General features: G+C 44.2%; 1 protein-coding gene and 1 pseudogene across 1 annotated transcript; one reads left to right on the top strand and one right to left on the bottom strand.

Moving 5' to 3' along the window:
• Positions 1 to 71683: 71683 nt before the first annotated feature.
• Positions 71684 to 73273, bottom strand: LOC148502706 (protein kinase C delta type-like; annotated as a pseudogene).
• A 3000-nt stretch (positions 73274 to 76273) lies between these two features.
• On the top strand, positions 76274 to 140999 carry METTL16 (methyltransferase 16, RNA N6-adenosine). Its single transcript, XM_088449454.1, has 10 exons — positions 76274 to 76410; positions 79329 to 79463; positions 90161 to 90360; positions 106452 to 106592; positions 109964 to 110079; positions 112679 to 112821; positions 118740 to 118809; positions 126198 to 126287; positions 137096 to 137263; positions 140102 to 140999. Exons 2-10 carry the CDS (start codon positions 79336 to 79338, stop codon positions 140714 to 140716), a joined length of 1671 nt encoding a protein of 556 aa, XP_088305580.1. The 5' UTR covers positions 76274 to 76410; positions 79329 to 79335; the 3' UTR covers positions 140717 to 140999.
• Positions 141000 to 144179: the final 3180 nt, after the last annotated feature.

Below are 144179 nucleotides of genomic sequence, written 5' to 3'. Positions count from 1 at the left end.
AGAGAAAATCTTGCCTAGGGCACCAAATTGGTTAGGGCCAGCTCTAGTGTGAAGCCCGTGTTCCTGGAAAATATCACCTACCTTCCCTTCATTGTTTGGGTTGGCCTTGATTTGTAGCTGTTTGTTGCACCTGGATTTTATGGTTCTTTGTGGGTGGAAAGAACGGCAGACAGTGGTGCAGTAGCATACTTGCCAACTCTCCCTCATTGTCAGGAAGACGCCGTGAAATAGCAGCAATCTCCCTGTCTCCCTGAAGAGTCTAGCAATCTCCATGATTGCACGTTACCCCCATTATGAAGCTGTTAAATAAAAAAAACAGAGATATACATATACAAATGGGATCATTAGAATCATTATATCAATGATCCCTATGGCTACATGCATTTTCTGAAAAGTATCAGTGTGCTTTCATCAACAAATAGATCTTACTAACTGCTATGGGGCTCATTTACATTTGAATGTAAGTAAATTATATGACGTGCCTCTCAGATGTAGCAGTACACGTCCACTTTACCGCCATGCTCATTGGTGCTGCTTTCACAATCTCCCTGAAATACTTTTTTAAGAGTAGGCAAATATGTGCAGTATGGATTTGCCTGATACCAAAATACTAGGGGTCAGTGACATGACCTTTTTGGGTTGGGTCAGTGACGCCCGGCCCGTGCCGTGGGTATCATCACTGGGGTGGTCGGGGGTGTCGGAGGTGCGGAATGCCAGCTCCCTCACTGTGGCAGGAGTCGAGTGCTACACTTAATGCTACAGTGCAGCACCCGGCTCCTGTCACTGAGGGGGAGCCAGCACCTAGGTGTCACCCTTTGGCGGATGACACCCGGGCGCGGCCCACACCCTCCTTGTGATGCCACTGGGTTGGGTACATCAGTTGGCGTGAATTAAAAGGGAGTTGAATATCATGTTTCATCAATGCTACTGCCCCCAATGCATGTTTGGTGTTATATGATGTTGCATCTGCACACTATCCAGAGTATAAGGGGTACATTTACTAAAGTGCAGGGTTTCAGAAGTGAAGTTGTTGCCCATAGCAACCAATCAGATTCTAGCTACTGTATTATCTTCTAGAAGGTGCTAGATAAATGATCAATACAATCTGATTGGTTGCTATGGGCAAAAACTCTAAAAACCTGCACTTTAGTAAATATTCCCCTACTTCTTGCATCAATACAGTTGAGTTTTGGCACCTTTTTTCTGAATACTGGTACATTTATTTCATGGAAAGAAACACCGTGGATAAAAAATAATGCTTAAATAATAGTATGACAAGAGGTCATTATAGGTCGTCAACCATTAGGGGGGTTTAGAAGTTCAATAATACTATTTGGGCGGGATGTACTAAAGCCGCGAGTGTGGCCAGAGGCAGGCTACACGGGGTTAATGGCTACCACAGCACTGAAGGGGTTAACCTGTGCTGTGCCGCCATTTTTAAAAGGACAAAAAGGCGCCAGGCGCTCATTGTAAATGTATACTTTGCACTACGCACTGAGTGTTAATAAGTGTGTTTTAATGTTTTATATGCAGCGGCCTGGACTTGCTGCACTGGGGGAGTGTACGTAGAGTGTGGCTGCATGCTGGGTGCCACTGCGACCAGCGCTGAAACAGTTACAGTCCCAGTGAGAACACAGTGTAAAAGCACACTGCACATGGTTTATAATAAACTGTATTAAAATCTATATATTTATATTGCTGTAATGTACTGCAGCTGATCTGCAATGCATTAGTGCATGATGCAGAGTATATTTAATAGGCTTTGCACTTATAGGAATATGGTTTAAGAGTATATTATTGTAATGGGGATTACCCTCCTGACATAGGAAGTGATATGTTAATTATCCTGACCTATGGTAGTGGTCAAACCCTTGGTGTAACAAAGCTTTCTTTGAAGTGCATTCCAGTGAGACCAGGATGGAAGCTGTGAAGGTGCGAAGAGAGTCAATGGCCAAATCTTTCTTTGATATGTCCCTGAGATTGTCTCTTGTGTGTGCACTTCTGGGGAAAAAAATGTTTGTTTTTCATGATTTCCTGAATTTTGCAGGAAGACGAAAGCGAATATTATTGCTGGTTATTCTACATAGATATGTTGTCACTGTGTGATAAATGTATCAAAGGACAAAAGTAAATTACCAGTTCCTGTGGAATGTGAGTTGTAATTACATTTGGGATAGATGGTCTGATTGGTTTACAAGACCAACTGTGGGTGGATTTCACCATGCTGTATTATGTGTTCTGACTATATATACAGGGCCTGTGAGCCTGTGCTTTTTTTACAACCCTGTAACTTCTTTGAGGAGAAGAACTGCTGACTTGATAAGAATCCTGTATGCTGATTATTCCCCTTCATTCGGAAGGTTGAGTCTTCTTTAAGACTGAGCAATAAAACACTGTTTGCCTGACTTCAATTGTATCTCAATCCTGCGACCATCAAAATTGCGCCAAACGCTATTCCGTTCTCCGGCTGTTCTGGGTAAGAGTTCCGTGTCTCCAAGTTCAAGCCCTCTGCCAAGCTACCGTGCAGACCTGGTCAATTGCGAGGGATCAGGAGGAATCAGCCGACACCAATCAGGGGGTCTGGCCGCAGCTAGTCACACGCATACGCAGCAGAAGCGGTTCCAGGTGCCAAGGTAGGAGCCTGAGGGTAACGTAAAAAGCGGTTCCACACGCCGATGGTAGAGTTTGGTGGTGGCAGCATCATTACACGATAGGCAATGCGATCTATAGATGGTGTTGCCTAATAGAAGTGTAAGGGCTTCCTTCTACAATATTCCCCATGAGGGATCCCCAGAGTCCTCAATGACTCGCACATGCGCTAACCTATGGCTGCGCATGCACAGAAGGACTCCCGGGTCATAAACCCGACGTCCTCTCATTGCTCTTTTCGGAAGAGCTGTCCTTTGCGATTTTAATCACAATTATACTTGCATACTGGCGTTAATAATGTCCATATGCATGCAATTAGTGGCAGGATGTATTGCAACCAAAATGTAATGCTTGGTACATCCCGTCCGCTTAAACAAAAATAGGCACTTAACCAGACAAGCACGTCAGGTAGGATTTGCCTAAGCACTGTCCTGGTTAAAGTTACTTTTCCCTGCTTTTTACACAAAGTGCCTGTTAAGAAAGAAATGGTGAATGAAAAAGTGAACTGTAGAACATGATTAATAAAATATAACAAATAGTGGAAAGAGATGAGCCAGTAAAGGGAAAGAACAACAAACAAAAGCTTGTATAGTGCATGCACAACGCTGAATGTTGTTACTATTGTTTAGTGAACAGGAAGAAATATAAGATAACAGTACTGGATGACTTCTTTAAACGTAAAAGCCGGGCATCTATTGCTTTTGAGGGAGTGTGCCTGGAATGGGTATGATATACGCTGAATGTTGTTACTATTGTTCGATTCCCGTCAGCGGCAGCCTGACAGGAGCAGAGTGCAAAACAGCGGAAGGCCGACAGCGCTGGAAATCCCGATCGTGGCTAGGTAAGTCTCTGCTAACCTAACCTAACCCCCCTAACCCTAACCCTCCTTACGGGTGCCTAACCCAACTTCCCCCCCAAGTGCCTAACCCTAATCCCCCCTCTAAGTGCCTAACCCTAACCCCCCCTCCCCCTAGCCTAACCCTAACCCTCCCGGGGGGATGCCTAACCCTAAGTCCCCCCCGGGAGCCCTAAACCTAACCCTCCCCCCAGCGGTCTCCCGGCATCGGGGAAATGCGGGCATCTACATCTAGACGCCCGGCATTTCACCCATGCCGGGATAAGACAGTCGGGAAGCTGGCTGCCGGTATTTAGGCAGTCGGCTTCCCGATTGCTTCCCAGTGTGCCTTATACTGTGACTTTAGAGTGATACATACAAAAAAGAGTTATTAAATACAAGAAAGTGTTATTGTGGAAACGGATTAGGAAGGAAGTAACATAAGTAAAAGAGTTCAGCCACCTAGATTAGATAGTCAGTTAATAAAGCTTGGAGAGAGATAAAATTGGAGATAAATAACACCAACCAATCAGCTCCTATCATTTTTCAAACACAGCCTCTAAAGTGACAGTTAGGAGCTGATTGGTTGGTGCTATTTATCTCCCATTTTAACTCTCTCCAAGCTTTATTAAATCTCCCCCACAATTTTAAAAGGTAATCAGGGCATCCTATATAACCATACATACATATACAGTGCATACTTGCCAACTCTCCCTCATTGTCAGGGAGACTCCCTGAAATAGTAGCAATCTCCATGACTCCCTGAAGAGTCTAGCAATCTCCCTGATTGCACCTTACGAGGCTGTCACATATATAAAAAAACATATATATATATATATATATATATATATATACATTAAAATGGGATTATTAGTATAATTTCCTTGCATTGGTTATTTTAAGGCACAATGATGATCCCTATGGCTACATGCATTTTCTGAAGAGTATCGGTGTGTTTTCATCACCAAATAGACCTCACTAACTGCTTTGGGGCTCATTTACACTTGGATGTAAGTCAGGTTTATGGCACACCTCTCAGATGTAGCAGTACAGGCCACTTTACCACCGCGCTCATAGGTGGTGCTTTCACAATCTCCCTGAAAAGCTTTTTCAAAAGTATGCAAGAATGATATAGTGCCTGAGAGACATTCATCTATGTTTTTGAAAATGAGATTTAGGAGCAAATGTATGAAGAAATGAAAACCCCTTTTTCCAGCATCCTTCCTCCACTCACCCAAAAAAGCGTTATTACTAGGGGTGAGCGGGTTCGGATTTCTGAAATCCGAACCCCCCCGTGCCCCCCCGATCCGAGTCCGATCCGAGTCAGGCTCGACTTTTCCCGCCTGACTTGGATCTGAAATCGAGGCAAAACGTCATCATCCCGCCTTCCGAGTCTCGCGGGTTTTGGATCCTATATAAGGTACCCGCGTCGGCGCCATTTTCTCACTCGGCTGTGGACAGTGAAGAGGGAGGGTGGGAGTTAGGGCTGGCTGGGCTGTGTAGTGTAGTGTAGTGTAGTGCTGCTGTTGTCCACTACTTCAAAGTCCATAGGGGCTGGCTGTGTTGTGCTGTGCTGCTGTTGTTAATAGGGGCTGTGTCCACTACTTCAAAGTCCATAGGGGCTGGCTGGACTGTGTTGTGCAGTCAGTTCTCCATAGAGGCTGTGTCCACGCCAAAGTCCTGTGCAGTGTCCCAGTCCTAAAGGGGTGCTGTAGTGTTGTCCAGGGGGTGCTCTGTCCATCAGGGGTGCTCCCCCCAAGTGCTAAAAAAATAATATATTTTCTGTGTTTGTGAATTGTGTGCGCAGTAGCCGCACGTGCATCAACAAAGTAGTGCCAAGCGTGCGCCTGTGTCATAAGTAAAGGGCCGGCTGGCTTGACCGTTAAAGGGTGCTGTAACCCCCAAAGTACACTCCAGTCCAAACCAAAAAAGAAATTACTTTCTGTGTTTGTGAATTGTGTGCGCAGTAGCCGCACGTGCATCAACAAAGTAGTGCCAAGCATGCGCCTGTGTCATAAGTAAAGGGCCAGCTGGCTTGACCGTTAAAGGGTGCTGTAACCCCCAAAGTACACTCCAGTCCAAACCAAAAAAAAATTAATTTTCTGTGTTTGTGAATTGTGTGCACAGTAGCCGCACGTGCATCAACAAAGTAGTGCCAAGCATGCGCCTGTGTCATAAGTAAAGGGCCAGCTGGCTTGACCGTTAAAGGGTGCTGTAACCCCCAAAGTACACTCCAGTCCAAACCAAAAAAAAATTAATTTTCTGTGTTTGTGAATTGTGTGCACAGTAGCCGCACGTGCATCAACAAAGTAGTGCCAAGCGTGCGCCTGTGTCATAAGTTAATGGCCGGCTGGCTTGACCGTTAAAGGGTGCTGTAACCCCCAAAGTACACTCCAGTCCAAACCAAAAAAAAAATAATTTTCTGTGTTTGTGAATTGTGTGCGCAGTAGCCGCACGTGCATCAACAAAGTAGTGCCAAGCGTGCGCCTGTGTCATAAGTAAAGGGCCGGCTGGCTTGACCGTTAAAGGGTGCTGTAACCCCCAAAGTACACTCCAGTCCAAACCAAAAACAAAATTATTTTCTGTGTTTGTGAATTGTGTGCGCAGTAGCCGCACGTGCATCAACAAAGTAGTGCCAAGCGTGCGCCTGTGTCATAAGTAAAGGGCCGGCTGGCTTGACCGTTAAAGGGTGCTGTAACCCCCAAAGTACACTCCAGTCCAAACCAAAAAAAAAATTATTTTCTGTGTTTGTGACTTGTGTGCACTGTGGCTGCACGTGCATCAACAAAGGAGCAGCGCCAAGCGTGCGCCTGTGTCCCATAAGTAAAGAGCCGGCTGGCTCATTTCTTAAAGGGTGGTGTAACCCACAAAGTGCACTACTCTCCAGCAAAAATAAAAAAATATTTTCTGTGTTTGTGTGCGCTTTAGCCGCACGTATATATCAATATAACATAAATGGAGGACCAAACTTTCTCCGATAAAAATAAAATAGGGAAAGATCAAGAACCACTTCCTCCTAGTGCTATTGCTGCTGCTGGGAGTTGTTCATCATCCCAGAGAGGAAGTAGGAACATCACTACTTTTACTAAACAATTGACCCTCCAACAGTCCCTAGCGATGAGGATGAAGTACGACAGCAGTCATCCTGAAGCAAACCGTATAACTGAGGCCTTGACTGCTATGTTGGTGTTAGACGTGCGTCCGGTATCCGCCATTAGTGCAGTGGGATTTAGACAATTGATGGAGGTAGTGTGTCCCCGGTTCCAAATCCCTTCTAGATTCCACCTGCATCCTCAAAGCAGCAGCGACAAGCGTGCATCTGTCTGTTAAAGGGTGGTGACACCCTCAAAGTGTGCTACACAAACAATAAAAATATTGTTCTTTTTTTTCGGTCTTTGTGAAATGTGTGGGCTGTAGCCGCACCTGCATCCTTAAAGCAGCAGCGACAAGCGTGTGTCTGTCTGTTAAAGGGTGGTGACACCCTCAAAGTGTGCTACACAAACAATAAAAATATTGTTCTTTTTTTTCTGTCTTTGTGAATTGTGTGGGCTGTAGCCGCACTTGCATCCTCAAAGCAGCAGCGACAAGCGTGCGTCTGTCTGTTAAAGGGTGGTGACACCCTCAAAGTGTGCTACACAAACAATAAAAATATTGTTCTTTTTTTTTCTGTCTTTGTGAATTGTGTGGGCTGTAGCCGCACTTGCATCCTCAAAGCAGCAGCGACAAGCGTGCGTCTGTCTGTTAAAGGGTGGTGCAACCCTCAAAGTGCTCCAAAAAATAAAAAACTATTTTTTTAATGTGTTTGTGATTTGTGTGCGATGTAGCCGCATGTGCATCAACATAGTAGCAGCGCCAAGCGTGCGCCTGTGTCATAAGTCAAGGGCTGGTTTGGACATCTGGTCCGGACTGAAGGACGTGCCAACAATTTCTGACAAGTCTACTGTCACTGCATATGATACTGTCCTCAAAGCAGCAGCGACAAGCGTGCGTCTGTCTGTTAAAGGGTGGTGACACCCTCAAAGTGTGCTACACAAACAATAAAAATATTGTTCTTTTTTTTTCTGTCTTTGTGAATTGTGTGGGCTGTAGCCGCACTTGCATCCTCAAAGCAGCAGCGACAAGCGTGCGTCTGTCTGTTAAAGGGTGGTGTAACCCTCAAAGTGCTCCAAAAAATAAAAAACAATTTTTTTAATGTGTTTGTGACTTGTGTGCGATGTAGACACACGTGCATCAACATAGTAGCAGCGCCAAGCGTGCGCCTGTATCATAAGTCAAGGGCTGGTTTGGACATCTGGTCCGGACTGAAGGACGTGCCAACAATTTCTGACAAGTCTACTGTCACTGCATATGATACTGTCCTCAAAGCAGCAGCGACAAGCGTGCGTCTGTCTGTTAAAGGGTGGTGACACCCTCAAAGTGTGCTACACAAACAATAAAAATATTCTTCTTTTTTCTGTCTTTGTGAATTGTGTGGGCTGTAGCCGCACTTGCAAGCGTGCGTCTGTCTGTTAAAGGATTACATCGGTGACAGCATCCAAGTAGGCATGTCAGACAGTCCGTACCTGTACTGGCAGGAAAAAGAAGCAATTTGGAGGTCCCTGTACAAACTGGCTCTATTTTACCTGAGTTGCCCCCCCTCCAGTGTGTACTCCGAAAGAGTGTTTAGTGCAGCCGGGAACCTTGTCAGCGAAAGGCGTAGGAGGTTGCTTCCACAAAATGTGGAGAAGATGATGTTCATAAAATGAATTATCAACTCTTCCAGGGAGACCAGCCTCCAGAACGTACAGAGGGAACTTTGGTTGTGGATTCCAGCGGGGACGAATTAATACTCTGTGAGGATGAGGATGTACACACTGAAGAGGGTGAGGAATCGGTGGATGAGGAGGATGAGGATGACATCTTGCCTCCGTAGAGCCAGTTTGTGCAGGGACAGATTAATTGCCATCTTGTTTTGTGGGGGCCCAAACGAACCAATCATTTCAGCCACAGTTGTGTGGCAGACCCTGGCGCTGAAATGATTGGTTTGTTAAAGTGTGCATGTCCTGTTTATACAACATAAGGGTGGGTGGGAGGACCCAAGGACAATTCCATCTTGCACCTCTTTTTTTTCTTTGCATTATGTACAGTTTGTGGCCTAGTTTTTCAAACTGCCATCCTGTCTGCCACTGCAGTTTCACGCCTAGATGGGTCATGAGTTTGTGCCGCCCACTCGTGTCGCTTAGCATAGTCATCCAGCTACCTCGGTGCAACCTTTTGGACATAAAAACACTATTGTGATGTGTTCAGAATAGACTGGAAATGAGTGGAAATTAAGGTTATTGAGGTTAATAATAGCATAGGAGCAGAAAAACCTACAAATTCTGTGATTTTAGCTGTTTTTATGCTTTTCTTCAAAAAAATACAGATCCAACACACAAAACCCAGAACCCAAAACACGGAAGGGTGGTTTTGGCAAAACCAATCCAGATCCAAAACACGAAGAAAGATCCAGATCCAAAACCAAAACACAAAACACGAAAAGTGGCCGGTGCACACCCCTAGTTATTACCAATATATGTAGGTATGGAGGTATCAGAGACTTCTCCAGCAGTGCCTTTGGCCTCTGTGAATTACACTGCAAAGCGCTATGGGAACCGACCTGTCGATTTTCCTAACGATTGAGAACACACACTATCGTACATACTCAGTTTAAACAATCATCATCCCTAACTGAACAATATACCTGTTCAAGGGATGGTGAGGTACCAATCGTGTCTCTGTACACTGTCAGAAGAGTGTCAAATGTTCCAGAAATGTAAATAATGGGCAGACTGTAAGAGCACACATGTAAAGGAAATAGCAAAATAGCATCATAGCCCTTGTATTGTTCTGTGCACTGTGAGCCTCTGTACCTATAATAGCTTAAATGTCACGATACACTATCTTCTCGGATAATAATGATCCCGATTATCTCCAAACTATTGCTAAATTACTATTACTCTTGTTGAAACTGTGCAATATCTTCTGAGGGGAAAGAAGAGGACTCACATTAGGAGATGCCTCACCAAGGACTGGTTATTAAAAAGAGAATACAGGTTGCTCACATTCCCCTATTAAAATAAATTAGGCATAAGAGTCCGGATGATTTCCAGAACATCCTACGCATGGATGACCCCACTATTCAGGAGTTGCTTCAACTTATCACTCCATATAGTGAGAGGGAAGACATGTTTACAAGGAGAGCCAATCCTACTGAGCAGAGACTTGTGGCCACTTCACGCTTCCTGGCTACTGGGCAGTCATTGGCTGAAATGACAATCACCACACTGATATCACCCCAGCTTTGGGCCAAATCATGCTGGACGAGCGGCGTGCCCGGGTAAAAGGGGGCATGTCCTAATCGTGGGAGGCGGGGCCATGTCCCAAAAGTTAAGTTTGCAGCCCCCTCAGCCTGGTGCATAACCAGTGGGGGCGCGATCAGCTTGATCGCACCCCCCACAGGCATAGGAGACTGCTGTGGCTGCTTCTTAGCAGCCGCGAGCAGTCTCCAAGTACAGCCCATCACAGAGCAGCATGTGCTGTGCTGCTGTGATGTAAGAGGGGGGGGGAAGCAGTGCTGGACCCGGGCCCCCGTCGGGCCCCTCCAGCAAGCAAGTAATTAGTACCCGCTCCCCCCCTCCTCGGCGCCCCTGGATACGTGTAAGGCCATTGTACATGTGTTTAAAGATCAATAATTTAAAGTAAGCCAATAAAGAACATGGAAGGGAAAACTACAATATCACTATTATATTATAAAGGGGACGGTGATGCTGCATGCTATGCCTCATGCGTATAATGTTCTACTTAGTTATATTTCCCATAAATATTAGCAATAACTTAAGTGGCTGCTACCCAATACAAAAATAAACTTGAAAAAGCAGTGTTCCTACAATGTGGGCACCCATTGTAGATCCTTTCATCCCTCCTTTGATTAGGAGTGTGGTACCCTGGCAGGTGGTATAGAATGGTGTTGTGATGCTCAGGTATCATACCAGAAGGAATAGAGGGTCAGATGCACCCTGTGTTGTCTACTCTGAAGATGTCTTCACCGAAGAGTAGTAGTTTTACCAGTGGTGTCCCTACCTCACATTGCACCCGGTGCAGGCAGGGACGTGGAGCCTGTATTCTGTGCGGTGCAGCCGCACACGCACCGGGAAATAAGGGGGTGTGGCTTCATGGGTGGGCGTGTCCTTGCATTTGGGGCGTGGCCCAAACCCCCCGTTTTTTGAAAAATCGAGGGTACCGGAGGTGCAGGCTGCCCCTGGGGACCAGCCTGTGTGAAGTGCCGGCTCCCTCACTGTGCTAGGAGCCGTGTGCTCCTAGCTGAGGGAGAGCTAGAACTTTGGTGTCACCCCCCTTGTGACCCCAGTGGTTTTACTCTTCCCACAATAAATTATGCCAATTCATGCCAAGAAAGCTTCTATTTATTAACAGTAATAATTCTTTAAACCATTTGGGATAAAGTCACATATATAACATTGATACACTTCAACAGTAAGATACATGAATAAACATTTTCAGGTAAGTAATTCACACAGAACAATATAATCATGTATTGTACTGGAACTCAGCATAGTATCCGGATTCCTGCAATTGCCCCTTGGTTGACTTTACTTGCTTCAAAGAACATTAAACTTGTTTGGTAATGCAAAGGTAAGTGTTTCACAACATAATATTACTTTTTCAGATACTTCACTTATATTATTTAAATTAAAGTAAGCAAGCTAAAAAGACTAGATACTTCCGGTACAATTTTAGAGAAAACAGTTATACAAAATATCACACCCAACTTAACTATATATTTCAATCTTCTTTGTGTGTCTACTCACGATCCCGATGCCGATGCGCGTACCCGCAGGTCGTACATCGCATCTTCAGATCTGCCGTGCTGTAGGGCAGATTTTCCGTTCTCAGTCACAATCCACTGGAATAGTTAGGAGGCACGATAGATCGTTTGTCATATTGGACAGTTTTTAACACCAAATCGTGCCCACGACTGCTGGGGAGCTGCTGGGGAGAGTTCAAGGGGAAATCGGAGACGATGTCGCATAGTGAGCACATCGCCAAGTGCAGGTACCTTAACATAGTCCCTTCCCAGTCAGGTTGCTGCGCTGAGTCTGTAGAAGTGGTGCATGTAAGATATACTTAGGACCTTATGCTTTTCTACTTTTGCTGGCTAAGCATATACAGTTTTACCCTTTCAATGTTATTCTGTACCCTGGCGCGGGCTCCTTTTCCCTTTTTAAGCCTGTATTAACTAAAGATGAACTGTTCCTGAGTACAGAGGTACACTTTGTTTGCAAATGTATATCTCTCTGTGCTGTGAATGAAGGTGAACAGTCCTTGCAGTGTAGATATTCCAAGGGTAGTTATTAAGTTTCTATTCTTTTGCAACAGTTGCAGTGAAAAGGTTGTAGCTGGCTGGAGTTATGCACTAATGAATTACTGTCGCTCCCTTATGAAGGTGTGTAGCCAGGCTGTATACAAGGTGACTCTATGCTGGGAGGGTATGCAGTACACAATGCTGGAGAAGCTACTTGTCACGATTTATAGCCTGACAGCTGGGATATAAGATGCACATGCAGGGCTATGCTCTGTGTAATTACAGACCTCTCCAGAAGTTCAGTCTGATATCCTGAAGTGGGAGCCTGCCGATGGGGAGATCACCACCTTCCTTCAAATATGCTCAGACACCGGGCTCCCAGCTCACTTCAATGCCTGCCTTGTAGGAGGGAGAGTCTGCCTCATAGCCGGCCTCCAGATAGAAGGGATCCGCCTTCCGTTCTCCACCTCCAGCCGCAAGTGCTATCAGTCACAGCTGGATAACAGGCACAACGTCAGGAGCTGCAGCCACCAATTCCCAGCAGTTACTCTGGCTGGTCTCCGCAGAAACTCCGGTGAGTGTTTCTGCGCAGATCCTTCCTGGAATGGGTATGAAATACCGCCGGCCGCATGGTTCAATTCCCATCAGCGGCAGCCCGACAAGAGCAGAGTTAGAAGCAGCAGAAGCCCGACAGCCCTGGAAATCCCGATCGTGGATAGGTAAGTATCTACTAACCTAACCTAACCCCCCTAACACTAACCCTCCTTAGGGGTGCCTAACCCTAACTTCCCCCCAAGTGCCTAACCCTAATCACCCCTCTAAGTGCCTAACCCTAACCACCCCCTTCCCCGCTGCCTAAACCTAAGTCCCCCGGGGGGGTGCCTAACCCTAAGTCCCCCCGGGGGTGCCTAACCCTCCCTCCCCCTAGCCTAACCCTAACCCTCCCGGCGGGGTGCCTAACCCTAAGTCCCCCCCGGGAGCCCTAAACCTAACCCTCCCCCCCGCAGCTGTCCGCTTGCGGAGCCCGGCATCTCTACAATCGGGATGCCAGGCGCCGGTCTCCCGGCGTCGGAGAAATGCGGGCGTCTTCATCTAGACGCCCGGCATTTCACCCTTGCCGGGATATGACAGTCGGGAAGCCAGCTGCCGGTATTTAGGCAGTCGGCTTCCCGATTGCTTCCCTACTTCCTTCCTCACCGTCACCTCGGGGCTAGCTCTAATTGTGCCCACACACATACCGACTTGCTCCCAATCAGCCTATGTACACGATTTCCCAAGAACTCTCCCTGAACTCTCCCAAGGCAGTCATGGTCACGATTTGGAGTTAAAAATGTCCAATCAAGATTTATCTTGCAGCCAGTGCATTGTATCCCAGATTGGCTAATCTGCCCTACAGCATGGCAGATCTGAAGATGCAAGGTACGACGAGCAGGGACGCACATCGGCATCGTCATCAAGAGTAGAAACTCACGATTTGGCCATTTTTTACATGATCTGTCATCACGATTCGTTGAAATCGGCCAAATTGGATAAAAAGTTGATATGTGTGTGGGTACCTTGACTGACTTACCTGTCTGACTCAGCCACCTGCAGCTGGTTCCAGCAGGTTCTGAGTCATGTGACCAGCTTAACGATACTGGATTTAAACCTCTATACGCTCCTGCCTATACCTTCTAAATCCTGCCTATACCTTCTAGAATTGTCGCTATTTGCGTACGCAGTCATACAGTAAATAAATGCCTTCAGACTTTGAAATGTGTTTCCAATGCACAAAGGTTATTATTCAACATAAAAACAGTAGGTTACACGCTGTGATCTAAAGACAATTTAGCACAAAAAAATCATACAGACCCAAGGTACAGTTACATACGCATGCGCTCTGGGACCAGTTACCGGCATCAACAAGAAACCTCTGTCAACAGCATCAGCAAGAAGACTCCAGATTGGGGTCTGAACGCACATATATACCCTTACAGGGATAAGCAAAACAATAGGCAAGTTTGGCATGATTCCATTGGTTCTCCGTCACGGTGCTTCTGTTACAGGACATTTAACTGGTCACTTCAAATGGACACAGGTCAGCCTCCAACAGCCTTTTGTCTACTATTTCCCCCTGCATGCAAATCTAAGCTGCTAACATTACAGAGTACATTTTTAATGTTTTAACTCTCTATAGTCCATAATTTGCAGGCACAGGTTCCGATCTTCTCACCGATGGTACCGGGAATCTGTGGAGACACAGTGGATCAGTACAACACTAGACACGGTCTGCTTACCATGTACTAAACCTTAGATATCAAATAACCTTATTACACAACATTAATAATCCCTGAATAAACCTTGAATATTACACTTTAGTACCAGGGAACCTTTCATGTAATTTGTGTATGTGTAAGTGTAAGAGAATATTGCATAAAGTTGCTAATATGCGTGGTGCGTTTATTTGTAGAGTGAAACAGTGCAACTGTGCGTAATGTGCGGTGTTTATGCATGTGATTTTCACTCTCAAACAGGGTGGAGACCCCCAGCTGACTGCTGGTGCCATCCTCTCCGACAGTGAATTCAAAGGTTTTCTTCTGCCTATTTAGGATACCTGTGTCAGTTCTTTTCAAGCAGATTTCTTACCATTGTTCATTCAGCAGTGTCTGGGCCATATTTCAATTGCCACAGCTACACCTGTCCACATGTGGGGTCTCTCCATTTACATGCAAAAACACCCACAGTATCCTGGTGTATTGTTTTTCTAATTACTTTTCTCAGGAAGCTGTTTTAAACTCTGCGTGAATACTGTGTTTGTTATGGTATTTTTTTTATGCAAGGTTGTCCTTAGAATGGGTTTGTATACATCAGGGTATGGTTTCTGAAAGGATTATTAAAACATTACCATATGTACTTAGCTTGTGAGTCGTAACTTAAAATGGCACTGGTCGGCCATTCGCATGCGGGTCGATGCTGGGCCATTGCGCACGCGTGGCGTGCGCGAGCCCCAGACCGAGTGAGAAATCACTCGCTTCGGGGCTCGCTACAAGACGGGGAGGCTGTCGATTGTTGATCAACAGCTCGCCCCGTTATGTAGGCGGGGAGGGGGGGGGTGGCTGGACAAACGGAGGCGTTCCCAAAGGAACGCCTGCCATTTGTGGGTGGCCTACTGACATCACACGTGATGTCAGTAGTGAACTTCCTGCTCTATTAGAGCAGGAAGTTCACTGGGGCTTGCGGTGGTCGAGACCCTACCACAAGGGTCTCGTCGCAAGCCCAATGGTCGCGATAATCGCGACCATAGCCAGGCCGCCCACACAAGCTATGGGTGGTCACGCACAGCTATGTGTGTGGCCTGGAGGCGGATTTTTTTTTTTCTTAAATCCGCCTGATTCAGAGCGAGTGCTCGCAAATAGCGAGCGCCTCTGAATCAGGACCTATGTCTGATCACAACAATATCCACCAGATTTGGAGGATAATTTGGAATGTGCTGAAGAAGTCATTACAAGCACACCGCTATAGCCTAGGCCACTCAGAACACCTCATGAACAGGCTAAACAGAGCAGGGAAGATTTCCGGGCCGATTTTTATGGTGTTGGTGCTGTTGCATGGCGAAATGATAGGGCGAAATAAAAATTATAATGTCTGTGAAAATAAAGTTTTTGGCATTAGAAGTATTTAGGGCACAGCTTCTGGCTCAGCGGCAAAATGGCTTCCTGATCGTGGGGGGTGACTTTAACTCAGTAGATAACCCTTCCTTGGACAAACAACCTCCTTCTAGAAACCCCACTTTGCCTTTATACAGACAGATGCAATTTCTAAAAACTACTCATCAGCTCACTGATATCTGGCGCCTTCTTAATTCCTCTGATCGCTCCTTTACTTTTTTTTCTGCAGTACACAGCTCCTGGTCACGCATTGATGCATTTCTGACACATTATTGACTATGTTTCTCGACAGAAAAATAAATCTTCCTCTCAATATCAAAGTCTACAAAGTTCTCTGACTAATGCAATGCGTGCTTATTTGGAGACTCCCTCTCATGACACACAATTGGCATACACCCAGGTGAGGCAATCATTGGATGACTTTTTGCTGGCGCAGGCAAGGCGTTATTTTACTTTCTCAAAGTTTAAATATTTTCGCTGGGGCAATAAAACAGGCCGATTATTGGCCAATATGTCTAAAACAGGGACTCTGAGGACGCTGATCACAGCAATTAAAGATCCCAATTCCACTCTTGCTGATACCTCTACTTCCCACATCCTTCAACAATGTGAGGCCTACTATTCCAATTTATATGATGCCCATCCATTTGATAAAACTCTTCATGACCGTTTAATGTCTGAGGCGGCTATCCCCGCATTGTCCATTTCTGATAGTGAAACACTGCAACAAGAAATCACGTTGGACGAATTAACACACGTAATTTCCACTTTAAAATTACACAAATCCCCGGGTCTGGATGGACTCTCAAATGAATACTATAACATACTAAAAGGACATATAGCTCCTGCTATACTTGAATTATTTAACAACATTCTTAGCAGTAGCACAGCTTTCCCATATTTTAATGATGCGTATACAGTGTTGATCCCTAAGCCACATCAAGATCCCAAATCAATAGACTCTTACAGACCCATAAGATTGTTAAATACGGATATTAAGATACTTGCTAAAATCATGGCTTCAGCTATTGTTGCCTCAGCTACTCACAGAACACCAGCTTGGATTTGTCAAAAAGAAACAACTGGTAAAAGGGATTAGAACGGCTGTGGTGGCGGTAGTGGCGTCTCATGGTGAAAGTCGCACACAAAACGTACTTCTTAGTCTAGATACAACGAAAGCTTTTGATACGGTCCTGTGGCCGCATCTGTTTGCCGTCCTTCACTTGAGACAATTTCATCCATCATTTATAAATTTTATCAGGTATCTTTACTCCAGTCCTTCCCCTTCCTTATTTATCAATGGCTGCTGCAGCAAACCCATTACTATGTATAGAGGTACTCGGCAAGGGTGTCCCCTCTCGCCCCTTTTATTCAACCTTGTCCTTGATCCCCTGCTTAGACTTTTACAGTCTGGTACTTTTTTCCAAGGTATCAAAATAGGCAACAAGGAAATTAAGCTCACAGCTTTCGCAGATGACATTCTGCTATATGTGTCGGATCCCTTGATCGTATTTTTGCTGTTTTGGCTGACTTTGGCTCCATATCAGGATTTTTGGTTAATATTAATAAGTCGGTGGCACTGTGTCTGGGTCAGCCCTCTTCTCGCATTCCTTTTTCTTCCAATATCCCCATTATGTGGGCTACGCAAAGTTTCACATATTTAGGTGTTCAGATTTCAAGTAATCCTCATCTTCTCTATGATTTAAATTTTTCCTCCACAATCAGATCTATTTCAATGGAGCTGGATGGTTGGAAATATTTACTTACTAAGGCAGGGCCAACTTAATTAAAATTATGTCGATTCCTAAGCTAATGTACCCTATTCAAGTTCTTCCCTTCCTTCTTTCTAATAAAGACGCACAATTGGTCAATTATATTTTCAGGAAGTTCATTTGGAAGGGAAAGCGCCCACGACTTGGTTTAAATAAGTTGCAACAACTCAGTTCAAACGGGGGAATTAATTTTCCTAGTGTACAATTGTATTCTTACGCTGCTCATTTTAGATACGTTAAGGACTGGCTGTGCAACATGCTAATACTGCTCTTGAAAATGAATTTTTGGAGGGTGGTGGTCTTATTAGTTTTCTTCACGCTCACGATCAGGAGGTCAGCCAGGCGTTACGGGATAACCCATTGCTTTGGCAGACCAGGAAAACGTGGCACATTCTTCGACACAAATTTGGACTGAATGCGTATAAGTCTTTGTACCTCCCCTTTCTTTCCAACCCAGACTTTCAAAATGGTAGGGCATCATATCCATTTAACATATGGCAAGCTCAGGGGGTGGGTGATATAGGAACACTTGTTAATAAATCCCCTCACGTTCCAGGAGTCTAGGGAGAGTTATCCCACATTGGCAGCATACCCTCTTGCATTTTTGCAAGCGCAACACTATATTAGCTCAGTTGTACGAGTTTTTTCAGACTTAGACTGGAATAACCCACTGGATACCCTCATACAAACCCAATCTCTGACAACAAAAGCCATTTCCATTATTTATACCCTCCTTCGTCCCGTATTTATACCTGATAATTCTCATACAAACAGGGGCGGATTGGGCATTACTTTTTGCGGGGAAAATCCCGGTGGGCCGATTGGTTGTGGGGCCGCTTGTTATTTGAGGCCCCGCCCCCCGATTCGCGTCACCCAGCCGGCTCCTGTGTGTTTTACACAAGCAGCCTGGCTGCCTATCAGTACTGCCTGGCCGCGCCTTAGCCTCTCTCACGAGAAGAGAGGCCAGCGGCCAGCATCCTATCAAGGCTCCACCCAGCGTACAGTCGGAGTGAGGTGAAGTGGCGCTGGACCGCGGGTGACAGCGTGGCCGTGGTGAGGGTAAGTTGCGGCGGGGATGGGGGGCCGCCGGCCGGTCAGAGCAGTCTTTCAGCCTGATCACATCCTCTCCACTCTCCCCTCCCCAGGCTGTGAAGTGTCATGTTTAAGTTTCATTTCACAGCCTGGGGAGGGGGCAGAGTGGAGAGGAGACAATCGGGTCTGGCTGCAGTCTAGGGAGTGGTGATCTGTCTGTGGGGGAGGGGGGGTCTGATATACTAGGGGTGGTGCTGGAGAGATGATGATCTGTCTGTGGGGGAGGGGGGGTCTGATATATTAGGGACGGGGGAGATGATCTGTCTGGGGGAGGGGGGTCTGCTATATTAGGGGCGGGGGAGATGATCTGTCTGTGGGGAGGGGGTGCTCTGCTATACTATGGGTGGGGGAGATGATGATCTGTCTGGGGGAGCGGGGGTCTGCTATACTAAGGGCGGGGGAGATGATCTGTCTGGGAAGGGGGGTCTGCTATACTAGGGGTGGGGGAGATGATCTGTCTGGGAAGGGGGGTCTGCTATACTAGGGGTGGGGGAGATGATCTGTCTGGGAAGGGGGGTCTGCTATACTAGGGGTGGGGGAGATGATGATCTATCTGGGGAAGGGGGGGTCTGCTATACTAAGGGTGGGGGAGATGATCTGTCTGTGAGGAGGGGGTCTGCTATACTAGGGGTGGGGGAGATGATGATCTGTCTGGGGGAGGGGGGGTCTACTATACTAAGGGCTGGGGAGATGATGATCTGTCTGGGGATGGGGGTCTGCTACCTTAGGGGTGGGGAAGATGATCTGTCTGGGGGACGGGGGGTCTGCTATACTAAGGGCGGGGGAGATGATGATCTGTCTGGGGATGGGGGTCTGCTATACTAGATCTGTCTGGGGGAGGTGGGGTCTGCTATACTAAGGGCGGGGGGAATGATGATCTGTCTGTGGGTACGGGGGGGTTGATCTGTCTGTGGGGAGGGGGGTATTCTGTGCTAAGGGGAGATGATCTGTGTGTGAGAAAGAAGGGCTATTCTGTGCTAGGGCAGGAGGACGCCACTGAGGAGACGCAGGAGGATGACGCTCGGGAGACGCAGGAGGATGGCACGGTGGGTGGATGGTGCTGGAGAGAATTGGGGGTGGCACTGGAGAGGCGCAGGGAGATAGCGCTGAAGAAACACACGAGGGGATAGGTTGGAGACACACCAAGACGGTGGTGCTGGAGACACACATATAGGACGGTAGGAACGCTGATACTATTAGAAGAAACACTGGGGCACAGTCATCTTCAGTAAGATAACAATTCTAATGAAACCATATTACTGATGCAAATGGTACCAAAAGAGCAAATATATTTTATTAATATAAAATTGTTTGATATGGGAAACCCACATTTATTATCTGGTTGAAACTCTGTTGCATGATAATGACATTGGTTTTATTGGGACACATACAGGCGGCTTCCAGACCATGGGATCTCGTGCGTGAATAGCAAATACCAACTCAAGACACTGCCTGTCCAGGGAGGATCAATTTCTTCAGAGATTCCCCGTTGCAGAGTAATCATATAGGTAAGAAAATGCTCATTCACATGCTCGCTGTGCTTATTCACTGGAGAGAGGGACTGTGGGCATGGCTATCAGCTCCTGGAGCGGTAGGCATGCCCCCAGTATGACTATGACTGAAACAGGGGGAGTGGCTTGCAGGTATGGTGTTTCGCATTAGGCCACACCCCTTCCCACAAGACCACACCCACTTTTTCAGCGCGCGCCTTCGGCGCGCACACCGAGGGCCGCTTTCACGGCTTTTTCCAGGGCCACTTTCATTTCCCAATCCGCCCCTGCATACAAACCTTGCACCTTGGCTAGCCCAATTTCCTCATCTGACAGCAGATGATTTAATTCGATCTCATGATAAAGCCTGCACATTGATGCCTTACTCCCCTTATACTGCAATGTTTTTAAATATCCTACATAGAGCCTATTTATCTCCCATAGGAATTTCTTGATAGGATCCTCGCCAAATTCAAATTGTTATAAATGTGGAGCTCAATCAGCAGATTTGTACCATTGCCTTTGGGCATGCCCCATTATTCGTGGTTTTTGGCTTCAAGTGCATACCTACTCTATTGCTAATGTGGTTAATTATGTCCCTTTTACGCCGGAATGGGCCTTGTTTGGTATAATTCCCCCCCATATTCGTATTACTCAAAGTAGCAGACGCCTTTTATTGGCATTAAGTGCAGCGGCTTGTAAGGCTGTTCTACAAACCTGGATAAACCCCCTCTCACCCTCACTTTCTCTTTTTAAAGCCAAATTACATTACTTGTTTAGAATGAATTAGATAAAGACCTTAAAACTGAGAAATTCTTCCTTATGTTGGAGAGTTATATAGACACACTTTTTACAGTACCTCTCTGCGTTCCCAAATCCATAATAGTCTACAGAACTCGCCCTGGTATCTGTTACAACTTGCAGCTAATGAAACTCCGATAAGATTGCAGTATTGATTTTTTCTTTTCAATAACTATTTATATGTACATTCAGTGGAGTATGGGGAGCCAAGGGGGATGGCGGGCTATCTAGTTTATTTATATTTCTATTATGTCCTTACAATGATTTGTTATACTATTGTAATTTTCTTATGTATGTCTATTATTCCATATGTAAATAGAACCTATTGGTTCTTCTCTATGCTGTTCGGATAGTACTATACACCATTTGCACTATTGTACAACTATTGTGTTCATTGCATTTGTATCATTGTTCATTGTGATGTCTGTAAATGTGACACTTGACGCTTCAATAAAAAAAATGTTTACAAAAAAAGAAAGTATTCACGTGCTCATTTAACAGTGATACATAACCTCTTTAGCACAAACTATAGGGGTTATGTAATTCATTCTTTATTTAGCAAATAGCTGTATATCATCAACTCATTATGTAATAAGAATTACTTTAGAGTGTCTACAGCTTTCAAATGTAAATGAGCTACAAGATGTTCACCCAGTTATAGGTTACGTGCACTTGGCTATTCCCGCCACGTTCCCCTTTCACTTAATCTGCGTTCCATTCAGTGGCGTCGAACAGAAAAGAATGCAGCTCAAATAGAACTTTAAAAAGGGATCATTGATCCATGTGAGGATTACAAGGACTGTTCAGAAGTCACTCAGGCAATGCAGGATGAGTAATCAACAGACCAAAGATGGATGGACAATGCATGGTGAATGCCCCTGTGTTTGCACACTTAGGTCTTGTACATGCTGGTGATAATTTTATGTGTTTGACCAATGTTTCTAACACTAGTGCAGTGCATTAAAATACAACCCATTGTTTCAAATGACACCATAAAAATATGAGTTATGCTAGCACTTGGGTGTATAGCATTTATGTTCCGTTTTTCCAAATCATCCTGGTCCATTCACTGCATTTACCACAAGGTAAACACATTGGGAGCCACAATGACTTCTAGGTGCTATGAACAAAAGCATTGTACAAAAGTATTCTACCTGGCGCCAATAGGAAAATAATGGGGAAAAGAATAGTCTTTGGGATGACCCTTAGTTACAGCCAAGGAAAAGTGAAGCATCCAAAGAGCTCCAGAAAACATATATAGAGCAGGTGTTTCTCCTGTGCAATAAGGATCCCCAGATCAATGAACCAAGGGCCTGATTACTATATTTATGTAGATCAAACGATTGTTTGCCATTCCGCATGCGTGAATGTCGCACTGCGCACATGCAGTGATTATATTGTGATCATGTTTGCACACAGGATTCACTCGTAAAGTAAGTAACAGGTAGTCAGCTTTTGGGGGAGGTAACGGGTGACTAGGGAAAGGCTGGCGTGTCTGAACCATTTAAACTCTGTTTCATGGGCGTGCATAAATCAGCCATTGCGTTCTCCTGCACAGCATGAGAGCTCTCTGCATGTCAGGAGAGCCGCAGTGTATGAGGCAGGTCAGACTTGCAGTATTGGAATGACAAATCAGGCATATCGTGTAGTGTGTGCTCCCACGGGTCGCATGCAATATTGCCAATTACACAATATCGCATACGGTACAGTGCAAATTAATGAAGGACCAAATGACACAAAGTTCCGTCAGTCATTAAATCTTCTAATGTGTACCAACAATCTTGCATGGTTTGGGGCGAAAGTAAATTGCCCCTACCATCGGCAAGATTGTCGGTCGTTCAAGTGTGTACCCGGCCTTACAGGCTGCCCGATCTGCATCGATGTTACCAATGTTTACACTTTTGTACGTCGTCGAACGGATATGAGAAGGCAGTACCAGATGTCCCTATGTGCGGCTGAGCTTTGGAAGGCATTAGCATATTTTAGCAACTACAATTCGCAAGAGATTGCAGTTGCGATTGTATAGCGTAAATCTCGGAATCAGGCCGAAGTCTTATATTTACAAACTTTTCAGGAAATTGGGGATTCAGCTTTTTTCAAACAACCAATGTCTGGATCAAAAAATGGTGGTGACTTAGGGCCTGATTCAGCAAGGAACGCTATTCTGCTTATACTCATGCAACTGCATTGCTGATATCAGTCCTGCTATTTAAATGTTTGCATTCACATCTCGTACGCAGCTCACTTCCCCTTGCTCACATCCATATACTAGGGCATTATAGCAAAACAATCGGTAACATCGAGTAACATCGGACCCATGCGCACAGTTAAGGAAGACCAGACCTCACTCTGGAATTGCTAACTTCTGCGCACCCTATGAGACCTCAGGGGGCGTCAGGTAATGCAGTGGCTATATTATGCATGCCCATGCAATGGCGTTGAAATGCACTGGCACACCTGCGTTCACCCGACCACCACACGTCACCACCCACAAACAGCCTATTCCTATCAATTACTCTGCGTAGCCTCTGCAGATGCAGTTCCCATCGCAATCACTATTTTGCGCATGCGCACTGCGATGTATACGTATGCGCAGTGCAAATTAATCGACCACATGCGTGTGTATATGCAACTGTTCCTTGCTGAATCAAGCCCTTAGGTGTTAGAATGGAATCAGTATGTTTTACCCCCGGCCGTATGGCCTCCCCCCTGTGGCTGTCCGCGCCCGGCTTACCTTCGATTGGTATGCCGGATGACGGGCTCCCAGCATAGGTTTAATAACAGGCGTCGGGATTTCGGCATTGCGACCGTCGGCTTCCTGACTGCATCCCGTTAGAACATGAGCAGGGAACATATCTTTACTCCACTTCAGTTAGCTATAAACATATAACAGATGTTCATCTGATTTTAATGTACAAGCAAGTGTATACTGTCATTTATTTCACAGTTCGATGTTGATGTCCTGGAGTATCAATTAAATCATCAAATACAGAAAAATAGATACTTTCCAAGGTTATATTTGCTGTCCAACAGTATGAAAATTAAAAAATATGAATATAAAAATAAACAACATGGGCAGAAAAAAAAACATTTAAAACAAAAATAAAGCATTAAATAAAAAAATCTCACGCCAACTGCCACGCATTTCACTGAACCAAGTCCGCTGACTCGGGCAGTTCTAACAAACTCATGCCATACACATCTGAGTTTGAAATTAGTGTTCACTTGCTTCCTTGCTAGAATTGATTATCACAAAGAAACACCAGTGGGTACAAGGGCCCTCATTCAGAGCCGCACGTTAACAACAGTACGCTCGTTGCGTTCCGATGTTGACTAACCGCGCATGCGTCGGTGTTACACTGCGCATGTGCGTACGGCAGATTGCGAGCTTTTTTTCTCTCGTTCCTAAAATAGCGTACAGGAAGTGACATGTCAAATGTGATTGACAGAACAGGGTGTTTTTGGGTGTTGACGGGGGTGGAGATGAAAAAACGCAGGCGTGGCGAGGCGTTTTTGGGGCGTACATACATTAGCAGATGCGAACGTCAAATGTGTTCGGACCGTCTCATACGTCACTGAAACATCCGCTTTCCCTTCAAAATGCTCGCACAGCTTAGGGTCAGGATTACTCGACCACATTGGCGATGGCCTTCTCCTCCGTCCCGGGACTCCACGATGGTGCAGCGATTAATCGCGGCTGGTCAGTAAAGTAATTAGTGTTGGATTGAAATCCGGCTTGGTATGTGTTTGGAAAGCAGTTTATTGGGATAGCACAAAAGCGTACGCAGGTGGAAATCAGAGCTGCTAATGTCATGATTACACAATCAATTAGCGTACATTTTTGGGGTTTTATTTTGGCCACAATTTGTTGGTTATGGCCTATTGTAACAATAATGTCATCATCTTTTAATTAGCTCCCCTTTTTTTTGGTTTACTGTGGAATTTGCATCGCTATGTGTTTTTTGAAACGTTCCTTAAAGAGGCCTTTTTTTTTTTTTAAGAGGGTCAGTTTTTGCCTTTAGGGCCAGGATTAAATGTAACCCATTTGTACAATAATGTCACAATACAATGTCAGTGTTTTGTTTTTAATTTATTGTTTAAACACAAACAAATTGGCCTAATATTTTGTTGCCTTTTTTTGTGGCCAAGATATTTGATCCAAAAAAAAAAAAAACATAACTGCTAACATAAGCGTAAATACAAAATTTAAAAACATTTCACAAGAAAGGAGAGGGAAGTTTTGACCAGAAAGGAATATGAGCCAAGCACAGAAGGAGTGTGGGAAAAGTCGCCATTGCTGTCACCGTTTTCTCGCCCGTTTGGCTGGGTGAGGGTGGGCGCCAGACCGGGTCCGGGATGCCATCGGGCTGGCCTGTCCAGAGGCAGATGTTGTGGCCTCTGGACTAGGCACAGGGCTAGGCACATTTGGAGGATTGGCTGATGTTGTGCCAGAGGTGGAGGATCCGGATGTTCCGGCAGGAAGGGAGGTCGGCTCCACCATGTGCTGGCGAACGAGCTGCTCCAGGGCATCGGCGATGCGGATGTTGGCCCTGGTATTTTCCGCCAGGGCCTGAGCAATGGTCACGTTGGCCGCAGCATTTTGCTCCAGGGCCTCAGCCACCCGTATCAGACTGGCGTCCATCCTCTGCAGAATCTCCGTATGGCAATCCGATTTAAAATTGAGTTCTGTGAGGAGGCCCACTGCCTGCGAGGGGGCACGCCCTGGACTGGCTTCTGCAGGGTCCTCAGCCGGATGTACTGGTTCCTCCCCTGCAGAGCCAGCAGAAATTCTGCGGCCAAGGCTCCCCTCTGGAGCAGACTCATCCGCCTCTGTCTCTGTTAGGAAATTGGAGAAAAGACTCACATTAGAATCTACATATTGGCACAATAGCATTTCAGAGTTGGTGACATCACAAGACTTACCTTGGCCAACATGAGGAGCCGCAAAGTCTGGCATGTCCGTATCCATGTTGGACACGCCAAACACCTCCACAGCCTGCACACACCCCTGTGCCATCTCTTCTAAGTCTGTCAACTCCAATGACACAGGGGTGGGACCCCCACCTGTCCCCCTTGCATGCCTAGCCCTGTCGGCAAGTTTTTGTTTGAGACGATATTTGAAGTCTGCCCATCTGTGGAATGAATTTGGAACCATTATCCTTTTTTTTACAATGGGGTTTGTTTATAGGATGGGAAAGTGTTTACTTACCGCCGTTTGACATCCCGGGCTAGACGGACATAATCACCCACCCTATTGACAGCAACGGCGACCTCCTCCCACATTCTCCACTTCTGGCTTTGGCTCATATTCCTGGCTGCCTGGGGCAGGATGTCAACGCACTTCTGGATCAAAACCTCCATCTCCTTGCTTGTGAAATGTGGCTGCCTTTTTTTTTTGGCAGCTTTGGCGGGTTGACTGGGGCCAGCAGTCTCTTCCATGTCATCCTCCTCACCTATTTGGGTAAATATGCAGATTTAGCCACTTCACAACTTGCACAATATTATGTTTTAAAAGAATCATTGAGACAAAATGCATGAAGGCCTTACCACCGGAATTTTGCCCATTGTTTCCCTGGTTTGAAGCCATGTCTCTGCTTCCAGCATGAAATCATCCAGAAATTCTATGTGATTTCGTGACGTATTTATACATGCGTCCTTAGTTTGCGGCCGCATCATTGATTGTGCGTCCCTATGATTCATCCTTAATTTGTGCGGGAAAATAAACACTATTTATGGCTTGGTGTGTGTGGAGTCGAGGTGGGGTTGTTGGAGTGTTGTCGGTTAAGTTGTTTGGATTTGGTTGTTTGCGGTTGGAGGATTTGGCAGAGTTGGTTTTTTGTTTGTTTTTGCTACATTTCTTTTGTTTTTCCGTTCGCATTTTTTTCATTTTTTCCACATCCTTTCCTGATTTGGTAAGTTTTGTGCAGTCAAATTTGTGGCCAATTGGTGTATTCTTCTGTTTTGTGGTTAGTTAATTATTTTAACACTCATTTCATCTTTTTTAGTTTTTTTTGGTTTTCGGACCCAAAGAAGTTTTTTTGGGAAATCTTATATATTCGAGTTGGGTAAGTCCATTTTTTGTCTTGCATTTGCGAATTAATTACCGCATTTTTGACTGTTGGTGTAGTGACTTGCATTTGCGAATTAATTACCGCATTTTTGACTGTTGGTGTAGTGACTTGCATTTGCGAATTAATTACCGCATTTTTGACTGTTGGTGTAGTGACTTGCATTTGCGAATTAATTACCGCATTTTTGACTGTTGGTGTAGTGACTTGCATTTGCGAATTAATTACCGCATTTTTGACTGTTGGTGTAGTGACTTGCATTTGCGAATTAATTACCGCATTTTTGACTGTTGGTGTAGTGACTTGCATTTGCGAATTAATTACCGCATTTTTGACTGTTGGTGTAGTGACTTGCATTTGCAAAATAATTAACGCATTTTTGACTGTTGGTGTAGTGACTTGCATTTGCAAAATAATTAACGCATTTTTGGCGGCTTATTCATCATGTAATCCAGTTTTGCTTTTCCCTTTTCCATTTTTTGGGTCCATTTGAACCCTATTTGACGTACGGTGTGCAATGTCGTTTTCATCGATGGCCAAATGTGTGTTTCCGCTATTTTCTGTGTTGGCTTGCAACAATTTGAATAAAAAAAAAACACCCTCTAAATTTTTGAAGTCTCATTGTTGGCTTTTTTACAGTTTATACGTATCATGACAATACCCCGGCATGTAAGCAGCTATGGATGGTATCAGAAAGCTAAGTTGTTTTTTGTTACTTTTGGGGTGGGTCAAAAGCCTTACATTGTAAACTTTGAATTTCAGGTAGATCTGGGGCGAATTGTTCTGGCCCTGCTCCCGGAAGACGACCAACCTCAAACTCGTCCCAGGCGTAGGCATCGTAGGCATGCAAGGCCCCAGATATTTCGAACACGTGTCACCCTTTTTGGAATGCCCGATGATGAGGTTTTAAGACGCTACCGTCTACCTCCCAAAATCATCATAGACACTCTCTCATTAATAGAAAGTGATCTTGAGCGGCAAATTGACAGTCCAACAGCAATACCACCACTGACGCAATTTATGGCGGTGTTACATTTCTGTGCCTCAGGATCGTTTCAAACAACGGTGGGAATAGTGGCGGGCATCTCCCAATCCTCCTTTTCCAGGATCCTGAGGGCAGTGATGGAGGCACTTTTCAAGCACCTCCATCATTTTATTAAAATGCCTTTGGATATGGGTGCCCTTAGTGTGGCCAAGGCCAATTTTTACCAAATAGCTGGCTTCCCACACATCATAGGGGTTGTGGATGGTACTCACATACCACTTCAGCCTCCAGCACGGCTGGAGGCAATATTTAGAAACAGGAAACACTATCACTCCCTGAATGTAATGGTGGTATGTGATGCCTCCCTCCAGATCCTGTCCCTGAATGCTAAATTACCCGGAAGTGCTCATGACTCCTTCGTCATCCGGCAATCAGGGATATGGCAGAAATTAACCAACCTACAAGCTGGTGATGCGTGGCTTCTGGGTAAGTGGAGACCTTTAGTACATAACAATGTTAAGCTTGATACACAGTGTTCCTGATGTGGTCTATTTTTGTTCACAGGAGACAGTGGATACCCTTGCATGTCCTGGCTGCTCACTCCTTATTTGGCTCCCACACCAGGGCCACAAAGTGCGTATAATTCCGCACTTACAGCCACCAGGCAAGTGGTGGAGCGCTGTATCGGCCTTTTAAAAGGCCGATTCAGATGCCTCCACCGCTCTGGTGGCGAGCTCATGTATGTGCCGGATATGGTGTCGAAAATTGTGGTCCTGTGTGGGATATTTCACAACATTGCCATAAGGAGTGGTGTCCCAATGCAGCCAGAGGATGCCTTACCTGAGGATGGCCCCCCCGAGGTTGGTCGAAGGTCAGTATGTGGGGGGGCCATACGCGATGATGTGGTGGCCAGATTTTTTAGGTAAGTTTGAACAAAACTCCAGTGTTTATACCTAATGTGTTTGTGTTTTTTGGCGAACATCTAATTTATTTTTATTTTTCTCACCATCTTCTGTTTGTTCACATAATCTTTGGCACTCCAACGCTCACTACTTCCTGCTACCCTTACCAAACCTGGATCTGGTCCTTTTGGGCATATATTCTGGAACCCATATCGCAACGCCATGTTTGTGGAATCATGTTGGCATGGTCCTTCGTCAACCAGTTCTTGATTTTGTGTTTTTATTTAATTATTTCTTGGTATGTGTTGTATTTGAATTTATCACTGTGTATTTTTTTTGGGAGTGACCACTTTGTTTTCTCTGTTATGTTGTGAATAAATGTTTGAAGAGTGAAATGGTCTTCCTTTTTTGGAACGTTAACAGCAAGTGTAACCAGGTTAACACAAGTTACATTTGACTAAGGGGTAAACCAGTACTGACGCCAGTTGAGCTAAACTGAAATATGTTTTCAGCTTCCCAATCCACACCAAAAGGAAGCCTGGCCCAACCTTGGGATTTGTAAGATTGGCCTAAGCAGCTTGCGCACCAAGTAGGAACCTGGAAAATGTAGAAATATGTAATTGACACTACACCCAAAAAGGGAAATGACATTGTTACTGTTATGTGTTTCTTGTGTCTGTTTGACATACAAAGACAAAACACAATCTAACTTTTAAAAAAGGGAAATCCTTGCAGGAACAGTCTACTTATGTCAGGCTAAACTATCTTGGTTTTGGTTTTTAAAAATGAGCCACAACGTATATTTGTCTTAATAAATTTAATTGGAAAATAGAACCAAAATAAAAAAACTAATGCCGAAGGAGGCCAGACAGCCGGTCGAGGGCCACCAGAATGCCGATGACATGTTGGCGCATCTGCCCCACAACATCCGCCACCTCTTGCCGACGCCTCTGTTCCTCTGTGGGTGAGAAAAGTGTGTGGGTTAATACAACAATAGGGAATCCACAGAAAAATTAAAAAAAAGAACCAAATCACTCCTAAACCCAAAAACAAAAATAAAAAGGGTGGGCTGGCAAAAATACAAGGCCTAGGTACAAATTCCCACAGGTATGATATGTGTATGTTTAAATCACCAGGAAGAGGTAAAGGCAAACCTTCACAATCAACAAAAGTCAAGCCACAAAAACACGAAGAAAGGCACGACACATGATTACATACAAACAGTTTGTGCTTTAAAAAAAAAAAAAAAAAAACATACCGGGAGACAAAACGGGAGCTCCGGCCAAACCTCCATGATCCTCCTCGGAGGATCCGTCATTCCCCAAAGAATGGGGCGGAGTTATGCTGGACTCCGGGGAGGGGGTAATTGGAAGAGGGGTGGGTGGAGGAGAGGGGGAAGTGGGACGGAGGGGAAGGAGGCCCGACATTTCCGGGAGAGGGTCTGGGAAGGATGGGGAGGAGTGGGGAATAGGGGAAAGATTTGGGGTGGAGTGTTGGCTGGGGGTTGGGGAGAGTGGGCGGGAACGCCGTCTGGACGGATGGTGACGGCGGAGTCTTGGCTGTCCCCCTAAAATATGTCAAAGAAATTGCGTTTAGTTTATGGACAAATCCGGGCAACCAAACTAAAAAAAAAAAAAAAAAAAACAAACAAAAAAAAAAAATAGCAGTAGAATTAAAAAATCAGAAATAGAGGGGAAACATGCAGACGCAGATATGAGTACAAATAATAAATAGAACAGACAGGAAAACATGCAGACGCAGATATGAGTACAAATAATAAATAGAACAGACAGGAAAACATGCAGACGCAGATATGAGTACAAATAATAAATAGAACAGACAGGAAAACATGCAGATGCAGATATGAGTACAAATAATAAATAGAACAGACAGGAAAACATGCAGACGCAGATATGAGTACAAATAATAAATAGAACAGACAGGAAAACATGCAGACGCAGATATGAGTACAAATAATAAATAGAACAGACAGGAAAACATGCACACGCAGATATGAGTACAAATAATAAATAGAACAGACAGGAAAACATGCAGACGCAGATATGAGTACAAATAATAAATAGAACAGACAGGAAAACATGCAGACGCAGATATGAGTACAAATAATAAATAGAACAGACAGGAAAACATGCAGACGCAGATATGAGTACAAATAATAAATAGAACAGACAGGAAAACATGCACACGCAGATATGAGTACAAATAATAAATAGAACAGACAGGAAAACATGCAGACGCAGATATGAGTACAAATAATAAATAGAACAGACAGGAAAACATGCACACGCAGATATGAGTACAAATAATAAATAGAACAGACAGGAAAACATGCACACGCAGATATGAGTACAAATAATAAATAGAACAGACAGGAAAACATGCACACGCAGTTTGCCCCACAAACACAAACATTAAAACCACAATACATAACACTTACTTGCCAGGATCTGCATGCGAAAGCATGCCAGCAAGCGGGGCGTTCGCCGTTGCAGGTCGGACCACCTGCGCTCCAGCTGCCCGATGTTGCGGCGTGAGCCGAAGGACCGCAGGCGGGACCGTACCTCCGCATACGCGGAGCGCTTCTGCCGGTTGGTCATGGGTTGAGGCTGGCTGGTGATCCGGCGATCCATGACCTCCGTAAGCACCAGCAGCTCGCGCCTGGTGAATGCGGAGGCTCTCATGATGGCAATGGTGTTTTTCTTAAAAATCATTTTTGATAAAGTGTGTAAAAATTTTCTGATTGGCTAATGTATTTTGGAAATTAACAGGAGCAATTTTATTGGTTAGTGTATGAGTCATGTGTTCGACAGGGCCAGAAATCTCTGGAGAGTTAGGATAGGCTTGATGCAGTGACATGCGTAAGCAAATTTAAATAAAGAAATGAACCCAGGGAAATATGCGGGGATCCACAGCAATAGTACAATTGTTTAATTGTGGTTCACATGTTTTTTGAACAATAAAAGCGAATGTTTCATCCGTACGTATTCTGCGGGTAAACACAAACACGGACAAGAGTAAAGTTTCTTGCATTGTGTTGAAAAAAAAAAACAATTAAGCTAATTGATACATTGATTGGCATGATACGATTGATGGAGGTAGGCAGAATAAAGGAGCAGGTAATCGACATCTGACAAGGCCACTTCCTGTTTATACTTGTGCGTGCGTTCCTTTCAAGCCATTTCGGGGATGTACGCTCGCTATTTTGTACGCTCGTTAGTTAGAGGAGGGGTCGTCAGAGTTTTGGGAGGAATTTTAGATGCGAACGAAAATACGAGCGAGCCATTGAATTTAAATATTTTTGTATGTACGCCTAACGTACGTGCGCCTGCTTGCGAGTGGGTCTGAATGAGGGCCAAGGTCTTGTACATACAGGCTTTTGTCATGCGAGCAGGTTGTGCCATCTCATTCAGGGGCCTATTAATCATATTGGTAATTATCGTGGTCCGAACGGACCCCAATAATTAACATCCTAACTCGCCGCGACTGCCGGCGCGGTGACAGCTGATGCGATATCAGCTATCCCCACGAGCCGCTTCACTGCTCCTTTTCGGAGCAGTGATGGGACTGTGCATGCGCGATCTACAGGTCACACATGCACACAAAAGCCCAGACATCCGGCGGAAGGAGCCGAACAGGGGCAGAGGGATCCGAAAGGATCCCTCTTCACAACCCAAACCTTCTTCCCATAGGGAAGGAGCGGTTTGCGATGCCGGAGAAGGAGTATTCACCATCTGAAGATGGCGAATGCTCCCGCAGTCAAGCTCCGAAAATATTATATTTTCGGAGCTTGATGACTACTGTCCCCATACAGCAAAAGGAAGGTAAGCAGGAGATATCTGTGATATCTCCTGCTTTACCTTCTTGATAAATAGCCCGATAACTTAATTTTTGCAATTGCAGGTGAAAATGTGTATTTTCACCTGTTTTTGTGAAATGAAGTGATGATGAATAGGTCCCATTGTATGTGTTCCATCTCTTTCATTCCAAGCAGCGTTCACTGCTTGAAATGGATGCTGGCAGGTTTTAAATGCAGCATTTTCTTTAGCTTTGCATTTATGATCCATTCTGTGCTCACTCTGAATATTAATGAAAGTCCAGTTTCACAGCATTTACCAAGCCATGAATGCAACTGATACGGGACATACTGCAAGAAAAATCATTTGCTCCATAAAGACATTATAGATTGTTAATGTGAAATATGACTATATTACATACAGTGGCAATATTTAAATCATAATAAAAGAATGATGCATTGTTAGTGTTCAAAAACCTGAAAGAGTACAACATGGGAAATAATTCCATGTACAGTGTTATGAGAAATTACTTAATGGCATTATCTGTAGCTTTCATAGCATTTAACTTGTATGGTTGTTATGTTTAATGAAGACATATTAGAAATAACTAAATAACTCACTGAAAGCTTTCAAGGTATTAGGATTTCCATCATCCAGTAACTAATCCCAACAACAGGTTATAAATGTAATAATTTATCACCGCAAATTAAGATTATTTTATCACTACAATAGTTAGAATATAATATAAAATAATAGTAATAATATATTATATATAACAGCTAATGTTTATTTTCAGGGGTGGAGAATAACACTATTCATTTAAAAAACACCTTAGTTTTTTCAAATCACACAATATTCTGCACAGAATAGATACTGTAGGAGTAAAGATGCTTAAAATAACTCAGATTGTTTTGAAGGATGTATAGTAAAGATGACTTTTTGTGCTGTGTTCTAGCAAGTACTGGAGGACTTCCAACCCATCAGCCTGGAGGGCTGTTAAGCAGCCACTAGTGTTTGCGTGTCAGAAATATCTAATCCATTGGGAGCTACAGTAACTCTATGTGTGTCTGACGTGCTGTGATGTTCCGCTGCCACCAGTGAATTACATGCAGCACAGAACCTAATTAACAGAATGGATAAGCTGTCTGAATGGCGCCGTCCCATATTGTAGACCTATCATTACATTTTAGGTATCTGCGGCCTTTGAGACCTAAACAATTTACTAAGAATTTAAGCTTCGTTATTTTAGCTGTGCACCTGACAAACATCTCCATCATTCCATAATGCACACGTACGACCATCACAACGGCTCCTATCTGCTGATTTTCCGCAATGTCCCTCCAAACCTGGGAAAAACAATTTCCACTTGTCTAAATAGACCTACAGCCTAGGAGAGATAATTCGGAAGCCAGGCACAGACAGCTCTACAAAAGTGAAACATTGTGGATAATAAATGAAAGAGGGGATGAATCAATGCCAGGTGTAGAGAAAGAAAGAGGGTATAAATGTAATTCATTTATACAGATATGTCTTAAAACACTGTGGCTTTAGTCGTGCCAAACAGCCCCTTTCTGTGCGCAGGTCCCAGGCAGCAGCACAGAGCGTTTTTGTGTCTTATTTGCATATATAAAACAACTAGAAGCGACAAAACTACTTTGCTAGATTGCACTGATCAATTTGATGTGCGACATTTCTATATCTTGTGCCAATGAGTCTTAATCTGTATACAAAGTGCTATGACACAGCGGCCGTGGCTCTTTCTCACTCCAAGTTCCGTTGTGCTTCATCTGCAACTTTGTACGTGTTTAAAATGAATTCCTGTGCGGTTAAAGTCACAGCCCAGTGTCCCTAGTACACTTTCAGTGGTGTTTCGCTGCATCTCCAATGCAAATAACATGCAAATTGTAAAGAAAAAGACAGTTGGCTACACCTCTCAGAGCGTCTCAGTTGCGCCAGGCGTCTCGCGCCATATAGTGTATAAATGCCGGGTGTATGAGGACACGTCTGTATTCAGTTCTTCTTAATGCAAATGTCACATAATGGCACAATCCAACCAGTAGTCATCTCAACAGTGTTTCGAGAACCTGGAATGAATACGGACATACAGTCAGGTGCATAAATATTGGGACACTGACAGAATTTTCATTTTTTGGCCTCTTTTCACCACCACAATGGCTTTGAAATGAAACAAACAAAATGTGCTTTAACTGCAGACTTTCGGATTTAATTTGAGGGTAATTACATCCAAATCAGGTGAACGGTGTAGGAATTACAACGGTTTCTATATGTGCATCCCACTTTTTAAGGGGCCAAAAGTAATGGGACTATCAACTCAAAAGCTATTTCATGGACAGGTGTGGGCTATTCCCTCGTTATTTCATTATCAATTAAGCAGGTAAAAGGTCTGGAGTTGATTCTAGGTGTGACATTTGCATTTGGAATCAGTTGCTGTCGACTCTCAATATGAGATCCAAAGAGCTGTCACTATCAGTGAAGCAAGCCATCATTAGGCTGAAAAATCAAATCAAACCCATCAGAGAGATAGCAAAAACATTAGGTGTGGCCAAATCAACTGTTTGGAACATTCTTAAAAAGAAAGAACGCATCGGAGAGCTCAGCAACACCAAAAGACCCGGAAGACCACGGAAAACAACTGTGGTGGATGACAGAAGAATTATTTCCCTGGTGAAGAAAAATCCCTTCACAACAGTTGGCCAAATCAAGAACACTCTCCAGGAGGTAGGTGTATATGTGTCAAAGTCAACAATCAAGAGAAGACTTCACAAGAGTGAATATAGAGGGTTCATCACAAGATGTAAACCATTGGTAAGCCTCAAAAACAGGAAGACCAGATTAGAGTTTGCCAAACAACATCTAAAAAAGCCATTACAGTTCTGGAACAACATCCTATGGACTGATGCGACAAAGATCAACTTGTACCAGAGTGATGGGAAGAGAAGAATATGGAGAAGGAAAGGAACTGCTCATGATCCAAAGCATACTACCTCATCAGTGAAGCATGGTGGTGGTAGTGTCATGGCGTGGGCATGTATGGCTGCCAATGGAACTGGTTCCCTTGTATTTATTGATGATGTGACTGCTGACAAAAGCAGTAGAATGAATTCTGAAGTGTTTCGGGCAATATTATATACTCATATTCAGTCAAATGCTTCTGAACTCATTGGACGGCGCTCCACAGTGCAGATGGACAATGACCTGAAGCATACTGCAAAAGCAACCAAAGAGTTTTTTAAGGCTAAAAAGTGGAATGTTATGCAATGGCCAAGTCAATCCCCTGACCTGAATCCGATTGAGCATGCATTTCACTTGATGAAGACAAAACTGAAGGGAAAATGCCCCAAGAACAAGCAGGAACTGAAGACATTTGCAGTAGAGGCCTGGCAGAGCATCACCAGGGATGAAACCCAGCGTCTGGTGATGTCTATGCGTTCCAGACTTCAGGCTGTAATTGCCTGCAAAGGATTTGCAACAAAGTATTAAAAAGTGAAAGTTAGATTTAGGATTGTTTAGTTTGTCCCATTACTTTTGGCCCCTTAAAAAGTGGGAGGCACATATAGAAACCGTTGTAATTCCTACACCGTTCACCTGATTTGGATGTAATTACCCTCAAATTAAATCTGAAAGTCTGCAGTTAAAGCACATCTTGTTTGTTTCATTTCAAAGCCATTGTGGTGGTGAATAGAGGCCAAAATATGAAAATTCTGTCAATGTCCCAATATTTATGCACCTGACTGTATATAAAACACGGCTGCCTCTGAGGAAAGCAAATCAAATGTTTGCTGCAAATACATTAAATGGTTAAAAACATGGCGGAATATAGTTGCCACTTTGCATATGGTCGCAATTGCAGGTATTTTAGTTAATACAAATGGTATCTGCGATTTGGTGACGAGACCTACCCATCTCCGCATCAACCCGATTGTGGAAAATTATGCTCTTAATTTTTAATTTCATTATAAAGGAGGTGTTAATTATTGTAAAAGTAATGTGGAACTTTGGTCCTGATTCAGACCCGCTCGCAAGCGCACAGCGTTCGCAAGCGGGGTGATGGTCACCCACTGCGCACACGCCGGTGTGCGCGTGTGCGAGCCCCGTCCAGCGACTGCAGCTCAGTTGCTACAAGGCTCGCTACAAGATGGGGTGGCTGTCGATGGTGAGTGACAGCTTGCTCCTTTTTGTAGGCGGGGAGGGGGGGTGGCAACACAAATGCAAGCGTTCCCTTAGGAACGCCTGGCATTTGTGGGAAGCCCTACTGACATCATTACTGATGTCAGTAGTGGACTTCCTGCTCTATTAGAGCAGGAAGTCCACTCGGCCATGTGGTAGCTGAGCCCCTACCACAGGGTCTCGTCGCAAGGCCGATGTTCGCGATAATCGCGACGGCCTCCTGGCCGCTTGCACAAGCTGTGGGAGGTCTCCCACAGCTTAGCGAGCGGCCAGAGAAAAAAAAAACATGCCCATCAGACCTGCGAGCGGGTCTGAATCAGGCCCTTTGTCTTTGGAATTGACTGGCCAATCCATATTAACCAATGTGGAGTGGTTGCAAGTGGATGCATATCAGGAAAGTGGTGGGGAGTGTAGTTAAGCGGGATTGAGAGCTGAGCACGTGTCCCCTCATTTCTACTTTTATATTGCTGTAAAGAAGTGACATATTCTTGCGATGTTGTGCATGCCGAGGAGGATGGACTGAGTAAGGGGGTCGAAGGAGAGGCCAGTGCCTAAAATGTGACTGAAATTACTTATTTTCCCTTTTTTCTGTCACTGGATGCAACCAATGGCACATTTGTAATGGGGATAAAAATACACAAAAGGACCAAGCGCCACAAAGGGGTGTATATCAGTAATTGGAATAATGGATTACAAATGTGTAGGAAGCTGCCCTCCACCTGGGAGTAAGCCACCACTCCCAATAGGCACAAAATGTGCCAGAAAACTGCAAAAAATGTGTAGGTGGAATGGCGCTAGAAACACATTACAACATAAAAACAATGTAATCATAAATCATTTTATAAGATGCAAAAATTCAATGACAATAGTACTGATGTAACAAATAAGAATACAATATTGAAACATGTAAAAATAATGTCTCTACGACCATGAATAGGTGAGATAAATAAAACAGAAATAACCTGTAGCAACTGCAACAATCATGTATAAGGCTGTATAAAGTTCCATACAGGGAGAAAATGAACCTCCAAATATAGGTGGGTGTTAATGCCAGTAGGCAGCCATGTGAAAAATAATGGTAGGGTACCCTAAAAATGTAACTGTAGATATGTCTGGGTGGTCACTGAACCGCTCTCAGCAATAGTGGCTCATGCTCACCCCTTGAACGTGATGTGGGATAAGTCCAGAAACGAGTGCGGTGGCAGTCTGGAGTGGAGATGGGCTGATGCACGGCTGGATGTGCTGGGGACTGGATGAAAGTGCGGATGCACAAATAAAAGCACTGGAGCTGTGAACTGTGCGGCACAGCGGCGTGTGATCACCGCCGGGATGTAGGTGGACTCAGCAATGAGGCAGCTCTCTCCAATGATGGATGGCCGAACTCCCGATGGTCTCTGACTCTCTCCAGAGAGATGTTAGCAGCGTGTGGACGGCTCGCAAGGCTCGGCTGCGGCTGGTGTTCCAGTCCTGTGAGAACTCAACCAGGACTCGGGGAGGAGCCATCCACACGCTGCTAACATATCTCTGGAGAAAGTCAGAGACCATCGGGAGTTCGGCCATCCATCATTGGAGAGAGCTGCCTCATTGCTGAGTCCACCTACATCCCGGCGGTGATCACACGCCGCTGTGCCGCACAGTTCACAGCTCCAGTGCTTTTATTTGTGCATCCGCACTTTCATCCAGTCCCCAGCACATCCAGCCGTGCATCAGCCCATCTCCACTCCAGACTGCCACCGCACTCGTTTCTGGACTTATCCCACATCACGTTCAAGGGGTGAGCATGAGCCACTATTGCTGAGAGCGGTCCAGTGACCACCCAGACATATCTACAGTTACATTTTTAGGGTACCCTACCATTATTTTTCACATGGCTGCCTACTGGCATTAACACCCACCTATATTTGGAGGTTCATTTTCTCCCTGTATGGAACTTTATACAGCCTTATACATGATTGTTGCAGTTGCTACAGGTTATTTCTGTTTTATTTATCTCACCTATTCATGGTCGTAGAGACATTATTTTTACATGTTTCAATATTGTATTCTTATTTGTTGCATCAGTACTATTGTCATTGAATTTTTGCATCTTATAAAATTATTTATGATTACATTGTTTTTATGTTGTAATGTGTATCTAGCGCCATTCCACCTACACATTTTTTGCATTTGTAATGGGGATGTTTTCCTAAAGCTCCTGAGCAGACAAAATGATTCATCAACAATTGGATGGGTTTGATAAACATAAAACCCTGCACGAGGGCCGTGCAGTCCATCTGGCATTTCTGGCAAATGCCAGGGGGGGTCAATAGCAAGATGGGCCGGGCCGGCGTAAAACCCTGGGCCAGCAGCTCTGCCTTGGCCGAGATACTGACAGAGGGGGGCGTGCTGCGAGGCCAGGCCCCTGTAACTCGCGGCATGCTCCCATGAGATGTAACCACACCCCTTCCGTTCCTGCCCTGCACAGCTGAAAAATGGTTATTCAGAAATGCATTTTATATATATATATATATATATATATATATATACATATATATTTTTATACACACACACATATATTTATATATATAAATGTGTTACACAGGTCTTTTTTTTTAAACTGAAGAACAATCAGGAGCAAAGGGTAGCCATTCCTAGGGGTCTAGGGGTTGCTATTTATGATGCTGCTGTGCTGCCCGGGAGAGGGAAATGTGAGGAGTGCCCAGAGCAGACTGTGGACGATCTTGTTAGGATCACCAATCACCATATGGGTGGGAGTGGATAGCCATCCATGGATGCCGTGAACTCTTTGAGTTAGGGCTGCAGGAAGACTATCTGTCTTTCGTCAGTTGGGAGTGGGCGACTCTTTTAGATTCGACCCCATTCTCTGTAGCCCAGGGCCGTAACTAGGGTGGTGCGACCTGTACCATGGCACAGTGCACCGCAGGGCAGGGGGCGCTGTTCAGGCCTGTCAGTTTTCTGTTTATTATCATTTTCACTTGTAGCTTCCTCTTATTTTATGCCCAGCTTCTCCTGACCTCCCTTATCCCTTCCCTGGCCCTTCCTCATGAGGCAATGCCCCTTTTTTGGGACTGTTATCTCCTCATTTAAAAAATAAGGGGCCGCCAATGCTCTTTCTGGCACAGGACACCAAAAAGTCTAGTTACGGCTGTAGCCCGGCCAGCAGGAGGGGGCTAAGGGGAGGTTGACATGAGTGGCAAACCGGATGTACTGAGTTCGGCGGCTGTCAGAAGATTAACTTCCAGGCTTCTCTGACACAGTTGCATCAGATGCAACAGTGTCAGGGAAAGACCAGGAAAGTGGTTAATAAATTAATGTGCTTAATTTTTAAACTGATATGTTTATTTCTAAGCAAATTAATGCAGTGTATGCTTAAACAAGAAACGTTATCAAGACATCACTTTCAGAAATTGTACACACCTTCCATGATATGTTCAATCTTTGCTCAACCGACAATGCAAATAGGGTTAATAGAATAAGGAACCCACCCAAAGCACTCATGTCTGTCTAAATTGAAAGCAAAACAGATTTATTGCCTTAAATTCGTGTCCATCCAGTACTCACACTGCTGGTGTGTACCTGCACGTTATTGTGATTTAGATATACATATTCAGCAATAGCAATACTGCCACCTGCAGGCTTTAAAAATATATTTTAGTGCACACAACGTTTAGTACCAACATATTCCGTAGCGCTTTCCAAGTGGGAACAATTCATAAGAAAATATTAATATATTCGAACACTAATAGTTTTTTCTGAAAAAAAAAATGTTTTTAAAAAAGCAATGTGCAATTGTATGTGTTGCTTGTTTTACAAACAGTATGTTACAGTTACATTATAGCTTAGAAATATGTGGCTCATTTTTAAGTTAGTTTTTAACGGTTGCAGTATGTTAATCTGTGAGAGAGTTGCTATGCCTTTCTTTACACAAATGTACTGATGAGTAGAATGCTTTGTTTCTTGTGCAGCTTTCTGCTGTGGTTATTACCACTGCTTTCCAGATCATTTTATGGGATGAATTAGACAGTGTTTTTTTCTGTAGAATTTACAATTTAATTTGCAAAAAATAAAATATTGTTTAACAAATGACTGTATTTTTTTGTTCTTCACAGAAATTTAACCTTTTGAACCCCTAAAATAAGTAATTCACCAAAATGAAATTGCTTTTACCCAGGCACTTTCATTTCAGCCTTGGTGCATTTCTGCTTCACTCATCCAGATAATAAGACATTAATTATTAATGATGAATAAGCAATGTCAAAAAATAGTAAAAGTGCTGGAAATGACAGATCTGATGTGCACCAGTGTCCTAACCCTGCCATTTAGAATGAGACACATGCTGTTTATAATTATTATCTGCGCAGAGAAATCTGCCTGTCAGGCACCATCTTGAATATTTTTAAATTCTGAGATAAGATCCAGTGATTGTGGGGACAGAGCCATGTTAGGATTAATGTGGTAAATTCTCAATAGGCAACAAAAACAAGATACAAACATGGACACTTGATTTAATAAGAATAATGTAATTGGTTTTAAAATAAAGTTACACAGATATAATTTATCTGAAAACAATATGATGTATTTTCATATTTATATTCCAACATATGGTAAAACTTCAAATATTTTTTTTTAATAATGTCATTTTTATACAAAAACAATCTTACATATAAAATAAATTGAGGTTAATAAATATCTGGAATTTTCCTGTGACTATTATTATGGGATCTATTTATCATAGGGTGAACAAGCCCCGCCACTTGCAAAAATAGGCTTTGTTGCAAGATAATGATGAATAGACCCCTTTATGTTAAATATAACAAACAATGGGGCATATTTATCAATAGGCCCCTTTCTCCAAAATCATTTATCACAGCAATTTGCCAAAACATATAGTTGGGCAGCACATATAGTGTATCAGGGCAGTCTCTGCAGTTAAGCACAGTTTTGCAGTGATTTAATAAAAATAATAATTATGATGAAAAATTTAAAACCTCTAATTCATAAAATAATAATTTATTTAAATAATAAAGCTTTTTTTTTGTAATGATTGTCAGGATTCCTCATACAATTGGCAACTGTAACTCCTTCATGTAGGGGCCCAGAGAAAAAAAGGTGTCATCCTTATAAATCAGCCACTTTCCCGATCCTCCTTCTTGGCTAGAGTCCACAATTATTGTAACTTGTAGATAAATTTACACCATAACTCTCAGTAAAGCATTCAGTAAATTTATCTAAATAAATAGGGGAATATCTTTGAAATGTATGAACGAGCAGTTCAGTGTGTGGCTAGTACATCAATGTGTGGCCAATATTGTATGTGTTCCTGATATGTTAGGAGGTATATCTATACCTGATATAAGTAGTCTAGTTACAATATAACCCAAGTGTAACATATTGGGGGAGATTTATCAAATCTTAGAGTGAGATATAGTGGAGAAGTTGTCCATACCAACCAATCAGCTTCTGTCATTTTACAGGCTGTGCTAGAAAAAAATTTAGTTAGAAGCAGATTGGTTGCTATGAGCAACTTCTCCACTTTATCTCACTCCAAGATTTGATACATCTCTCCCACAGTAAAATGTACCTGGCATATGCCAGCAGGGGCAAACACAGGATTTCTAAAGGTTTATTTGATTAAAGGACACAATTAGCTCCTAAAAAGATAGTCTACCTCATGCAAAGCACAGTGTATGTAATATATCAGACATATACAGGGCAGCGATCATGGTAAGCTGTTGTATGCGGCAGTAGGACCTGCCCACCTGAATGTTGTTTTTTTCCAGATATGGGCACTATTCAAAATATTGGAGCAGGTCTGAGAGTCTGGTGAAACAGCAGAAGAACCTAGCACTGGCAATGGACAGACAGTGAGGAGGGGGAAGGGGCATAGGCATGCCCTCATTCACAACATGCCATTCTGCGTTATTATACAGATCATACAGATTCATACAGACTGAAATTGTCAATCATGAGATTTATGTGACATGAAAATTGGACAGCAATATTATTAATTAAAACAGTATGGTGGTGGGAGAAAGAACGGACAGTTAATCAGTGGATCCTTTTGACTTAACAAAATCTCACTTTGAACAACATCTTCATGGGCCAATTGGTCTTACAACAATAGCAGAGAAATGAGAGGTCACTGACTCCCATACCAATAGCACATACATAGCCCCCCCCCCCCCACACACACACACACACACCTGCCCTGCCCAATCAGGTGCAGCTGCTGACCCCAGGAAGTTGAAATCAGCCTACACAGTGTTCTGAAGGGAAGTGCACCTCTGCTGTGTAGAAAGATGGATACTGGGCTGCCAAGGTTCTCAGTAAAGAACCTAGTCCATCACCATGCTTAAAATAAAGAAAACTACCCTGCCCTAAAACAGAAACTCCAAGCATAGGTGGGTGCTGAAAACCAGTATAGGGAAATGCAACCCCACATCCACAAACTGAGATCTTCCCAACTACTACATTTCAGAGGGAGAAGAATGAACTGTTGAAATGTGGAGAGCGCTACAGCACAGTTTCCATTTGCTCCCTCAGGGAGGCTTTTACTCCATTACCAAGATGGGTGCTATTTGGTCCTCTGCGTATGCACAGCACCATCTTGTAACTGTGAAAGAGCGCCACAGTAAGAAGGGCACAGTAGTTTTCCATATAGCTCTGTGAGATCCTGGGATGTTTGCTGTCTTTGAGGAATCTGCTGGTGTATACTATTACTCTGCTATATTTCGCCAATAGTACACACATATGCAACAAAAACAACCAGCTATTCAATGACTACTCATCTTGTGCAAAGTTAACAACAACTTCCCTTTCTCAATGGCAAGTTGGAGGTATCCAACACGCATATCAATACACTAACCAGGACCACTCAGAAGAGCATTGTCACTGATGTCAGTAGTATAAAATCAGCCTACCATTGTATTGAAGGGAAGCCACACCACCAGCCTGCAGCAAGATGGCCACTGGACTGCAGTCCTTTGCAATATATTCCAATCACAGATGGGCAACTAAAATCAAATTAAAATAATTATGTAACACCACACCCAGACTAAATATATAGGTATCCAAATCCCGTACCAATAGCATATGTAGATCCACTCTGATCAGACTAACAATGGGGCAGATGGTACTACAGCCCCAAGGCCTCCACACATAAATCATGATGGCATGATGATGATGATGACCAGTTGCCCAACTGGCCACAAGGATATCCATAAATTTAGGTAGAAATATTGACACGTCTCACTCATCAGTTCAGGCACTCAGTGGCAAAATGTATACATCAAGACACAAAAAGCCAAGATGTTTAATGGTTTATACATAAAATATACTCAGGAAACTTGCTTCAAACATTCCACAAGGACTCATCACATATTGCAATCAGTACATTAGAGGTATTTAAGGAGAGAAGTTACCAACTTATTCTGAGAGAGCACAGTCTATACTGTACCAAACTTTCATTACTATTGACACAGACAATGCTGTCTCAGTGAGTGGGTTGACAGTTTACCTTGGTGTTATCCATTCTAGTTCACCCCATCTCCCTCAGGGGAAAGACAGTCATCACTGTCATCTTTGCATTAAGATCCGCTACTTTACAAGCCTACTTCATAACTATTATTACATTTTACTAAGGAGACAAAAGCATTTTCAGGTTGCAGATAGACTTCAACTTTAAGGATCTAGTTTACTTCAGTAAAATTTAGAGGATGTACAAGGCTATTTCTATTACATGTGCACTAACATGTCCATGGGCAACAATTAATAAGTTCCTCTTTAGTTAAGGTCAGTGTAAATGCGAGTGCATGAAGTGTATGGTAGAGGGCAATTTCTAAAGGGGGGTTATATCATTTAAATTAAGTATCCCTACCCTCTGTAAAGGGAAGTATTAGGTAATTATTTAAATAGGGTGATTAAAGTTTATTAGGAGTGAGCCGTAGCTTATTGAGTACATATAATCTATAGATTGTAAGCTTGTGAGCAGGGCCTTCCTACCTATACAGTATATCTGTCTGTTATTACCCAGTATTGTTCTATTAATGTTTCCAATTGTAAAGTGCAACGGAATATGCTGCGCTATATAAGAAACTATTAATAAATACATTTATTAATTAATTAATAATAAATAAATATAACAATGAGTTTAGGGAATACGGAATAAGGGGTCATATTCTGTAAGAAGTTTTGCTGTAGCTGGAAATATATGGCATTGTTATGTAACCTGTGTGTCTTTCAGAGTTAAGATACTTTGTAGTGGCTTTTACTTCCCACCCTGGTGAAGAATCTATATTGGTTACCTTAACCCACGCCCAGCGACAGGGGGGGACTAGGGGCACAGACCTTGGAGGCCCTGAGATTCTAGGGGCCCGGAGGGGCCCAGTGACAAACCCAGCTGTAACTGCAGCCAGCACTGCTGCAGGCATGTACGGGCTCAGTGGTGTATTTTCCAGCAGTGCATTGCACCGGGGCCCGCAGTAATGAGGGTGCCCAAACCGGCATTGACAGTAGTACTGTAATGAGTCAGACTGACTCATTAAAGTAGATTGCTGCGGACCGTAGCAAAGAAGGAGGAGGTGATCCAACCCCCCTCTCCTCCCCTCGCGTCTCCCCCCCTCCTCTCCTCTTACCTTCTCCTCTGTGACATTGCTGGTGCCAGGGGCCTGACGTCACACTCTAGTGACCGGCCCCGGCACAAAAAGCAGATGACAGGAGTCTGGCCTCTCTATGTTCCTAGGGTATGCAGTCCTGGTCTCCTCCGTCACTCATAGGGCTCTGGCTTTGCCCTGCTGTGTCAGCCAGAGGAAGATGCCTGCTGTAGATAGTGTCTCTGCAAAAGGACTGGGTGAAAGGTGAGTTCCTTACTATTTTTTTTATAATTTGTTTATACTCTCACCCTCTCCCGTCACCCACTGCCTCCCACCCTCTATCATCACCCACGCCCATTCACCCTTACCCTGTCACCCATTGCTTCTCCCTATCAACCTCTGTTTCTCCCTATTACCCTCTGTTTGTCACCCTTTGCCTCTACCTGTTACCCTCTCCCTGTCACCCGTTCCCTGTCACCTTCTGCTTCACCCTGTCACCCTCTTCCCATTACCCTCTGCCTCTCCCTATTACCCTCTCCCTTTCACCCTTACCCTGTTACCCACTGCTTTTCCATATCACCCGTTGGCCGGCGGTTCGATTCCCGGCAGCGCCTGGCCGACATCAGCGGAAGCCCGACAGCGCTGGAAATCCCGATCGTGGATAGGTAAGTACTAACTAACCTAACCTAACCCCTAACCCTCCCTTAGGGGTGCCTAACCCTAACCTCCCCCCCAAGTGCCTAACCCTAATACCCCCTCTAAGTGCCTAACCCTAACTCCCCCCCTTCCCCGCTGCCTAAACCTAAGTCTCCTGGGGGGGTGCCTAACCCTAATCCCCCCCGGGGGTGCCTAACCCTTTCCCTCCCTCCCCCTAGCCTAACCCTAACCCTCCCTGGGGGGTGCCTAACCCTAAGTCCCTCCCGGGTACCCTAAACCTAACCCTCCCCGCCCCTGCGGCTGTCATGTCAGGCGTCTACATCTAGACGCCCGGCATTTCATCCCTCGCCGGGATATGACAGTCGGGAAGCCGGCTGCCGGTATTAAGGCAGCTGGCTTCCTGATTGTATACCCACCCATTTCGGGTCAAACCTTTGCTATATGACAGCCACATTGGTTATATTCCTTCGCAAACAAGCATCTTTCGAACTATGTGACCTCCCTCGTGACAACTGAATACCGACTGCAGTGGGGGGGGGGCGCAAAAAAATGCATGTACCATGCCCCGTGATTTCTGTTGCTGGCCCTGCCTTAACCCACTGGCTATCCAGTTTAAATTAAATATTCAATAAGTTAATTCAGCAGTATAGTGTCTATTGCTGTGTCCTATCTTAAGTCATGTAAAATTATCAACCACCTAAATCTTAATGTATGGGGGTTTTCCCAATCCAACTCCTGGGAGGATCTTTGGAGTATTACTAAGCTTGGGTAGAGGCACTGCCAACTTTCTGGAAAAAGTGCAAAAGATACTGTATTCAGGATTCCAGTTACTTAACCCTACTATACTATATTCATACTTACCTACTCTCCCGAAAGGTGTGGGAGACTAATGATTTTTCATGGAGTCCCCCGGCCCCTTGGAAGAGTGGGCGGATCTTCCACATCCCGCCCACTTCTTAGTGAAGTGGGCAGGATGGAGAGATAATACCTGGAATTGTGTGTCTATATGGAGGGGACGGGACTAAAATCTCACGAATCATGTTGTTTCAGCCCTGCCCCTTCTCTACAGACCTGCAATTCGTAGTATTTTGCCACAAAGGGGCCTAATGATGTTAGAGCCTGGACCCGTCCCTAAAGTGGTCAGCTACATCTCGTCCCGGAAAGTATGGAGTAACTAGTTATTTGTGGGCCCCAAACCAACATATGTAAGGGCCCCATGCACTGCCCAATGTCAAAAAGCTCACATGGAAGCAAAGGACAGACAAGGAAGACATCCCCACCCCCCACCTGCACCTTTGGTATTTACGCCCTTGCTACTATAGGTGAGCAGGTATTACATATGAATATTACAATTTTTTTTTAAATATTGAATCAACTAGAAGTCAACAGATTTGTCTGTAATACAATCGACACTTACACAGGTTGTTCCAGAGAGTATTTTTATTGCAACCACTAGGCCCTAGTATATTTTCAAACTCATAATTCATAATTTGTCTACAGGCTTTTTCTTTTAAAAAAATTAAAACTGAGAAATGTTGCTGCATAAGCACTGAATTTCAGCCCTGCAGACTAGTACTTGGTAGAACCATCTTTTGCAGCAGTAACAGATTTAAGTATGCTGAGGTAAGTTTCTACCAGGTTTGCACACCGTTTGGGAGTGATATTTGCCCATTCTTTCATGCGCATATGGTCCAGGTTATCAGCTCGGTTGATAAATAAATGCAGGAAGTTACTTCAGCGCTTAGAGATCTAATGGCTAGAAAATAAATATATGTGTGTATTAGTAATGTATAGTAATTTGTGTGTCAAGCTCTGTATCGAAATGTCAGTGACGTTATATATAAGTACCGGTGTGAACCACCTGCTTGCACTGTATGATGGGCGTTCTTAAAGGGAATGTATCAATAGGGCTTGCTCAACCTGATTGCAAAAACTTTTGGCAGTGCGTTCTTCTAAATGGCACAGTACAGTAGTCTAATGTTAATGGAGTTGTTAATGATGTATAAAGTCCAATGTGAAACAGTCTTAAACCCTCTTCGCTGGTGTGTTGATGATCTTACAGTTCCTCTCCACCCGATCTCTGTCATCTGCCTGCTGGTCCACCAGGTGACCTTGCTCCACAGGGTAGGTTGTGTGCGGGTGAGAGGATGTGGACTGAGATCCAACTAAAACACCAGCATAACCATATGAAATTAGGGCTAAAACTGTGGGTTTTATTCCTGTTCACTGGCATGGTGATACAGGTATATAAGGGTGACAAGACTTGGGAAGGGGGTGACGATACATACAAGGGAACAACGATAAAATTAATGGTATATCCAGGTAAAGTTAAATTAATGTCCCAATGCGTTTCATCTCTTGTAGAGACTTTTTCAAGGGTAGGTGGTGCAGTGGGCTTAAAGTGCGTCTTATATACCTTACCGGAGCTTCCATGTCACTGTAATTTCATTACTTCCGGTTGTGCGGTGTCTGCTGCCGCGCCGATTCTGCCAGTAGAGTCTGTGTAGTTTTCCTGTTGATCTGTTGAGGTGCGCATGCTCTGCGAGCTCCACGGGGACCTTTCTTATCATATGAGGGCACATGTCTCTCCCCGGGCTTGCGCTTTGTCCTTATAACATTTTCCAATAACTTGTGATGAAAAATGTCTCCATGTTGGGGGCAGCCATTTTGGATGTGACTTTGTCAGTCATAAAGCTTCAGGCTTTTCAATGAATGGGACTGTGTGTTTGTGTCGGTATCAAATCCAATCATCATTGTTCTAATAGATGTTAACCCCTTATGCAGTAACCCAGTGGACTGTTGTTACTATTGTTACTTAGATATTTGTACCAGTGATTATTTGAATAAGGTGTTTGATCTGTATGATTGTATATACAGAGATTTTCTTACTTTTTATTTTTTTATATTTTTTAAGAGGTCATATTACTTAAAGGATAAATTGGCTTGTCTTATATAACATGTTATGGATACTCAATCTCTCTCTCATATACATATGCTGCTATTCATATCCTTGCATGTTGGGTATTAAACATAGTATTGATGTTCTCCTAATCAGTATACTGGATTTCTCAGTATAGTTAATAACCCACTCGCATCAATATGTTGGAAATGTACATGACAAAACCCTCTTCTGGAATGGAGCGGAGTATTTAGAGGTCAGTGGGTATACTTTGACTCATTCTGTTGATGCAGATAATTGCTTATGGGTCTATATTCAGTCCCTCTGGTTGACGGGACTTCATATCAAAGATCCAGCAGCTCTCTACTTGATCGATTCTAGTCAAATGGACCCCACCTCTCCAATTAACCTGGACCTTCTCTATTCCAGTGTACCTGAGTCCTTCCGGATTACTGTCATGGACCATTCTAAAATGGTCTGAAACACTGTGCCCCACAAATCCTTTTTCAATGTTGGATATGTGTTCACTGATCCTAATTTTCAGGTGGCGAGTAGTTCTCCCAATGTATTGAAGTTGACACGGGCACGTTAACATATATATAACGTTGCAACTGTCACAGGTGATGAAGTCCTTGATCCTATATTTTTTATTGGTTCTGGCTGATGTTATTTCTTTAGTTGGAGCAGTGCTTTTATAGTGTAATTGTTTATAGGCCCGGCGCCTGCCACAATGATAAAAGAATGTATTGACTTTCTGGCCGTCCAGAGTTTGCTATGCAGAATGGATTTTATGTGGTTTACTGTGATTAATCACTAATTTCCTACCTTGATCCAGTGCCATGCGGAAGACTATATCTGGTTGGATAGGTAGTAGGGAATGTAGTTTGTCATCCATATGCAGTAATGACCAATGTTTTTTGAGGATCTTCTTCACTTTGTGTGCTGCCCCTGAATAGTTATAAAGTAGATCTTATTATTCTCCTCTAGTGTTCTTTTAGAAATGTTGCTGCATAAGCACTGAATTTCAGCCCTCCAGACTAGCACTTGGTAGAACCATCTTTTGCAGCAGTAACAGATTTAAGTATGCTGAGGCAAGTTTCTACCATCTTTGCACACCGTTTGGGAGTGATATTTGCCCATTCTTTCATGTGCATATGGTCCAGGTTATCAGCTCGGTTGGATGACGCTTGTGGGATGCAATTTTCAAATACTACAACAATTTCTCAACTGGAATGAGATCTGGACTTGCGCATTGTAGAACATATACATTTTTGTTGATCAACCACTCCAGTGTTGCTTTGGCCATGTGCTGGCGAATATTGTCCTGCTAAAAGGAGAACTTTCTACTAAGCTTTAGTTTTCTAGAAGACTGAAGGAGGTTGTCTTGCAGTATCACCCTGTATTTTACACAGGCTTGCCTACCCTCCCAATTTGGCCGGGAGCCTCCCGATTTTCGGGTCCCTGGAAAGGCAGGCAAGTCTCCCGGCAGCCAGCAACCCTCCTGACCTCCCCCCAGAATAAACTAAAAAACACCGCAGCGGGGGGGCTGATGACGTGATTCGCGCTGAATCGTGTCATCGTGGCCCCGCCCCCTGCTTCACAATGCCGAAAATAACGTCATTGTGAAGAGAGGGTGGGGCCATAATGATGCGATCATGCGGCCCCACCCTGGCTCCGCCCCCAATGTGACATCAATGGCCGGGCACACCCCCCGCTGTTAGCCGACAATCAGCTCCCTCCCAGAAGGAGGGAACTGATTGTCGGCAAATATGATTTTACACCGTTCATCATTCCTTCAATTTTAACAAGATGCCCAGTCCCCGATGAGGAAAAGCATTCCCACAACATGATACTGCCACCCCCATGCTTTTTGCCTCATGTGACCATAAAACCTTACCCCATATATTAGCTGAGTCACATTGTTGTTTCCTTAGAAACTCCAGTTGTGCTTTATTTTTTCTTCAGTAATGGCAGTTCTTGATATGACTGATTGGTGCACCTTCACTCCAGTCTCTGAACTCTGTAGCTTCTTCAAAGTGGTAGTTGCCCTCTCTGTGACTTCCCTTTCCTAGGCAGTGCATAGGTTGTATTGTGCAGCTTCCATTTCCTCACAAGTGATCCAACAATGGGATAGCTGAGCACTTATACTTTGTAGCCTTTTCCTACCTAGTGCATGTATATAACTTCTATATATTAATAGGAGAAGGACGACTTTTACGAGTGACATATTTCTAATTTCTATGATGCCGTTGTCTGAGCAAGGCACATCATATACCAAATTAAAGGTCTTGGTCCATAGATTTGCAAAACAATATTGGCGTTGTAATATGTTGCTTCATTTCGGATTTATGTGGCAAAACGTCTGCCCGCCTTTTACAATGCATCACCATTGTGCTCTGGAAAATGTGATATTTGCTGAACTCTCACTGTGCACCTGCTAGATGACCTGGAACATGTGACCTGCTGGGTGGTCATGAAACTGTGACAGTTATTTGCAGTTACATATTTCAGTACGTCTTTTGTGGGGACCTCAGTCACTGACTGCTGTATTATGTCATTATTCGCTTCACCTCTCATTGTTTACACCAAACATGCCTAGATGCCGGCCTCAAGGACATCGACATGGTGGAACACTTACGTTGCAGGTCGCCCAAAACTACATATAACAAGATCAACTAATACGTTGCTTACATTAAAAGATGACATATATTCGCCACAATACTACCCTTTGGGTCCTATGGATGTGCAATGTGTGAACTGTGGTGCCCTAAATTTCTTGGTAGAGGAGATTAACGCCCATTTTTCAGACTGCTGTCACAATGGAAAGGTTTCGTTGCCCAATGTGGTTGTTCCACCATATTTAGCAGAACTCTTTATGACAAATACCCTGAAATTACAGACTCATTATCTCCATAATATCCTCAGTAACAAATATCCATAATATTATTCATAACTAAGGCGATTACCACCGGGCTTCCCTGGTTATTATTATTTTTCTTAGAATGTTCTTTGGCCTTCATTTCCATAGCTTTCTTTCAGCAATGCTATTTGAACTAAGGGGTCTTTTATCCATAAACGTATACTTTTTTAAATGATTCACAGTTAAAGGCTAATTAAAAGGTAATTGTTAGGGCAATATCTTTCATCTGTGTAAAGTTGGATCTTCCACCACACAGGGGTTAATTACTTATGCAAGCAGCATTTTAATTTCTTTATTTTTTAAAGAAAATCTACAAATAATGAATTATGGGCCTGATCCAGAGCCGGACGCTATTTGCGCTCGCTCGTTCAGAAAAAGGGGCCGGATATTTAAATAGTGCGCTCGCTCTTTGCGGTCTGTTGACGCCTCTATGTCTGAATGAGCAAACGAAACATGCGCTCGCTATTTTTTAAAAAACGCCCCCTGGCCACTCGCATCATACGTCATCTACGCTATTTATTAGATTAATCGAGTATATCGAAAGGCATCTGAACTGCTCGCAGTGCTTGTGGTAGCATTTTCCTACCACAATCATGCGAGCAGTTCTGACTATAAAACAACCAAGTGACGTGGTCGATGACGCTGCTTTGTTAATTATGCACACCCTTAAAACGCCCGTTTTGACCGTTTGGCACGCCTGCGTTCGGATCTCCACTCCCCGTTTTCAAGCACCTTCCCCTGTTACCACCTACAAACGCCTCATTCTGTCACTCACATTAGCAGGCACTCGCTATTTTGCGAGCACACAATTTCCGACCGCAATGACTGGTTCGCGCATGCGTATTACAACCCATATGCATGCGCAGTTGTGCGAACATCGCTCGGAGCGAACGAGCGGCCGCTTACGAGCGGCTCTGAATCAGGCCCTATGAGTTTGAAAACTTACTTTATGAGAGAATTGGTTTGCAATAAAAATGTAGTCTGGACCAGTCTATGCAAATGTCACTTGTAATACAGACAAATTTGTGACTTTTTAGGAAGAATTAATACTTTTGCAAGCCACTGTTTGTATGACACATGCAGAAATACCTATGCATGAAACACACATATAGGAATAACATATACACATGACACACACACATAGGGATAAAAAACATACACAGGAAAAACATGTACGCATGGCACACATACATGAATAACACATATGCATAAGACACATACATACAGGAATAATATATACGCATGCAACACTGACAAATATATGCATGACACACACAGAAATAAAGTATATCTATGACACACACAGAAATGATATACATACATGAGACATAACATATGCATGACACATACAATAATAACATATATGAAGTCCGGCAGTCATTGAATGTACATGGGTAGAGTTGTGCTTTCTAGGGTGTTGGTTTACCCCTAGTTTAGTAGCTTCTCCATTGAATAGTGCCCATGATTGTTATTTCTCTGTATTATATGGTGGTCATTCACATGCTCTCGGTATTATATGGCAGTGATTCACATGCTCTCTGTATTATATAACGGTCATACCACATGCTCTCTGTATTATATTGTCGTCATTAACATGCTCTCTGTATTGTATGGCAGTCCCAATAATAGTCTCTATAAAGTATGGTAGTCACAAAATGGTCTCTGTAGAGTATGACAGTCACAAAAATGCTCTCTGCAGTGCATGGCAGTCAAAATGCTCTCAGAATTGTATAATGTTCACAGAAATGCTCTCAGTATTGTATGGCGATCACAAAAATGGGAAGGAGGATCGTATGTATCTCAGTTCTATCTCCACTTGCGACTGATAGAAAATGTTACCCATCACTGCTTTTGTTAAGTATATCCCTATGTATTTTATTTCTTTATGGAACAGTTGTTTCTGTAGTGGGAGGGGGCTCTTTGTAAGATTTTCCTTCAGCTCTAGTTTGTATAGAAAATATATTCATTGTATGAATAGATCGGAATAGGGGCCCCAGACCAGTATCTTACCTAGGGCCCAGTGAGGTCAATCCGGCTCTTTTTTTCATGCACTGGTCACGTCGCCTTGCCACATAAAATTTCTCCTGATGTAACAGACATAGGGATATATGTAATAGGTGTGTGATTTTGATGATTTAGTCACTACATTTAAAGCAGAAACTTGTTTTAAGGCAAAAACTAACCTGGTTTTGCCTTTAAAAATGTCTGCATTAAATTTACTGATTATGGGCCTGATTCAATACGGATCGCAACTGTGATCGCAATAGCAATTGCGCACGCAGTCTCACTGTGAAGATATGCTTATGTCTGCGATCGCAATGCCATATGAAGCCTAACATGAGGACACCGCCTTTACCTTACACACATCTGTAATACTTAACAAGACCGCAAAACCATCGGTAACATCGAGTACATTCGCAGCCTCAAACACACTTGCACTCGGTCTGACCTTACTCAGAAATTGCTAAACCTAGTCGCACGTAGTGCAAGCCCAAGTTGCGTATGGCATCACAGTGGCTAATTTATGCATGGCGTTCAACCGCACCGGCACGCCTGTGTTTCGCCAACCACCTCCCCGTCGCCACTCCCAAATGGTAGTTCCTGTCAATCACACTGCGATGGGCCTGTGTAGTCACTGCGGTAGCAGCAATCCTGATCGCAGTGGAGTGTTCGAAAATGTGCACTCCGATGCATATGCATGCACAGAACACAACAATAGGCCGGTTGCATGCCTAATCGCTGTAGCAATCGCTGCTGAATCAGACCCTTTATCATCGAAATTCAATTCAGTGCGCTGTTGAGTCCGACAGTTAGAAGTTAAGTCGGAAAATGTCGGTTCTCGCGACTTAACCTGGGTGTTCAGTCGCTAGAACCGGCATTCTCCAACTAATTCTGTGCTAAGCCGGCAAACAGCCTCGCAGCCGGAACTTTAATCAGATTTCTCCTCGCACCTCTGGAGGGTGTGAGAAGAAATCATTAGTCGGACTAAACAGAACAGTAAATTGAATAGCTCCAGGAGCTCCCTTCTGACCACTATTAACTCCCGCTGAATTGAATCGCGGCCATTGAAAGGAACAGGCAGTGTTTGGAAAACCACAACAATTACGAATGAGTGTTAAATGGACAATGGATATGGGTCATTGGAATAATGACTTCCATATTTTGACCTGGTTTCATGTATTGTACTAGCTAGTACAATGAATGAGGGTATGGGACCTGAGGAAATCAAAGTAAGCCCTATTTGCAGCATCATGACTCATCATAGTTATACAGTCTAAAAATACTGCAAGCTTCAATGGGTTTGATGTCCTTTTTATTTTTTAATATTAGCTATCCTTTAATGTAAATCTGATTCCAATATCTGCACATAGTGTCAAGCCACATTACCTGATGGAAGAACAACATCTGTTTGTTACTAAGTCCTCTGAAATTTGGCTGGTGCATCGTAAAATAAGTCAGCATTAGGACAAACTGGCTTCAGGCACACATTATTTTAACACAGTTTGTTAGCAGAGCACAGATTAAATGACTAGTTTTGGATCTCGAACTACAGCTTGCCAGACATCTATCTGCTGGGAAAAACAGTGTAGAGCCAGTGGCTGGCCAACGTCCGGATCCCACCTGCTCTGTTCAGATGTTCAGCATCTCGCTTTGTACAAAAGGATGGATGGGTTTAGCATGACAAATTAGTACTATGTGCCATACACATTACTCATTATTTGCTTAGTTTTTTTTCAAATAAGAAACTATATACCATGCCGAAAACACAAAGGTAAGAATAGAGTTAAAGTCACGGTTGCATCGGCATATTTAGGGGCTGCTTTAGAGTTGCATGATAATCTTGCTACTATTAGCACTACGGATGCACTGAAGAGAATAACACGTGACCTCATTGAAATGCAGTAACCGTATGATGAATAAATGGCAATCTGTCAAGCAGCAATCAGTGGGCCTGATTCAGACCCGGTCGAAGTGCTGAGCGCTCGCAACCGGGTCAATGGTGGCCCACAGCGCATGAGCACTCCGTCGCTCCGGGGCTCGCACCAAAGGGGGCGAGCTGTCGATGTTGAGTGACAGCTCGCCCTTTTGGTGGGCGGGCCGGGGGGGTGGCTGCCCAAACGGAGGCGTTCCCATGAGAACGCCTGCCGTTTGGGGGCGGCCCCATTGACATCACAAGATGTCAGTGGAGAGCTTCCGTCTCTGTTAGAGCCGAAAGCTCTCTGGGACTTGCGATGGGCGAGACCCTACCACAAGGGTCTCGTCGCAAGCCCGATGATCGCAATGGTCTTGACCATCACGACCATCATCCTGGTCACCCACAGCTATGCGAGCGGCCAAGAGGCCGCTCCAAAAAAAGCGGCTCTGAATCAGGCCCAGTGTTCAATTGCAGGTGGATACCAGTTGAGTACAAATGCATACAATGCCGATGTACACTATTCACTGATGCGTCCACATACACTTATACTCAAATCACGGCGAATAGCCCTATTTGGCACGCCATGGACTTTGTGACTAAGCCACACCATGCGTCTTGCATAGGCTTTTTAACAGATATATACGTTTTTGTTGCATTGTTAATGCGACAAAATTACAAAGCAGGAACCGCTGCATTAAATGCAGCTACTGTGTGCACTAACCTGTGTAAAGAGACAAAAGTCTGATACAAGTGAGCTGTGCGATGCTTCATGCCATGTATCGCTGTGCTTAATTTGCCACTTTATACCAATTCCTAGTACTATATGCCTAGTACACTATGATTAATTTTGTTGGGCTATGATGCAAATCAGATGCTAAATTTAAGAAAATGTACAAATGTCTGGTAATCTCTACCCGTGGCGGAGTGCCATGCATATTGCACAATATGGCGCAAAAAGGATATGTGTATGAGGACACATCTGCATAACTAAGGGTATATAATATACTGGCATAGAATAAATTAAATCTAATAATAAACGCCAATGTCAAGGGCTGGAGACAGAATAACATTTAAACATTGGAGGGTCAGGGCTGGCAACAAACAAAATGTAATCAATAATATAGCCAAGGTCGGTAACAGTAAATAATATACAGATCTGGTTTCAGCAATAAAGAAGTAGATCTCAGCAGCAAATGTCACTATAGTAAAGCAGGAACTATCACCGGCATGGGTGAATCACCAGGCAAGCTACAGTATAAAAACTTGACTGGACCAAAAGACAATGACACTCTTATCAGCACCACTGCACCTGTTGAGCGAGGAATGGCTCTGATTAGAGGAGGATGCTAGTGTGCTGTAGCCAAGTGGTGCTACAGCTGGAAAAGAAATCACATCAATGTGCACAAACGTGCCAGGTGATACATCGTTGTGACCAGGGGTTAAAGTGGGCCAGAACGGGGCCGCACTGAGGACCTCATTCAGAGTCGGTCGTCGCGGCCGCACGGTCGTAAGGAAAAAGGGGCCGGATATGCAAAGGAATCGCTCGCAAGTTGCGTTGTTAAGATGGGATCGTTAGCTGGACGAGCGAGGGGAGGATGCGGCTGTAAGACTAAAAACACGCCCCCTTCTTGTTCACAATACACGTCATCTCCGGGCATATAAGGATTAATCAAGACCATCGGGAACCATCGGAGTTGGTCGTAGAGCTTAAAGTTGACCATACCCTCTCTTAAGCACTACGATCAAGTCAGTGTAAAAACCTTCCATGTCACATGTGCCATGACACTACTTAGTTAATTATGCACTCCCATAAAACGCCGTTTGCATAGTCAGGCACGCCTGCGTTCGGATCTCCACTCTCCCGTTCACAAGCACCTTCCCCTGTTACCACCCACAAACGGCTCATTCTGTCACTCAAACTAACGACCTAGCCAAGTTGAAGGAGAGAAAAATTGACGATTGCAACAGCTAGTTTGCGCACGCGCATTGCAAAACTTACGCATGCGCTGTTTTGCGAACATCGCTGGGTACGACCAAGCGGCTTCTTACGACCAACTCTGAATGAAATCCTGAGTTCCAGCAGCAGTAAATGGAGGCGGAACCCGTTTCACTTCCGTACGCCCACCTTACCTGGCCACAGTGTCAGTAACTAAGAACAGGCAGCTGCAGCTGCCTGATTAAGAAGGACGCTGTCTTGGCAGCAGCTTCCCTCTGGCTACCCCGCCTCCACCTGCCCACTTTGCCTGGCCACAGTGTCAGTAACTAAGTACAGGCAGCTACGGCTGCCTGATTAAGAAGGATGCTGTCTCAGCAGTTGCTTCTCTCTGGCTGCCCCGCCTCTGCCCACCCCTTTGCCTGGCCACAGTGCCAGTAACTAAGGGCCGGATTCAGCAAGGAACGCAAAGATCGAGAACCATCGACCACATTTGCATAACAGTGGTTGACCAGACCTTGTGCAGGATCTTGGCAACTTCCTGTGTGCACAGAGGGCCTGATTCAGAGCCGCTCGTAAGCGGCCGCTCGTTTGCTCCGAGCAATGTTCGCACATCTGCGCATGCGTATGGGTCGTAATGCGCATGCGCCAACCAGTCAGTGCGGTCGGAAATCGTGTGTTCGCAAAATTGCGAGTGCCTGCTAATTTGAGTGACAGGATGAGGCGTTTGTGGGTGGTAACAGGGGAAGGTGCTTGAAAACGGGGAGTGGAGATCTGAACGCAGGCGTGCCAAACTGTCAAAACGGGCATTTTAAGGGTGTGCATAATTAACAAAGCAGCGTCATCGGCCACGTCACTTGGTTGTCTCTTAGCCTGAACTGTTCGCATGATTGCAGTAGGAAAATCCAACCACAAGCACTACAAGCAGTTCAGACGCCTTTCGATGTACTCGATTAATCTAATAAATAGCGGAGATGACGTATGATGCGAACGGCCAGGGGGCGTCTTTACAAAATAGCGAGCGCATATTTCGTTCACTCGCTCAGAAATAGAGGCGTCAACAGACCGCAAAGAGCGAGCGCTCTATTAAAATATCTGGCCCCTTTTTCTGAACGAGCGAGCGCAAATAGCGTCCGTCTCTGAATCAGGCCCAGAGTCTCATCACTACATCCGTCGCCGCACTGGCTTAATTATCGACACCCCTAAAACACCTGCATACGCCACACATGGCACTTCCTGTCAATCAATATCAGAAGGGGCCTGCGTACACGCTGCATGTAGTCTGCGTGCGTTTACCCGATAGCACTGGCTAGTTCGCGCACGCATGTGCAGTACAAAAACATCGCCCAATTGCGTGCGTTCTCTCCTTTGCGTTGCTTGCTGAATCAGGCCCTAAGTAAGAAGGACGCTGTCTCGGCAGCAGCTTCTCTCTGGCTGCCCCACCTTGCCCAGCTGGCCAAACATGCACATGACCGAACATTAAGTACAGCAGGGCAGGCAGCTGCTGCACTGCCCAATTAGCGATTATGAAGAAGGACATAGTTTCCGTTTTGGATGCTCAGGCTGGCTTCCCTCTTCACCAGCTCCATCAATATCAATAGATGTGGTGGGTGGGTGGCGCCACAACATTGATTGACTTAACCCGCCCTGCCTCCTTCTTTCCCTTTCATGCAGAAGTGGCACATAAGAGGCAGCACAATGACGTAATCACGTGTCTGTCTCTCCTTCCGCACTAAGAGAGGACCCACGCGGACGCTAAGAGAGAGCCAGCCATGTATTTCAGAATTCAGAACTGCTGTACTGGTTACTGCCATGCTGCTGGTATTAAATACTCTGCAGCAGTACAGCTACACTGAAAGAGTGTGTGTGTGTTACCCCACTTTATGTTTTCATTTCACTCTGTCTGCAAAATGAATGTAATAACACTGCACACACTTTTCCTTCACTCTTATTATCTTATCTAATCATCCCACTGCATCTGATCACCCTGCCCCCCCATCCCCACTGTGTGTGATCACCCTGCTCCCACTGCCCCCCCATCCCCACTGAGTGTGATCACCCTGCTCCCACTGCCCCCCCATCCCCACTGTGTGTGATCACCCTGCTCCCACTGACCCCCATCCCCACTGTGTGTGTGATCACCCTGCTCCCACTGCCCCCCCATCCCCACTGTGTTTGATCACCCTGCTCCCACTGACCCCCATCCCCACTGTGTGTGATCACCCTGCTCCCACTGACCCCCCCATCCCCACTGTGTTTGATCACCCTGCTCCCACTGACCCCCATCCCCACTGTGTGTGATCACCCTGCTCCCACTGCCCCTCCATCCCCAGAACGGACATGCTTGAAGAGGAGAGGCTTCTGGCAAGTGGGCAGGAAGGGGAGTGGCTAGGAGTGTGTCACCCACAGGGGGGTTAGGGTGGATAGGGAAGTGAGTTCCACCACCTCTATAGAACCACTTTAAGCACTGGCTGTGACCCATTGTAATTTCTAGCATATCCTGCAGCAAGGCCTCACTGTCCAAACCAACAAATCAAACACATTGGGGCACAGTGCAGCTTTTGATGCTCATATGTACTGTAGAGATTATGGGTATGTTAGAGGATATTGCAAGTCATGTTCTTTTGAAGTTAGGTTATACAGATGTGTCCTCTTGTATCTTTGCCACGAATGGCGCGAGTTGCTCAGCCATGAACAATTATGTTTCGTTCACACCCGCAACTCCATAAGATTGTATGATGCAAATGCAGCCCATGACAAGGCATAGCGTGGTGCACGCATGGGCACATTTCTGTAATTCTGCTCCACACAGAAAAGTAGACTGTTAATATCACTCAGGAAGCCTGAAAGGGGGTCTGGTGTTGTTTCATTAGTAAGTACATTATTTATGATCCTGTGAGCAGGAAAGCAATTACCTGTGCAGACCAGGTGCCCCTGGGAGAGGAGATTGGTAAGCATAAGGCCTTTTGTATGTCTGCATATAGATGACTTGAGGGTGCTTACCTGGCTCCCAACACAACAGGGGGTATTCAAGTAGACATCTAACCAAATAGTGTGACTAAATATAAACAGAGATCAAAGACTTCACCATATTTTATCTGTTTTTGACTAAAAATTTATATATACACCAGTTAGGAGCTTCCAAAATCATAGCAATATACCTGAAGTCTATACGCTGGTCGGGTGTGATTTGAGAGTGCCTGGGGCATATGGAACCTGATTCGGATTTGGGAATAAAGTCAGATAGAGCAAGTAACTGTGTACATGGATAAACCATGTTGCAATGCAAGGGGTGCAAATACATACATTTGTTTTTGCATGCTGGCTGCTTTTGCATGTTGCCCACACATGCTGAACAGTTTTATTTTTACACTGCAATTTAGATTTCAGTGTGGACACTCCTTTCTTACATCTAAATTTCTCTGCACATTTGAAATCTGCCCCACCTGCAGTGCAACCTGTTTTAACCAAGATGCACAGTTACTTGCTCTTTATTACTCTATTCCCAAATCTGAATCAGACCAATAGATTGGAAGAAATGAGGTATCTAACCAATCACATATCCTAGAGCAGTCTTGTTTACACTAATTTTATAGCTTGAATAATGTGAACAGTCACTCACGCATTAGCGTATACCTCTGAATCCGGTCCTTAGAGTTGGAAAGGGGTGTATCCTACCATCATTCTAAGTTTCAGTGTAAAGACAAAGTTGCCCAGTATTTGCCTTGCATGTAAAAAACATAAATGCTTTTGCACACCCTGCATTGTAACATGGTTTGTTCCAAAAAGCAAATTGCTCTTTTTTTGCTTCTTTTTTTATTTTCTCCTAAACCTGAATCAGGCCCAAAATAAATATATACATACATGATTATTACACTATATTACAAACACACCTTGGATGAGAAACAGTCTCCAGCAGGCCAAATATTTTTAAGGTCCTGACACTCCCATCTCCTCACACTTGTTCAAGGACAAAGGTGGTGCCAAAGCAATTGGCCATTCAGTGTAAACCTTAATATTAATTATTATGGTCATACAGCATAATTCTATTTAGCTTAGGGTGTGATACAATTACTTTCTAAAGTATTGTGATATTGCTAACTAAAGGAATATGGTGCAAATTTTAACTAAAGTAGCATGGATTCAAGGTCGACGCAATGCAGTAAGCAGCTGGAGAGGTGCCCAGCTGGAGAGGTGCCTTGTTTGATCTGCTGTGACAGCATTTCTTCCTTGAGACCCAGTCGAGAGGCATACCTGGGACTTGAACCCATCACCTCATACTTTGCAATTAGACATTTTACACATGGAGCTATTTGCTTGTGCAAAGTAAGCCTGTGAATTCTAACTATATGAAGATTCTGCTTAATTTAACACATTTCAAAATATTGTCATACATGGGACTCAAACCCATCACTACACATTCACTACACTACACACATTCAAAGTCAGATATCTTACACTTTGAATGATTTGCTCCTACAAAGGAAACCTGTGAATTCTAACTATATGAAGCTACTTGTAATTGTCAGTATAAACCATTGCAGATGAGCAGTTATATGTAGTGTCCGGCTGCAGGATGTGTGGCTGCAAACTACATACTGTACATCGACCAAGTTGCAAAGGTTTTCAGCCAGCAATTAAAAGTATCTTCATATAGTTAAAATTCACAGCTTTCTAATGCAAGAGCAAATAGCTCCATGTGTAAGGTTTCTCACTGAAATGTAAGAGATGATAGGTTTGTGTCCGAGGTATGACAGGATTGGTAACTAAATTTATTTAGTTACCAATATACACATTTATAGAACACCAACACATATATACAGGGCTGTAACTAGGGCTATGCCAGTGGTGCAGCCGCACGGGAATGCAGAGTTCTGTGGGCAGCACCACTGCTCACCTACGGCTCCTGCATCTGGCTAGCAGGGTGCCTGGAATGTCTGCAGCAGGGCCGTCTGGAGCATGCTTAGGATACTTCAGATGTGCACACTGCTGCTCTTGCAGCCTGTCTCAGGATGCTCCGGTGCGGCCACCATATCAGTTGAAACGATCTGAACTGCTGGTTGGTCGGCCAAGGGTGGAAGGGGAGAGGCATTGGGTAGCAGTGCTTGACTGTGGAGGCAGTGGGTGGCAAGGAGAGGCAGAGGGTGACAGGGAATGGCTGTGGGTGAGAGTTAGAGGCAGAGAGTGACAGCGGGAGGCAGAAATTGACAATGGGAGGCAGAGAGTGACTGGGGGACAAGCACACACTTTAGCATGGTGCGGCCACCATATCTGTTGAAAGGAGCTGACCTTGTCTGAAAATAAGGGTTCTCCAGGAGTCCGGTGGTTGGTCGGCAATTACTGGAATAAAAGTCCGTCCAGGTGCCTGTAAGGTTCGCTCCCCATCCACGGCTGGCAGTGACACCAGGATCACGATGCTGTGGGTGCACACACACACAAGGTCAGCTCTGCCTCCCTAAGAAAGGGGCTGGTCCCTCAAGGCACTGGGGCCGACTATATTCCCTGCCCTGGGCCAGTTCGATGTTCCTCAAAATGATTGAGCCCAGAGGAAATCTCGTTGCTGGTCTGTGTAGGGGCTCTGGTGCACTACACCGACTGCACCACCTAAGTAACATATAACTGTCTTAATAATACTTGATGGATTTTTGTGCAGAGACTACATGTGATACTGTAGTGAGGGTGGCTTAAAAAAGGGTTGGCATAAATAGAGCACTTATTTGGAGTTTGGAGAAATGGACAGTACAATTTATTATTGGAGGTAAATACAGTGTATGGTTACTGCAGACATTGACAATGAGCCATATGAATTCTGATCAATACAGAATATATTAATTTTCTTCCGTATGTTTAATTGGGGAAGCAATCACTAGGGCTATAGCCAATGGTCAAGCTGAGAGTGACAGATGCTGCAACAGAAGTTTAGCACTAGGGGTTTTATTAACAGAATGTAAGGCAGCTTTATGTGACTAGCAGTCAGTCAGTCTGTTCTAGGTTCTGATGCGGTATCGCCCCTTTGTGTGGGAAAAAATCCATTGTTTAAAAAAAAATTATTGACAAGGCCAGAATAGACACTGCAGGTTTAGGATTAGTGCCGAAATAAGAATATTCCGTTCTCACTTGGAGAGCTACACAATCAGTGGCAAGCTGATCTACGTGTACAAAATGCTCTTTGGGAAAATAGGTCTTTTTACATTGCAGAAGTATCGCTCTGGATGAAGAGCTGATCATGCTAATTCGGATTCAGGTGCTTGCAGAGCAACAGTGATTGACTAGACAACTGCATAGAACTTACATCATTTTGGACAACTGGTGTCGACAATTAACTGCTAAAATACATCATGGATTATTAAGCTCTATTTCACACTTACCCAAACTATTACACAATGTAGAGGTAAGCTGGTACATGGTGTTGGGAACTAAAAAGTTTAAGGGACCTGAGATGAGCAGAGAGCATAAAATAAAATAATACTTTAACCAAGACTATATCTAGCATTTGTTCCATCACCATAGAAGAAACCATGGGTGTAGACATTTGCATTATTTCAAATTGATTCCCTGCAATATGCTGACATTAAATTCTGTTGCCTAACATGACTGCTTCAGCCTGCCTCATTATAGCAATCCTCTGAGCAGAGGGTATGTACATGCTGAAAACTGTAAGACAAATAGCAGTAATATCAGGAAGTAATTTCTAGGTTATCCATGTGTTACCTGTGGGTTGCCATCGAGCTTATATTTTACCAGATTGTTTGGTAGTAATGGGTCTCTCAGAGTAAATGGTATTAATAGAGCAGAAATGTAACAGGGATCGGAAAGACGTTTTCTTTTTCCTAAAATGATGACGACCATAGATAACTAGGAAAGCAGAACATCTACCATCTGGAGGTGCCCATTCAGTAAGTGCTTATGGGGTCTATTTACTAAGCAGTGTTAGGAGACAGAGTGAAAAATGATAAGAAAGTGATAAGGTGCCAGCCAATCAGCTCCCAACTGTCATCTCACAGGCTGTGTTTGAAAAATTACTGTTGGGAGCTGATTGGTTGGCACCTTATCACAAACTTATCACTTTTCACTCTGTCTCTTAACACTGCTTAGTAAATAGACCCCTATATAGTGAATCCCTAAACAAACCTGACACCTTGCCAGAGACAATTTTAGACTGTGCCATGCAATCATACGTTAAGCAGAAATAATCATATAGCCCATTCATATAATCCACCACGGTTGCGTATCTATTTCCCGATCTACTGGTCATAGACGATGGACTTAAGTTGGGTACACACTAAACGATGTGTACACAGCCCAACCTCAGTAGCGATGGGACCCGGTAGGGGAGCCGGCATCGGTAAGTGCATACATACTTGCCGATGAGGGCAGCGACGGCGGGGGCCATGCTCCATTCAGCAGCATGGCCCTCACTAACGGCATCCCTCCTTGAGGGCCTGCATGTAGAGCCGACCGAGGATGTCGCTAACAATGCGCGGAAGCGTGCATCGTTAGCGACATAGCGGATGCATACTAGACAATGTACCCGATATGTTGCTCCAATACGCCGGATCGGACGACATATCGTCTAGTGTGTACCCAGCATTACACACATTGAAAAAGTTCCCCTAATTGGATGGGACTTACAACAAGGTCCACACATCATTCGACCTAAAAACATCTGTCAGGTGCCTCACTGCTTAGTTGCTTATCTTGGGGTATATTTACTAAAGTGCTGGTTTTTAGAAGTGGAGTTGTTGCCCACAGCAACCTATCAGATCCTAGCTATTATCTTCTACAAGGTACTAGATACATGATAAGTAGAATCTGATTGGTTGCTATGGGCAACATCTCCACTTCTAAAAACCCGCACTTTAATAAATATACCCCCTGGTATCAGGCTATACAGAATTTGTGAAGATCTAACATTAGATGTGCACACGAGTTTCGTAGGACCACCAACCAGGTGAACTTGTTTCAGCAAAGCACTATCCACATTTAACTTTGGATACCCTGTATATAAATCCTTTCCACTAAGTCACTTAAATGTCCTCATCCCTTCCCTGAAAGGCCATTGCCAGCTTGGCACCTCAATCCTTTCAGAGCTGGTTCAGACAGCTGAGTTTCCAAGAACTTTCTCCTGGGAACCTCACTTTCTACTAAGTTTGGAACATTACAGTGTAGTCTACATTATGGCTACTAGGTCTGTAGGATGTGATCAATCATAGGGTATAATGGTGGTAATCACCACTCCCTGCTGAGCTGGCATCATACTAAGCACAAGAGCATCACTGTACCATTGTACAGGATCTGATCAGTTGGAAATTATGTAATCTGGCCAAGAGCTTGCTGATTAGTCCTGATCGGCTGGTGTTTTGAGTCTTTTTGAGTTTATATACTTTAATAAGTACCTGTAATAAGTGCAGAAAAATATATTTTATATACTAGTAATAGTAATATACTTATGATTGTCTATAATTTGAGAGACTGCATCACTAACAGGCTCACATTGTGCATTCCAGAATATTACAGCTTTGAGAGCCATCTCGACTGTCAGGAATATCGGGAAGTATGGTGAGTGCAAGTGCAAGGGTGATTTTAGGGTAAGGGGTGAAGCATACTTGCCAACACTCCCTGATTTTCAGGGAGACTCTCTGAAATAGTAACAAACTCCCTGAAGAGCCTAGCAATCTCCCTGATTGTCCCTGAAAAAGTAGCAATCTCCCTGATTGCACCTTAACCGAATTATGTAGAGATATATACATTCAAATTGTATAATCAGTGCCATTTCCCTTCATTGGTTATAAGGCACAGTGGCCCTGATTCAGAGCCGGACACTCTGACACACCCACAGCCACAGCTATAGCGAGCGGCCAGGAAGATGGTCGCGATGGTCAAGACCATCGCGACCATCGGGCTTGCAACGAGACCCTTGTCGTAGGGTCTCGTTGCCGCAAGCCCTGGAGTGCTTTTGGGTCAAACTGAGCCGAAAGCACTCCCAATGACATACCTTGTGATGTCAGTGGGGCCGGCCCCAGACGGTAGGCGTTCCCATGGGAACGCCTCTGTCTGGGTAGCCACGCCCCCGGCACGCCCACCAAAGGGGGCATGCTGTCACTCAACATCGACAGCACGCCCCCTTTGGTACGAGACCCAGAGCAACGGTTTGCCCGTCGCTATCTGGGTCTCGCGCATGCGCACGACGGAGCCGGCTCCGTCGTGCGCATGTGCACTGTACCACCATCGACCTGCTTGCGGCCCAGTGATCCTTATGGATACATGAATTTTGCTAAAAGGTTTTTCTTGGACACTTATATGGACCCCCATGTAAAACACAATACATGAGCAAGCCCTGTAAAGTATCAGTGTGTTTTCATCAACAAGTAGCTCTTACTAACTGCTTTGGGGCTCTTTAACATTTGTCAAGGAGACTCCCTGAAAGAGTAGCAATCTCCCTGACTCCCTGAAGAATCTAGCAATCTCCCTGATTGCATCTTACCCCCATTATGTAGCTGTTATATTTAAAAAAAAACCAGAGATATATACTTTCAAATGGGATCATTAGTATCATTTCCCTGCATTGGTTATAAGGCACAATGGCGGAGATGTACGTAGCCTAGAAGCGGTATCAGCGCACATAAAAAAAGGAGAGTCAGTATATGAAGAAAAGGTATATAGATGAGCACCAAGAGTCTCGAGCAAAAAAAAAGGTATGTGAGTAAGAAATCTGTGGTAGTTGCGCTCTGGAGGGGCGGCGTCCCATGCCCTCCGGTCCATCAACTTACCCGGTGTCCTGTGTATTTCTATGATCCTCCGCTGTCTTGGATGGTAGCAGACCTGTTGCCTCCTGTTGGAGTGTGTGCCTGGTTACACACACACTATGGATCCCTCCTATTCACCAGCCGCAAGACTGTCTGCCAGAGCCCACGCTTCCTTGTGGTCACGTGGTCCCGGCTGATAAGTAACGGGGCCGACCGCTCAACCCACTGGCCAGTGGGGAAACTCTGGGATTGTAGTCAGTTGGCAGCTCAGGGTGCAGGGCCAGATTAACAATGGGGTGGGTGGAGCTGCATCTCCAGGTCACCCATTGAAAATAGACCCACAGGAGACTGTCACCTCATACTGCTGCTGCCGAACACTTATGTAATTCGGTCAATTCAGTATATGATGCCCCGGTGCCTTCCAAAACCAAACCATAAATACCTACAGGGACTGGCACAATGTAGAACTTGTCACCACATATTTTTTCTACACTGTGCCAGTCCCTGGTGTGCCGCCTCTCTCTGCTTTTACATACATAATGTATATGTGTGTACATATACTGTATATGTATACAGGTATAAGCTTCGCTGAGTCACTTTTTTTTTTTTTGTTCTCATCATGGGGTATAGATCGAATATCTTCTTGATATAACTAGTAAAAAGATTAGATCCTTTTTATATAGAGAGATGTCACATTCATGACATCACTAATAGACCCACATGCTCTTTTGTAGAGAGGGTTCAAATTCATGTGATCAGTAAGTGCAATTATTCTTTTTTTGTTTGTAGGCTTTCACATAACACTGTTGATATAAGCATAGTAGGGCTGCAATTGAGGTGATTAAAGAAAGACTCTAGCCACAACTTGTTATGCATACCACACTCCCTGTGCAGACCACACCCCCACAGCACTGGTCATACCCCTTGAGGTGGCACACAATAGGCCAAAGGTTCCCAAACACAAGGCTCCCCAACAGTTCAGTTTTTAGAGATATCCATGGATGAGCACAGGTGGTTACATCAAATTGACTGAGGTACTAATTAGGTCACCTGTGCTCAAACATGTAGATCTCTAAAACCTGAACTGTTGGGGAGCCTGGAGGACCGCGTTTGGGAACCTCTGCAATAGACCCTTTGTAAATGTCAGCTCCAGGGCCATGTGGACCTTAATGTCCACAGCCAGGAATCCAGTCTCCCTTGTGGATCACTGAGCTATGAGTTCAGGTTCTTCTGTCTCAGATGTCCAGCCCCAGATATTCCATGTACACGATGTATTGATGATTTTACTGCATAGTGCATGCACTGTAAATGTATACACAGGGCCAGCGCTACCACTAGAGCGCCGGCCCTGCAGGGCGGTAGTGTGGCTCGCACATAAGTGCAGTCCGCACTACCTACTAGGAACAAACACCGGCAGCTGTGGGTTTGTTTTAGCAGCCGATGAGAGTCAGACTCTCATCGGCTGCTGCGCCCACTGCCGTAGCCGGGCTGGAGCTCACTCACGAGCTCCATCTTCTGGCTCCGGCAGAGGCTGATGTCATGACGTCTCTCCCATCATGCAGAGCGGGCCCGCCCGGGGGGACAGAGGAGGATGCTGGAGCAGGGATTAAGGTAAGTGGAGTTTTTTTTTTATTTTTTACGTGTGTGATTGGCTGGGATTACTGCTGGGGGGGGAGATCACTGCTGGGGGGAGGCTACTACTGGGGACACCGCACGTCTACTACTGGGGGCACTGCTGGGGGGGAGATCACTACTGGGGGCACTGCTGGTAGGGAGATCACTACTGGGGGCACTGCTGGGGGGAGATCACTACTGGGGGCACTGCTGGGGGGAGATCACTACTGGGTCACTGCTGGGGTGAGGTTACTACTGGGGGCACGATTACTATGGGGGCATTGCTGGGGGGGAGGCTACTACTGGGGGGACTAGTACTGGGGGCACTGAACAGAGGGGGACTAATACTGGGGGGGCACTATATAAGGAGCACTGCATGGGGGGGACTACTACTGAGGGTATTATATAAGGGGCACTGCATAGGGGGACCACTACCTGGGGCAATGCGTAGGTGGTACTACTACTGGGAGCATTATATAAGGGGCACTGCATAGGGGGACTACTACTGGGGGCATTATATAAGGGGCACTGCATAGGGGGACCACTACTGGGAGCACTGCATAGGGGCCACTACTGGGGGCACTGTATAAAGGCTTGTGTAGCTATCCGAGGGTGGGGGGCGCAAAAATGCCAAGAAACCTTGCACCGGCCCTGTGTATACATACCCATTCATATTTTCATGACCTATTTGACCAGATGCCTTGCATGGTATTTTATAGATTTGTGGTCAGGGTGCGCATACCAGTTAAAGTAAAAAGGCACCTGTACATGTAGTTTACTGTTGCCAGGTCTGGCTGTTTTTATCCTCAGGAGTGGACCCCAATTTATTTATATGCACAAACTTAAAACGTAGGCTGCTTGTGTGTGACATCAACATTACGTGCCCCTCTCAAACGGGCCATCTATGTTTTCCAATTTATTATATAATATACACCATTTCTAAACTTATCTATATTGACCTTTTAGGTATAAAGCTTCTTTTAGCTCTACTACGCCTTGCCTTTATTCCTTACACAGTTCCTGTTAAGCAAGACACCTTTATTTATTTTTTAAACAATATTTTATTAATTGAGCAATATAGAAGAATCAATAGTGCATTTCCTGGGATGTAGCCAACGCCGGAGCAGGCGGCACACAGTGCTTCTCCTGGGATGTAGCCGAGGTTGAAGCAGGCAGCAGACAGTGCATCTCCAGGGACGTAGCTGAAATCGGCGCAGGTGGCAGACAGTGCATCTCCATGGACGTAACAGAGGTCAAAGCAGGCGGCAGACAGTGCATCTCCAGGGACGTAGCCGAAATCGGGGCAGGCGGCAGACAGTGCATCTCCATGGACGTAACAGAGGTCGGGGCAGGCGGCACACAGTGCATCTCCTGGGATGTAGCCAAGGTCGAACAGGCAGCAGACAGTGCATCTCCAGGGACGTAGCCGAGGTCGAGCAGGCGGCATACAGTGCATTTCCAGGGACATAGCCGAAATCGGGGCAGACGGCAGACAGTGCATCTCCTGGGATGTAGCCAAGGTCGAACAGGCAGCAGACAGTGCATCTCCAGGGACGTAGCCGAGGTCGAGCAGGCGGCAGACAGTGCATCTCCTGGGATGTAGCTGAGGTCGAAGCAGGCAGCAGACAGTGCATCTCCAGGGACATAGCCGAAATCGGGGCAGGCGGCAGACAGTGCATCTCCTTTCATGTAACAGAGGTTGGGGCAGGCGGCAGACAGTGCATCTCCTAGGATGTAGCCAAGGTTGAACAGGCGGCAGACAGTGCATCTCCAGGGACGTAGCCGAGGTCGAGCAGGCAGCAGACAGTGCATTTTCAGGGACATAGCTGAGGTCAAACAGGCGGCAGACCGTGCATCTCCTGGGACCTAGCCGGGGTTGGGGCAGACAATGCATCTCCTGGGACGTAGCTGATGAGGTAAGGGCAGGAGGCAGACTGCATCTCCAGGAACATGGCTGAGGTCGGGGCAGGCGGCAGACAATGCATCTCCTGGATGTAGCCAAGGTTGGGGCAGGCGGCAGACAGTGCATCTCCAGGTATGTAGCAGAGGTCCAGGCAGCAAACAGCAGACAGTGCATCTCCTGGGACGTAGCTGAGGTCGAACAGGCGGCAGACAGTGCATCTCCAGGGACGTAGCAGAGGTTGGAACAGGCGGCAGACAGTTCATCTCCTGGGATGTAGCCGAGGTCAAACAGACGGCAGACAGAGCATCTCCTGAAATGTAGCTGAGGTCAGGGCAGGCGGCAGACAGTGCATCTCCTGGGATGTAGCCGACGTCATACAGACGGCAGACAGTGCATCTCCAGTGATGTAGCCGAGGTTGAGCAGGCGGCAGACAGTGCATCTCCAGGGACATAGCCGAGGTCAGGGCAGGTGGCAGACAGTGCATCTCCTGGGATGTAGCCGAGGTCGGGGCAGGCAGCAGACAGTGCATCTCCAGGGATGTAGCAGAGGTCAGGGCAGGCGGTAGACAGTGCATTCCTGGGATGTAGCCGAGGTTGAACAGGCGGCAGACAGTGCATCTCCAGGGACGTAGCAGAGGTCAGGGCAGGCGGCAGACAGTGCATCTCCAGGGACGTAGCAGAGGTCAGGGCAGGCGGCAGACAGTGCATCTCCTGGGACGTAGCCGAGGTTGGGTCAGGCGACAGACAGTGCTTCTCCATGGATGTAGTCAAGATCAGGGCAGGTAGCAGATTGTGCATCTTCAGGGACATAGCCGAGGTCGTGACAGGCAAGATATAGTGCATCTCCAGGTACATAGCCGAGTTTGGGGTAGGCAACAGACAACGCAGGAACAAGATGTTTTTAGGACTGCAGATTTTTCTATTTTTTGTTAGTCCAGGTCAACTCTGATGGCATAGTGTCTGCTTCCATTGGCATGTTGTGATAAGTTTCACCCCATTTAGGGCACACAAATTGAATGTTATCAAAAAGACTTTGGTTCGTGATAGTAATTGGTTCTTTCAACACTTCACTATGGGACAAAGGAATTTGCTGTTTTTCATCTAGAGCCATATAGTCCTTGTGCAGTATAACTGGAGATGCTGTTTTTCCAGTTTCTGTTGCTGCCCAGTTAATTGAAGAGAAGAAGCATTGTTTTCGGACATTGCCATTTACTCCAAGCCGGAGGGACTGTTCCTTACACAGGAGCTTTGTTATAATGTCCTTTGTTACAGGATCAGTAAGCCCTGAATACGTTGGTTCTTGAGTAAGGATCATTGTGTTTACCACAGAAGCTGACTCTCCATTAAAAGGGTACTTGCGTAGGGTGAGTAGTTATAAAATAACACCATATGCGAACCAATCCACACCAGCGCTGTATGGCTGGCAAGTTATAATTTCTGGAGCTTTATAGCCATTGGTCCCACCAAGTACTTTGGCATTGGTTTGTCCATATGTATTCAATAGGGCCAGACCAAAGTCTGTGATTTTAACATGACCCTCTGTAGTTAGTAATATATTCTCCAATTTGAGATCTCTGTGAATAATTCCTCTTGAATGCATAAACTGCAATCCACAAACCAGTTCAGCAGCTATAAATTTTATTGTTGTTAGGTCCACCGGTGATGTCTTCACAAAATCGAACAGATCCCCTCCGCCAGCCAGTTGCATTACACAGTATAGATAGCTCTCTGTGTGGAAGGCTGCATAACCATGGATCATAAAAATGCTTTCATGTGACATTTCAAGTACCTGACACTCAACCAAACTGCTCTCATGTTCTATTATTGCTGTCTTCTTTAAGATTTTAATTAATGCTCTCTTCTTTAAGATTTTCACTGCTACTCTTTCCCTACGAATAGCATCTGTTGCCAGCATCACTTTGCCATAACCTCCCTTTCCAAGTAGTGAGTGGAAAGTAAATTGCTCCACTGTTAAAGGTACAGTGTCTGTGCTTTGGTGACTGGTGGGCACTGTGCAGCTCTCTTCTGCAGTTTGCTGAACCATTGGGATGCCTGGTTGGCTTCTGCTAATTGTTGTTATGAGTTGATGTTTCTTCTTTTTTACAAATCCATCAAACCTGTCCCAGCGTCTCTGTATAGCTGCTTTGCCTGATTTATTTTTGGTCATCTCTTTTTTTGAAAGGTTTGTCTGGCCTATCCAATGACTGCATCCCTCCCCTGGATCTTCAGCAACGTCAAAGTTTCTCCTGTGTCTCACTCGCCAAAATCTGGTACATCTGCTGCATGCTCTTATGAACTGGTCTCTTGTCTTTTTTAGAAACCCAGCAAACCTGTCCCAGCCTCTCTGTACACCTGCTACAAATGCATTGTTTATTCTCACCTCTCTCTTACCTGCTTTTGCCTGGCCTGCCTCCTTTCCTCTGCGTCTCTCTGCTTTTTTGGTCAGTTTTCCTCTGTTTTTTTGTCTCCCTGCTTTGTCTGGAGGTTTTTTTCTCTTAATAGTTCCCATGTTATGTCAGAAGACAACAATAGGGCTCTTAGAGAATAAAGCAAACTTGCAATATCACAAAATGTGACTGCACAGTTTGGAATTTTTGAAAACAGAGCTTCAAATTTTTCAACAGCTGTACAAGTAGTTCTGTGATGTCATCAATAATTGTGATGTCACAACCAACTGCAGTGTGCAGTTGAGCTTAGGGCCTGATTCAGAGACGGACGCTATTTGCGCTCGCTCGTTCAGAAAAAGGGGCCGGATATTTAAATAGAGCGCTCGCTGTTTGCGGTCTGTTGATGCCTCTATGTCTGAACGAGCGAACGAAACATGCGCTCGCTATTTTTTTAAAAACGCCCCCTGGCCGCTCACATCATACGTCATCTCCACTATTTATTAGATTAATCGAGTACATCGAAAGGCGTATGAACTGCTCGCAGTGCTTGTGGTTTGATTTTCCTACCACAATCATGCGAGCAGTTTAGGCTAAAAGAAAACCAAGTGACGTGGTCGATGACGCTGCTTTGTTAATTATGCACACCCTTAAAACGCCCGTTTTGACCGTTTGGCACGCCTGCGTTCGGATCTCCACTCCCCGTTTTCAAGCATCTTCCCCTGTTACCACCCACAAACGCCTCATTCTGTCACTCAAATTAGCAGGCATTCGCTATTTTGCGAGCACACAATTTCCGACCGCAATGACCGGTTCGCGCATGCATATTACAACCCATACGCATGCGCAGTTGTGCGAACATCGCTCGGAGCGAACGAGCGGCCGCTTACGAGCGGCTCTGAATCAGGCCCTTAGTCCTAAAGCACATATATTATGGCAGTTGATGTATATGTAAGTTTCATCCTGTCCAAACTGTAAACAGTAAAATATATATCTAAAATTTACTTGTGCCCATATGAAGAGATTAAAATGAATAATTTATAAGAGAGAATACATTTTGGAGATTAAACAGCCTTTTATTTCAATTTTAGTCAGTGGGTTCCAGTCAGAAATACCACAGATTGATCTTTGTGATGCTTGCTGCTATGTATTACAGAAAAAAATGACCCGTAACCCACTAGGCTTCATTTTCACTTTAACAATATGGGGCCAATTTATCATAAACAGCCCTTTTGTAGCGATATGTGAGTCCTTTATGTCAATAACCGTAAGATGTCTGCCAGACAGAGATAGGAAGCTGCAGAGACATGATTGGTCTGCACAGTCACAGTTCCAATGGGACCTTTAGTAGGAAGGTTTCATATTCATGTGATCACTAAAGGTGCGTACACACTGGGCGATGAAGTGGACGACTGAACGATAACGATATCATTATCGTTCAGTCGTCCACTTTATCGTTCATTTTTAACCCCAAAAAGATGAACGATGACGACGACGCGCGTTGCCGCGTGTCGTTCGTCATCATCGTTCATCGGGCTAACATGCAGGCTAACCTGACGATCTCGTCAGGTTGCTGCATGTCAGGGAATGGGGGAGAGAGCCCGGCGCTGAACGATATCGTTAATGATATCGTTCAGCGGCTGTGCTCAATGTCATGAACGACATTGAGCACAGCCTGCCGGGGACAACACTACACGATATCGCTCAGGGAGCATATCGTGTTTTGTGTATGCACCATTAGTGACACACATGCTCTTTAGTAGGGAAGTTGCAGATTCATGTGATCATTAAGTGCCATTATTCTTTTTTGTCCCTTTAACAAGGGGTGTCTCCTTTTATTTGCAGACTTTCACATTATACTGTTGATATAAGCAGAGTGGGGGGTGCAATTGAGGTGATTAAAGGAAGGCGCTAGCCACAGCCCGTGATGCAGACCACACCCCCACAGCACTGGTCATGCCCCACCACATCACTAATCACACCCCCTGAGGCAGCACACAATAGGCCAGTGTTGGCTAACCTTGACACTCCAGCTGTTATGGAACTACTTAACCCAGCATGCACTGCTACAGTTTTGCTATTAGGGCATGCTAAAACTGTGGTAGGGCATGCTGGGATATATAGTTCCACAACAGCTGGAGTGTCAAGGTTAGCCAACACTGCAATAGGCCCTTTGTAAATTTCAGCTCCAGGCCCATGTGGACCTTAATCTGCCACTGTCAGGATGTGCACGTAGGCTGTGCCCTCTAAAAGCTTGCTAATCTGGATGCATCTCAAAATGCTGATCAATATTACTGCAGATATTGTACCACGGGTCAAGCACCAGCAAGATATACAGTACACCTCCTGACTGGCGCAAATGCGTGCACACTTTCTTACTGTACTTGGCCTAGGCTTGGATACCCACCCCCACCCTCCCCATTCTGTCTAAGTGTTAAGAGTCAAAAGCACATGTGCAAATTAGAATTTTACTCTCCCCCCCAAAAAAATTATATTTGCCTCCAACTGTACAACAGCCACATAATCTACAATTTTTGTAGTGCAAACTTTACATTTTTCGAAAAGGGCCATAGTCAGGAGCAGAGAAGAGAGAGCACATTTGCAGCCTCCATGCGGACCCCTCCTCTCCGCGGTAGAGGTGAAAATGGAAAACGGCGTAATTCACCCCCTGTGATTTGCGCATCGCCAACACAGGACCCCGGAGAGATAAGTAAACTAAATGGGTGCTGAGTGTGTGGCGTGGGCCCCCTGCACCCACTGCACCCATTGTAAATCATATGCCACTGTATATAGTTCATTACTGCTATTTCCCAACTGCTTAATAACGTACCTGGAGTTAATACTTGTCAAATTTCTGGGAGTTTCAAGGTATTAAAAATCAAATAAGAATGGTTTTATGCTCTCAGAATGCATAGAAATAAATGATGATAATAATAATTATTTCACCCTAAATTATTGCAAAAGTAAAAAAAAGTGTATGTATGTATGTATGTATGTATGTACAGGTATTTCTGTCATGTGATGTTACACTTGTAAGAACAGTATGTTTCATTCTGTGTTCAGACATGGCATGACCAAGGATAATGCTGAAAAGAAAATCAAACGAGCTATGGGGAATTTTGTCCCAAACATCGCTCCGTAGCCGGATGGATGGCAGATTGGCAGTAGATGAGTGTGAGCGAGCCGCACATGAGCCCGCCAGCAGCAGCAGCAGTTCCTTCAGCGCGGCGGCTCCGGGGAAGGGGAGAGCTGAGCCGGGCATGTGAGTGTGTTATACAGGCATCATTCACTGTTGCTTCTCTTGGTCACATCTTGGCCATGTGCTCATGTTCTGCAAAGTTCATGTAACTGTCACCTGTAAATGTCGTCTTGTGTCACTCTGCATGTGTAACAAACATGACATGGGAGAATGAACATCTGCAGTCCCAGGGCCTTGCATCTTTGTGTGCTTATATGTACGGTTATATAATGTTTGCACGTAGCATGACGAGGCAATGTATGCGTGTATTGCTGTGGGAATGGTGGGTTTAGGAGTTGAGCCTTTAATACAAAGTTTAACAAAATTAAAAATGATCTACCTGCAGGTTCCTGTGTAACCCTGCTCAGAAAATCTTCATTCACATCCCATTTACACATTATTATTAAGATAATTTATATAGTGCCATTGTAATTTGTTTTATGTCCCTTAAATTCTAATGTCCCTAACATAATCTAATATGGGGCTGCTTCAGAGTCACACTTGAGTCGCTTTTGTAGACGGACCTTGCAATTTATCGCACTGCACATGCATCAGAGTAGGGGGCTTGATTCAGAGAAGGACGCGATGCCGATGTTTTCGTGATTATTTGCTATTGCGCAAACGCAGCATTGCGCACATGCAACTTTTCAGTTCGTACAGAGTTAATATTCACAAAGTGAGTGACAGTCCGCATTTGGGAGTGGTAACAGGAACGCAGGTATATCTGGCCATTTAAATGCCAGTTCATGGGCACACATAAATTAGCCCTTGCCATCTGCTTCACAGCATGAGAGCTCCCTGCATGTCAGGAGAGACGCAGTGTTTGCGGCTGGTCAGACTCACCCTACATGCTGAGCGTCAATGGTTACGCTTTTGCACGTCAGATGGATATGAGAAGGCAGTAGTAGGTGTCTATGCTCGGCTGTGCTGTGGAAGGCATTAGCATATTTTAACAGCTGTGATATGAGAGATTGCAGTTGCTATTGCATTACCGTCCGTCTCCGAATCAGGCCCAGAGTGTACGTGACTTTGCGAAACCTCTGGGCTTTCACATTCGTACGCAGCTCCACTGGCAGCTGAGTGGGTGTAACTGGGCAACAACGGGATGTTCATGTGTTGGACAAGTGTTCTGTGGGTGTGTAGGTGGAATATCAGACTGATGTTTTACCCCGAAGATAGATGCGCGCTGGTAGTGATTACTGCTACTTTCACAAGCAGATGGACGGGGCAGGGCGGGCGCACAGTTGTAGTTAACTCTGAATGTAGGTGAACATCTGCATTTGTTTTTGAATAGGCATTGAGGTCATCTTACGTGTGACTCTAAATTAGCGCCATTATACAAGTCATTTGGGATTCTATTACAATTGTTTGAGACTAGTAGTTTTTTGGTTTTTTTACCAAATCTCTAAAATTTTGAACCATAAAAATATATACCTTTATCATGGCAGAAAAATATCAAGACATTTTTCATAAATTGATGTTTATGTATTAAAATGTATCAGCAAACATACCAATAAAATACACAATATATTGAGCATATATCATATAATTTAAGGCAAATAATCAGCCCACATAAAATGTATAAGAAATATATCCAATGCATAGAGAGAAAAAATAGTGCTAGACTGCCAGTTCATGACTCTGATAAAGCTTCTGATTTTGAAGTGAAACGCGTCAGGACTGTACCTGCTAAATGCTTTGTGCTAAATGCTGGATATTCATACTGCGGTGGATGATTACGCTGCGTACACACGGTACGACAGCAACGATCAGATAACGATCAGACAATCGTTCTGCATGTGCTGGATCGAGCATTCAGCACCTGCAGCATACCTCCCACTACTATAACGTTGATCGCGGGTCCCTATAGTAAACGGGCTAACCTGGTCAATATCGACCAGGTCTGCCTGCTTGCACAGACAACTGTAGTTCGTTGTCAACGGCCATATTTGGACGCGCATTGTCCATCGTATGGTCGTTAGGGCACAGAAACTTTCAGATTTTAACAATAGGATTGTTATCATTGAAATATGACAGCTTATCGTACCGTGTGTACAGGCCATTAGTGTGATCTGTAATATCTGTGACTGCCTGTATAAACACTGGAGGTGCTGGACGGGAGCAGTGTAGCTGCATTTGGAGAGTTCAGCTGTAAGCTCACAGGTGGCTTTGTGAAAGAAGCCGCACGGATCACCTGTTGGACACTGAATAAGGTGGTGCAAGCTCAGCAATCACCCAGAAGCAAGAGCTACACAATTCTCCATTGTCCATGCACATATGGTAAGATTCAATATTATATATTCTCTATTGTTGCACACATGAGGAGGTGTGTATGAAAAGCCGGGATACCACTGATCAATTAAACACCTGAGCATCTTGTGGATTCAGAGATCACTGGTACGAACTATTTCACCGCAGTATCAGTCATGACTGTATGAACTGGCAGTATAGCACTCATTTTTATTCCCTATGCATTGGATATATTTCTTATACATTTTAAGTGGGCTGATTATTTGCCTTAATTGATATGATATATGCACAATATATTGTTTCTTTTATTGGTATGTTTGCTGATACATTTTAATACATAAACATTTTTATAATCGATTTATCAAAGACGTCGTCTTGATTTTTTTTCTGCAATGATGAACCATAAATATATATATACCTTTGATATTACTAGTGCAACTTTTTTTTCAGAGATTTATTATTTTGCTTGGTTGCAAGTTCTGGAAGCCCACACATGCTCTCTGAGTGTTCCTGCTACTAAATATTTATTTATATCACATTTTCAATTAGTGCCTGACTTTTTTTTTTTTTTTAACCTAGAGTTGTTACTTACATACTGTATGTAGGCAATGCAGATTCACGTACTTTAAAGTGGTCCAGTGCCGCACTACCATTCATTGCAGTTCTTCTCGCATCTGCTGTTGTCATTTCAGATGAGGAATGGCCCTTAATAAAGCTATGCACCCAAGAAATCGCTATAAGGACAAGCCCCCAGACTTTGCCTATTTGGCTTCCAAGTACCCAGAGTTTAAACAGCACGTAAATGTGAATCTGTCTGGAAGAGTGAGGTAAGCCTTTGTTATATACTGCAGCATTTCTCACACTGAGGTCCTAGTGTCCCCAGGGGTATGCAATATGTGACATAACAAATTCTCTAAGGGAGGTGTTTATAATTAAATTAGTCATGTAGGGAAAGCTGTGTCCTAGGGATCTCCACCCCCATTCATCACAGTGTGTCCTTCATTACTGGCAGGGAAATACAGTGACATGATCACTGGGAGATCGGTATGTATTGTCGCCAATCAATAGCTCAGCAGTGAGAATGGGGACCATGGTAGGTCGAAGACTGCATGCCAATAATGCAAGTGAATGCATGCAAACTGTATTAGCGTGACAACTTCAAACATGTGGTAAAGCTACATGTTTGAAGTTGTAAAGCCAACACTGTTACAATTATTTAAATCCCATTTATTAGCATGTTGGCATGCCGTTTTTGACCTACTATGGGATGGTCCCCTTTCTCATTGGCGACATTGCGATGAGATGTAGTTACCATGTTGCCGATCTCTGGTGTTTCCGGCAAAAAGGAGATTATCTGGGTTTAGGGGAATATATTTCTGACACAACGCCCCAAATGCCAGAACTTGAGACTGATATCAACGAGAAAAAGACATAAGCAACATGTCAACACTAGTTTCATATAATGGGGATAGAGTGTTTTTTTGCGCTTGTTTTTACGCAGCTCAGTTGTTGAGGATGAAATGAAAGTTGTCAAAGTATGAGCGCTGGTATGAAAGTGTATGGGAAATACACCGTAAAAAATAAATAAAATTAAGAGAATGGAACAAAACTTGGAGAATAAAGATAATTGGAGCAAGGGAAGGAAAGGAGGGAGGTGGATGAAGAGGAGAGGAATACAATAGGGATAAGTGGAAAAGGTAACAAGAAAGATGGCATAAACAGTTTTAATGTTTATAGTCTTAATAGACTAGTTTGGGGGTGTGACGGTATGCAGTATTGATCCCGCAATGGGATCCGATGTAATATGTAATGTGACTCATGCGTGAACAGTGCTGGCTCCCTAAAGAGTGACCCGGTGTTATGCTGCGTGTGCTGCGCTGTGTGAAAGCGAGGGAACATCTGCATCATGACTATCTTCTTGAATTCTGCTGAGATCCGAAACGTGTTGGAGAGTTGGATGAAGTGTCCAGTGTGCAGTGAAGCAATTACCGCTACTAGTCCGTCTACACCGCCCGGCGTCCTACATAATCAAGCGGCGCCAACCCGGCACAACACGTGGTCGCGGCTCTGACGGCAGTCTGTAGCTGAGTCAACGCTAAGGCCAGGATAGATGGGGTTAGTTAGATGGAACTGTGACGATATTACATCGGATCCCATTGCGGGATCAATACTGCATACCGGCACACCCCCAAACTAGTCTATTAAGACTATAAACATTAAAACTGTTTATGCCATCTTTGTTGTTACCTTTTCCACTTATCCCTATTGTATTCCTCTCCTCTTCACCCACCTCCCTCCTTTCCTTCCCTTGCTCCAATTATCTTTATTCTCCAAGTTTTGTTCCATTCTCGTCTAATTTATTGTTTTTATCCAATATATATTTTATTTATTTTTAACGGTGCATTTCCCATACACTTTCATACCAGCGCTGTTTCATATAGTAATTTTAAGAGACAAATACCAGTGTGTGGAAATAAAAAGAAGTTTGGTTGCTAGGTGAAACTTTTTTTATTTTTGCAGACACACAAATTGCAGAGCTGCATGTGTTTTTCATGTGTATTTAGTATTACATTGGTGACTGGTAACTTTAGGTTACATCATGCAATCAAGGCAGTGGTATAGCCAGGTTTTGAAGTGAGTTCAGTAAGCATTGGCCGTGATCCAGAGAAGCCAAAAGCTGCTGTACTCAAGGCTGTTGTCAGATCACGGATTGGGCATTTGCATTTGCAGTGCGATATCTATGTGGGCACTTCACATAGATATTGCTCTTAGAAGGCGCTAAGTAAGCTAAGATGTATTTTACAGGGAGTATTTGTTCCTGCTGGCTATGTCACTGGTTTCCATATTTCTCTGCAGCAATCGTTGCTGCATATGCTTGGTTCCGGCATATGCTCAGTGCAAAAACACAAGATACCCACCGTGAATGGGTGGGTTCAACTCTACACCAGTCCCTGCTGCGTAATAACTGTACTTAATTGCAGTTGTAGGACTTTGCTTTTACCATTGTTGCTAGGAATATTTCTCCTTCATCCACTAGGGGACACTGGAGCCTCAGTATAATGGGGTATAGATGGGAGATAACCGGGAGCTGGCACTTTAAGAATTTAGAATGGAAGCTAGCTCCTCCCCCTCTATCCCCCTACAGTTCAGTCTTTATTTTGTCCCCAATGGAGCTGGTACTCTCCTTCAGGGCTCTTCTTGTTAAACTTAGACTCCTCGATCAGCACGAGGATCAGACAGACCGCTTCCTGCCCCTGTCTGTCTGCAGTGTTGGAGCTGCCGGGGAGACCCCACCGCAGCTGCATGCAGTGTGTGCTGGGGTCTTCAGCTAAAGAGACCACTGTCTCTGGGGGTTCCTATACAAGCTGCATGCGGCGCTTGTCTCAGTCCCCCGTTAGCCTCCCCGCACCGGCAACAATCGGCAGTGGACAAGGTAAGTGAAACTGGCACCCTGAGTAGCAGGGTTGTCAGGAGAACATTAGGTGGGGACTTGGATTCGCAGCCCGCTCAGCGCTCCAATCCAGCGCCGTAATGGAGGGGCGGAGCCTAACGGAAGTTCTGCTTCTGCCTCCCAGCTGCCCCGATGCTTCCAAAGAGAAGCTGGGGGTCATATTAGAGAGCTGCCGCTGTTTGCCATACATAGCGTGGAGACTGTCTGGCCATACCCAGGTTACGTGAGTGTACAGTGGGGTTTGGCTAATACAGGAGCACAGTCTTATAACAATTCTGTGTGGTTTCAGCATTTTAGGTTGCTAAAACAGCGCTGGTTGGGCAGGGTTGGCTCCACTCCCTCCATGCCCTTCTCCTTAATATTCCTCCCAACAGTCTCCTTGTCTACACTGTACTGTCACTCTGTGTGTGTGTCAGTGCTGTGGCTAAAATGACTTAAAGGGTCTAAGGCTGCTCAAAAGTTGTTTTCCTGCAAGAATTGCACAGAGAAATTTACACAGGGGAAGACTTCTAGTTCCCTGTTGTGTGACAAATGTGTTTCAGAGTCTGACTCCTGGATCACTTCAGCAACAACCTACTTGGGCTGAACAATTTACGTCAGTTATGTCTCATTTGTCTGAGGATCTGGAAGCATCGCGCAGGGAGAGAGAGGTTTCCAGATCTCAGGCATCTGCATTACCTGAACCATAAAAGCTAGAATAAGAACCTGTGCTTTCTCTTGGATATTGCTAGCTGCTGACACCAGAGATGACCCAAATCTCTTGTAGTGCTTAGAAATTGTATAATGTGTCTGCGCTTAGCACTACCTGTGTGAGACTATTACATGCCAGGGATTGGTTCACTGACATAACATCTTAAATAGGGGTTACCACTCATGCTAAGCGCAGACACATTATAATCAATTACCTGAACCAGATTGGGCTCGTTCTTTAGCCAAATCTGTAGAAGGTCTCACAAGAACCACGACACAGCTACCTTCCGCGACCTCGTCCTCAAATGTTCCGACTAAGAGACTGATTCCGAATCCCCTTAGATGGGATGATTCGGAAGATGAGGATATGCCGGCTCTAGAGGGTGAGTTTCAGGAAACAGAGGAGATTCAGGCTCCAGAGAAGACGGAACCTTTATCTCGGGGTAGAGGCGTTGATCTCAGCTATCCGCCAAGTGTTGCATGTTGAGGACATAGATTCAGTTTCTACTAGGCAGTCTATCTTTAACAAAAGACAGGCGGCTACCTTTCCAGTGTCTGAGGAGTTGGATGAAATCTTTACATCTGCATGGAAACACCCGGATAAAAAGTTCCAAGTATCTCGTAAGATTTTATCTCATTATCCTTTTTCTACAGATAGCAGGAAATTTTGTGAGACTCCACCTTCAGTTGATCACTCAGTGTCTCTGTTGTCCAATAAGACGGTACTCCCGGTTCCAGGAGCCGTTTCCTTAAAGGAATCTTCTGACAGGAAGTTGGAAAATACATTTAAAGTCCATGTACACAGTAGCCGGGGTAACCCTTCGCCCGGCGCTAGTCAGCTGCTGGGTCAATAAGGCTGTTGAAGCATGGGCTACACCGCTTTCTGATGGGTTGCAGTCTGGAATCTCGTCTGAGGATCTTATTCCCCTGGTGGAACAGATTGCTGAATCAGCTGCTTTTCTCGGGGAAGCATCCAAAGATGTATGTAATCTTTCCTCAAGATCCTCAGCCCTGGCGATTTCGGCCCGCAAAGCTCTTTGGCTGCGGCAATGGCAGGCTAATGCGGAATCTAAGAGAGCTGTGGAGGCTCTCCCATTTACGGGGGAAGTTCTGTTGTGGTCTGAACTGGATAAGTGGATCTCTCAGGCTACAGCAGGTAAGTCGACTTATCTCCCATCTACTGCTCCGCCTCCTCGGAAACCCTCTGCAGGACCATCTTTTTGGTCCTTTCATGCCACTGGAAGATTTAGGGGACGTTCCAGAGGAGGTCCTTCTATTACCAGTGGCGCCAGAGGTAGAGGTAGAGCCACTGCATCTTCGTCTCACCAGAACGTTGACATCAGCCAAGCCCGCTGCATGATGCACTTTCCTCTCACCTGGGGGACCCCAGGGTGGGAGCTCGTCTTCAAGATTTCAAAGACGCATGGATCGAATCTTGTCAGGACGCCTGGGTCCGGAACATCATTATTCAAGGGTTGAAGTTTGATTTCTTGCTCAGGATTGTAGTTCAGGAGGCTATAGTCAAACTTCTGTTTTCTCGAGTGTTGGTACATGTACCAATCCATCAGCGAGGACAGGAATTTTACGCCAGTTTGTTTGTGGTTCCCAAGCCGGACGGGTCGGTGAGACCCATTCTGAACCTGAAGAATCTCAATCCGTATCTGCTTGCCTTCAAGTTCAAGATGGAGTCTCTCCAGTCTGTTATTGCGGGCCTCGAGAAGGACGAGTTTCTGGTGCCTTTGGACATAAAGGATGCCTACCTCCACATTTCCATTTGGCCTCCTCATCAGGCATTCCTTCGTTTTGCGGTGCAAAACTGTAATTTTCAATTTCAGGCCTTGCCTTTCGGTCTTTCTTCGGCTCCAAGAGTTTTCACAATGGTCATGGCTGTGATGATGGCCCTTCCTCGGATTCAAGGTATTACCATCGTTCCTTATTTGGACGATCTACTCCTGAAGGCTTCATCAGTAACTCAATTGTTACAAGACATACAGGTAACCCACAGTCTCCTCTTATGACACGGTTTGATAATGAATTTCTCGAAATCACATCTGCAACCTACTCAGCGACTTCTATTTCTGTGAATGATTTTAGACAATGTGGAACAGAAGGTGTTCTTTCCTCAGGAAAAGGTCACCTCCATACAACAGATGGTTCGACTGATTCTTCGTCATCGCTGAGTGTCAGTGCACCTGTGCATACGACTACTCGGGAAATTGGTTGCAGCCTTCGAGTCCATGCCGTATGGAAGGTTCCATTCCAACTGAACCTCCTCTCTCAGTGGTCGGGGTCCCATCTTTTTATTCACCAACTAGTGCAATTGGCACCCAGGACTCGAACATCGCTCCTTTGGTGGCTGATTTCCTCTCTAACTATTGGCAGGCAAGCGGTTCGGAGTGTGGTATTGGATTCTCCTAACCACGGATGCAAGCCTCAGAGGGTGGGGGGCAGTGACTCTGGGAAGACACTTCAAAGGCCGATGAACTCAGCTGGAGGCGGTGCTGCCCATAAACATTCTGGAATTAAGGGCAGTGTTCTATGCTCTACAGTTAGCACATCCTTTGTTGCTGGGTCACGCAATCAGAGTGCAGTCAGACAAAGCCACGCCTGTGGCGTACATAAACAAGGCGGTACCAGAAGTCGAGCAGCCATGAGGGAGGTAAGCCGCATTCTCCTCTGGGCAGAGGAATTTGCAGTGGCAATATCTGCAATTTTCATACCAGGGGTGGAAAATTGGGAGGCCGACTACCTCAGTCGCCAGGACATTCATCTGGGGGAATGGGCCCTCAACCCTCAGATGGTCCATCAACTGGTTCAGCATTGGGGGCTTTCTCAAGTGGACCTCATGGCGTCAAGATTAAACCATCAACTACCGTTTTACTGCTCGCGAACAAGAGACCCACAGACGATGGCAGTGGATCCTCTAACAACACCTTGGCGGTTCCAGTTTGCTTACCTATTTCCACCGATCCCACTCCTTCCTCCTCGTCTTCAACGGGTCAAAATAGGAAAGACCAAGGTACTCTTGGTGGCTCCGGATTGGCCCAGACGGGCGTGGTATTCCAATCTCTGTCGACTGCTGATAGATGACTTGTGGCCTATCCCTCTGCAAGAAGATCTTCTGCAGCAAGGTCCATTTACAGTCAGGTGCATAAATATTGGGACATTGACAGAATGTTCATATTTTGGCCTCTGTTCACCACCACAATGGCTTCGAAATGAAACAAACAAGATATGCTTTAACTGCAGACTTTCAGATTTAATTTGAGGGTAATTACATCCAAATCAGGTGAACGGTGTAGGAATTACAACGGTTTCTATATGTGCCTCCCACTTTTTAAGGGGCCAAAAGTAGTGGGACAAACTAAACAATCCTAAATCTAACTTTCACTTTTGAATACTTTGTTGCAAATCCTTTGCAGGCAATTACAGCCTGAAGTCTGGAACGCATAGACATCACCAAACGCAGGGTTTCATCCCTGGTGATGCTCTGCCAGGCCTCTACTGCAAATGTCTACAGTTCCTGCTTGTTCTTGGGGCATTTTCCCTTCAGTTTTGTCTTCTTCAAGTGAAATGCATGCTCAATCGGATTCAGGTCAGGGGATTGACTTGGCCATTGCATAATATTCCACTTTATAGCCTTAAAAAACTCTTTGGTTGCTTTTGCAGTATGCTTCGGGTCATTGTCCATCTGCACTGTGAAGCGCCGTCCAGTGAGTTCTGAAGCATTTAACTGAATATGAGCATATAATATTGCTCGAAACACTTCAGAATTCATTCTGCTGCTTTTGTCAGCAGTCACATCATCAATAAATACAAGGGAACCGGTTCCATTGGCAGCCATACATGCCCACGCCATGACACTACCACCACCATGCTTCACTGATGAGGTGGTATGTTTTGGATCATGAGCAGTTCCTTTCCTTCTCCATACTCTTCTCTTCCCATCACTCTGGTACAAGTTGATCTTTGTCTCATCTGTCCATAGGATGTTGTTCCAGAACTGTAATAGCTTTTTTAGATGTTGTTTTGCAAACTCTAATCTGGTCTTCCTGTTTTTGTGGCTCACCAATGGTTTACATCTTGTGGTGAACCCTCCTACCTCCTGGAGAGTGTTCTTGATTTGGCCAACTGTTGTGAAGGGGGTTTTCTTCACCAGGGAAATAATTCTTCTGTCATCCACCACAGTTGTTTTCTGTGGTCTTCCTGGTCTTTTGGTGTTGCTGAGCTCTCCAGTGCATTCTTTCTTTTTAAGAATGTTCCAAACAGTTGTTTTGACCACACCTAATGTTTTTGCTATCTCTCTGATGGGTTTGTTTTGATTTTTCTGCCTAATGATGGCTTGCTTCACTGATAGTGACAGCTCTTTGGATCTCATATTGAAAGTCGACAGCAACTGATTCCAAATGCAAATGTCACACGTAGAATCTACTCCAGACCTTTTACCTGCTTAATTGATAATGAAATAATGAGGGAATAGCCCACACCTGTCCATGAAATAGCTTTTGAGTAGATAGTCCCATTACTTTTGGCCCCTTAAAAAGTGGGAGGCACATATAGAAAGCGTTGTAATTCCTACACCGTTCACCTGATTTGGATGTAATTACCCTCAAATTAAATCTGAAAGTCTGCAGTTAAAGCACATTTTGTTTGTTTCATTTCAAAGCCATTGTGGTGGCGAATAGAGGCCAAACTGAAAATTCTGTCAATGTCCCAATATTTATGCACCTGACTGTATCTATCAGGACTTAAAGCGGCTTCGTTTGACAGCATGGCTGTTGAAAGGGCTATCTTGAGAAAGGGATTACTTCTATTGTGATTCCTACTATGCTTCGGGCAAGGAAGGAAATCACTTCCAAATATTATTACCGAATTTGGAAGGCCTATGTTTCCTGGTGCGAACGCCGGGACTCGTCTCCAACAGAATTCAGGATGTCCAGGTTTCAGCTTTTTCTGCAGGTCGGATTTTCTGCGGGCCTTCATCTTGGATCTCTGAAGTTTCCAGTTTCGGCTCTTTCCATTTTCTTTCAGAGGAAATTGGCTTTATTGTCGGATGTTCAGAATTTTCTGCAAGGAGTCATCAGATTACAACCTCCATTTATCCCTCCAACGGCCCCGTGGGACTTGGATTTGGTTCTTTTGTTCCTACAGTCTTCCCTTTTTGAGCCTTTACAGACTGTAGAGTTTAAATATTTATCTTGGAAGGTGGTTATTCTTTTGGTGCTTGCCTCTGCTCGGCGTGTTTCAGAGCTCGGGGCTCATTCCTGTCATCCTCCTTACCTTATTTTTCATGAGGACAGGGCTGAGCTTCGTATGCAGATGCCTTTTCTTCCTAAGGTGGTGTCTGCGTTTCACATTAACTAACCAATTGTGGTTCCAGTGTTGAAGGATGATTCTCAGGCCTCCAGATCCTTAGACGTGGTCAGAGCTTTTCGGAACTGTGTTGATAGAACAGCATCCCTCCAGAAGACGGATTTGCTTTTTGTTCGATATGATCTTGCTCGTCCCGGTTTGGCCGGCTTCAAAACAGACTGTTGCCCATTTGATTCGTCTGACCATCAGACAGGCCTATCTGGCCGCCTCTAAACAACCTGGCTCTAGTACAGCGCATTGCACGCGCTCAGTGGGTCCTTCGTGGGCAGCTGCCCGCGGAGTTTCACTTGCGCAGCTTTGTTGAGCGGCCACGTGGTCAGGCCGACATACTTTTTGTAAAGTTTTACCGTTTTGACACTTTCGCGGCCTCTGTCTCGCAGTTTGGCCGATCAGTTCTGCAGGGTTCTCGGCACTCTCCCGTCCGCGATGGGAGCTCTGGGACGTCTCCATTATACTGAGGCTCAAGTGGCCCCTAGTGTATGAAGAAGAAAACAGGATTTTGGTACTTATCATTAAATCTCTTTCTCAGATTCCACAAGAGACACTGGACGCCAGCTAATTTGAGTGACAGGATGAGGCGTTTGTGGGTGGTAACAGGGGAAGGTGCTTGAAAACGGGGAGTGGAGATCCGAACGCAGGCGTGCCAAATGGTCAAAACGGGCGTTTAATGGGAGTGCATAATTAACAAAGCAGCGTCATCGACCACGTCACTTGGTTGTCTCTTAGCCTGAACTGTTTGCATGATTGCGGTAGTATAAACCTACCACAAGCACTGCGAGCAGTTCAGATGCCTTTCGATGTACTCGATTAATCAAATAAATAGCGGGGTTGACATATGATGCGAGCCACCAGGGGGCGTCTTTACAAAATAGCGAGCGCATGTTTCGTTCGCTCGCTCAGATATAGAGGCGTCAACAGACCACAAAGAGCGAGCGCTCAATTTAAATAGCCGGCCCCTTTTTCTGAACGAGCGAGTGCAAATAGTGTCCGGCTCTGAATTAGGCCCATAGTCTAAACCCATGGGGAAAACATATTAAGTGAACAGATAGGAGCCTTTTTGGGGGAATTAAACTCCTGACACCAGAGCCGTGATACCACAATACAAACCACTGTGGCAGCATATTTGATTGGAAACACATCCTTCATTGTCATGTGAATATAATGCGTGTGGTGTGTATATTTCAACAAAATAATATGTTAAGGAATATGTAACAATGCTATGTACTATAAACAGTAAAACACATGTCTATCTTTAATGAATGCTACCAAATGTTAATGACGACATCATATCTGTCAGATTCCATCACATGTTGCTGCTGTTTGATAGGTGATCATAAGCACACAAAGTACAAAGAGAGTGTATTTGGCGGCAATAAAAGATTAATTTCTGGAGTAGGGTAGTATGCAGCACAGTAACAGACATTTATGGACCAAAATGTCATTGCTTTAGAAAGTCAAATATTTGGGCCCTCGGTGCAGCAGATATATATTGCCCCATGACATGTCACAAGATAATGCTGCCCATCCACTAGACGATTAAGTTGAACGATAACGATCATTCAATCATTTGCAAATCATTTGCAAAAATGTCTAAAACGACCAGTGATGCGCGTGCCCGCTGGTCGTTTAGACATCTATCATCTTTCCAACATGCTGGTCAACCTTAAGATAATGTCAGGTTCAGCATGTTGCCAGATAATTGATGAGCCTGCACTGAATGACTGCTTGTTCAGTGTAGGCTTATCACAGACATAGAAACGACTGCACGAATGTCGTAATCGTGCTGTCGTTTCTATGGTCTTCTAATGGATGGGCAGCATTACAGTTTTCCCCTTTAACTCCGTGTTGTATCACACTTTAGCATACCATGTCACCTGTCTAGTTTACTGAGCAACTCATGTCTTTGGTTTATCTGGTCTCCCCTTCCCACTTTTATCATCATGTACTTATTGTTTCCATACCAGACAAACATTAGTGATACATAGTATTATTTTCTTTGTTTGGGTATAGCTTGAATTTCAAAGACCCTGAAGCCGTCCGTGCCTTGACTTGTACCCTCCTGAAGGAAGACTTTGGGCTAAGCATTGACATCCCCCTGGAGAGACTCATCCCCACTGTGCCCCTGCGGCTAAACTATATTCACTGGGTAGAAGATCTGATCAGTTACCATGATTCTGGCAAAGCTACAGTCCAACGCGGGATCGACATAGGTAATATTGGCAGCATTAATGCTGACTCGTATGTCATTTACAGTGTTTCAAAAGTATTTTTAGCATCCACCAAGTACATATGGAAATCCATTCTGTGAACATATTACTTATATAGAACATTTTAAAGCCTGCTGGAAACAACTATATGGGCTGAAGCAATATTCGTGTACATGCACTGGAAACCAGGGACATAACTGAGGAACGAGACACTGTTCTACTCATATTGCTGTTGTCTGTCTCTCCTATGCCATAGACAGGAAAAGAGTTAATGAAGCCTGGTTTATTACTGCCATTTTAATTTTGATACTGTAAACATAGTGAGTGATCTGTGTTATATTTGGGGTCAGTTTTGCTAAATCCAGCTTTGTCCGTTTGAAGGTGTTGGAGATGCTCTTGCAGAAATACATGGAGAAATGGGGTATGGCATTGTATTTTTTGATACGGTCTCACTAGATCAGGCATGTCAAACCCACATGCAGCCCAAAGAAGTGTTTTATGTGGCCCAACCTTGTGGGCCCAAATACATATATTATGCGACCCAGTCACCCCTGCAGCAATCGGAGCTCAGCTCCGATCGCGGCAGGGGTGGCTGAGCCTCTTAATATTTGTGTTTAAACTTGGAACGCTGGTCTCTGAAGCGATCAGAGAAATCTCTGATCGCTTCAGAGGCCAGCCTTCCCAGTGATGCAGTTCGCAGGTGACGTCACCAGCGATGTGAGCGGCCTGCCCTGCTGGATCTAGTTAGATCCAGTGAGCAGCTGGTGTCTACGTGAGAGCGGTGCCAAGCGTGAAGAGAGGTACGTGGGGCCTGTTCTTTACTGGGAGGGGGCACAGCATAAGGGGCTTTACTGGTGGCACTACCAGGGCCATTAATGGGGGCACTGCCTAAGGGGCTCTAATACAGGGGGCATTGCATAAGGAGCTCTTATAAAGGGGGGCACTGCATAAGGGGCTCTTATGCAGGGGGCACTGCATAATGGACACTACTAGGGGGACTGCGTAAGAGGCTCTAATACAGGGGGCATTTAATAAGGGGCACTACATAATGAACACTACTGGGGGCACTGCGTAAGGGGCTCTAATACAGGGGGCATTGAATAAGGGGCACTACATAATGGACACTACTGGAGGCACTACTGCGTAAGGGGCTCTAATACAGGGGACATTGTATAAGGAGCTCTTATAAAGGGGGCACTGCATAATGGGCACAACTACAGTGGCATTACATAAGGGGCTCTAATACAGGGGGCATTGCATAAGGGGCACTACTACTGGGGGCACTGCATTGGTTTTTGTTAATAACCCTTTCAAAATTGCATGACTTTTTTTTTTTTTTTTAATATATTCTTGCGGCCCACATACTTAGACCTTGAATATTCGGCCCGGTTGGTATTTTGAGTTTGACATGCCTGCACTAGATCATTTGTAGGTACTACAAAGGTAGAGAACCTTTTTATTTCATATAAGGTGAGCAATGCTGCCTTAAGATTCTTATTGTAGGTGATATCTGTCCTTTCTTTTGCAGAATGGCTGTCGATAAAGTTATATTGGAATGCAAATAAAATTCTTGTCACTAAAAGTATATGAATTAAAAGGAAATACATTATTGAGATTCCACCAGCTGTTTAATAGTAATGTCTCAATGTTGTTAGAAAGTTGATAGACTGCAGTATCATGAATATTGCTTTATCCCACAATTCCGTTTGTAGGTGATAAGTCCTGTGTTGAGTTATGAGTTGCTCATGTGCCTGACCTGTTTAGCGATGTTACCTTCCCGCTGTGGTGGCCGTCTTGTTCACACGCGACTTCCCGCTGAGCAGCTATTCCTTATCTTTGCTCACCATCTGCTGCAAGACCATCCTGCAGATCTTTGTTGTTTTTGTTGACTCGACAGTTGTGCTCTTCTAATTGATGATATGGCTGCATCAAAATGGTTTCTAGTCCATGATATGCCCACATGAAGATAAATATATTTATTATACGGTATATTAAGCTTAAGGGCTTGTTCACAAAGTTTCCTTTTACCATGTCCTCAGTAAATGGATCACTGACTATATTTCCCATGGGTCCTTTTTTGTGAGACATAAGCTTTAGTCCGTACTTGCATTATCTAGTGGGCACATGACATTATGAAATGAAAAATACAGCAAACCTAACTACACCAGTAACACTCCAATTATACTGCTTTTTTTTTTTTAACAATATTTGTTTCGCCGAGGGCAACAAGTACCTGTTACGTAGACCTTAAACTACCTGCATGTCTACAAGGACCATAGAACAATGCTCTGAGCTAAAAGACACATCAAATATTAATAAGTCACATGCTGAAGTGCACGGAATGCCGACATAAACACACGCCGCACAGTATTAAATTCAGCATTAAAAAAAAAAAAAAAGCACGCAGGGTTTTACACTGAAAGTTAGTGCCGCTTTAATTTTTAGCTCCAACTTGCCGAAAAGTAAGCCGACGCTTCGTAAATATAGTCCTTAAAATGGAAATCCGTCAGTAAAGGTCAAACACACCTGGATATGAGGCAAACCTTATTTAAATGACTTAACTTTGGTATATTTTATAGCTAGGCTTTCTTTTCATTGTTCCTACTTTTCTACTTCAGCATCAAAATGTGTAATGACCTAAAAGCTATATTAAAGCTGTAGAAATGAGAGGAACACACAGTGCTGTAGATTGATTAGTATAATCTTACAGTGTGCTCTGATGTATATTCTGCCTCCAAACCTGCCAGATCACAGTTCACTGACTCCATCGAGGCAATGGTATGAACCATAGGGGAGAGTCTGTGGCCCGTCGCCTTTAGCACAAGTAGCCATGTGTGAAACTGTTCCAGATTGTGTGTCTGTGGTGAGTGCTGGGTGGTATTGGCTTCACTATCAGAAGGGTTCTGCCACCACATTTATTGTGTCTAATAATAAATTAATGAAGTCCTGTCCACTAAAATATCGGACTCCACAATGAACAATTCTAATATTATTGATCTGTTCTCTAAGCTCAGGACAGTTGTTTTTATAGATCTGTCCTATAACAAGGTCATGGCGTGGCGGAATAAGGTTTCCGTTTCTTTTACTTTTATATTGTAAACAATAATTTAAAAAAAATTAAAAACCTGTACGTCTTATGAACACCTAGCCTCAAACATGACAAGAAGTGGGAGCAGAGAAATAACACCAATATTCCTTCTATTGCAGGGGTCAGGGAACTTTTTTTTACCTTTTACCACAAAATATATTTAGATACGCCGACATTACCCTCTTGATTTGAAAGGAAGGAAATCCTATAGTAGTGCCCCCATATAATGCCCCTGTAGTAGTGCCCCCATAGTTATGCCCCTGTAGTGCCACTTGTACAATAAAAACCCACTTACCTTAATCCCTGCTCCTGCATCCGCCGCCTTCCTGTCTGCCCGGCTGCTCCTCAGAACTATGGGAGAGACGTCATGACGTCTCTCCCATAGTGCACATGGAGAGAGCCGGAAGCTGGAGTTCAGAAGAGAACTCCAGCCTCCGGCTAACGCGGCGCTGCAGGGAAGGAGCCGGGCGCCCGCTGGTAACATCTCAGCGGGCGTCCGGCTTCGAGCCTCCCTGCGGCGCCGGGCTGGAGGTCATCATGCAATTTTGTAGCCATCTGCATAGCTCTGCCCTTCAGGTGCAAAAACACAGGAATTATCAAGGGGCCAAGCAACCTTGTTGTAAATAGCACGTCACGGAAACAGTGTTTTAATGGGGCCACATAAAAGAATTTAAGCTGCATATTATTATTTTTTTTTTCTTCTGTACTTTTTAAGGGATGACTGTATAAAACTTATTTTTGTTTGTGTCTAAAGAGCCCCGCTGAGAGACTGCTAGCGCTGGGCGTCTTTTTTTTTTTTTTTTTTTTTTTTTTTTTATGTAGTTTTTGCTGTAAATGCAACTAAGTCGCAATTTAATGCAACTAGGATGCCCCAGCAGACTGTGCTGTTTAATTTGATATGCAATACTTGTATATCTGTGTGCGACTGAGTCTCTGGGAGAATTCAGTTGTTAAAGATGACTTCTGCTGAGTGTCTATTCTAATAGGCGCCAGACGGAGTAATGCAATTGTTGCTCCGTTCAAATGCCTAAAGCCGCAGGGGCCTCCTGAAGTGCGAGAAGAAATGTGTCCATTTTTTGGGTGACCTAACCTCCTCTTTAGACTGGTTTAGCCATTGTGCACGGCTGAACCCGGTGCTTGTGGCCGTGAAAAATACTAATGGGCGCCTGAACGGTGAAACCTTTGAATTGTTCCGTTGGGAGACTATCAGTATAGACGCCCAGCAGGGGCTGTCTATAACAAATTAATTTCCCTCTCTCAATCTGTATACGAAGTGCTACAATGTAGTGGCCGCAGCTTTTTCTCCTTCATCCACTAGGGGCACTGGAGGCTTGAAGACAGTGGGGTATAGACTGTGTTAAGTGGAGCTGGCACTTCAAAAGATTTAAAGTGTGACTAGCTCCTCCCCCTCTATACCCCCCCTATAAGCCCCAGTCTTAAGTTTGTGCCCGAGGGGAGCTGGACGTGTTTTACACTCCTCCTCAGGATTTAGGAAATTTTAAACAATAAAAGCATTGAGGACAGACAGGCTGTAGCTGCACTGCCTGTCTGCACCGTGGGAGCTGCTGGTGGGACCCGCTCGCAAGTGCATGCACTTCGCCTGGGGTCCCCGACTTCAGAGACCTCAGTCTCCATATAGGGGATGCCGCTGCTTGTAGTGTGCATAGCGGACCCCCAACAGTCACGACCGCTGATGGCAGCATAGCAGCTCCGTAAGTATACCTGGCTCCCGGGGTAGCCAGGTTATCCAACAACAGGTGGTACTCAGCAGTAGCAGCTGGCCCGATTAGCAGGGCAGCCAGGCAGAGAAGGCTGACGTACTGGACTAGCGTCTCCAGCATGGCTGACAAGTAAGGCTGAGGAAGGCTCCTAATAACACCGGCTTTTCTGCACATATATATTATAATAAGGCACCTAGCGGGGGGCGGAGCTTATCTCCAGAGCCCTGCTCCTTTCTCCCAGCGGCCCCAGGGCTTCTCTGTAAGCCTGCTGGCGGCCATTAAAGAAGAATCGGCGTCTGCTGCATGAAACTGGATAACCTAATCCTGGTCTTTAAGTAACAGTGGGTTTAGGGTGGTCAGGAGAGCATCTAAGGCAGGCTGGTTAGTAACTACTTATTTATCAGTGGTTATTCTTTCTATGCCTAGCATTTTCTGGCACTGCTAGGAGCGCTATAAGGGCTGGTGTGGCTCTCTCCTGTCTCTCTGTATCCCAGTTTCTTCTTCTGACTTATTTCACTACACTTTTATGTTGTTTGTTTGGGGTCTGTAGGTAGCAAGACTGGCAGATCAAAAGCATCTCAAAAGTTATTTACCTGCAAAAAGTGTGCAGTTAAGTTTACACAGGGGCAGTCGTCTACCTCCCGATTGTGTGACAATTGTAATCCTGAACAACAATCTGTAGGGATGTCAGAAGCAACGTCTTGGGCGCAGGTTACATGCGTTATGTCCTCTCTCTCTGCTGAGCTGGAGGCCTCTCGCAAACAAAGAGAGGCTTACAGGTCAGCGGCTCTAGAGGAACCAGCATGGGCGAGGTCCTTAGCTATATCCAAGGAGGGGATTTCAAAAGCCATGACTCTTTCCCATACCACTACAGGATCCTCTCCTCAGGTCTCACAAAATAAACTATTATCCTCAGTCCTCCAATCGGAGGAAGAGGATATGCCAGATTTGGAAGAAGGCGAATATGCTCCAAATTTGCCTAGAGAACTCCAAGAGGAGTCTGAGCCGGTATCCGAGGGGATAGAGGCTTTAATTTCTGCAATCCAACAGGTATTGCAGATACAAGAGGAGGACACAAGTCCTGCTCGACAGTCTTTCTTTCTAAAGAAACAAAGACATGCTATTGCTTTTCCAGTCTCAGAAGAGCTAGATTCTCTTCTAACGTGCGCTTGGGAACTTCCGGATAAAAAAATTTCAGATGTCCCGGCGGTTATCTTTTTATCCTTGTCCTGCAGATATCAGAAAATCTTGTATCATCACTCGGGGATACAAGCTCGACTTTCAGTTTTATTCTCCACCTCGGGTCTTTACCACAGGTTTACCAGTTTCCAGCGACAGGAGTGCCGTTCTACAAGAAGCAATAGATCAGCTTCTATCCACGAGAGTGGTGGTCCAAGTTCCCAGACATCGGACCAGAAAGTGTTTTCACTCCAGTCTCTTCGTGGTTCCGAAGCCGGACGGCTCGGTCAGACCGATTTTTGAACTTGAAGGATCTCAATCCATACTTAGTTTTTCAAGTTCAAGATGGAGTCCCTTCAGTCGGTGATTGCGGGATTGGAGAAAGACGAATTCATGGTATCTCTAGATATCAAGGAGGCCTACCTTCACATCCCTATCTGGCCTCCTCACCAGGTGTTTCTGAGATTCGCAGTTCGGAATTCACATTTCCAGTTTCAGGCCTTACCCTTCGGCTTATCATCAGCGCCCAGGGTATTCACAAAGGTCATGGCTGTGATGAGTCTCCTTCGGAAACAAAGGATCACTATTATCCCTTACCCGGACGATCTACTGCTGAAGGCACATTCCAGGGACCAATTACTGCAGAACATCACAGTGACACACAACCTTCATTCGTCATGAATGGATCCTGAATTTCCCCAAGTCTCATCTGCAACCGACACAGAGGTTACAATTTCTGGAAGTGATCATGGATACATTGTCTCAGCATGTGTTCCTCCCTCAGGAAAAGGTAACTTCCATTCAGGAGATGGTGTGGACGGTGCATGTTTGCATCCGACTCCTGGGGAATATAGTGGCGACCTTCGAGGCCATTCCTTACGGTCGTTTTCACTCCAGGACTTTTCAGCTAGATCTCCTCTCACAATGGACAGGATCTCATCTTTTCCTTTACCAACGGGTAAGGTTAAGTCCCAAAACTCTGATATACCTTCTCTGGTGGTTGAACTCTGTTCACCTAACGGAGGGAAAGAGATTCGGAGTGTGGGATTGGACTCTTCTCTGGGGGGCTGTGATTCAAGGACGTCACTGGAAGTAATTCTGCCAATAAACATATTGGAATTAAAGGCAGTCTTCTACGCTATCCAGACAGCAGATCACCTGTTGCGTTGCTGAGCAGTCTGGGTCCAGTCGGACAAAGCCACGACAGTGGCATACATAAACAGACAAGACGGCACCGGAAGTTGAGCGGCTATGAAGGAAGTAAGCTGGCTTCTAATCTGGGCGGAATTGTTTGCAAGGGCAATTTCAGCAATCTTTATTCCGGGCATCGAAAATCGGGAGACAGACTACCTCAGCCAGCAGGAGGTGTATCCAGGGGAATGGGCACTACATCCTCAGGTGTTTAACCAGCTGGTCCGCAGGTCGACCTCATGGCATCCAGACAAAATCATCACCTGCCTCTCTACTGCTCTCGGATGAGAGACCCGCAGGCGGTGGCAGTGGACACACTGTCAGCACCGTGACCGTTCCAATTTGTCTCTCTCTTCCCTCTGTTCCCTCCCTCGAATCCTACAATGCACCAAAAGGGAGAAGGCCAAGGTTCTATTGGCAGCTCTGGACTGGCCTCGCAGAGCTTGATATTCCATTCAACTTCTGCTGATCGACGATCCTTGGCCCCTACCACTGAGAGAAGATCTATTAATTCAGGGTCCTTTAGTCTAGTCTATCCAGACTTAAAGCGGCTACGTTTGATGGCGTGGCTGTTGAAAGGGCCATCTTAAGACTTAAAGGATCCCATTCAGGGTAAGCCCTACTATGCTCAGAGCCCGAAAAGAAGTTACTTCAAAGCATTACCACCGTATTTGGAAGGCTTATGTTTCATGGTGAGAACTTGGAGGATCTCCGCCTACAGAAGTCAACCTAGCCAGATGTCTGCTTTTTCTGCAAGCAGATCTCTCAGCAGGTCTGTGTTTGTGTTCTCTGAAAGTCCAAACTTCAGCTCTCACGGTTTTCTTCCAAAAGAAATTGGCCTTGATTCCGGATTTGTAGATTTTTCTGCAAGGTGTGTTTAGGTTACAGCCACCCTTTGTTCCTCCTACAGCTCCATGGGACTTGGTTTTAGTCCTTTCCTTCTTACGGTCTTCCCTGTTCAAACCTTTGGAGTCTGTGGAGTTAAAATACCTTTCGTGGAACGTTACACTTCTTCTTGCACTGGCATCAGCCAGGAGGGTGTCGGAACTGGGAACTGATCCTGTCGTCCTCCATACTTGGTATTTCATGAAATAAGAGCAGAACTCCGTACTAGAATGGATTTTCTTCCTAAGGTGGTTTTGGCTTTTCACATCAACCAACCTATTGTGGTACCGGTTCTTCCACAGGATTCACTTTTGTCGAAATCATTAGATGTTGTTAGGGCTCTTCAGATCTATGTGGAGAGGACTGCAGCCATACGTAAAACAGACACTATTTGTTTTGTATGATGCTTTTTCGTTCTGGTTGGCCAGCTTCCAAACAGTCGCTGGCTCGCTGGATTCTTCTGACCATCAGACAGGCGTATATGGCCTAATCTAGGGAGCCTCCACCTTCTATCACGGCGCATTCCACTCGCTCAGTGGGTGCCTCGTGGGGTTTCCATGGAATCTCTTTGCCGGGCGGCTACTTGGTCAGGCCGGCATACCTTTGTTTCTACAGATTCGACACGTTTGCGCCCGCTGCAACTCAGTATGGTCAGCCTGTTTTGCAGGGTTATCAGCGCCCGTGATGGGAGCTCTGGGACCTCCCCACTGTCTTGAAGCCTCCAGTGTCCCCTAGTGGATGAAGGAGAAAACAGGACTTTGGTACTTACCGATAAATCCCTTTACCGATGCCCACACTGCGCTGTTCCTTCCTGCCACACTTGTGATAATTTTATGTTATGACTGTTAGAGACCTGTTTGTCTCTTGTTGTATTTTCTGTTTTTTCAACCTTTTTAAATGTTTTGTGTACTTTCGCCTCCTCCTCTTCCATTTGTCTTTTTCTCAGCTCCCCTCTGGCACAGTTTCCTAAGACTGGTGCTTTATAGGGGGGTATTGAGGGGGAGGAGCTAGTCACACTTCAAAAGATTTAAAGTGCCAGCTCCACTTAGCACCGTCTATACCCCATTGTCTTGAAACCTCCAGTGTCCCCTGTGGAATCTGAGAAAGGGATTTATCGGTAAGTACCAAAATCCTGTTTTTCATTCCAAGTTCCATTGTGTTTAAAATACACTCAGGTGCACACAGATATACAAGGGTTGCGTATCAAATTAATCAGCACTAGTCGTATTACACTGCAACTTTGACTCGCTTTCTGCAAAAAGATATGCCCAACGCTAGCAGAGTAGCACGGGCCCTGACGGTTCACTCACGCCAGGCAAGCAGCGCTGTTTGGTATTTTGAGGTTAGATGTATGAGGACACATCTGTACATTAACTAGTTAGTACAACTGTGTTGGTATCGCACTTCAGTAGAATTGACGTTTTATTTTCCAATAATCCTATTTAGGTGTGATCTTATAGATTTATAAAATCATTGGGGTAGAGGCCAGGTCCTGGAAGGACCAGAAAACATGGCAAGTTTAAAGCTGGCAGACATAACAGCACCTCTGGATGGTGCAAGAAAAACTAAACTGCTGCCTCTGGACTGCTTGCACGTTAATTAGCTTCTGTAACTGATCAGTTACGGGCATTTTACCCAGGAGAACAAACCTTGCGGCTCAACCCGCAGCTAATTGAATCTGCCTCATGTGTTAGGCACAATAAAAAAACTGTTATCGCCTATGGTCCGTACGGTTGGCATAGTGGTTAGCATTACTGCCTCTCAGTCCTGAGGTCATAAGTTAAATTCCTACCAAAGGCACGATCTGTGTAGAGTTTGTATGTTTCTCTGAGTTTGCATGAATTTTTCCGCGTACTCCAGTTTTCTTCCACTTAGGGAATATAGATTGTAAACTCGATTAAGGCAAGGACTCGTGAATGGTTGATAAATCTATGTTAAGTGCTGCATAATGTGTGCGCTGTGGGCAGTATATAGTGAGATAATATGAATCACTCATTCTACCTCACCTTGCACCTCTCGCTTCTATTGGCTCTCCCTCTTTATTATAGGGGTCTGCATGCACCTGTATTTCCTAAAAAACCATAATCTATCTAAACTGACCTTAATGTCAAATTTGTCAGCCTTAATTATTGCTCCATTTTCTTGCATCTGTTTTACGTGCACCTTTTTTACTGGCTTGTAGTAGAGTTTCCGCATTTCAGACGTGACTTTCAGTTTTATGCTTATAATGCCCTTTGTGTTTTTGTCTTGCTTTTAATGCGTCAGTGGTTATTGATGTATGTGCTTGTTAATAGAGTTGGTTATTTGTACTTCTCTTTTCTAGGAAAGTATTCTGACAGGAGTCACCGCTGTTATTTAGTATTTTTGTTTCATGGCGGAGGTCTCCACATATTCCATCTGGCATCAGATCCTGTCCTTGTCTACTCCATTTGGCTGGCTGCCTGCTGCTTCCCACAGCTATTCCTTGCAGGATAGAAATTAAACTGAACGTCAATGTGTGAGGAGACTTGATGGAGCGCTGCAGCTACAGACGGCTGCTCACCCGCCCTCTACGCTCCTGCCTACATCACTAATGTAACTAGGGCACACACGTTTCTCCTTTTTCCATTTAGGATCACACAATCCATGCACACTTATTTCATAAACACTTGGGTAAAATGATGTAATAAACCATAATAATGTGAGAATTTTTCAGGAATATTTCTGATTTTAGCTTTACAAACCATATAAATTGCATAAATAGAACTTTTTGAAGCCTTTAAATAAATAAATATGGAGCAGCAAGTTTCACGTCTGATGAACACGTCAGGGCAGCACAGACGGTGTAATGGTTAGCGTTACTGCCTCACAGCACTGAGGTCGTGGGTTCAATTCCCACCACGGCCCTAACTGTGCAGGGTTTGTATATTCTCCCTGTGCTTGCGTGGGTTTCCTCCGGGTACTCCGGTTTCCTCCCACACTCCAAAAATATGCTGGTAGGTTTTTTGGCTCCCAACAAAAATTAACCCTAGTGTGTATGTGTGTGTGCATGTGATAGGGAACATAGATTGTAAGCTCCACTGGGGCAGGGACTGATGTGAAGGCCCACTATTCTCTGTAAAGCGCTGCAGGAATATGTGTGCGCTATATAAATAACTGGTAATAATAACACTAAAAATCCTTAATTAAATAAGCTTTGCCCAAAGAAAATTATTCTTCCTAGCCCTTTTGAGGCATCTGTGTTTGCTTAATCTTGCCAATCTGCCTATCCGAGGTTGTGGTCCGCAAATATTTGACGTTCTTTTCAATCTGTCTGTGAACCATAGAGATTAACTTTTAATGCAGTCACACTGATTAGCGATGCAGCGGGGGCGACTAGTCAAGCGGGGATATCCCCTGACACAGACACACTATCCAAGGAAAGTGTTCAGGCTCATGTAGACGGATTACTCTACAGAAACCGTTCTATGGGATGTATTCGTTTCTTGACCTTTTTTTTTTTTTTATTTTATTTTAAATCCATCAATCATTCGTGTAATTAGACACTTCAAATGTTGGATTATAACCCTCTTCAGTTCAGTTCAAGCATATGGATAATTACATTTATTTTAATCATGACCTACTACGAGCTGATATCCCTTCTGCAGTGAGTAAATGAAAACTGATTTGTAAAGGAAAGTAATAGTGTACATCCTCCGCTTGCACAACTGATACTGTAAGTCAGAGGTTCCAAACTCCACCATTACAGTCCTGGTTTTAAGGATATTCATGCTTGAGCACAGGTGACTTTTCTATTAGTACCTCAGTCAATTAGATTTAACCATCTGGACTCATGCATGGACATCCTTTAAAGCCTGCTGTAAGTGGATTTCAAAAGAGAATAAATGCTCTTCAAGGCTTATTAAAAGTTCCTATCCTCAGTGTATAAAACAGGACCCAAATTCACACGCCCTCATAGTTGGCAATGATTCTTGTGTGGCCCAGGGTCCTCGTTTTGAGATGCACTTATTTTTCTTTAGTTGGATGCCATGATGGGAATGGCCTACCAACAGAGGTAGGTCAGCAGAGGATGGGGAAAAATAATCTAAAAAGGACTGTAAAAGGGTTTTTTTTTTTTTGGTTTTTTTTACTAAACTTTTTTATCTTAAATGGACACAAGTCTAATATTTTAACTGTGTATTGTTTACTATACTGAGCGTTCTTCAGGTCAAAGATACAGTGTTATGGAGCATAAACACGGTCAGATTTGTCAGATCTTTCAGATGAACGTTTTTTGACTGCATTAAAATGAATGGAATCGTCCCAAGTCTGACTACAAACGCATCAGATGTCAGATATCGTTATCTGACCATCGGGAACGCGCATCGTTCATCATCCATCATTCAGATATGTCAGATTTTCATTCAGATATGAAGGATTGAACTATTTTTTTAAATCGTTATCGTTCAGATCTGACGAAAAATGTGACCGTGTGTATGCACCATTACTTATGTTTGGATTACCCCCTTCTTATGACTTTCATAAAAACTAGCATTGGATGCACATTCTATAATTTCTTGGCTTGTTTAAGGAGATCCTGCTACCCATAAATTACTTTTTATTCTTGTACTACTGCTTATGAAGCCATATTACTCCCAAGGGTTCAACTTTTACTAGTCGGCCCTCCTTTTAAGGACATGAAATGGTTTAAAAACGTCCCAGTTTCCTATCCCAGTACTATGAACACTATAGGAAGGTATCTGGACGGAATGTAAAGTGTCTTCTGGCATTGATGTGCTATCTAGCCATAATGCAAGTTTAACTCCGGGGTTGATATTGTCTCGTTGAGCCTACTAGAAGGCCATGTTGAGAGGCACATTCAGCTGGAGCTGCAGTATTGTTATAGGGGCTGCAGTATCACATTCTGAGGTGGATATAGGCTACTTAGTAAAATTAGACCGCATACAGATGAGAATTCATATGTTCTATAATGTTTGTGTTGCCATCTGATGTGCTGTGGTCCAGTGAATAGGGAACACCTTAAATTATATTGTAAGTAACTTTAGAAATTGTGACATACAGACCCAAAAGGAGACTGGTCAGCAACTACTGTCCTTGGCAATACATTACATTATTGGAATATTGTTTTAAGCTCCTGATCAGCTGGTGAGAGGAGTCACTGACTCGGCATTCTATATTTTTGGTATTAGTTATCACTGTTCCATAGTTCTGTTTTTATTTGGAAGTCCCCGTTATTTTCATTCTATTGACACCCCCATTAAGTAGGATAGTGCACTTTTCTCACTCTAAAATAAAGCCCCACACGTGGTTTTTAATTTTCAGTGCATTCAGCACAACACTTTACACCCTTAGGATCACATCTAGCTATTCACTGTATAGATGTAGGCTGCATTTTAGTCTGAGAACAGTCATTTGTCTTTAGCTACCCACCTGTGACTTGCCTTTCCGCATTATCACAGGGATCAGTAAAACCAGTTTTGGTCCATTTCGTGCTCTGTGGAGGAACACGAGTGTGGATCCATCCGGAGTTGGGTCTAACCTTCTTACTATTGACCCTGTATATGGGAGGCATTGAATGATTTTACATTTCTTGCTTGCAAGCAGGAAACCTTACTTATTTGTCTGTTGGCACCCAGTCTCTATTACTGTGTTTGTTTCCAAGGTATGCAGTCGGGAAGCCGGCGGACCTAATTCCGACAGCCGGCTTCCCTACTGCTTAATCCCGGCGAGGGTTAAATGACAGGCGTCTATATTTTCATATCTGTACAGAAATAGAGACAGTGTTTGCAGCCCTCTGCGATCCATTAGTGCATTAGGCACCCGGCATCCCGATCGAAGGGACTCCGAGCGCGGATAGCCGGCTCTGGTTCGGTTTAGGGTTCCTGGGGGGGATTTAGGATTAAGCACCCCCCCGGGAGGTTGGGTTTAGGCTAGGGGAAGGGAGGGTCAGCGTTAGGCACCCCCAGGGGGGGGGACCAATGGTTAGGCAACCCCCCGGGGGACTTAGGTTTAGGGGGCGGGGAAGGGGGGGGTTAGGTTTAGGCACCCCTAAGGGAGGGTTAGGGGGTAGAATTAGGTTAGACAATACTTACCTTGGACGATCGGGATTACCTCCTCTGCCGGGATGCCGCTGTTGGGATTCCAACAGCCGGGCATGGGTCCGGCGGTAAATCATACTGATTCCGTTTCCTATGGTGCTGTGGAGTAATCTGACTCACTCACAGAAAACTATTAGTAATACTAATGGCTGCTCCATTTTTCTGTAGTGCCAGGTAAATATACTAACCAGCTGCTTGTCAAAGCTGCCAATTGTTGGCAACTTTGACCGATGGATTTAAAACGGCACTAGATATAAATGCTAAATCAGGCTTGTTTAGCATTAATATCTCTTGCTCTTTTTTAAATTCATAGGTCAAAGGCACTGATGATTGTCTGTTTTGACAACCCAATCCTTCGTAAATCTACCCCTAAGTGTTGTGATGTTTGCTATATACTCTACAGTAATAAGCACGGTTGCCATCATCTCTGTACAATTCATAATTTCAGCTGGTAATACAGGAAGCATTGCACTAATGGATCACAGAGGGCTGCAAACACTGTGTCTCTATTTCTGTACTGATATGGAAATCCTGTCTCAATGTGCTCAATTCATGTCCAAGTTACACAATTGTAAATTAGGGATTGCAATATGGAAATGGCACTAGAGTGGTTTTACGGTTGGTCCTGCTTAAGCAGCTAGCCATCCTAATTGTAACGAGCGGTATTCACTAATGAGATCTTTTCCCGGCCTTCCAAGGACATGTCGGCACCTAAGACTGTGCTTCCCATACACTTAATTATTATGATTACCTTGCCCGTCCTGCTGCTTATTGATCTATCTAATTGTGGGAACATCCTTTTATTTCCTGAGAATTAATAAATGATTTGTTGCTTATTATATTGAACATAATTATTTTTTTCATTTTGGAAAAGTTCTAATGAAAGGAATTGAAGATCAAATGCTAAATGCTTTGCTTCAGTGAGAGTGAAAGTAGGAAGGTGTGACTGTACCCCAGCCACCAATGACATCGCATTAATGCACTGCGCGGTAAACCAGAGCGCAGTTTCCCCTCCGGGACGTTAGTTGTGTAAACTAGAGAAACATAATCGGGGTGTGTCTTCAATTTTACTATAAATATCTAGAAAAACTTGAGCTTTACTTAAGAACTGTGTTTCTATATTCCAATGTGGTATGTGTGCAAAAAAAAAAATTATACTGTAATGAGCAATCCATTATGTTCTTGATGTGTTCAGCCCGTATAATGGTCTCTTTCGTCTGTTAATATGTATGTCTGCATTACTCCTGTGTAGCTCTGCAGAATATCTTGGCTTTATTTAAATAAAATGTAATTTTTTTGTAAACACATTACAGGGCTGATTGAGAGTTGCTCACAAGTCTGCCGCAATCGTGTTCGCATGGCATGCACGGGGAAAAAGGTTAATGTTCGCCCGTATGCAGTATTGTATGCATCTTTGCCCGTGCATCGCCTTGGTCATACACTTACTGAAGTAAGTCAACGCTATCCACGTGCATGCACGGGGAAAACCTGGTGCAACAGATCCGTCCAAAATCAGGTGGCGCTTTACGTGCTCTCAACTTAACCTAACCAACCGTTCCACCGCCACAATATGCCCTCCGAACACTTAGCCTAGGTGCAAGCACCCTGTTGCCACCTATTTTACACCCATTCAGCCTCAGTTGGAGAAGCGATCGAATTGTGCATGACTTTGTCACCCGTAGTTGCGCATAATTGCGTGCGCACATCCACAGTACATTTGCAGTGCTAAAATTCACTAGATCTGTCCCCAAAACAGAGTTACGGCATCTCTGAATCAGCCCCTCATGTTGTTATCATTGTTCATTAATGTTTTATTAAAATACGTTGTTTTTGTAATGAGCTTCCATCTGAGGTTTCCCTGTATGGTAAAAACTCTCCAGCTGAATACTGACATTGGTCTTGGGCCATGTAGGACAGCTTGCTCATTTCTCCTTTGGTTAATGTTCTCCTCAGGTACAGGAGCATCCTGCATCTATCCATTGCTGGGGGCCACACTGAACGGCTGGTATTTCCTTGCAACCGAAGTGGACGACATCTGCTTTAATTATGCCAAGAAAAATGTGGAGCAGAATAACCTGGCAGATCTCATTAAAGGTATTCATCACTCACTTTCTTAGTGTGTCGCAGACCTTTATCATGCTGAATACGGAACAGTAATGTGACACTGGCTGCTCTGCCTCGCTGTACAATAAATGGATGCATAGAGCTTCGTGTGGAGTAGGATAAATCCAGCTAGATTGTGTGATTTTGCACCTCGGTACAACAGTGTTGCTCTGCAGTGAAGGCAAACTTCAAATAGTGGCTCGGTTTAAGGCTCCCATACACGGTGCGATTTATTTTATTTTTTTTACACGATTTGGCCGTTTTCAATCGATTGGAATGACCAATCGTGTAATAAGTGCCGTCGTACATCGTCGCCGCTAATCAATTGAACCTGCAGGAAGATATCGACCTATCTTTAACGATTTGAATGACATCGTTCTGTGTATGTGCACACAGACCTATGTCATGCACGATACAGATGCATGTAGCATGGACCAGGGATCAGTGAGACCCGTCTGTGCTGCTATGGGTAAATAAAATAATTCCTGTGTTTAAAAAAAAAAAAAAAAAAAGGGAAAAAACGGCATGGCCCCCCCAAAGAACAACCAGTTCCGGCTGCCAAAATACGGGGGACAAATAACGTAGGGGCCCCCCGTATTTTGCGCAACCAGCACTGGACTCTGATCCGGTTCTGGAAATACATGGGAAAAAAATGAGTAGGATTCCCCTGTATTATCCAGAAGGAGCATCGGACTTATTCTAGCGGGGGGGGGGGGGGCGGTATAATGCCACAGCCAGGAGAGCCCTTTCACGGGTCCCCCAGCCGAAGCATTAGCTCTGACCACTAGTCAGCCCAGGCCGGGGATCCCTGGGTGGCTGGGGATCCCCCCAATAAAGAGGTCGCACTCTCCAGGGCGCCCCAGGTCTAGGTTAATAGCCTGGGGCTATCCCTGGCACCCCTGGGACGGTGGGTGCCGGGTTGATAGTGTAGTGCATTTGACAAAAGTAAAAATATTGTCAGGTCACAGCAAGCCTCCTCCTCATTCTGGTAGATGGAGAACCACAAGTACCAGCATGCGGGGCATTACGGGCCCACTGGTACCTGTAGTTCCACAGCAAAAGCAATATTAAAAAAAAAAACACAGAACACACTCACCGTAGGAAGTAGACTTTTATTAAAACATACATACATGCACACACACATGTACAGTACACGCACTATCTCTCATACTCATGTATCCCTGAAGCCCAACGGTCCCCTTCTCCATGATCCCATCCGTGCTTCTGTGTTTATTGACACAGATGCATGTAGCACGGATCTCCCAGATCCGAGCCTGCATCTGTGTCATATCACACCCAATTTAATGAATGTTCAAATAATTAGATCGTGCACGATAGATTGGGTGAACATCGTGCTGCTTTTGCTTCACATCGTTCACTTCAGCTGCTGGAGAGAGTTCAAGGGAGATTGCAAATGACATTGGATCGTTTGCAAATCGCACCATGTATGGGGGCCTTTAGAGTTGGATAGGGATGCACTAGCTTATCTCTAAGTCGCTGTGTAAAGATAAAGCTGCCCAGTATTAGTGCTAGGTGCAAAAGCAGCCAGTATTGGAAGTAGTATTTGCACCCCTTACTGTGCAATATGGTTTTGGTCAGTGGCAATTTTGCACTGGTACCTGAATTTTCTACGAACTATAAAGTGAGGCCTATAATGCATAAATGAAAGAGGATACAGACACGCTGGGGTTAGTTGTGTTGTATGGAGGGCATATTGGATCTTCTTTACAGCTGCACTGGCCCTTTACCCTCCTCTAACCATTCCAATGTACAGCACCGTTGCCTCTATAGCCATAAAATACTGCAGGGAGCAGGGATGGAGTGCAGAGGGTAGAGGATGCCAATGTCCACCTTGATTTATTACCATTGGCAACTTCATTTTTGAGGCCCTTGCTGTGGTAGCCAGTAACCTGTTTCTGGTGGGTAAGGGAATAATTGATTATGGGCTGTTTGCAGTGTTGGGTTTTTTTTGCAGTTTGTCCTTTCTCTATTCTGTTATATACACACACTGTCCCCTCATATACTTCTCTGCTGTTAGGCATGGTTACCAAGGAGTGCAAGGAAGTAAAGTGACTTTATATTTACTGACATCACCCTGGTCTCCTTACAGGAGAGTTTGAGAGTGTCTGCCTCCTTGAGCAATATCGGCCCGATATGTCTCTTCCAGCTAAATCGGAACAACATATCTGCCAGATCGTTGAGTGTGTATGGCCAATCTGCGCGCTCCCGTGGACCGTTAGCGATATCTCCAATCGGACGATATCTCGTGCTGCGCCATGCAAGGTAATGAAGGATGGAACGAGGGATCGTTCCATCTTTCATTACATCGTTCTGATGTGTATCACGTATACGATGTCAGCCCGTTGGCTGTCATTTTGTCCGGGTACACATCTCTCCATTGTGTTCCCGGTATTAATTGGCTAGAGGCTCATTGAGTGCTGAACTGTCTTCCCCTCCACTTTCCAGGCAGGGTGCAGTGAGTTCCCTAGCCTCTAGTCCATGTCCTACCTAGTTTCTGTTTATAAACTATGTAGTGCTCCAAAGATATGTGAACTTTTACAGTTACTATTTCACTGATAAGTCATGATGTACTTTTTTTGTGTATATTTCCTGTACGGCCCTGCAGAAACTTTGTGGCGCTTTAAAAATAAAGGATGATAATAATGATAATTGAGCCCCTTATTTCTGGTCCCTGGGATACATCAAATCTCGTAGATTCTCCTTCATAAACTGTCCGGTGGATAGGCCCCCATGCGACTGTCTTGAGATGACTGGCTGCCTGCCATCACTTAATGGCCATCACATGGGATTTCTCAGACAACCAAACAGAAGGGACCACACACAAGGTTAAACAGTGGTCTATTAACAGGAAGGAAATCAAATTTGTCATTGTTCATTTCTGTACGTATCAACCTGGAGCAGCTTTCTGCCTTGGCAGGGGAGGCTGGGAAGTCCCTTGTGGCCCATCACCGAGTGGCTCCATTATCCCTCTTTTGGGCTTCTTATTTAGTTGATTATGGTCCCTTCAGTCATCACTTAGTTCATGTTGGTTTTTGTTCTGGTTTGCTGAGCAGGTTTTATCTTCTCATAAATAGTACTGAAGAGTAGTGTTTAAAAGTCGTAGAGAAAACTATAAATTGCTTTTGTTTTTGTAATAGGTGAGATAAAGAGGAGCTTATGGAGTCTATGAAGCCTTTGTAAAATACATATGTTAGCAATAGCCCATGTTTGGTTTATGCATCATACATTTTGTTTGCTTTTTTTCTAGAATTGACTAACTTCAGTATTCTTGTTAATGAGATCACGCTGTAATACAATGAATGTTTTATGTACAGTCGCTAAAAAAAAAATTTTTTTTTTAGTGGTTAAAGTCCCCCAGAAAACGCTTCTAATGGATGCGCTAAAAGAAGAGTCTGGCATCATTTACGATTTCTGTATGTGCAATCCTCCTTTCTTTGCCAATGAGATGGAAGCCCAGGTACTATGGCCTCTACTCTGTCTAATCTTGAGATTGTGAATTCTATTTCAGGACTATTTCAGCACTTTAAAAGTGATGGCTACTGACTGAATTCATAGTTTTTACAATGTTGTTTAGTTATTTCTACAATTAACATAAGTAGGTAAAATTACGCCCTGCTTATTAAACTATTATGTGTACTCCAGTGCTTTTTCATGTATAAAGCTATAGTCTTCGTTCTGCAAAACTACTAATATTAAAAATACTATACTGGGAATACTTAGTAGACTTATAAATGGGCTGTCCCTTGGATATGCGTGTTACCTGAAGCTCACACTGTTGCTAGCACGTTAATTCCATCAATACCTCACAATAGAACTCAGTGACAGTATTGTAGACTGGACATTTTACAATCCAATTAACCAATGGAACGCTCTGTTTTAAAACCTCTCAAACATCATTGGTCCCTATGACTACCGCTGCTGCCGTTCACACCTAAATACTGATAAATGTAATAGATAAAATAAATTTGTGTAATTGGCAACATTCAAATGTCCGTTCTCGACACAGCCTCACAACATTTGTAACTGTGAAACTGAATGACAGCGTCAAGCAAGCAAATGAGTCCTTCGCTCTGTGCAACCTATTTCCAGATGTCACAATCATATTTGCTCCAACTATTTAGAGGGCAGCTTCAGTCAGTATTCAGCCCGGAGTTTCTTGTTCATTCCCAGATCCTTGTCAGTGTTGCATGTCACAAAGCAGTGAGCAGCTCCTGGTTGGATGAGTAGTTTCTTCTTTGGGGTCACTGGCCAGCTGTTGAAACAAGTTATTGAAATGGTTTACAGTCGGCCTGTACATTTATGTACTTTCATAGGGCCTCCATAAATAAGGATCCTGGGTGGTTGTTTACAATGCCAATACTATAATATGCCACTGGGCCTGGGAAAATCTGATTATTATCATAATCCACCAATTGTGGAAGGTTACAAGGTGTTGTAAACAATTGAAAACACTTTGAAACTGTTATTTATTGGTTATTCTTTGTCTTGTGCAAGTTTAGTAAACTGCCAATATAATTATTGGTTGTTGTACAGGATGCACTGTGCCTCCCTGAAGGAAATTATATTGTTCTTGTCGCTGTATTTTAACAATGCTCTGGAAAAGGCTTATGTAATATTAGTCCTCAAAGAAAACCTGTGGTGCCTAGATTTTATTTTTTAGTGTTATGCTTCAGTTTCTACAGCAAGGACAGTGTCACTTTAAGTAGCAAATGCTTCCCCGGTATAACACACTTCACCATCTATCTTTCTGTCATAGGGCCTGATTCAGACCCAGTCGCGAGCGGCTGTCCGCTCGCAAGTGGGTCGATGTTATGGACTGAGCATGCGCACGACGGAGGGAGCTCCGTCGTGCGCATGCGCCAGACGCGACGAGCGAAGGACTTTCCTTCGCTCGTTGTGTCCGATCAAAGGGGGCGTGCTGTCAATGTTGATTGACAGCACGCCCCCTTTGGTGGGCGTGCCTCCCTGACGGGGGCGTTCCCACGGGAACGCCTCCCGTCAAAAGCCGGCCCACTGACATCACTAGTGATGTCAGTGGGAGTGATTTTGGCTCTGATAGAGCCAAAATCACTCCGGAGCTTGCGGTTGAAAACCTCAACCGCAGGCTCCGGCTCGCAATTTTGATGGTCGCGATGGTCTCGACCATCGCGGCCATCACAATGCACGCTCGTATAGCCTGTGGGTGGTGACCCACAGCTATACGAGCGTCCAGGAGGACGCTCCATGAAAATGGAGCCCGGCCCTCATTCAGAGCGTGCGCTCTGCTCAGAGCGTACGGCTCTGAATGAGGGCCATAGTTCTGTTTGCCACAGTGATCTATGTTTATTCCAGTGATTGGATGCTCTCAAGGTTTCATTTTATAGGTTTTATTTCTTGCCTCTATCAGATTTTCGGTCCTAAATTACTATACAGGTACAACCTTATAAAGGCTCATACACACTTAACGAGTGAGCGATATCATTAAGTGTTATCCCTTGAACTCCCGGGCTCAATGTCGGGAACAACATTGAGCATACACCCCTAATGATATCGTTCAGTGACGTCACCCTGCCACATCCCGAACCTGCAGAATCTCTGCTGCTATCGTCAGATTGTCCTACAAGTTCAGGCGACGGCAGACATCATTCACGATCCGCGGGAGCACGCATCGTTAATGATATCGCACCTACACACTGGATGATATTGAACGCTATAAACGATATCGTTATCGTCCATATTGTTCACTTTATCGTCTAGTGTGTATGAGCCTTAAGTCTCTGAAATTGACTGCAGAACATTAGTCCGTTTAAATAGACTAAGGGGTCTATTTACTAAGTAGTGTTAGGAGACAAAGTGAAATGAGATAAGGTACCAGCCAATCAGCTCCTAACTGCCATGTCACAGGCTGTGTTTGAAAAATGATAGTTGGGAGCTGATTGGCTGGTACCTTATCTCCTTTCACTTTGTCTCCTAACACTGCTTAGTAAATAAACCCCTAAGTTGCCTCTAACGGCAGCGCTGCTGGTTCTGTTGGTGGCGGAAATGGGCCTCTTACACCGTAATACCTTTCTTCACAGGGAGTCAACTCGCGAAACCCTCGCCGGCCACCCCCCAGTTCGGTGAACACAGGCGGGATTACTGAGATCATGGCTGAAGGGGGAGAGTTGGAGTTTGTGAAGAGAATCATCCATGACAGTCTTCAGCTGAAAAAGAGGTTGAGGTGAGCAGGTTTATTTTATATTCGATAAAATATCACAAAGTAGTTATTTTACAATCTGTTTCTGACAGGATTGTCTCTGATTTACGCTCTTAAACATTGAAGCTGTAAAAAGGCTGTTCGGTGTAAACAATCACCACACTAGCCGTTATCTGGCAGAAATAACCTGTGCAACACGTAGGTCCTGAACTCTGAGCCAGACAGAAGTCCAAATGCAGACTTGTAGGCCGACTTCTTTTCTTGTTTGGCGTGTGCAGACGGGATACCTGTTTAACGGGTCTTTTGCAGCCAGCAATGGGGGTGTGTGTTAGTCCCAATACTGATGATGACGACTGTGGAGAGAAAAACAGCGGGAGGCACAGCCTCCTACATGAAGACCAGGGGATAATCGCCACAGACAGGTGAATACCCGCATTAGCTTAAAGTAGTCAGCAGGCTGCGGCATCTATATGTATGGCCACAGATGCATTCGACTCAGATACTCATTTATCAACGAGTTTATCACTCAAAGCTAGTGATATATTTCATTTCAGTTTTTATGATAAATGGTGCTCCAGCCAATCAGCTCCCAACTGTCAACTGTTAGAAAAATGACAGTTGAGAGCTGATTGGCTGGAGCACCATTTATCATACACAGTGACATTTATCACTAGTTTTGAGTTATACACTCATTGATAAATGAGGCTCTCAGAAGGCCCAAAATTTGACCAGGACTGGAATAGTGTAATTCTACCTGTTACTACAATTTTTTAGACGCTGCGTCCCCAATTTTCTTTTAAATAAAGACTTGAGAGGTACGCCCAGTTACACCCACTCATTCACAAGAGTGGGGATGAGGCTGATTTGTGCGCAACTGATAGTTGCGTTCAGCTATGGAGCATGCACAAATGCAAATAACGGATGTGCGGGAGACTCTGGATAAGCCCCATAGTGCCACAGTCATTACCTTCTGGGTAATTTATAGCTTGCAGTGCAACAGTGATTTAGTTCACACCAACATGGCACCTGTCACCTGCAAGAAGCCAAAGATAAATACTGATATTTAGTATATAATATACACAGATACCCTTTCAGCCTGTGGCTAAAATCTCACCACAGAGAATACTGACTGGGACAACAATCAGCAACATTTTAAAGTACAGTCAAAACTAAGCAGATTTTCCCAATGAAATAGACAACCATGTTAAAATATATTTCATATTAGTCTTTAAAATTGTGTCTTTGAGCTCTATTTATTAACATTATTTTTACTAAAATAAAGTGAAAAAGGGTATTTTCACACCCTTTTCACATTATTTTAGTATCGCCTATAGTTATTACAGGGCAATTGGAGTAGAATTTGTAAAATTCTACTCCATCCCCTAAGTATCACTTATTTTTAGTAAGCAGATCGCATTTCCCATAATTGTAATGGGAAATGTGATCCGACCAAAGTTACTATAAATAAATTGTAAAAAAATACCGGGGAAAGCCCTGTGATAATAACGCCATCTGGAGGTGGCGTTATCCAGGGTCTCCCACGCTTACAGGACTCCTACTCTGCTCTAAAAGGCAGAGCAGAGCCCGGAGCCAGTCCCAGTGATCAGCTGTGTAGTCTAAATAGACAACAAGCTGATAGATTGTAAAAAAAAAAAAATTCACTTACCTGACTCCAGGGACCGGTGGTCGGGGCTCCGGTGATGACTCCCCTCCAGTCAGCTGGTCTCCCATGCTGCACTGCGGCCCGGTCATCAGGTGATCGGGAGTCCAGTGCAGTATGGGATATCAGCTGACCGGAGGCATGAAAGACATCACCAGAGCAGGTAAGTGCTATTAAGGGAGGGGGGTCGCAGGGGAGGGGCTTAGTAACAGGGGAGGGCCTTAGCGCCAGGGGGGGTAGCAGCGGCAGCCGGTCGACGCATGCGCAGGGCACTAGTGACTGTATTTTTTTGCGAAAATATCATGACTAGAGTGTGGAAGGGATTCGCAGGGACAGAGCTTTCTCGCAAGCTCTGTCCCTGCAAGGGATTTGTAGTAAATCCCTGTGATATTGCCTGAATTCGCAATGCGAATTCAATCGATAATATCACACTACAATCTGCATTACAAATGTGGATTGTAGTAAATAGAGCCCTTTATCACTTCAGAAATATTTCATAGATCTATTTTACATTGTATTAGTGGGAAACCTCATTTACTGCCTGTACATTTAATGAGCATAAATTGTTCCATCACTGTCAGTAAATGTGTGCATTACTACATGCTGCAGTATGATTACTAATGCATTGCCATGTGAAGCAGAATTGGCATATGTTTGGTTAATGTGTAATATGTTGCGACTTTGTGTGGCATTTGCACATAGAATCATAGAATTTGACAGCAAATCTGGCCCAAACACTGTGACCATTTCCTTATTTACTGTTAAACCAAGGAGCCGGTGTGATTCAGCAGTCTTATCTTCCATTGTAGCAGTCAAGTGTGGTATTAAGCATGATTTGAGAAGGCTGTCTTGTTCCTGACACTAGCATTGCCCTGACAGTGAGCACAACTGACACCAATGCTTTATGACTAGCAAGCAGATGGGTTCCTCGGTTTTTAATCCTGAACATAACTGAATTGAGAGCTAAATCCTCCAGCGATTTTCATTCACAGAAAGATCCCGGCACACTCCTGGTGTTACTGCATTGAGCTGTCAAGAGCTTGATCAGGGGAAACTGATACAGATCTTCAGAGAAATGTTAAAATAATCTGCTTTTGTCGTTTGGCTACTTAGGACCATGTTGCAGTAATAAGATACATTAACGTATATGCTCTGTATGAAACCTTGTCATCTTCCTCAAGCCAAAGCAAGATTACAATAAAATAAAATTATACATTTGTTATAAACATTACAAACACACCATTCTGGATCAATCATGCTTTTGTCTTGGTACTACAGAAATGATTACAAACTTGTATGAACAAATGTGCTGTTTGTTACGTAACATGTATTCCAAAGTAATAATTTTCTGCCTAAAGATAGATTTTGCAATAATCCTGACACGGGGATGATGTCGGAATAATCCTGACACGGGGATGATGTCGGAATAATCCTGACACGGGGATGATGTCGGAATAATCCTGACACGGGGATGATGTCGGAATAATCCTGACACGGGGATGATGTCGGAACAATCCTGACACGGGGATGATGTCGGAACAATCCTGACACGGGGATGATGTCGGAACAATCCTGACACGGGGATGATGTCGGAACAATCCTGACACGGGGATGATGTCGGAACAATCCTGACACGGGGATGATGTCGGAACAATCCTGACACGGGGATGATGTCGGAACAATCCTGACACGGGGATGATGTCGGAACAATCCTGACACGGGGATGATGTCGGAACAATCCTGACACGGGGATGATGTCGGAACAATCCTGACACGGGGATGATGTCGGAACAATCCTGACACGGGGATGATGTCGGAACAATCCTGACACGGGGATGATGTCGGAACAATCCTGACACGGGGATGATGTAGGAACAATCCTGACACGGGGATGATGTCATTCATTCCTATAAATAATATAGAATTCTAGTTGTAGTGTGGAACTTGTTTAATCCACAGGTATTTTTTGGTGTGACCTAAAATGATTTGGCAAAGTAGGAGGCACATATAGAAACCGTTGTAATTCCTACACTGTTCACCTGATTTGGATGTAATTAACCTCAAATTAAATCTGAAACTCTGCAGTTAAAGCACATCTTGTTTGTTTCATTTCAAAGCCATTGTGGTGGTGAATAGAGGCCAAAATATGAAAATTCTGTCAATGTCCCAATATTTATCCACCTGACTGTATATGAATAGGACCATCCTGTTCAGAGGAGATGGTCTGTATGCTGGCACCAGAATCCCAACAGCTGACATGCCAATGGTAAGTACACTATGTGGACAAATGTGATGGGACACCCCCAATGCCATCTGTCATTTTTCCAGGGTGATTCTGGACTGGTATACAGAAAATTTGGATGGACTGACCATTTCAGAGTCCAGATCCTAACCCCATTGAGAACCTCGGGGATGAATTTGAGCGACGGGTGCGTTCTAGGCGACTCTACCTTCTTCAGTGTCACAGTTGGTCACTGTACTTAAAGCGGAATGGCAATACATACCGCCTGCTGTTGTCCAGGAACTTGTGGACAGTTTTCCAAGAAGGGTGTCTGCAGTAATCACTGCACATGGTGGACCTACAAACTACTGACATCAGTAAAATCTCATTAATCTATTTGCTGTCAATCACTCTTGTCTACATAGTGTATTAGAGTTATGGGGTGGGGTTAGGATTAGGCTGCTGGGGGGTGTGTTAGGGTTAGGCTGTGGGGGGGGTTAGGTTTAGAACACTTACCTAGTTGGGTTGGGATTCTGACTGTCGGGATGCCGTTGTCTGTATTCTAACTGCTGGCATCCTTACCGCCGTGATCCCGTACCCAACCCGTTTAGAGCAGTGGACTTCGATGAAATGCCATTACAATGACAACACTTTGGGCAAGATGTACTAAGCAAAATGTAAAGATGGTGTTTCACAAATGGCACTACTCACAAATAAAAGGTAGGGCAGAGGTGGTGGAAAAGATGAATGACAGTAATAAAATATTATAAAATGTCACATAAATTCTTATGCATGAAATGACAATAAAACATTTGTTTTAAAACACTGCACAGATATCTAGGACTTATGCTAGTTGTATGTAAATATATATTTTTTAAAGTTTGCGAAATAAAACTGGTATGTGGTCTCCCCCCTCCAAATTCTTAGACGGATCTAGCCCCGTGTGGAGGACCTTTACCATCATTAAAAAATCCCTATGCCAGCTGTAGCCTGGGCTTGCTTTACCAGAGGGAGTGGGGGCTGGGCCTGTGAATAATCTTCTGAGCCCCTCCTCCTATGTTTAAGCTGTCCAGTGGGTATTGGGTAATAAGTGTGAAATATAATATAAACCCCAGCAACAGTTGGCATTTGGAGAGCTACAAGTGCCAGCTAGCTATGACATCTGTATTGCACCAAGGAGAACTGTCAATAAATACAGAACAAGAATTAATTTAAAATAAAAATCCTTGTACCAAGACTTCTTTAATTACATGCGTGTAGTACTCTGTTAGTCCAATGAGGGAGTTAAAAAAAAAAAAAAAAAAAAAATCTGTTTACAAACTGAGTATTCAAAGCATTATAGCAGCCATTGTTGAAACTGAATTTCCGCCTATAAACAGGCTGTTTGGTACTTGCTGGGGCTCCTCAGTGTGAAAAAGTGAAGTATAGTGGAAGAAGCCTCCCAGATCACCATTTGAATGGAGTCATTTTTGGTGTACTATTATTTATGAGTTATGGTCAGAATTTCCTTTATATCAGTCATTTAAATAAATCATTAATATTTTATGATCTTTTTAAAAAATATATTATAACCAAGGTACTGCATTTAGATGCAACAGCATGTGAAATTGTAATGTGTGTTTTTTTTTTTTGTTTTTTTTTTGAAGTTCAGCGTAGTCCTAATATTGTGACTTCTTGCTCTGTATACTGTAACTGGATAGCTACTGGTCTGTCTGCAATCTAAGTGCATTTCCCCACCTACTTAGATTGTGTATTTTGCAAAAGCCCCAATTGTATTTGCTGAGGTCTTTGTCTAACAATACTTGTAATCAATTATCCCCCTATGTTCCACTTCCACAGTGTGATAAAACCCCATCAGAATGATTCAAAACTGATTAATGCAAATCAGAAATGGTGTTGCCCATATTCATGCTGGCATAGGGAGAAATGTCAAGATGTCTGAAACACTAACTAATAATTTATTCATAATACAGGGAACGCTGGGTTGCCCTTGGCTCATACATGTTCATGCAGTGATGTAAAGCTCACCAATTATGTTCCCTGTTGGATGTTTCATTCTAGATGGTACAGCTGCATGCTGGGTAAGAAGTGCAGTCTGGCTCCATTGAAAGAAGAGCTGCGAATACAAGGGGTAAGTTTATCACTATATCTTTTATTTCACTATCGCCAATTATGTGACTGGGGTCTGGGGGTTTTCATAAAAATGTATAGCAATGGTATATCTTGCAGGAATGTTGTTTATCCGAGCATCTTATACAGTTCATGATTGTGTAGATACATCGGAATGCGCTATCGGAATTATGTTCGTGTTTTCAGTCACCAGACCCCTCCCCCTCAGAAGAACTTGGAGAGTCCTAGTCCAATGACCCTGCAGTGTAGGAGTAGGGATGGACATCGGATGCCCACCATCGAATGGTGGCTGGATTACCACCATCGATACTTTCGATGCCTTTGTTTCCATTACTCGCAGTGAGGATTTATTCACAAAGTGACAGGAAGGTGCGGTTTGTGAGCTGCAATGGGGGAGGGGGGGGGGGGTGATGGCAACACAAATGTTGACGGGGGCTTGTCTCTGCATGCAGCTGCGATCTTGTATGCAGAAAAAATTTCTCCAGCGTCTGTTCTGGCAGCCATACTGTGCTACCATATAGGCACTCAGAAGGCCGATAATAGTGAACTATGCAAACAATGGAATGCTGCAATCATTGTATGTCCTTTTACATGCCAAAACGGCAACAATTCCTGATAATATTAGCCCCAATGAGATTCTACTTAATATTTATCTAGCACCTTATAGAAGATAATAGCTAGAATCTGGTTGCTATGGGCAATATCTCCACTTGTAAAAACACGCACTTTAGTAAATGTAACCCCTAGATTATTATTAATAAGCGTATGGTTTCTTAGAATTAAATGCAAAATTTGAAAACACTTCATTTACTGCTCCAGGTTCTGGGCATCTATTCATACATGTCAGTCCAATAAATGGGTGTTTTACACTGACTGGCATCAGCTTTGCAGTGTCGGCTCTTTGCATTCAGGTAGCTGATGATTCCTTCAGTGTGAGCAGAGCTGCTCTGAGAGAAAATGTTTCTTTTTATCACTGGGCAGCCTATTAAGTGTAATTATGTGTAAACCAGCAAAGAAAGATTAAAAAAAATAAAAAAAAAAATGCTTCACTATCTGTCTGATGGATGAATGTGTGTTTGGATGCTAGGGGAATGGTTACTGCCAACGTGGTTGAAGAATAATAATGGACTGGGGTTTTTTTCATGGTTTTAGTTCCAGTGAAGGGAAATATTAATGCTACAGCATACAGTGACATTGTAGAGAATTGTGTGCTTCTAAATTAGTAGCAACAGTAGTGCAGTGGTTAGCTTGGTGCCTCACAGCACTGGGGTCTTGGGTTCATTCCCACCAAGGCGCTACGTGCTGAGTTTGTATGTTCTCCCAGTGTTTCTTAGGGTGGACACTTGAACATCACATCCATATGTGTTTGTCAACCTCAAACTATAGATTATGTAATTTTTAAAGAAAACTTACCAACGTGATTTTAAGTCTATACTCACTAGTATAATATCTGTATAAGCCTAAGAATTTGGACTGATATTATTAAATTTATTTTCTTCTTCAGGGTCCATAAGGCTCCACAGGGAGTCAATGGGGTGTAGGTGGGACCTGGAGGACAGGACACCAACAGCAAAGCTTTTCAATCCCAGGTTGCTTCGGTCCTTCCCCCTATACCCCGCCCACAGCATGAGGGCAACTCAGTTTCGTTGGTACCCGGCAGGCGCTGGATCACCATTTTTAACATAGGGGCTGTTTCAAGCAGCCAAAGCTTATTTTAATGATTTATTTTTTATTTCTAGTGTTTTGACTACTGAGCAGCAGCAAAAGGCTGTTCCTTGGACTTCTGCGCTGCTGCTCCATCACGCCTCCCTGGCGCCGTTCCACCATGCCCCGGCTAGGTACTCCCGGCGGGGCTCTGAGGGGGACTAGCTAGCAGGCTCCTCGGATCCCAGACTGCATCCCAGAATCCAGGGGACAGGTAAGGCGGACCCCCGCTTGCAGGGGCCCGCGTCTTTACGCAGTCTAGCCTCCGGTCTCAGGAGATGGACCAGAGGCGCTGATGTGGACACTGGTGCGCCCTGACTCCACTAGTCTCCCTGGGCATTAATATACTGGCACAGGGCATATTTAGAGGCCAGGGGACCCTGTGGTTAACGTCCGCACGGGGAGAATGCACTCTCCCTGCAGCCCCGCCCCCAGCTCAGGGCGCCATTCCACTGCGGTCTAGCTGTTCCCTGAGCTGCGTCTCACTCACCCTCCGCCCTCTCAGAGACTCACGGCAGCCATTTTCTGCTTCACAGGTCTCCGGGAACACTGGGTCCAGTATCCCTGTGTACCTCTCCCATGGGCCAGGTTATACAGCACTATATTCTACCAGCCACTGCGATCTGTGTAGTTGATTGTAGTGCCAATTGCAGTTATGTAGGGTTGTTTTTCTGTGTTTGTATGTGACTTGTGCTAGTACTTATCTCTACTTTTTATACGGTCCAGCTTATACCTTTCCCTTTATTCTAATATACCCTGACATACTAAAGTATAGGGAGTTAATTGTACCCCACATCTCCTCTATATTTGTGAGGGCTATCACATACGATTTAGCGTGGTTGCACACTACACTGTGCCATATTACACTTACTGCAGGGTGTTCACTGCACTGTATCATACTGTGTATTTTATTATTCTAGTGGCTACGTCTGGCAGTGGAAAGAATAACAAGCAGGCTGATTCTGCTGCTTCTACTCTGGTGTCTTGTAAGTCCTGCTCAGCGGGCTTAGTCCCAGAGGACCTCATTCCGGATGGTCTTTGTACTAATTGTTATACAGCCCCAGGCCCCTCAGCCCCGGTGTCGCCTTCTCGTGACCCACCCTGAGCTGCCTTTTCTCAGGTGCTGGCAAAGATTGCGGACCACGTGGTAGCCCTCCATGTGGGATGGCCACAGCAGGTACTTACTGCAAATCCTTTACCTCCCCCGTGGGTAGACGTACTGTCTACCCCAGAGTTTGGCTAATACCTCTACAGTTTTTCAGCAAATGCTGCAAAAGGAAAAGCCTTTACCTACTAAAAATACTATATAATCTTCCCAATTTACTCAGTTATCTGATATATCATCTGGGGAGGCAGAAGATGCAGACCTCTCTCACTCTGATTCCGTCTCAGGAGACGAGGAGCAACCCTCTAAATTAAATATACCTGCTCTTGTGAGAGCTGTAAAATCTATTTTACAAATAGAAGAGGAAGAACCCGCTCCTAAGAACAAAAAACAACCTCTTTTTAAATGATAAACGGTAGTTTAACCAAAGTTCTCTCACTCTGACCAGCTATCTGATCACATGACCGAAGCATGGAATATGCCCGGTAAAAGGTTTCAAATTCAAAATAGTTTGTTCCTTTTACCCTCTTCCAGCTACTGATTGCACTAAATGGGAAGTTCCCCCAGCAGTGGAATCTCATGTAACACGTCTGGTTAAGAATGCCACCTTACCCATCCATACTGCAACCTCCTTGAAGGAGAATACAGATAGATGTATAGAAGCTTGTCACAAATCCATACACTCTCTTACAGGAGCTATTACTTGTCCTGCTAGGGCTATGGCTTGGGTGGCAGAAGTCATTGAGAGTTGGGCAGAGGCCCTAGAAGAGACATTTCCCCCTGATGCTTCAAGGGAACAAGTATCCTACATACCTCACATTAGAGATGCAGCCTCCTACTTGAGAAAAGCAGCTAAGGATACAGCTCTCCTTGCCTCCAGAATATCTGTCACTTCGGTAGTTGCCCGCCTTATTGTTTGGCTCCGTTCCTGCAAAGCAGATTCACTCTCAAATAGGCCTCTGGAGTTTCTTCCTTATTCTGGAGGTATGCTATTTGGTTCAGAATTCGGTAAAATTGTGACTACTTTGGCAGCTTCAAAGACGGCGTTTCTGCCCTCTGCATATTATACAAAGCCTATGAAGTCATCCTTTCGTCCTCAAGGAAAAGCTAAGAGTCAGTCCTTTATTTGGCAGCAGTCATCAGCCAAGGCCTCCAAGCCTAGAGCCAAACAAGCCTGGGCTATTAGACGTCCACTTGCCAAGTCTGAGGACAAGCCTACAGCCTGATGGGACGGGCTTCTCCCTGGGGGCTCCCAGGGTGGGAGGCCGACTTCTTCAATTAGCCCAGTTTTGGCGTCAGACCACATCAGACGCCTGGGTAAGAGAAGTGGTCTTCCACGGATATGTGCTATACTTCCTAAGGTGACCCCCTTTCCCCCAGGAGTTCTTTTCCACAGGACCTCCATTGGACCCAAGCAAGGCCCTGCTACTCCAAAAAAACAGTCAGTCCTTACTGAATTCAGCAGTAATAATTCCGGTCCCCTCCTCACAATGAGGCAAAGGCTATTATTCTACCCTTGTCCTGGTTCAGAAGCCCAGTGGGTCTCGTCGGCCAAATCTCAACTTCAAATCTTTAGTTTATCAGGGTGCCCAGGTTTCGTATGGAAACCCTCCGCTCTATTATCTTGGCTATGGAGCCTGGGGATTTTATGGTGTCTCTGGACATTCAGGACGCATACCTACATCTACCTATAGCGCTTTCTCATCAACAATATCGCCAGTTTGCTATCCTGCAGCAGAATTACCAATTTCTGGCTTTACCATTTGGCCTTTCAACGCCCCCTCGGGTCTTTACCAAAATCATGGCAGTTATGGCGGTCTACATTCGTCATCAAGGAATCAGACTACTCCCGTACTTAGACCTCTTGTTGTTGGCCAGCTCCCCAGATATTCTAAACCGCCATCTGCAATTAACAATTGCCTTCCTACAAATGCACGGTTGGCTGAACAATTGTAAAAAGTCTTCCCTGACACCTTCTCAAAGAATGGTACATTTAGGAGCCCTCTTGGACTCTCAGGTTCAGAGAATATTCCGAACAGAAGAATCTCATTAATGCAACAGTCGTTGAGTGTCAGATCACACTGCAATGCAGACATTCGGATCAATGGTGTCCACCTTCGAAATGGCGGACTTCGATCAGTTTCACTCAAGGCCCCTACAACACCTGATCCTCTCCAGGTGGAACTGTATACCCCATCTTCTTCCATACCAACTGATGGGCCCCACCCCGGAGGTTTGCCTGTCTTTAGCCTGGTGGCTACAGACATTCCATTTAGACAAGGGGCTCCCATTTTGGATCCTGGATTGGGCTTTCCTCACCACCGACGTAAGCCTCCAAGGGTGGGGTGCAGTGACCAGCCATCACTCTTTCCAGGGCCGCTGGACCCCAGTCAAGGCACGGTTACATGTCTTGGAAGTTCAAACCATCTACAGAGCTGTCTGGCTCAGGATATTCTTCAGGGCAGGCCAGTAAAAGTACAGTCCAACAACGCCAAGACAGTGGCCTACCTCGATCACCAAGGAGACACTCGAAGTCGTGCAGCAATGGCAGACGTGTCCCACATTCTCACATGGACTGAACGCCACCTCCCAGCCATCTCCGGTATTTATCCTGGGAGTTCTCTATTGGGAAGCAGATTTCCTCAGCTGTCACGACTTGCATGCAGGAGAGTGGTCTCTACATCCAGAAGTCATTCTGCGTCTGGTGGACAAATGGGGTCTGCCGGATGTGGATCTCATCGTCTTAAGACACAACAACAAACTTCCAGTAAATGGAACCAGGACAAGACACAGCCTTCGTGGACGCATTGTCAGTGAAAAGGACCTTCCATTTGGCATATGTTTCCCCCAATATCCCTGCTTCCTCGAGTTCTTCGAAAGTTCAAGTAGGAAGAGGGCACAATCCTATTGATAGCTCCGGCTTGTCCCAGACACCGTTGGTACTCTGATCTTCAGAGTCTCTTCATAGACGTTCTTCAACTTCCTCTACTAGTAGACCTGTTGTCTCAAGGTCCATGTCTACATCCGGACCTAGCCCATCTGTCTTTAACGCCTTGGACCTGCTATGTGGTCCAGACCATGCTGAGCTCCCATAAACTGGCCTCAGCCAGGATTTATCACAGAATATGGCATATATATTTTCAATGGTGTTTCCGAGAAACTGACACTCACATTTTTAAGGTGTTTAGAATTCTTGCCTTTCTTCAGGCTGGATTGGATCTAAGTCTCAGACTAGCATCTCTGAAAGAGCAGGTCTCTCCTTTGTCCATCTGGTTCCAGCGCAGACTTTCTCCTATACCGGATGTTCACACCTTCCTGCAAGGTGTTCTACGTATACAGTCTCCCTTTGTGCCTCCTGAGGCTCTATGGGATTTAGCAGTGGTCCTCCAAGCACTTCAGGAACCGCCACTCGAACCCCTGGAATCAGTGGATGTCAAGTGGTTCACTGCGAAGACTGTTTCTTTTGGCTATAGCATCTGCCCGTATGGTATCGGAATTCATGTCGCTCCCCCTTTTTAATCTTTCATCAGGACAGGGCTGTTCTTAGAACATGGCTGAGCTTCCTTCACAAGGTTGTTTCTCGTTTCCACCTAGATGAAGAAATTGTGGTTCCGGCCTTTCAGTCGCTAGACCTCTCAGCAGGTGAGGCCTCTTTGGATGTGGTACGTGCTCTTCAGAGCTACGTGGACCATACTATTTCCATCAGGAAATGGGACTCCCTCTTCGTCCTATATGGATTCCACAAGAAGGGATGGCCAGCTAACAAACAGACTCTGCCAGATGCATTCGCATGACTATCTTACAGGCTTACACAGTCTGGCCTTCCTGTGCCCGGTGTGGTGCCTCAGCTGAACAGCTATGAAAGGCTGCCACCTGGTCTTCTGTCCACGCCTTTGTTAGGTTTTATTCCTTTGATACATTTGTCTCTCAGGGTAACCCTACGCCCGAAGGAAGTATCCTATCGACTCAGGAGCGTTCCCGCTCTTGAACAACTGCTTTGGGACATCCCCATTCTCTCCCTGTGGAGCCCTATGACCCTGAAGAAGAAAAGGAGAGTTATTGTGCAACTTACCTTTGTTAACGCGAAGTCCACAGGGTCCACATGGCTCCTGCCCTGATGCACCTGGCTTCTATGGGTTTCTTCTCTTGGTCACTTGTTTCATTCTCTGTGTGAGAGTGTGATTCTTCAGTATACCAGTCTTCCTTCTCTCCTATCCTGCTCCTGCCTTGGGCTTGTTAACAAAACTGAGTTGCCCTCAGGCTGTGGGCGGGATATAGGGTGAAGGCCCAGAGCATCCTGGGATTAAAAAGCTTTGCTGTTGGTGTCCGGTCCTCCAGGTCCCACCTACACCCCATTGTCTTCCTGTGGACCCTATGGACTTCGAAGAAAGAGAGTTAACAAAGGTAAGTTTTACCAGAACTTTTTTTTACACCCCAAGAGTGCATTATTTCATTACTAGTATTATACATTATATTACGGTTATTTTAGGGATGGTTGCTTATTGAAAATAATCTATGTATTTTATGATAACTAAAAAGTACCTTTTATTTATTATGTATTTGTTTTTAATACACAATAGGTTCCTAAAGTTGCTCACACTGAATTTTACCAGGGGCGAACGATGCGTTGGGCGCTGGCCTGGAGCTTCTATGATGACGTGACTATCCCGGTAAGATATAATGGACAGTGGCGGTAGTGATGCTAATTGTATTTCATTACTAGCGTTTGCCCACAACTTTGCTTGCATGGATGTCTGTTATTGCTCAGCGGAACTAATTTTACACACAGTAGTGGCATCTAATATTGTGATGTATATTTTATATTGTAGACACTGATCACAAAATGTCTTTGTAAACAATATTTGCAGTGTTTCCTTCTAGGATTAACAAAAATAGAATCTTGGGACTGCTAACTTGTTGGGGAGCCGTTCAGGGAGTGGCTGCCGGCAACGATTGGCTGGGGACCCACTGAGGATTACCACGTGTCGGTGACTCACAACGCGTCCTACAGTCCCCCTCACTCTCTGTAGGCCATAAAAATGCGCTATAGCGCATATTTTGCGATCACTGGTCTAGTCAACTCTGGCTTGAGGAGCCTGCACGTTGCACACGCCGAGTGTCAAGCATCTGGTTTTTCCGTTTTTGCTCTTCTTCCTGATGGCACTTTGAGATTATACATAACTCCGTTTCTTCTATTTGACTAAAGCCGCACATCCACTAATGGATACCAGAACGACAGTACGATTACGACATCGTAATCGTGCCATCGTTCCCCATCCCCTGCAGTACCTACACTGAACGATTAGTCATTCAGTGTAGGCAACCGCCGTCATCCCTGAACATGGTCAATATGTCGTTATCAGCAGATTGACCAGCATGTTCAGCCGATGATTGATGTTGGAAGTGACCAGCGGGAGCGCGCATCGCTGGTCGCTTCCGACATTATTGTGCACGATTAATGGACGACTGAACGATAACGATGTCGTTATTGTTCAGTCGCCCATTAATATCTGCTAGTGGATGTGCGCTTTAAGCTGTACAATATTGAAAACGCAATCCAAATTCATCCCGCAATTTTTCCGTGATGCCGGAACGAACAGACCAACAAACATTCTAAAAACTTGTATCTTTTTTTTTCTTTTTGTCTCCATAGTTCATACACAGTCCCAAGGAGTATATTTCTCCAAAAATCATTCTATGTACAGACACACCCATTACAACTTTATCATAAGTATAGATCTGTTTTGTGAAAGAAAACAAACCTTCATCTCCCTTCTTTTGGGTGAGCAGGTTTCAAAGTTGTAGTTTTATTGTACTAATATATAGCATACGTGTGTTTATTTCTGATTATTCTATAAAACTGAGAAGGTGATATTATTTCATCATATTTGACTGAAAGCAGCATTTGTTTTACTTCATTCACTGCAATGTGGATGCCTATTGTATTCCTCTGTTCCACCCTCAGTATTATCTGAGTTAGATGACTGAGGGCCTGATTCACTACGTTTTGCTATTGCTCACGCAACGCAGTTGCCAATATCATCTGTGAGATGCAAATGCATTGCGATCGCAGTATAGCATCACAGCCTCTCATAAGGACGTCCACTTTCCCTTGTCTCACATCCGCAATACTTTGCAATATAGCGAAACAGTCGGTACAACTGAGTAACATCAGACCCATACGCACACTTACACGAGCCCAGACCATACCCCCCCCCCCCCCGTCACCACCCACAAACGGCACTTCCTTTCAATCACTCTGCTATTGGTCTGCATAGTCTCTGCAATTGCAGTTCTGATCGCAATAGCTAGTTCGCGCACTGCGTAGCATACACATGCGCAAAAAGCAACAATCGGCTGATTGCGTGCATATTCGCAACTGCAATCCAAGCTGAATCAGGCTCTGACATACTATAGAGAATAACACACAATCTTTCCCAGCAAAATCAGGCTACTCAGGGTTAAAAATTGCCATACTGGAAGGAGGCATGCTACCCAATTATGTATAATAAAATCAGGGCCAGATTAACAATGGGGCGAGTGGAGCTGCAGCTCCAGGCCCCCCATTGAAAATAGGCCCACAGGAGACTGTCACCTCATACTGCTGCCGCCAGACACTTAAGTAATTCGGTCAACTCAGTATATGATGCCCTGGTGCCTTCCAAAACCAAACCATAAATATCTACAGGGACTGGCACAGTGTAGAACTTGTCACCACATATTTTTTCTACATTGTGCTAGTCCCTGGTGTGCCGCCTCTCTCTGCTTTTAAATACATAATGTGTGTGTGTGTGTGCAAATGTTTTTTTTTTGTTGTTTTTTTGTTCTCACCATGGGGTATAGATTGACTATCTTCTTGGTATAACTAGTAATAAGATTAGGTCCTTTTTATATAGAGAGATGTCACATTCATGACATCACTAATTGACACACATGCTCTTTTGTAAAGAGGGTTCAACTTCATGTGATCAGTAAGTGCCATTTTTCTTTTTTTGTTTGTAGACTTTCACATTACACTGGTGATATAAGCAGTGGGGGGTGCAGTTGAGGTGATTAAAGGAAAGTGCTAGCCACAGCCTGTGATGCAGACCACACCCCCACAGCACTGGTCATGCCCCACCGCATCACTAGTCACACCCCCTGAGGCGGCACACAGTAGGCCCTTTGTAAATTTCAGCTCCAGGCCCATGCGGACCTTAATCTGTCCACAGTCAGGAATCCAGTCTCCCCTGTGGATCACTGAGCTGTGAGTTCAGGTTCTTCTGTCTCGGATGTCCAGCCCCAGATATTCCATGTGCACGATGTATTGATGAAATGTATACATACCCATTCATATTTTCATGACCTATTTGACCAGATGCCTTGCATGGTATTTTATAGATTTGTGGTCAGGGTGCGCATACCAGTTAAAGTAAAAAGGCACCTGTACATGTAGTTTACTGTTGCCATGTTTGGCTGTGTTAATCCTCAGGAGGGGGACCCTAATTTATTTATATGCACAAACTTGAAACATAAGCTGCTTGTGTGTGGTATCAACATTATGTGCCCCTCTCAATCGGCCCATCTGTTTTCCAATAGATTATATAATGTGCACCATTTCTAAACTCATCTCTGTTGACCTTTTAGGGATAAAGCTTCTTTTAGCCCTACTATGCCTTGCCCTTATTCCTTACATAGTTCCTGTTAAGCAAGACACCTTTATTTATTTTTTAAATGTTATTTTATTAATTGAGCAATATAGAAGAATCATTAATGCATTTCCTGGGATGTAGCCGAGGTCGGTGCAGGCGGCACACAGTGCTTCTCCTGGGAGGTAGCCGAGGTCGGTGCAGGCGGCACACAGTGCATTTCCTGGGATGTAGCCGAGGTCGGAGAAGGCGGCACACAGTGCTTCTCCTGGGATGTAGCCGAGGTCGAAGCAGGCGGCAGACAGTGCGTGTCCTGGGACGTAGCTGAGGTCGAAGCAGGCGGCAGACAGTGCGTGTCCTGGGACGTAGCTGAGGTCGAAGCAGGCGGCAGACAGTGCGTGTCCTGGGACGTAGCTGAGGTCGAAGCAGGCGGCAGACAGTGCGTGTCCTGAGATGTAGCCGAGGTCAGGGCAGGCGGCAGACAGTGCATCTCCTTATGTGATAACTAAGTGACCCACATGCTCATTAGTAGGGAGGTTTCATATTTATGTGATCATTAAGCGCCATTATTCTTTTTTGTCACTTTAACAAGGGGCATCTCCTTTTATTTGTAGACTTTCCCATGACTCTGATGATATAAGCAAAGTGGGGGGTGCAATTGATGTGATTAAAGGAAGGCGCTAGCCACAGCCCATGATGCAGACCACACCCCCACAGCACTGGTCATGCCCCACCACATCACTAGTCACACCCCCTGAGGCAGCACACAATAGTACATTTGAGCTCCAGGCCCATGTGGACCTTAATCTGCCACTGAACAAAATAATCGATTATCAATATTTGGTATAAAATATATTTAAATAACCCTTTGAAACTCATGACAATTTGTAGAATGCTGTGTATTGACTTTGCTTTCAGTATTTTATTTTCATACTAAGGTGTCCGTTCATTAAACCAACTAACATCCTTGTTATCGCAACCTTCTGAATTGTGAGGCTACCTTTTGCATGACTGAGTGTTCTGTCACAAAATGTATACAGGTATTGGCAGTGTACAGGTATTGGCAGAAGTTGAAGGTATCTGAGAGAGAGGTGTGTTTGGTGTAGAGAGAGACATTCTGCTCTTCACAAAATTCCTAATCTAAACCATTGCAGGGCATCCTGTGACATTTATACTAGGTTTAGTAGCCATTTAAAAACCTGCAAACTATTGCCGTGGTGTAGTTATATATCCTATGCTAGAATACTCTAATTGTTTTACTACTCTATGACTATATATGTACAGATATCAATATTTTATGCCAAAGCTGTTTACTATAGTTATTCTGAACAGTTTTGTGGTTTAGGAGATTTTACGCATGGTCTTCCCACTTACCAAACAAGTATAAAGCCTAAACACCAAGCATTCCATATATTACATACTATACGTGTCCTTCCAACAATCAACTCATTACTGCATTGCATTAAAAAAAATTTCTCCTATCTACTTTTTTATTTTACATTTTTTTTTAACAGATCACATTTCTATAAAAATAACTGCTGTATACTGTAACTGCTGTATACTGTACTGTTAGTTTCAGCCACAATTGGGAATGTCGGCTGTGTTCCATTTTAAGATGGTTGGACAGTCCCTGCATATAGCCTGTGGGTGAACACGCTCCCTGCCCCGTGTCTGATAAATACCTTTTGTGTAGCCGTCTTCTGACAGACCGGCCCTGCTAATGCCCATTCGTCTGAAGGATTAGACATGCACACTGATTTTTTTTGGGGGGGCTTATCAAATTAAAAAGGCATTGGCTGGCAGCTACTATCACACTATCGGCATAGTCATCGGCTGGTGTGAAACAATGAAAGCAAGATTGTGTCTTGGGCGACCCGGCAGGCACCTTTTGTGGCCTAGGCTAAGAGATTGTTGTCTATCGATTTCAGGCCTTTTTTTTTTTTTTCCCCAAAATGAGGGTTGGGGGTTAACTGCAGATGTCTAGCCTGGCAATTAGAATTCAGAGGGTTGGCATTAAATTGGTATGATTGTAGGCAGCCGGTGAAAGGTCTTAAAGGATGACTAACTGTGATTTCAAGCTGAGCGTGGCTGGATAGAATTGATTGTTTTTACAGCCTGTCAAACCATTTAAAGCTGTAGTACTGTATTTTTATTTTTTTTATTATTATCTTAACACAGAGAATACATATTAAACTCAGTCTGGGAAATACTAAGGAGCTGGCTGTGTAGCAGCATTGCGGATAGCCTGTCGATAAAATAGTGACTGGTCGCATTCTACAGAGCCGCATGATCTCCGTCCCTGCAGTTCTCTTAAAAGGAATTCAATATTACTAGAGATTTTCTACATCATCTTGGTGTTTTATAAAGGAAAGTGCACCTGTTAGCTCCCATTATCGCACAGATGAAATGGCTGTTACAGAGTCACAAAGCAAATCTGCTCTAGTCCTTGATGGATGCAATTAATATAAAAAAAAAAGTCATAGCCAGTATAAAGCTACTGTTAAAAATGTATGTTTATATATCGCCAATATATTGCACTGTACAATTTTTATATACATCACTCATTCATAATATTCCTTGTTTTCACAACTAGTAATACGAATACCAGTTAGTTTTAGGGTGTACTTTTCTATGGTTGCCAACTGTGCCAGGGATAATCCCACTGAATATTTATTCTTGGCAATATTGCTGCTTTTTAACCCCTCTCCTGCACATTGTACAAGTCAGTGTATTAAATAGGGGTATTTAAAAATTCTATAAAATTACTTTTTGAGCATATATATGGTAGCCAGGTCTTGCTTTTCTATCTGTTTAGAGTACAGTAGAATTGTATTGTCTTGTACTGAGACAGGTCCTGTTGAGTAGGTGTCATTTTTCCTATGTTTATACTTAATGTAGCAGACCAGACTTGTATTGTCACATTGACTGATCAACATATGGCGGCGCCCTGTTAGACTAAGGATGCAGAGTCGCACACTATGCCAATATTCATCTCCGTTGCACCGCACATGTGTCCCGATTTTGTTCGTACAGAGTCGCAGATCAGATGTAGAAGCGCGGTAGCAGAATTGCGAGGGCCATTGCTAGACGGTGACTGGGAGGTAACGGGGGATGGGTAAAAAGACGCACAGTGTTGCTGAAAGCGGTTGCGTACAAAGACGCTGAACCGTTCACATAGGAGATCACAGCTCAGACCTGCCATATGTCTGGTGTAGGTTTTGGTGGTAATGACGCACCAAGCAGTATTTCCGCATCTACGGACGCTGATATTGGGCGTCTCAGTCCCTGAACATTGGGAGACACGGATGTACACCAGGGATGGGCTTTGTAGCAGCATTAGCATAAAGATGCTGACACAGCTGTGGAAAAAGACGCGCCTGCGCCCAGCTCAGAGTCAGCCCTAATATCCTACTAGACTTATTCCAACAGGAGGAAGCGTCCGAGCCTGTGTGATCTCCCCGGCTAGTCCATCCAGCCTCAATCATTCATTTGTACTTTACAAAAACTCCTTTTTATGGGACCTTACAAGTGACCATAGAGGTGGGAACTATATATTGTTAATAAATGTGTGATCTTTAGTTACATGTTGAAATGCTTTTTTCTTTTATTAAATATTGCACATTCTTGCTTTTTAAAGTGTCGCCATTCATGAACTATATTTTGGTGTCCAGCATACCATAATCAAAAATCACATCGGAGGGAGCTGTCTATTCTCTCTTAGGGGTATATTTACCAAAGTGAGAGTTTTTAGAAGTGGAGATGTTGCCCATAGCAACCAGTCAGATTCTAGCTATTCTCTTTTAGAAGGAGCTAGTTAAATATGAAGTACAATCTGTTTTTGGTTGCTATGGGCAACCTCTCCTCCACTTCTATAAATCTGCACTTTAGTAAATATACCACTTAGCCTCCAGGCACTGATCCCATAAAGCCAGCATTTGCTGCTCCATTTCCAGCCTATATCAATATATTTTCTAACAATTTAACCAGGTATATGCTGAGGTGTGTATGAATAGCACCGCATAGTGATATACAATAATGTACCAATACATGTCTGCTAAAATAAACTATACTTGGGGGTCTATTTACTAAGCAGTGTTAGGAGAAGTGAAAAGTGATAAGATGCCAGCCAATCAGCTCCTAACTGCCATCTCACAGGCTCTGTTTGAAAAATGACAGTTGGGAGCTGAGTGGCTGGCATCTTATCACTTTTCACTTCTCCTAACACTGCTTAGTAAATAGACCCCTAAGTGAGGTAACTCCGTCACACACAGCTATTTCTGTCTAACATCCTAGTACAAATATTCCAGGCAAGCAGAGTAATACTAATAATAGTCTTTTATTTATATGGTGCCACAAGAGTTCCGCGGCACTGTACACCTACATAATAACAACATGATTTGGTACATGAGTGTGTATATGTGTATGTATGTATGTATGCGTGTGTATGTATATATATATATATATATATATATATATATATATATATATATATATATATATATATTGAAAGTGCTCATATTTCATAATTATATGGAACTTGCATCTAGCCCATGTGCAGCTGGTAATGTAATACTTTTTTCATTCAATTGCTTTTAAAACTGATTGCTGGATCACTTGTTTCACAGGAACACAGTGGGCTGCATAAGTCAATTTATAAACCATTTTTTTTCTTTTCTTTATTGGCCATTTGTTGACCACTCAATAAACCGTAGAGAGAGAGGAGCACAGTAGCCATTTTGAACTATATATTAGAGAGAGGAAGAACTTACAAGTTATGTCATGCCGTGCAGCCGATCAATGCCGTGCATGACTTCTGAAGTCTCCCCAGTAATGAGCTCTGTCTCAGTGCCAGTAGCATCTCAGACTGCTGAGTACATATTCCAGTTCTGAGATTCCCCGCATTCCACAATACCACATCGTTACATTAAACATCATGGCAAAACCTGCTGAAAATATCTGTACGTTTGCGTAGATCCGAAAACCAAAACTATACACTTGTGCTCTCGCTGTGACATACACACTTCCTGTCAGACATTACTTGCAAAACTGAGGGCAGAATGGATTTTTTGGGTGTCTTTTTGTTAATGGATTCATTTATAAAGTGAAAATCCTGTTAATATTGCATGTAGTTGCTGGTTCTACCAAATCACAGTTTCTCTGGTGGCAGGCGGTTTATTACTGTACTGGAGGTTTCCGGATTAGTGTTTTTTTTTTTCATCCACATATTTATTAACGTTTATTTATATAGAGCCAGCATATTCTATTGTGCTTTACAATTGGGAACAAAACTGCAATAAAACTAGACTGGGCAATAACAGACAGACTAAGAGCTAAGGGAGATATGAAACGCAGATGGAGCAGCTTGTTGCCAGCATATAGCAATCATTGATCGCTAATACTGATGAAGATGTTTTGTTATGCATCCGTGAATTCCCGGTATGTAGCCTCGTACTGATCAATAACACATGCTGCAGAAGGCGTCGCGTGCATTCAGTGACAGTGCCTCGTATCACAACAAACTACACTAAGGCATAAAATGGAATCGCACTGGATATGCTGTTTACAGCATTAACAGAATTTATGTATAATCATTTTTTAAAAAGTGCTCTGTAATATAATATATACAGCCGGCATGTCTATGAGCGAAGAAAGGGTGGATGCAGCTGTCTGTACTTGAACAGACATTGTAGTTGTTGGGCTCCACCTAGTGGTAGAGGACTGCAAACAATAAGTGTACCTTCAATGACCTTTTACATTCATAAGCCCGTATTCAATTTGAGGCGAAAAGTCCGGACTTGTCACCTGTTTTGCAGGCGAAAAAGTATTGCGCCTATTCCCGTATTCAATTTGAAAGGACGCGAAAACGGGACTCGGCGAAACTTAAACAGGCAAAAAGTCCTGTCAGATTTCGGGAAATCAGCCCGACACCCCCCAAAAGATGCACTGACATGGGGGATCAATATGGATACCCCCGAATAGGATTGCTGAAGGTTTTTGGGGTTTTTAAATGTTCTCAATAGGTTGTAATTAGCGTCTTTGCATAAGTGGTGAAGATTAGCATTTAGCTGGGTTTTTTTTGTGAAAATAACTAGTCCCAGCAAATTTGGGGTAAATGGGGGGGTAGCATATTTTAAAGTTGCTAAAGTGAAGTTTTCAAAATCATGAAAAATCCACCTACCGCAAGCACCTGCAAACAGAAAAACACTTGGGGACCCCCTGGAGTCTCTTTCGCTAGTTTTTAACTTTGTCCCCAAAGTACTTTTTTGGGGTGTTAAGTGTTTTTTTAAACTTTTTTTGACAAAGTTTACCTTTGGGGGACTGTCTTAAGGTTGAACGGGGGTTCCCGCAACGTTGTACCCCAAAACCCCAATTCTGCTTTTTTTTCCGCCTGCTATTCATAGGTGAAACTTTTTCGCCGGGTCCATTGCATTGACTTTCCGACTAGGCAAAAAGTCTTTGAAATTGAATACAGGGTAAAGGCAAAACAGGGGCGAAAATTACGTCATCGGCGAAAAATATCACCGGAACTGACTTTTGGCTCCAAATTGAATACGGCCCATAGTATTCCAGTAAACATTCAGATGTAGTTCTGGCTCTTGTAACCTTAATTATCCCCTACACCTATATATTATGGCTATTTATATAATATCTGCTGACTGAATAATAGGAAAGCCTAAAGTATTTATCTCCTGACATTTATGTTGTACTCTGATACTGGCCGCACACTGGTTGCATAGCACAGTTGTCATTTATGAAGCAATGATAGTTTGGGTGGTGTGTATAATATGGTTTGTCCTTTCACAGATATCACGTGAGTAGGTGCATCTTATGGCAGCTGATACCACTCATAGTTGTGTATATCGTTTTGGCCACCCACCCATGTCTGGCCACTCAGAGTGGTTGTGCATGCACATTGTGCATTGACCTTACACCTACAACACTGTAAATACTGTAGCTCCAGTCATACCTGCCAGGCTGAGGGCTGATCCGTTTTCCATGGCAGTTTACAAATCTCAGTTCCTCATTCAAACGGTCATTTTGCTTATTGGCAACTCAGTGATTTGCAGGATTCCATACCTATTTAATTTTAAATATATTGTGCTAGCTGTTCCCAGGTGGGCGGGGGTATATGTTTTATGCTGCATTGCCTAGTAACCGGTAACATTTACACTAGGCCTTGTTGAGTGCTAAGATAGCAAGGACAGTGAATGGTCCTATAGGCCGGAGGTTCCCAGACTGCACCATTACAGTCCACATTTTAAGGATATTTATTCTTGAGTACAGGTTTTTCCATTAGTACCTCAGTCAATTTGATCTAAACATCAGGACTCAAGCATGGATACCCTTAACACAAATTGGGAAATGTATTTCTAACACCCATTTCTAGGACATTAAGGGTGGTATCCAATGAGCCCCGAACATTGTTCAAGGGCTAATAATAAATCCCTGCGATTGGCGAAAAACTGGGATTTTTTTGCCAATTTTTCGCCGATGTTTGTTTTCACCCTATCCTATCATTTAGAACAAAATAATAGGATATATCTCACGAAAACACATAGGGTCCGCAATAAGCTCGCAGACCTATGTGTTATCGACTTTTTTGGGGTGAAAAAACGGCACTTAACGTGGATTATTTTTCGGGACCTGATGTGTAATATTCACTATAAGTGCCAACGTCAGGCGGCACTACGGGGCTAATAGAGGATAACTCCCGCCACGATCAATTAGCAGCGCTTTTAATTGGATACCACCCTTATGTCAAAGAAAAGTCAACATCTCCTTTTAAGTTTTGCTAAAACATTTAGACTGTAATATGCTAATTTTGTTTCAAATTGTATTCTCTAATCTAGAGCCCACCTTCCAAAAAAAGGAAACTGGAAAAGCCACGTAAGCCCATGATGTTTACTGTGCTGGATTCTACAGTGAAGATGCTGGAACACAAGTCTGTTAGTGGCTCAGGGGACTCGCACATTGCAGTGGTCACAGGTTGCATCAAACAGCTACTTACAGACCTGAAGGTAGGATATAAGCAATAATATATAGTGCTTTTCTCAAAGAGGACTCTTTCCATTTGCAGTAGAGACACCATATTACAAAACAGCAGTCATCTTGAGCGCACTACAATAGTTACAGTGAATGAATACAAAATATGAAATTCAAATACAAAATAGTCTCCATGGATTGTTCATCCCACACACAAAAGCTCCTGGCTAAGCAGCCATCTTGGGCGAACTACATAGATTGCAATGGGTGGGACCAGCATTACGGTGAGATATGACTACACTTTGGGGAGTTACAGTGGACAACTTACAATTAGCAAGGTACCCATAAAATGACCTGGTGAGGACGTCTGGTGCACTTCATTGGTTACACTTGTTAACATAAACAATACCTAGTAATGTGATACACACTGGTGAAATACAAAATAAAGCAATATACTAAATAACCAATGCCCACAGAATGATCAGATACAGGGATTGTTTGTCTCATCCACAAGCATTACCAAGTAATATAAAATAAAGAGTTCCAGAAGGAACGTCTGTGATTAGGTCTCAGAATTAATTAAATGTGAAAAGAATCTGAGACTTTGTAAAATAATGAAAGGGACTGGGCACGTTGGCTGCTTCAGATTGTGTGTTCCTGAGCTTAATAGCCACTGGCTGCATTGATTCCTGTAAATTATCAGCTTGTTTGTGCTGTCAGCTGAGCACTCATTCATGGTTACAGTGCATTGTTTCTCTAGGGGGCTGGCATGACGTGATTAAGTGTTGGATTTCTGATACTGGTCAAGTGCTGCCAAGACAGTGCCACCAGAAGGAAGAAGCAACTAAAGCTATTCATTGTGTTACCATGTTGTTACATTGCTGATATGTAGCATGCGCTGAGTCCTTTCCTTGCAGCACATGACATCATTTTATTAAATGGCCGTTGCATGCTGCACCTTAGGTAACTGTTGTATTCCTCCAGGGCAGTGAATTGGGTCATACAGATTCCACAGAGTTTTATTCTGCATGTACTTTGCAGCCTTTTCTTGCCACTAATGCATTAATCACAGGTTAACTTTAACTTATCGTTTTCAGCTCTGAGGGAGGAGAAAGAGGAGTGTCTACGGGCAATATAGGGAAATGGTAAAATAATGTAGCATGGGCTATATTGTCTATAAAACATAAGACAGGGGTGATGTCACATGACATCTCACATGTTACTTCAGTTTGGAGAACCAATGCACAAACTATAGGTAACATGTTTATTACATTAGTTCTTTCCTAATGTTATGCATTACAGTTCTGTGTTGTAATGAAAGAAGGGCGCTTGGTAAAGCAGTTACATGTCCGATATGGCACTGACATGATCTAAGTGTGGGACAAAGCTCCTTTCTTGCTGTTATCACAGTCTGGCTGAAAGTATACATTAGAAATTACATTGCTGTTATCTGTTTGTAGCATAGATGGCTGTGCATGTACCATCATTACGTGCCCGTATATGCTATTGCAGCTTCCCAAATTCCACCATTACAGTCCACATTTTAAGGATATCCATGCTTGAGCACAGGTGACTTAATTAATACCTCAGTCAATTTAATTTACCCATCTGGACTCAAACATGGAAACCCTTAAATCTGGACTGTAATGGAGAAGTTTGGGAACCTCTGTGCTAGGCGCATGTTTTTAGCTCTGCGACACACTTCTGGTTATTTATAAGGCAGTTATGTGCCCTAACCTTGCTGGTTGCTTTGGTACTCTTTATCTCCTACACCATAGAGGCATTATGCCACACCTTGCATTAATGAGATATGTTTCTTAGTTATTCTTGCTGTCTATATGGTATTCATATGTTCCTTCAGGCAAAAATACATCCAGAAAAGCTAAGAGGCAGCAGCCTGGTCTCCTGGTGATTTATGCCTCTTATAATAAGTAATTGTGTTGTATAATAAATCCTTGGATGACGAGTATGTATGTATGTTGTGGTTTATTTAATTTATTTTTTTATACCCCTACTGTTGCTCCAACTTTTATCTTGGGCTTGTTTTGTATTCCTATTCAGTAATCACCTACCTGTGATCACATTGAGCCTCACTACAACTGTTATGCCCTTCATGGTGTCGCTCTAACCCAGGGGTGGGGAACCTTTTTTCTGCCAAGGGCCATTTTGTTATATAGAACATTATTTGCGGGCCTGGAGCAGGCCACAACCCTCTGTGTGACATCACACGGGGCCACAATCGCCGGTGATTACAGCAATGCCTGGAGCATCCTGAGGATGCTCCGGGGAGCTGTAAGGGCAGCGGTGTGACAATCTGAAGCGTCCTAAGGATGCTCCAAGTGACACTGCTGCATAGATTCTGGCTGCAGGGTGCCATTCTAGGCACCCTGATAGCCAGATGAGGCTAGCAGAAAAAAAGCTCAGAGGGCCAGACCAAATGATTCCGTGGGTATTATACGGCCCCCGGGCCTGAGGTTCCCCATCCCTGGTCTAACCCCAGTGTGGACAAAATAGTAAAGCATTCAGGAGCCAGTTTGTCAAATATAAGAGCCAGTGTAATCTTATAAGGAGCCCAGGAATATGTTCCTTCTTTTACATAAATAGAAAAGATACAAAGTTAGGCTTCAGCAGTTAGTCTTTACGGCACATTAGCTACCTGGCTCCTAATATACAGTATGTACAGTTCTAAACACAGCAGTTACTAAATCAGGTTACAACGTGCTTCAAGAAACTGACAATCCATCATCTTACGGTGTACGAGCCAGCTAATTCGCCTCACAGTAGGATTCTTAGGAATGACCACAGGACGCTTACTAAGAATTTTTTTGTTGTACTTTTGTGTAGTGCATAAAGATTATTTATTGTGTCTACAGATACAGCATAAACCTGTGCCCTGTGGAGAGGGAGAAGATAGTTTGTTCCTAACTGCGATTGAAAACTCCTGGGTCCATATCCGCAGAAAGAAAAGGAATCGAATGAGACAGCTTAGAGAGTTACCCCGTGCTCCCAATGAGGATTTCCTGCTTACAAAGAAGGAAGAAAAATCTGCACTTAAGGAAGATTTGCAGCAACCACCAGAAAGACCAGCATCCCCTCATGAGAAAGTTCTGTCTACTCCAGACAGCGTCCTTGCCACTACCTTACCTTGTGACCCAGATCTAGCAGCACATCCAGAAGATACCAAGCCAGAGTCTATGGAGGAAGAGAGCACAACGGTGCTTGAGCAAACAGAGGACAATGCCCTTTGTCAGATCACGGACACTGATGAACATGACCCTAGAGAAGGATCAAACCAGCCCACAACCGAAGGGTCACCACCAGCTCACCACGATGACTCCCATTTTCTTTTTAAATGTTTGGTTAATGTGAAGAAGGAAGCCGCCAATGTGCTTGTTGAGATGCACTGGGTTGAAGGCCAGAACAGAGAGTTGATGAACCAGCTGTGCACCTACCTGCGGAATCAGATATGTAGACTTGCCACCAGCTAGCAAATTCACAGCCATTCCACAGCACATAATACTTTTTCAGTATATTTGTTATGCATAAAACTGTAAAATTACATTTCAGTCTCTCTGCTCATCCAGTCCAATGCAATTTTTAACTGAAGTACTCGGTGTGATTTAAATAAAAACAAACAAACTTTAAATGGGAAAAGATCCGTTAGTTTGATTAGTAAATAAGTTCCATTGTTTGGTTTTTTTTGTTATATAAAAGAAATAACGGTAATATATCAGCATATATATCTACTGTCTCTTTTGGATATAGAATTTTTGCATCAAAATAATTGCAAATTTGCTCTGTAAGTTTTAGATAATAAAAACTTACCCAAAAACACATGAAAACATTTATTTAAAATATATTGCATATGAAAAGATACTGAAGTGAAAAGATTGAGTTACAGTATTAATAATCTGTCAAGTGGACAACTTACAGCTCCTTAACTGATGTGGTGCGGTATTCGGTCACACTTTCGATAGACCAATCTTGTTGTCTTTTCTTGAGTCTTTCATTTAGTAAAGAGGTAAGTGTTTATCCAATGGGATGAAATGTTGTATTTTGATATTTTAGTCAAGATAATTTTACTCAAACTGACTTACTTGCCATAATTCTGGCCAAAAATATGGGCCTGCCCACTACGCCCAGGTGACCTCATTAGGTAGGTCCCTAACAATCTTATGGTACAAGTCCAGGACACGGGACCCCCCAGGTTAGCACAACCAGACCACCCCAAGGCATCACACTTGTGAGAGTTGGCAATTAGTGTTAGATATTAAAGAAGCTGCAGCTATGTGTGAGGAGTCTTATATAAGCAAGAGGTGGTAATAAGGGTGTGAAAAGTGTTGATAAAAAACAAAGTAAGTGTTAGAGTGCTGAAATAAGTGTTACATTATGATGCCCTGAAGTGGTCCGGCCACACCAACCCAGGGGGCTCCACGTCCCAAATTTGCCCACATACTGACACACTAGATAGATTTATTAAGGACTTACTATCATTGTGCCGCCTTCATTATGCAGTTTGAGAATGCAAATATTCCATGCTAAAAGTGTACATTCATATACACAATATAGGATATATAGGGAGGGGCCCTAGACTGCACACCGTAGCTTTAATATATAGCGAGGTGCTACCATGCTTGAAACTTACATTGTCTCTCACACACACACACACAAAAGGGGTGCAGGTGCACACTCTATAGTAAATCCTGCAATTCAGGTAAAACTGAGGTAATTAGCATAGTTTTGGCCAAAAATATGAGCCTGCCCACCACGTGCAGGTATTGGCCTGGTGATGAGCGGTGCCTGGTTTCCGCCAAACATAACGCCTGGCATTGACGCCAAAGAGTTCAATCCTTGTCTCATCAGACCAGAGAATTTGTTTTGCATGGTCTGAGAGCCCTTCAGGTTCATTTGACGGGCTGCCATGTGCTTTTTACTAAGAAGAGGCTTCTGTCTGGCCACTCTAAACATACAGGCCTGATTGGTGGATTGCTGTAGAGATGGTTGTCCTTCTGGAAGGTTCTCCTCTCTTCACAGAGGAATGCTGTAGCTCTGACAGAGTGACCATCGGGTTCTTGGTCACCTCCATGACTAGGGCCCTTCTCCCACGATCGCTCAGTTTAGATGGACAGCCAACTCTAGGAAGAGTTCTAGTGGTTCCAAACTTCTTCCATTTACGGATGATGGAGGCCACTGTGCTCATTGGGACCTTCAAAGCAGCAGATATTATTCTGTACCCTTCCCCAGTTGTGTCTCGAGACGATCCTGTCTCAGAGATCTACAGACAATTCCTTGGACTTCTTGCTTGTTTTGTGCTCTGACATGCACTGTCAAGTGTGGGACCTTATATAGACAGGTGTATGCCTTTCAAAATCATGTCCAAATAACTGAATTTACCACAGGTAGACTCGAATTAAGCTGTAGAAACATCTCAAGGGTTATCAGTGGGAACAGGATGCACCTGAGCTAAATTTTGAGCTTCATGGCAAAGGCTGTGAATACTTATGTACATGTGATTTCTTAGTTTTTGTTTTTTTTAATTAAATTTGCAAAAATCTCAAAACTTTTTACACGTTGTCATTATGGGGTATTGTGTGTAGAATTTTGAGGACAAAAATTAATTTATTCCACTTTGGAATAAGGCTGTAACATAACAAAATGTGGAAAGCGAAGTGAAGCGCTGTGAATACTGTCCGAATGCATTGTGTATATAAATATGTGTGTGTATATATCTATACTATATAAAAATGAAAATTTGTCCTTCTGTCTTTCTATACAAATCCACAGTTTACAAGCCAAGATCGTGAAATTTTACATGCGAGCGTATTAAAACACAGCAGAGGTAACTAAAAAAAATGTGAAATTGAAATTAATTACTGTTAATTTTTAAATATTTAAAAAACACAATTTTTGCATAGCATTCGCCCTCTACAGGTCAGGTACAGAATTACAAAAGGATTTAGCCCACAGTTTACAAGCCAAGATCTCTCATGGTTCTACACCTAAAACACCAAAGAAGAATAAAAGCATTGTCCTGTTTGGTTTATTGTTAGATGCAGATTTGGACACCATTCTTCTTGGGCCATCTGCAAGGTCAATAATAAAAATATGAAAATTTTATTTTTGTTTAATTTCATAATTTGATTTTATAACATGCATTTTGCTACATACTAAGGAATTATGGAATTTTATTCTGTGGCATATAATCTAAGTCTCTGAACATCATTTACTATGGCTCTCGCATGGAGTTTACAGTACCTTTTTAAATGCTGTATGAATTTATTAGGGATGAGCGGGTTCAGTTCTCAGAGAACCGAACCCACCCGAATTTCGGATATCCGGGGAGATCCGAGCCAGGCTCGGATCTCCCTGCCTGCCCCAGATCCCTCACCGGAGGCAAAACCTCGCAATGCCGCTGTCGGGTCGCGAGGTTTTGTATTGAGCGGCTTAACGCTGATTGGCTGATCAGCCAATCAACGTTAAGCCCATTTAATATGCACACAGGAAGCAAAAGAAGATGGCGCCCGCTATCCCTCGCTGCCTGACACCGCCGGCACTTCAACGGGCAGCATCCCCCGCTGCCGACACTGCCGGCAGCCCTGCAATGCTGCCCCACATACTCAGGACACCCTTAGTGACCCCCCACACTGAGGACACCACCAGCAATGTCAGGACACTGCTGGCACCCCCGCTCTGCCGACACTGCTGGCACCCTGCATTGAGAACACCCCTGCACTGCCGACACAGTCAGCAAATCTGCGCTGAGGAACCACTATTGATATTAAGCCAGGCTTATTATGTGTCTGAATATGGTAAAAATTGATATCTGCATCCATGAGGAGAGATCCATCTGATTTACAGTCAGGCCCATAAAGATGGCAACTATACTGGGATGCAAAAACACAGCTCTGCAGCACAAATTTTTATTTATACTTGCTCATGCATCAGCTTACA

Source organism: Taudactylus pleione, unplaced genomic scaffold (assembly GCF_031769625.1).
Source record: "Taudactylus pleione unplaced genomic scaffold, aTauple2 ptg000485l, whole genome shotgun sequence".
NCBI classification, from domain to species: Eukaryota; Metazoa; Chordata; class Amphibia; order Anura; family Myobatrachidae; genus Taudactylus; species Taudactylus pleione.
The sequence above is the reverse complement of the archived record's forward strand: the minus strand, read 5'-3'. Positions and strand labels throughout refer to the sequence as shown.

Coding starts and splice junctions, on each gene's coding strand:
- METTL16 (XM_088449454.1), top strand. CDS start 79,336: ATGGCCCTTAATAAAGCTATGCACCCAAGAAATCGCTATAAGGACAAG. Junction 126,288..137,095: donor ATGATGACGTGACTATCCCG/GTAAGATATAAT, acceptor TCTCTAATCTAG/AGCCCACCTTCCAAAAAAAG. Junction 137,264..140,101: donor AGCTACTTACAGACCTGAAG/GTAGGATATAAG, acceptor TTGTGTCTACAG/ATACAGCATAAACCTGTGCC.